The sequence below is a fragment of the Barbus barbus genome (genome assembly GCF_936440315.1).
Source record: "Barbus barbus genome assembly, chromosome: 4".
Classification (NCBI taxonomy): Eukaryota; Metazoa; Chordata; class Actinopteri; order Cypriniformes; family Cyprinidae; genus Barbus; species Barbus barbus.
In genome coordinates this window covers 21,293,933-21,438,111 of record NC_136732.1, presented here as the reverse complement: position 1 = coordinate 21,438,111, position 144,179 = coordinate 21,293,933, and the positions used below count along the sequence as shown (strand labels likewise).

The following is a 144,179-nucleotide window of genomic DNA, read 5'->3' as shown; positions in this document are numbered from 1 at the left end:
AATTAGAAATATGTGAATTTCTCATTTACACTAGTGTTGCTGTCATTAATGCAAAACAGGGGATACAACCAAGAAATGTGAATAAAATAAAATAAAATAAAATAAAATAAACAGTTTGAACTGAAAACATTTTGTTAATAATTAGAAATATGTGAACTTCTAATTTTCACTAGTACTGCTGTCATTAAAATGTTACTTCTCACATAAAATAATAAAAAGTTGTGTTTGCCTTATTATACAGTCAAATTTACGGTGGGGTCCAAATGTATGAGGTCACTTCGAAAAGCATGTCAGCTGCCATCATTAAAAGAAAAGGGGGACACAATGAATATTAAGAAATAAAAATTAAATTAAATTATTTAATAAAATGTTAATTTGCACTAAGAACATTTTGTAAAAAAAAAAAAAAAAAAAAATTGACTTTCTCTCTTTCGCTAGTGGTTTCAGACTTTTGGACCCCACTGTATACTCTAATGCATCGCTTGTTCCTCCAGCTGCATCAGATAGTGTATCTGGATAATTAATTGCTGTTTACAAAGTGTGCAGTAATGAAAGAGAGCAGTGGAACCAGGAGGAGCAGAGCACGAAAAACAGGAGAGGAACAAAAGGGAGAAGCGAAAGAGACCATTCAGGGGTTTAATCCTGACGGTGATGTGCCTTCTGACAGCCACAGAAGAGCACGGGGACAGTGCAGGCTGGTGTTATCCATTAGCAGTAATCTGGATCCTGTTGCTCTCCCGGCTGGGCTTCATCTTCTGCAGGCGGTGCTCACCAAACAAACATCTTCTCTTTGATTAGAATCAAACCCGCACACATAAACGCTAATTTCATGTGTGCTTTTCAGAATCACAGGTTTAACAGAGGTTACATCAGGAGTGGTGGATTCCTCTCTAAGCGAACTTCTGGCTACGTGAGACTATGAGTTTAACCTCAGCTCTGTGGTTGCTGGATGCTGGATGCTAACAGGATGTGAGGAGAGAGCTGTTAGCATAACCTTGAGCGTGTCTGAACATGATGGATGGCGTGACAATGTAGATGCAGTATAAGGTATTTTAATAATCTCGCCCAGTCAAATGTACCTGATCTGAATTTAATATTAATAGAATATTACTCAGAGTCCTTGTTTTAATTTCACAGAGAGCTGCCTTTCTGACATAGCTCATATTTTTGATAGATGGCAGTGTGTAAACAGGTCAATTAAAGAAAAATTGTTTGGTAAAGCTCCTGTTTGTCAGCAAGAGCACATTAGGGGAGCGAAACAAGATCCTTTAAGCACTAAATGAGAATAAATGACAGTAAATGAGAGCTTGCATTGAATGAGTCATAATTTCCTTCCAGTTTTACAGTGTTATCTTCTAACCAAATTCTGTGCTAGAGAGGGGATTGAGAGTTGCTGCTATGTGGTTGCTAGAGTGTTCTGAGTGGTTGCCAGGGGGTTGTTATGTGGTTGCTAAGACATACTCAATAGAGTGCAAAAAGTCGGGTTCTAGAAGTAAAACTGATGTCATATGATGCCATATGGAAACAGATTTTTAACAATAACTGATTAACCTTTAAAAAGTGACCTACTGTGAGCTCAGACAATGTTAAAGGGGACCTATTATACAAAAATCACTTTTATAAGGTGTTTGAACACAGTTGTGTGGCCGCAGTGTGTGAAAACAACCAGCCTATAATGTTAAAAATCCACCCACTCATTTTTTTATAAAACCAATAAATCATAAACAGTCTCTCCAGATGAGCTGTTTCAGATTCTCCCTCTGTTCACATCACCGAGGGGAAAACGTCCTGCCCATTTGTGATGCTGCCCTATAATCATAAACACAGCCCTGAGTGAGAAGATGCGGTCCGCCTCCGCCATTACTGATTACTTGCTGTAGCTGCTGGAGATATACAATGACAGCTCCAAAGAGGCATTTCAAGTGTTGTGTTTTGGGATGCACTAACAAACATAGGAGTTTCCATAGACTCCCTCCATCTGAGCCGCTGAGGACACTGTGGTTAAGTTTCAGTGTGTCTAAGGAAATGTCCCGGAATAAATCTGTAAAGTCCCCAATACATGTAGGAATCAATACCAACACTTCGAGCGCGAACGTCTGCTCCAGACAAAGTAAGTATCGCGCGTTTGTTTTCCAAATTGCCTTTCTGAAAGAGCTTCTTGGCACTCTGTAAGGCTAATGATGCTAAAGCCACCATTGTCTCTGTCTGTTTTCACTGCTGTTGCCCATGAATGATCGTGAATAGGAATGTGGTAGTTAAAAGTTGCATATGAAAGTAATGTGAGTTGATCGCTTGAGTTTGTTGAGCTCATAATCACAAGTGGGACGACAGTTTGTGATAGCATGCCATGCACCATGAGACCAGCTATGTTGTTATTTTTATCCCGCCATGCTCCCTGTCTGTGTAATTCACAAACACAAATTTATTATGCACAGTATAATCAGATGACTGACTTTGAAACAGAGTACGTTTTCTGTAAAGATAACAGGCTTGTACTAATAGGGGAATGTTTATTTGCAAAGGCTAGCACTGCTATTGCCGGAGTCTGAGCTCTTGAAGCTCCGCCCTCTTCTCCGGGAATACCAGCTCATTTGCATTAAAGCAACATAGTCAAATACAGAGCGTTTTGGCTCACAACCTTAAAGTGGCAATTTTAACAAGCTATAAAAAAATTATCTGTGGGATATTTTGAGCTAAAACTTCACATATACGCTCTGGGGATATCAGAGACTTATTTTACATCTTGTAAAAAGGAGCATAATAGGTCCCCTTTAATCAGTGGTATATGCTTTTGTTGGAGCCATTACTTTGCTTTATTTCACCTTGTTTTAAATAGGCTAATTGTGTTTAACAGCAGTTCAATTCCCAGTGAAAGATCATGATGCTGTGCAGAACATTCCAGAGAGTCACATCAGTCACAGTGAGCAAATCACACCAAACGAGTGCAGAGTTCCGCCCATTTCCATGAAGCACCTCAAATGATGCAATCGGGTCGATCTCCCCACATTCCCCATTTGGAAATTTAATATATGACATATATGTCCCTATATCAGTAATAATGTCATATATGTTACATAGAAGGCAATATCTCAGACAGCAAGCAGTGTCGGCCCACATCTGTCCCGCATGGATTTCACACGGGCCAGATGTGGGCTGGATCTGGGCCAAAACTATGTTTCTGTCTCGGATATTATTATCACATATATTCATCTTCTCAATATATAGGCTAGATATATGTTTATAACATATATGAAATTCCCATAGTAAAATTTGTATATAAACAGACTATATGTAAAGTGTGTATATGGTTAATTTTTATATGGTATTGCATGTTATGACCATATATGTTAACAATATATATTAAAATGGTATGTTGTATTAAATTATATGACCATATATTTTAACAATATATATCAAACTTTTATATGGTACTATATGTTTTGACTATTTGTTAACAATATGTATTAAATTTATATATGCAATTTTATTAGCCATATATGCCTTTACTGCTTATTGTAAATAATATAACAAAATTACTTTTTGCTTAACTTTATTTCTTTGTTTCAATTCAGTTTTCTGGGGAAAAAGAAGAAATTAATATGTAACATGTTCACAAAAAAAAAAAAAAAAAAAGCTAATAGACCCGTTTAGGGCCGACGTCACAGTTACGTCACAGCGCTAGCTGGAGGCAAAACAAAGCTAAAACTGGAGGCGGCCCATTCAAACCAGCGCAGATTCGGCTACACAAGGAGCTTAAAATATCATCTTGTTGTGATGTTGGGTGCCAGAATCGATGTTGTAGAGGCTCCGATTATACATTTTAAGGCATACCTGCTGCCTCTGCCAGACAAAAAAACGACGACAGCTATGGTGAAACGAAATAAAACGAGCAGACTAGACGGAAATGATCGTCAAAAATGCTCGCGTTTGCAGTGCACACTTCTTATAAGAAAAGGTTAAATAAAGTATTTTCTTGTTGTTATGGGCGTGTCTAAAGATTTCTTATGCATCTCACTATGTCTATAATGTCTGTTTGCATGTGTGTAAAACAACAAACTGACGATTTATGTGCTTAATCATATGTAATTGTATATACATTGTTGTGATTAATTGTGGCTTGGAATAATAATGTAGCTGTAAAAATAGTTGCCTGCTGAAATTGAAATATAAATACATCTTCATGACTAGACAGACACGATGAGTTTGTCTTAATACACGTTAGATGTGAGTCATTCAACCAGAGGGAATCCTGTCAGATCGTCCATCCTTTGAGTAAAAGCGTGTGCGGGTCGGCCAATCTGGTTTCGTCCGTTAAAGTTAACCTTTTCAAATAACAATCGCGGTCCCGGACAGTGCAGCTATATCTTACATATGCAAGTAAAATCGGAATTTCTCCAGTTATTATTAAAAAAACAAGCTACACAGACTTCATAGCTAGAGTTAGTGAAGCGGTCAGTGGAATCTTTCTGCCTCCACCTAAGCTCCGCCCACATAAAAACTTCACAATGTTTACTAATAGGGTTTAAATGTCAATGATTGGACAAGTTACTTTTTGTAGAAAAAGGAATGTATTATAGAGTTATGAGGGGGGGGGGGGGGGCTGATTTCATATTCATGGACGACAATGCCCCTGTCCTGTACTTTCTCCAGACCTGAATCCCATAGAAAACCCATGGGATCAGCTGAGTCAACCCTGCACCCCAGAACTTCAATGACCTGAGGGAAGCCCTCCAAGAAGAGTGGGATGCTATGCCTCAGCAGACAATAAGTCGACTTGTGAACAGCATGAGACATCGTTGTCAAGCTGTAACTGATGCTCAAGAACAGATGGCAAGTTATTGAGACACTGACTTTTTTGCCCACTGCTGTGAGCTTTTGTTTCAATAAATTGTTTGAGATGAAGAAATTACCATTGCATGATTCTACTTAAATGCCCTACTTTCATGATATAATATCACTGTAGCATGACCTTTTTACATTTTCTATAAATTTCAGCCGAAAGTCAAATATCCCTAAATGTTTTTGAGTAGTGTATTTGTCATCTTATAGGTAGTTAAACACTTTAAGATATAGGTACAGTTCTAAATTAAAAGCAAAATTAAACTTTGGTACAGTGTTGGATTGCAAGTCTTAAGCAGATTAAATAAATATTTTAACACCATGTTGACTAAAATCAAGTTTAGTTTACTGTACCACCCAACACTACCAACGTTGCTTTTAAATATTGAGCACTTCCTGAAATACATATATATACAATAGGGTTCAGACAGTTGATGTTCTGTTTCTTATGCCTGTTTGGTGTTTTGATCAGTTGTATATGTACAAACCCGATTCCAAAAAAATACAAATTGCGAATAAAAATAGAATGCAATGATGTGGAAGTTTAAAATTTCAATATTTTATTCAGAATACAACATAGATGACATATCAAATGTTTAAACTCAGAAAATGTATAATTTTAAGGGAAAAATAAGTTTATTTTAAATTTTATCGCATCAACACATCTCAAAAAAGTTGGGACAAGGCCATGTTTACCACTGTGCGTCATCCCCTCTTCTTTTTATAACAGTCTGAAAACGTCTGGGGACTGAGGAGACAAGTTGCTCAAGTTTAGGAATAGGAATGTTGTCCCATTCTTGTCTAATACAAGCTTCTAGTTGCTCAACTGTCTTAGGTCTTCTTTGTCGCATCTTCCTCTTTATGATGCACCAAATGTTTTCTATGGGTGAAAGATCTGGACTGCAGGCTGGCCATTTGAGTACCCGGATCCTCCTTCTACGCAGCCATGATGTTGTAATTGATACAGTATGTGGTCTGGCATTGTCATGTTGGAAAATGCAAGGTCTTCCCTGAAAGAGACAACGTCTGGATGGGAGCATATGTTGTTCTAGAACTTGGATATACCTTTCAGCATTGATGGTGCCTTTCTAAATGTGTAAGCTGCCTATGCCACATGCACTCATGCAACCCCATACCATCAGAGATGCAGGCTTCTGAACTGAGCGCTGATAACAACTTGGGTTGTCCTTGTCCTCTTTAGTCCGGATGACATGGCGTCCCTTTTTTCCAAAAAGGACTTCAAATTTTGATTTGTCTGACCACAGAACAGTTTTCCACTTTGCCACAGTCCATTTTAAATAATCCTTGGCCCAGAGAAATGCCTGCGCTTCTGGATCATGTTTAGATATGGCTTCTTTTTTGACCTATAGAGTTTTAGCCGGCAACGGCGAATGGCAAGGTGGATTGTGTTCACCGACAATGTTTTCTGGAAGTATTCCTGAGCCCATGTTGTGATTTCCATTACAGTAGCATTCCTGTATGTGATGCAGTACCGTCTAAGGGCCCGAAGATCACGGGCATCCAGTATGGTTTTCCGGCCTTGACCCTTACGCACAGAGATTGTTCCAGATTCTCTGAATCTTTGGATGATATTATGCACTGTAGATGATGATAACTTCAAACTCTTTCCAATTTTTCTCTGAGAAACTCCTTTCTGATATTGCTCCACTATTTTTCGCCGCAGCATTGGGGGAATTGGTGATCCTCTTGCCATCTTGACTTCTGAGAGACACTGCCACTCTGAGAGGCTCTTTTTATACGCAATCATGTTGCCAATTGACCTAATAAGTTGCAAATTGGTCCTCCAACAGTTTCCTTATATGTACATTTAACTCTTATTGCTACCTGTCCCAACTTTTTTGGAATGTGTAGCTCTCATGAAATCAAAAATGAGCCAATATTTGGCATGACATTTCAAAATGTCTCACTTTCAACATTTGATATGTTATCTATATTCTATTGTGAATAAAATATAAGTTTATGAGATTTGTAAATTGTTGCATTCCTTTTTTATTCGTAATTTGTACAGTGTCCCAACTTTTTTGGAATTGGGTTTGTAATTGTTTCTTATTTTCCTTTTTGATTGTGCAACTCAATAATATTTTTTCTTGTTGTTGTTCTATTTAAATAAAGACTTTTTAAATAAAGATGTATTATTTTTTGTAGCTTATTGCACCATTTAACATTTAAGGCTTAAGGTATGAAATGTGCAATTCACTGAAATTTTGTAATACAACCTGTATTAAAAGATCAAATTAAAAGATTATGGCATATATAAGTGACACGTCACATATGTAAATAATTTGCTATGCTTATGTCTAATTTGTATATAACACATAATTAAAAAAGGCAAATATCTCACATATATTAATAATTATATATATTCCATATAGGGCAATAAATGTATTATACATACATAAACATATATTTTTGTATGGGGTAGACTTATATGTCAATATATGAAATTGTTCCATTTTCTAATAGGATTCATATATGGATAAGGCATGTATAAAACATGTATGTCATATGGATATTTCATATATGCACATATATTACATTTCCGTATGGGTCTCAAAACAGAATATATAACATAAGCATAAATAAATAAACATAGGGTAGAGTGGGGGGAAAAGCCCCCCTAACGATTTTCCCAAAATAACTTTATTGTAACTATGGACTATGTTGACGAGAGTGATGTAGAAGTTTTCACCATGAAGCTTACACTGGTAATGTACCGGAGAGAAAACGGATTTCACAGTAAATGATATCATTTTCAGCAGTAGGAAAAAAAGTGTTTTAAAGCTTGTTGTTTATAGAACATCACAGTTATGATATGAGAACAGTAGGGCCTGTAGATAGAGAGTATGTGTTATTTAATAAAAACATAATTATATTTTCAGAATGACATCATTTTCTTTCTCAAACATAGTGTGTGGGGTAAAACGCCCACATGGGGCAATGGGCAATTACTGTAATTATTCTGTTCTGAACATCAAATCTTTGTTTTTCCATCAAATGTATTCTAAATAGTTGGACTAAAAATATTTTTATATTTTTATAAATCACATCCAGAATTAAAGTTTGTTAATGTATTTGAGTATATATATATATATATATATATATATATATATATATATATAAGCATATATATATATATAAGCATATATATATATATATAAGCATATATGCTATAAATTGTTTCTATACAGTCAACAACTTTAAATGAATACTTACATATTTCTCCATTTTAATTTGACTGTCATTTGCAATGGTTCATGGGATTAAGCTGTTAAGTTCTTGCACTTGTCTTTTTGCCTAATTTTCATTTACTTTTTTACTTCAGATCAAAGTCTGCAAGATTTGTTTAACTTTGTAGCTGGATGGTTTGATTCATGGCATAGAACACTGTAAAAAATATTTTTTTAAATTATTATTATTATTTTTTTTTAATTACTTAAAAAAAAATAATAAATACTTCCGGAACCAGTGCCGCAGAAAAAGTAGAAGGACACTAATGCACTTTGTGGTTTTCAGGTCCCTCCTTGAGGACAAGTCCATGACATGATTATAAGTCTGATCACTTCTAAAAAAAAAAAAAAAAAAAAAAAAAAAAAAATTCATAATAATAATAAAAGCATGCCTCTCAGCAACGAGCTGCTCTATTTGAGGTATAATGTGTGATGTGGGATGAACTACATGCTTATGTTAATACTTAGGATTAGGGGTTTTGGATAATCCATTAGTGATCAAACTCCATCGCACACCTGCAAGTAATAGGTGCGTAGGACAAAGGACCAACCAGGTGGATCGCCTCAACAGACAAGCAATTCCCGCACACTATCGAAACTTGCAAAAAGGTAATATTTATTAACACAACGTTCCGGTCACACGACCTTCATCAGGAGTATACAAATGTTCAAATTCATCTCTTTTAAGATGAACACATGACCATTTAACGAAGCTCCATCTGTAAACAATTAAGCTCATTAGGAGTATAAATTAACATCACATCGTAAACAGTTACAAATTATGATAGTTACAACAACCAACAAAGATCCCACTACAAATTCACAAAATCATCTAAAATACATAAAATACATCTAAAATACATAAATCCAATTGTCTTCAAACAGCATCAAATTATTACACCAATCAGTCAAAACTCCATAACCACTCAAACTCATTATAAATTCATAATAGAAACGGCACATCATTCAAAACAATTACACCACTATAACATTACATTAAATGGTGCTTCATCGTTCATACCCATAGGTGATAAAGTTTGAAGGGTATAAATCCAAAACAATTCACGTCTCTGTAGAAGTAATTCAATGTCTCCACCCCTAGGTGGCAAAGTTACTTTCTCAATCCCACAAAAACCAATAATCCATTAGTAAAAATGATGCTTGCATGAACAAACACCACTACAAATGAATGTAATCCATTACATACTTGAGAAGGAAAAATAAAGACATAAGAGAAAAACACGTTCTCAGTTAAGTTCACAGAATATAAATTGGGGAGGAGGAACAGCTGAGAGAATGCCACATGTTGTAGAAACATTATGTGTCTTTGCATTTTGAAAAAAAAAACGTTAAGATAACATTTTAACAGCTGCTCGGCACCCATCAAAACGCTCCACTCGCTCACCTCCTGCAGTGGAGTGCATAGGCCACATTGCCTCCCTCAGGCTGCTAGCAGCCAATGGCAGCGGGGCCGTTTAGGGGCCGTTGTGAGTGGTGTGGAGGGCAAATGCCATAAACCGGACTCTTTCTGTGCGGTTGGACTCACAGGGCCTGAGAGAGTTGCTGACGTCCTGACCAGTCGAGAACACTGTACCCACAAGCCCTCATGACCAGCAACCCTTGAGGAATTTGTGTTTCTCACACACTGACGTCCCAAGTGGGAAGTTTCCCAACAAGCATTCCCACAGTTCCTCAGCAACTGGCTGACCAGGAGCTATAGAGGTCAGAGGGAAAGAAGAAAGATGGCTTATCTGAGCCTGCGCCTCACGCCAGGGAACATTTTATGGCACTTTTAATGAAGTCATAAGAAAGTACAATAGTTTCACTGGATTCAGACCTGTTTTTTTGGGTACCCTTGACAATTATTCTAAAAACACCTATTTCATTTTAGATTTATGGGATTTAAAATTGTATTGCAGAAGGTTGTTCAGATGCTGGCCTGGATATCCGAAGAGGTACGATTTTTAATAAATCAGTGCAACTGCTCGGTTACGCGGATGACCTTGACGTGGTGGGTAGGACAGAAAGGGATGTGGCTATGGCATTGGGAAGTATAGAAGAAGAGTGCCACCCAGCGGGGTTGAAACTCAATGTTGAAAAAAACAAAAGTGATGAAAACTACCAGACACCCGGAAGGGAGGAGAGCCCTCAAATTGGGTGAACATGAATATGCGGTAGTACAGAACTTTGTGTATCTGGGGTCCTCTGTTAATGCTGAGTGCTCTGAGACTGGCAAGATTAACTGGGAGAATAACTGGGAATAGGAGCTACTTTGCACTCAGTAGCCTTTTTAAAAGCCGTAGTCTCTCATGGTCCTCCAAACTCAGAATGTACCCTCATTAGACCTGTAGTCTCACATGGGAGTGAGACCTGGGTCCTTAACCAAAAGTCTGCAGACATGTTGGATATGTTCAAGTGGAAAGTACTAAGGAGAATATTTGGACCTGTGAATGAGGGTGGACAGTGGAGGATATAAGGATTGAGGAGCTGAGAGCACTGTATCAGGAGGCATCACTATCAACATTTGTTAGACTTCAGCGCCTCCGGTGGTATGGGCACCTTTGAAGGATGGGAGAGGAACGACTGGTACAGAGAGTATTCGGGGGACAGACTTTCGGTACCAGGACAAGGGGAAGGCCTAGAAACCAATGGGCCGATGCAGTGAGGAGGGATATGAGAAGCGCAGGGCTGCAGCCCAGTTTCGAGCGGCAAGCATGGGAGCGAATGCTTGTTGAGGCCAGGGACCACTGGGTCCGTAGCACCAGATGGTAAGGTAAGGTAAGGTAAGATTTATGGGAACTCTCAAGCAAATTCTCCTGACTGGTCTGTCTACTCTGCTCCACTCCTGCTCCAGTCCTGTACTGTGTACTGTGTGTGTGCTTCACTGGAGATGTAAAATCACTGTGAATGTGTGTATGTCTGTGTGTTTTAGGGCTGTGATACACTGGTCATCCAGGTGTTTTTCTGCCTTTGACCTGTACAATAGTTTGGCTAGGAGAATGAATGGATGCATATGATGTATGTGATGTTACTTACATACACCTGCCCCTTTTCTAGTGTCATGACAGACTGTCACCTAATATCTTCACATACAGTTCTCCTAAAACTTTTAAGATTTTAATCAAGATGTCACTTAGTTGTGAAGATGTCAAGTTTTACTTTTACAACCAATTCTTCAACCAACATGCTACATGAAAACACACAAGAACTGGTTGTGGTGCAAACAAAATCAAGTAAGTAATAAAATAAGCAATCAAGTAAGAGGTATTTATTTGTTTATTTATTTACTTACATACCTGCCTACCTTATTTTTGCATAACAAAAAAATATAAATTATTTTTATTTAAACCTACATTTTATTTTAATAAATGTTCAAAATATTGAATCTTAAGTAAATGTATTGTATTTATTAGAGATAAATGAAATCATTTTTATTTATACTTTTAATTTATCTACATGTATTGAATAAATCATTATTTTTTTAATGAACATTTAATTAATTAGCATTTGATATTTAATAAAATTTTAATGTAATATCCAATGTTTTGTATTTTATTTAATCGTTGCATTGAAACTATAAGTAGACAAATTAGTCTTTATTCAAACTTATTTTAGCTTTATTTTTGAACAACATATCAAACAATGAAGTTAAGATTCCCAAGTCCCAAACAGCACGCTTACAGATCGTTCAAAATGCAGCGGTGAGATTCCTGAAGGGAAAGAGAAAATTTGATTCCTTCACTGGCTTCCGATTAATTTTAGAATTGAGTTTAAAATTTTACTACTTGAATATAAATCATTAAATGCTTTAACTCCTTCCTATTTATCCGATCTACTTCACCCCTACTCTCCCACCAGAGGCCTTAGATCCAAAGATAAACTCCTCCTTCAGATACCCAAAGCCCGGCTAAAATCGCGGGGTAACCAAGCCTTTGAAGTGGCCCGCCTGACTCTGTGGAACAAGCTCCCACTCTACATTAGATCTGCTCCCAATTTGTCTGAGTTCAAGTCATGTCCCAAACTTATTTATTCTCTGTTGCTTTTGATTTATAAGAGTGTGCTGTTTTAACTGTTTTGCTGCTATTAGTGTACAGTATTTCATAAGAGTGTCCTGTTTTAATTACTTTGCTGCTATCAGTGTACAGTACTTCATAAGAGTGTCATGTTTTATCTATTTTGCTGCTATTAGTGTACTTAACTTTTTTATTATTATTATTCATACCTGTACAGCACTTTGGTCGGCCTGTGGCCTTTTCTAAATGTGCTTTATAAATACACTGGACTTGAATTTGAACTTGAAGATTAAAGAAAAAAAAGTACTGTATATTTACTGTTTCATGTGTGCAAAGCATATAAGTTAAAGATTCAAAAAGATTTCAGGTTTTCCAATTACACTGTTTTTTTGTTACTGTTTTTCAGTCCTGTCAATGCTTTAACATTGACTTTTTTCCCTTTTAAAATGTGTGAAATTCTTATTTTTGTTCTTATTTTTTTTAATGAAAGCTGAAATTGATGGAACTTTTGTGTTGTTTAGTTGCATCAGACCTGCATACCAAGTATGTAAACCTAGGGGATGTTCAGATATCATAAAAACTGTATGGTATTGACTATTTTAGTTCACGACAGGATGGATAAAAAGATCAAGGCCATTATGCAGAATATCAGCACCATCTGAACCAAACGTCCTTGTTTAGTTGTTTAACTGGTAATTGTATTCAGCTGTTGTACTTCAGTAGCACAAGGCCAAGTCTGATAATCGGTGTGAATGATTGAACAGAGGTATGATCCATGAACTAGCACCACTGTACCCTTGAGCAACACAGTCAGCCTCAGTTTGCTCAGGAGAGGCCATCTCTGTAATGAGTAAACTGTAAGTCACTCAGTGTAAAAGCATCAGCAAATTTGAAATCAATCATCCATATTGTCCTGAAAAGAATGGCTTTGATTGAACAATTTGATTGGTCTGTGATAAAGGTCCACTGTACTTGTTTTCAGGAATCATTGAAGGAGGCTCTGAAACTCTAATGGTATATGTGTCGGTTCCTACAGCTTGATTTTATTCATTTAGATGTGCCAAGACTGAGAAGTGGAGGAGCTCTAGTGACCTTCACATGAACCAGGAGACTGCATCCATGACAACCGAGGTCATTCTTTTTTTTGCTCTGCTGGTGGTCATGGCTACCATGGTCTTTGTTACTTCACTGGTCATGAAAGACATCAAAGGGAAGGAGCTGTGGACACTTTGGCTCGACCACTGACCACTTGACCGGCAAATGCCCGGCTTTGGGGAGTCATGATAGGAAATAAAGTATAGATTACTACAATGCAGTGTCTCTGGATTCAGGGGGGCACTTCTGTATTAGTTAAGCCTCTGATGGTATTAGTGCATGGCAGGAGAGAGAACAGATGGAGGGGGCACACATAAGCTAACACAAGTGTGGTGGTCCTTCACATTCAATTAAACCTTGTGCTGAGTAAGACTGTGCTTCTCTTTGCTTACCCTTGTCCTTACTTTAGATCGGAAACCTACAGAAGAGGAATTAACTGCATATAGAATATTTAAATTAAAAGAGGCAAGTTCAAAAATATGTCCTTGAAATCAAACTGGTGTAACTGTACACAAACATGTCTGATCAGTATGTACCTCGGTTTTGACATCACTTATCGGTATGGTTTCGGTACAGCAGGGGGAAAAAAACTAAACATAAAATTATTAAAAAATATTATTATTAAACTGTGGTTTACAAATTGCCATTTCTTTAAATAAATTCAATTATAATTTATTTAGGGATAAAAATCTTCCTCAGCTTATGCTCTAAACTATAGGGAGCCCTTTTACATTACTATAAGATTACAATTAACAACAGAATGACTTTTCAAATGACAAATTTTCTTCGTATGAGTTTGTTTACTTGCTTTGCCAAAGCTTAACATGTCCACCCTGTTGGCATAAAATATGATTAGAATATGAAAAGTGATTAGAATACAGCATTTTCAAAATATGTAAGTTTAATTATACCAAATTTTCTTCAACAACCAGATTAACTATTTAGCTAGTCACTGTTATGCGTATGTGGTTGTAGAAAGAAAGCACACGACGAGGAATGGAAGAAAAGGATGTATTTAATAATCATCAACACACTATACATAGATTAACTTACAAGATCTGACAAAACATAGGGGAGAACTCAGGACTTTTAAAGAACAGGGAACAAAGGAGCAAACAAGATAATTAATACAACACAGGTGATCAGGATGAACGATGATTAACTAATGACAGGAAAGTAGAACAGGAAAAACCAAAAAAGGGCAAAAGGGAAACCAAACCGTGACAGTCACAGTTTGTTGTAAACTAATACACTAATTAAAGCTCCAAATATCCACCCTGTTGTAGCAAATTATAGCTCAAAAGGGAATTGTGTATAAATAATTACAATTAATTATGATTAATTACAATTATTTATATCGGCTGACAGTAATAACTGTAGCAGAATTAAATTGACATCAACTGATCTGTCCGTCCAGTGAACATTCAGTGCGAGTTCATATCAATTCTAAGAAAGGATATTTCCTTGGCCACAGAAAATACTTTCCTATTAATGCATTAGAGCATGTAGCGAGGGTCAAAATTGTAAAGATACATTTAATTTGCAAGGCAGAACTAGAAACTCATGTAATTTGTGCACACAACTTTTATTAACTAAACACTAACGCAAACTAGTCTAACAAATAAACAAACATACACTCACTCATACATGGGGAAAGGGCAAATGAGAGTTGATGGGTGAAACCATCAGGAAACCAGAGAATGAAGCTATGAAAAGAGTCAGTTAACCACCTGAAAAAAAACCATCAGCGCCATTTATAATGGGGTCTATAGCTTATACTAAACCTCTGTTTCATTTAGTTAAATGTACGATACTGCCAAATGCCTTTGGTCATTGAACGAGTGTCCGGATGCAGTCTCGGATGAAAGTTCTGATGGTTTGAAGGTTTGGTAGTGTTGGAGTTCTTCAAGTTCTTTGGGGTTTGAAGGGTGATGAGCTCTAAAAGATGTTATTCTGGCTCGGTGGTAATTGGGAGTTTCTGGATCTGCTGAGATCCAAGGATCCTTGGTTGAAAGGAAAGTCAAGGCCGCAAGGCCTGGCACAAAACCTTAAGGGTCCAGAAGAGTTCTAGCTCACATCCTCTTCATCCTCTTAGGATCTAACAGAACCACAGGCTGGAGGGGCGTCACTGATGTGAGAGCTTTATCTGCTATAGAGGTCACACCTCTGGGGAGTCAAAAAGCCTATGGTGACTTGAACTTTTGGAGGGAACTTTTACGACTCTTTGTCTCCATGCATGGTAATGTGCATATGAACTGGATTGGAAGTTGATATACAAACTATTAAAGATCCTTAGAAAACTTACATATTGCATAAGTATCGACATATAGTATACACTCTCAATTAGATCATTCGAAGACGAATTGATAGAGACCAAACATGGTATAAGTGAGGTAATATTAACTAGTGTTCTATCATAAGCATGCATAAAAAAGGATACAATACACAAAAACATATACAAGAACAGTAATAATATACACAATGACCTGAAGATATGTGTGTTCATTCAAAGAAAGGTTTTTCTATGAATTAATTAGATAAGAGTCCATTTTTATGGCATAATGTCTCTTTCCTAAGGGGAAATGAAGTGAGTTGCTCGGCCCGCATTCCTTTGAGCAGTAAAACAAGTGTTATCAGATGGGTTGCCATGGAAAAAGAGGCCTGTTCTGCCTTTCTTAGGTGTTAGATGCATTTCGGGGGAAGGGTCCACAGACCCTCATAGTTGGCCTTTTGGTTAGGTGAGGGGGCATAAGAGATTATTTGTTAAATATAACAAATAGTTGTGTGTCTGATTGGTCCAAATGCTACATTGTCATTGTTCCAAAATGTCCACCCTGTCGGCCACTTAGACTTGATAGAGTGGACATAAACATGACGGGGTGGACATAGCATTAATTTAATATTGCTAAAACTAAAATGAATGGGGGGGGGGGGGGGGGGGTATATATCTGTACATCAACGTGATTATAATGTTAATGTAATTATATTATTAATTATTCTTTTTTTTCTTTTTTTCTCGAAGTTGAATAAATGATTCGTTGTAATTTTTTGTCATGATTTGTGTGTTATGCTTTATGTGTCCACCCCATCATGTGCTAGTCCACCCTGTCATCTTGATAAATAATATTAAAATCATAAAAAACATATTTTAAATAATAGGAATCGTATCTACTGTATATAAGCCAGTGTGTTCAATAGCTAGGTGTGGGGGCACTAACATGCAAACAAAAAACTGCGTCCAAATATCACGGTTTTCTCCAAATAAGAAAAAACATACATGTAAAATCTCGTGAAGGTGTTCGGTGTCACCCAGCCCACAGCTCTACAAATGTCTGCCAGAGAGGCACCGTCCGCCAACGCATGGAAGGACGCAACACACCGAGTGGAGTGAGCCCTCACCCCCAGGGGGCACAGCTCAACTTGAGATTGGTACGCCAAGGTGATGGCATCCACTATCCAATGGGCCAGCCTCTGCTTAAAGACAGCCTTCCCTTTCTTCTGACCTCCGTGGCAGACAAAGAGATGCTCAAATCTTCTAAAGCTCCGGGTGCGGTCCACGTACATGCGCAGTGCTCTTTTGGGACACAGCAACGCTAAGGCTGGGCCTGCCTCCTCCGAGGGCAGTGCTTGCAGGTTCACCACCTAATCGCGGAAGGGCGTGGTGGGAACCTTGGGCACGTATCCAGGCCGGGGTCTCAGGACAACGTGAGAGTAGTCCAGCCTGAGCACAAGGCACTCTTCCCTCACCAAAAATGCTTGGAGGTCCCCGACCCTCTAGATGGAAGTGAGCGCGGTCAGGAGCCCTGTCCTAACAGACAGGAACTTCAGCTCAACTGAATCCAGCAGCTCAAAGGGACCCCTCTGAAGTCCAGCCAGGATGATAGAGAGATCGCAGGAGGGCACCAGGGGTGGCCTAGGAGGATTTAGCCTTCTGGCACCCCTCAGGAACCTGACAATGAGATCGTGCTTTCCCAGGGACCGGCCGTCCACTGCAACGTGGTGTGCTGCGATAGCAGCCACATACGCTTTCAAGGTGGACAGTGATAGCCTACGCTCCAACCTTTCCTGCAGGAAAGAAAGCACCACTCTAGTCGTACATCTTCAGGGGTCTTCTCTGCGAGAAGAACACCAGATCGTGAACAGACTCAATTCTAAGGCAAGATCTCGCCTCGTAGCGAGGGCTCTGGCCTGAGTGAAAGTGTCTTCCACCGCCGGAGGACAAAATATTCAAGTCTGCCACGTCTCATCCAGGAACCATACATGGAGGTTCCAAGATCTGGACACGGGTGCCACATGGTGCCGGGCCCCTGAGAAAGGAGGTCCTTCCTCAGAGGGATGTGCCAGGAGGGGCTGTCACGAGGAGCATGAGTTCCGAAAACCAGGTCTGGGTGGGTCAAATGGCCCAACCGGCAGGACCTGTTCCTCATCCTCGCTGACCTTGCACAGTGTCTGTGCGAGAAGGATCATTGGGGGGGAAGCACAAACTTGTGTAATACCCAAAGCCAGCTGTGCGCCAGTGTGTCTGTGCTGAGGGGGCCTCGGTCAGGGAGTCATACAACTGGCAGTGGGAGGACTCGTGGGAGGCAACCAGGTTTACCTGAGCTGCCCCCAAATCGACTACAGAACAGCCGGATTGTCTCAGTATGGAGTTGCCATTCTTCGGGGAACGTGAGCTGCCGTGAGAGCTCATCGGCTGCACGATTGAGCTCCCCCAGGATATGGACAGCACCTGACTCCAGAGGAGGAGATGACGGTCGAGTTGTGACATGAGACGTGATCGTAGACAACCCTGCCAGTTGATGTACAAGACAGCTGTAGCGGTGTCCTTGTGGACCAACACGTGCTAGTCAAGCAGCAGGACCGCTGCAAGGCTAGTAGCACTGCCAGCAACTAGAAGGAAATTGATGTGCCAAAGCAGTCGAGGCCCTGTCCAGAACCCCGAGGCTGCCTGCCCGTTGTATGTAGCGCACCAGCCCGCACTGGAGGCATCCATCGTCAGAACGACATACCGAGACATTTATTCTAAGGGTACTTTGACCCATAGAAAGACAAGGTCCGTCCAGTGGCTGAATGAGTGGCAACGCATTGGCGTGATGGTCACGCGAACTGTACCGTGGCGGCATGCCCATCTCGGGATTTGGGAGTGTAACCTTTGCTGAAGTGGTCCCATATGAAGCAATCTGAGTGGCGAGACTGCGGCTGCGGATAACATATGCCCCAAGAGCCTCTGAAAGTGTTTCAGTGGTACCACCATCCTGCCTCTGAATAAGCAGTTCAGCATGGACAGGGCACGCTCATTGGTGAGACGCGCCACACACTCCGAATCTAACTCCATACTGAGAAAAGAGTTTATCTACACGGGGGAGTGCTTGCTCTTCCCCAGTTGACCTGAAGCTTCAACTGGCTGAGGTGCCGGAGCACCAGGTCCTTGTGATCGCACAACTGTTCTCGCGCGCGGGCCATGCTCGAGACAGTTGAGAATCCTGATGCCCACTTCCCGTAACGGGGCAAGGGTGCCCTCCATGACTTTTGCAAAGACACGAGGGGACAGGGAGAGCCGAAGGGGAGGATGCCCAGACACTGAAGACAACGATCGTGGCTGTCGACGGAGGATAGGAAATGACAACCAAGAGGACACGGCCGGAACAGCGTCTTTAAAAAGACGCGAACCAACTGTGATTTGCTCTTTTAGAAAATCTGCTCTTTTAATTTAAGTGCCCAGGGGAATCGCTGCAGACAGGGTCCGTGCACCGTGACGCCAACCAGAACAGCTTCCAGACAGTTGATGAATGGCTTTGGGGAGATCAGCACGTTCATCCACTCGGCTCTGAAGCCTATTTATACCCGTATGCATGGGGAGTGGCTCAGATATGCAAAATCCACTAGCCAATATTCATTTGCGTTTTCTCTTAAAGTCAGAGATAATTGGGGCTCCCAAGTGAATCCCCTAACTTGTAGTGACCGACACATAGGGAACCCTATTTAGGAAAGGGACAATATACCTTTCAGAAAATATAATTTGAATCTTAATATTGCAATGAAAATGTTTTTAACAGTAATATACTGTATATGTCCATGACATGGTGGACATAACTTACGGTTTATGCTTCGAATAATGGCCCATAATTATCTAAAAAAAATGTGTGGGAGCTAATATGTTTATATAGTACTTCAGTGTCTACTATTTATGACGTCATAAAGCGAATGGGAAATTAAGATCAAAATGCGTGAGTATTGTGAGGGTTGAAAAGCACTATATTGGTGATCTTGACCCTAATATCTAAATAACCCTTTTCCAATATAAATAACCTTTAGTTGTTTGTTTGAGGTTCTTCACAGAACCAAAAGAACTTTTATTTTTTAGAGTGTACTATATTCTTCAGATTTCAGTCTGGATCAGGTGATTCATTCAAAAGATCAGACTAAAAAGAATACTTTGCTGTTGAGTCAAATATCTCTAATAAACAATGTTGTAGTACTTGAGAGTGGACTCTCAGTTTATCAAGTTGAATGGACTACTTTATAGGGCTCTTGTATCATTTCATTTTTTAAGTCTGAAAACATCATTCATTATCACTGCACTTGAATCTTTTGTGTTCCACGGAAGAAAGAATGTCATAATAGCTTGGAACGACATAAGGGTAAATAAATGATTACAGAATCTTCATATTTGGGTGAACTTTAAAAGTTAAGTAAGTTAATAGGAAAGTTCTGGTCCACTTGCTGTCATCTGAGTCCGAGTGTGTGAGGTTTGCTCATTGGAGCATTGATGTGCGTTTGAGGAGAATGCAGATGAAGGAGGCAGAATGTCTCAGTATGCAGAGCTGTAGGCATAAACAGAGGGTTGATGTGGCCCAGCCTCACCACAATAATGGATACTCTGCTGTTCCCCCTCTGCTCAACCCAGCAGAACAAACATCCACCGCATTAGAGCGCTCCCAAAATGAACATCTCAGGCTTCAGAAAATGCTCCCAGAGTGGGTTAAAGTCACTCCCCGACTGTCCCCCTCTTTTGTTGGGAAGACTTTTCTGCTTTTATCCACACACAAAATTGCAAGCGGAGCCCAAATTTGGCTGAGGGCAGGAAAAACGTTTCAGGTTACGTATGTAACCATGGTTCCCTGAAGGGAACGAGACGCTGCGTCGAAACGCATATGGGAACGCCTTCAGCGTGACCAGGCTCTAAATATGATGTGTAATCAGTCAAACAAGGGTGAGGTGTCACGGGCGGGATGACGTCACGACCAGGAAGCATATAAGCACGTGCGGCGGAGCCGGCTTCATCTTCAAGTCATGAAGCAAGCGCTGGCAGGGATGCCGGAAGTGTGGCAACGCGACGCAGCATCTCGTTCCCTTCAGGGAACCATGGTTACATACGTAACCTGAGACGTTCCCTTCCAGGAACTTCGAGCTGCGTCGAAACGCATATGGGAACGAGATACCAACGCCGCCAGACTGACAAGTCCCTGCCTGGTGTCAGGACGAAAGGACAGAGGAGCCGGGAGTGGCTCGGATGTCGAGGTCATAGAACCTAACGAAAGTCAGGGGTGTGGACCACCCAGCTGCGTTGCAGATGTCCTGCATGGAACACCTGCCCAGAAGGCCTTGGAGGCCGCCACACCTCGGGTTGAGTGCGCTCTTACTCCCACCGGCGGGGGGAGCTCAGAGGCCTCGTATGCCAAATCCATGGCACCCACAATCCACCTACTAAGAGAGGGCTTCGTAGCAGGAAGACCCCTACTAGGCGGACCATAGCACACTGGCAGCTGGTCCGACTTTCTCCACAGGGAGGACCTGTGGATGTATGCGTCTAGTGCTCGCACTGGACACATACGGTTGTGCTTCTCCTGGTCTGGCTCCCCGAAGGGAGGAGGACAGAAGGCCTGCAGTACGACCGGCTGTGGAACGACCGACGGGACCTTCGGAACATACCCCACACGGGGGTAGAAGAATACTTTCGCCGAACCGGGCGCAAAGTGAATAGAGGCCGTTGTCAGGGCCTGAAGGTCACCCACCCTCCTCAGAGAGGTGATAGCCAATAGGAAGACGGTCTTGATAGTGAGGAGTCTCTCAGTTATCTCCTGAATGGGCTCGAAAGGTGCATTGCACAGAGCCTCCAGAACCACAGCCAGATCCCACGTAGGGACGCGAGATCGTACCGGAGGCCTCAGCCTCAGTGCACCGTGGAGGAAACGTGTAACTAGGGGGTGTCTACCCACTGACTGGCCACCGATAAGGGCGTGGTATGACGAAATAGCTGCCACGTAGACCTTAACAGTGGAATGGGTTACCCCTGCGGAGAAACGGGCCTGCAGGAACTCCAGTACTGCACCAACGGGGCAGTTGACTGGGTCGAGCATGGTGGTCCCCGCACCAAGAAGTGAAGAGCCTCCACTTCAAGGTGTACAGTTTCCTCGTAGAGGGAGCTCTGGATTGGAGGATGGTCTCGACAACCTCGGTTGACAGACCGGAAGCTATGAGCTGTGCCCCCTCAGGGGCCACACCCACAGCTTCCATCACTCCGGGCGAGGGTACACCTCGGTGCCCCCGGCCTGTGAGAGGAGGTCCCTCCTGACGGGCACTTCCCACGGAGTGCCGTCGAGGAGAGATATCAGGTCCGAGAACCATACTCGGCCCGGCCAGAACGGTGCTACTAACAGTAGACTGACCTCGTCCCGGCGCACTCTCGCCAGAACTCCAGGGAGCAGAGCGATCGGGGGGAAGGCGTACAGACGAAGCCTCGGCCACGTCTGTACCATAGCGTCCAGTCCCGGAGGAGCTGGAGGAACCAGAGGGGACATTGCGCTGACTCTCGAGTGGCGAAGAGGTCCACCTGTGCCTGGCCAAAACCTTCCACATCTGCTTCACCCGGGAATGTGCACAGCTCTCAGTGATAGGAGCTTGCCCTGGGACCACACAAGGATCTGGTGTGCCAGCTTATACAAGGGGCGCGACCGCAGACCTCCTTGGTGGGTGCTGTAACAGACCACTGCCGTGCCGTCGGTGCGCACCAGCACGTGGTGATCTCTTAGGTCTGGGAGGTAGTGCTTGAGCACACGGAACACAGCTAGGATCTCTAGCTGGTTGATATGACACGTCAGGTGGCGACCACTCCACAGACCGCGGGCAGGGTGGCCACTCATGACCGCACCCCAACCGGTGAGGGAAGCGTCCGTCGCTAGCGAGATGCGGCGACAAGGAGCTCCCAGCACCGGGCCCCGGGACAAGAACCAAGGATTCCTCCACATGTCTAAGGCACGGACAGCGGCGTGACACTTTGACAGCGCGGAGCGAGTCTCCCCTCAGGGAGACCCCCTTGGTCTTGAGCCACCACTGTAGGGGCCTCATGTACAGCAGGCCAGAAGGAATCACGCTGGACGCAGCTGCCATGAGCCCAAGCAGTCTCTGAAACTGCTTGACAGTGAATGGCTGGCCTTCTCACACTCTCTCGACTGCCGTGAGGATCGACTCGATCCGAGCAGGGGTCAAACGAGCCTGCATCGCGGTCGAATCCCACACTACACCTGGATAAGTGGTTCTCTGAGCTGGAGAAAGCACACTTTCCTTGGTGTTTAGTCTTAACCCCCCAAATCTTTCATGTGGGCGAGAACGACACCTCGATGCCGAATCGCCGCCCGCTTTAATTGAGCGAGGATCGACCAATCCTCGATATAATTGAGTATGCGGATGCCCTGCAGTCGCAACGGGACCAGTGCCGCATCCACACACTTGGTGAAAGTGCGGGGTGAGAGTGCTAGGCCGAGGGGAAGAACCCGATACTGATACGCTTTGCCCCCGAAAGCGAACCTCGGGAACTCCCTGTGAGAGGGAAGGATGGGTACATGGAAATAGACATCTTTGAGGTCTGTCGTGACAAATCAGTCCTCGGACCTGATTTGAGACACGATCTGCCTGACAGTGAGCATCTTGAACTTCAGCTTTCTGGCTGAGCGGTTCAGAAGACTCAAATCCAGTATGGGCCTCAGCCCCCCATCCTTCTTTGGAACAATGAAGTACAGGCTGTAGCAGCCGGCGTGGACCCAAAGAGACACATTTGGCAGTCGCTGCCAGGCTGCCAAACGATCTACTAAGGGAATCAGTCTCTCGAGACTGACCTCTGGTGTTAGAGAAGTGGCCAGACCGCTGCCTCGCTGCGGCGCACCGGCAGGAGACGCGTAATCTGGCGGCTGAGGCGAGTTTCTCAGCTCCGCGCTGCCGGGCGGACAAACCTGAGAAATATACTCGCTGGGACCGGCTGTGCCCTGGAACAGCGGCAGGGTCAGCAGACAAGTCCCTGGAGGGCACCGAGGGGAGACGGTCACCGTGTGCCGCGGTGTAAGCCGCTTCACCCCAGTAGGGGTCGTCCTCCGTAGTCCTGGGGCTCACCCGTCAGGACCTCTGAACGAACCAGATCCTGCAAGGCAGGACCCAAAGAGACACATTCGGCAACTCGCTGCCCAATGATCTTCTAAGGGAATCAGTCTCTCGAGACTGACCTCTGGGTTCAGAGAAGTGGCCAGACCGCTGTCTCGATGCGGCGCACCGGAATGAGACGTGTAATCTGGCGGCTGAGGCGAGTTTCTCGGCTCCGCGCTGCCGGGCGGACAAACCTGAGAAATATACTCGCTGGGACCGCCTGTGCCCTGGAACAGCGGCAGGGTCAGCAGACAAGTCCCTGGAGGGCACCGAGGTGAAGTGGTCACCGAGTGCCGCGGTGCAAGCCACTCCACCCCAGTAGGGGTCGCCCTCCGCGGTCCTGGGGCTCGCCCGTCAGGAGCTTTTGCACGAGGAGCTGGTATGCGGAGGAGGCTGCGCCCGCCCAGCAGCCACCTGAGTTTAGAGAGCGCGCATACCCTCTGCCCACCAAAGATGTTGTAAGCTGAGCAGGAGCCTTCAAAGGCGATGCCGTAGAGGGAGACAGATAGCTCGCAAGCGTCTGTTCAACCCGCGGCATCGCCGCATACCCGCACTCATTCAGTTCCCGCGGGAACGAATGGCCGGGACGAAAAGATTTCACCCGCGATCTCGACACCTCGGTGAGGAGATCGGGGAAAACGGAAGGCTCCCGTGTAGAAGTAGCTCTCTGGGGCGAGAGAGGCAGCGAAACCTCGTCAACGCTCGTCACATCAACCTCCTCGGAGGAAGAGAGACGAAGCGTTGAGCCCTCGTCTCGGGGGAAAGAGACCGCTTCCGAACCGAGAGACGGGGCGATCAGATCAGGCCAGATCAGGCGCGAGAGGAGATAGGGACATGCCCGTCTGACTCTCGCCAGCCAGATCAGCCTTTTCTCTTTTTTTTTTCTCTGCAAGCCCCGCGAGCGCAGCCGCCGCTCTGCCTTTTTTTCTCTCTGATTTAAAGGCAGAAGCGGGACCGGCTTTATTCATTTTATGCTTGTGCAAACACTGCAGCTTACAAAGCTCATAGTTATATCATATTATGAATATCATATCATATCGCGAAACCTCGTGAACGCTCGTCACATCAACCTCCTCAGAGGAAGAGAGACGAAGCATTGAGCCCTTGTCTCGGGGGAAGAGACAGCTTCCACACCGAGAGACGGGGCGCCAGATCTGGCGGATACGGGAGGAGATAAGGCAGGGGTTCTCAAAGTCTACATTCAAAGGTCCAAATCTGAATTTTCATCAGTCGTCGTCGTGACGTATTGTCAAGTATGGTGACCCATACTCGAAATTGGTGCTCTGCGTTTAACCCATCCAAGTGCACACACACAACAGTGAGTAGTGAACAAATGCACACACACACACACACCGTGAACACACACCCGGAGCAGTGGGCAGCCATTTATGCTGCGGCGCCCGGGGAGCAGTTGGGGGTTCGGTGCCTTGCTCAAGGGCACCTCAGTCGTGGTATTGAGGGTGGAGAGAGCGCTGGACATTCACTCCCCCCACCTACAATCCCTGCCAGCCGGGGACTCGAACCCGCAACCTTTCGATTACGAGTCCAATTCTCTAACCATTAGGCCACGACTTCCCCAGTGTCAAAGGTCCGGAACAATTGGTTATTACAAAACGTGTTTTTAATAAACATACATAACATATAACAAATAAACACTCATTTAAAAAAAAAAAAGGTTCCCTTTGCATTCAAAATAAGAAGTGCAAAAGTGGCAAAACAATTAATTTAAGTGTCAGCAGTAGAAGTCGACCTATAATGTTTTTTTCTCTGGCCAATGCCAATATTTAGAAATCAGGGCAGCCTATGGCCAATACATGATGCTGATTTTTTGGGCCGATTTTCTCTTTTTTTCCCTTTATATCAAAAGACAGTTTGCGTAAATGGTTATTGCAGGGCACAAGATAGTAATAGTAGTAGTAGTAGCCTAATTCATAGTAATAATACATGGCTCAAAACTTAAGCACCTTCTCAAAACAGTTCTGAAGCATGCTTTTTTGTTTATGTTTGCTGACAGACACCAGTGTTTCCCGCAGACTAGCAAATGCAAGTTGATTCTCTGCCAGCAGGAGGCGCTGTTGGAGCGTGATATATAGCTGTTTCCCCGGTAACGACTGTAATCAAATAAGCGCTACTTTATCAGCCATTACAGGAAAGACCAAATGAAAATTGACATCAAAACTTTTCTGAAGAAAACGGACGGTTCTTTTAAAAGATACATTCATATAAAAACACCCGCGCAGCATTTTATTTTTGAAACGCGCAGTGCTCAGTTTATTCAACGAAGTATAAGCCTTTTGTAAAATCTATTTGTAGCGGTCAGTTTTGATATTGTGACAAGCCGCCACAAATAAATGTATACACTGGGCACTGCTATAAGACAAATTGCCATAATATAAGTGATTGCAAAACAAAACAAAAAAAATATAAATATTAGCGGTGAAATGTCGCCCGATTACGTCAAACGTCATACGCTCACTGGATGTCATGATGACAACAAATGTCATGAAGGAAAAGTTTCAATATCTCGCCTGCAATTTCGGACCTTCTCCAAAAAGACATAAAAAAATAAGAATAAATAAACAAAAGATTTACATAACGTGCGTTTATCAAAGTAGGAAATATAATTAGTGTTCTTGAAATATGAAATAGAAGCGGGTCCGGATTGAATTCCCTCCGGGTCCGGATCCGGACCGGAGTCCGGACTTTGAGAAGCACTGAGATAAGGACATGCCCGTCTCACACTCGCCAGCCAGATCAGCCTGCAAGCCCCACGAGTGCAGCCGCCGCTCTGCCTCGGCAGCAGCGGGACCGGCACCGCGTGGGGAGATCGCGAAGGCTCCCTTCTCGAAGAGAGCCCTCCGGGTGCGGAGACCGATTTTGCATGCTCCGCACCCAGGCAGACCACGCACAAATCGTGTGTGTCCTCTCTCGTGATATAGCGAGGGCAAGGATGCACACACGACTCAAAACATGGTCTGAAAGCTTCACCCCTGAGCTTGCCCTTGGCTTTGGCATGATACTGAATGCTTTCCACTTAAAACTAGGACAAACAACAGTAAATAAGACTGACACACACAGAGCGCTTCGCTGAATGACAAAAAGCTGAAGCCGGCTCCGCCGCACGTGCTTATATGCTTCCTGGTCGTGACGTCACCCCGCCCGTGACGCCTCGCCCTTGTTTGACTGATTACACATCATATTCAGAGCCTGGTCACGCTGAAGGCGTTCCCATATGCGTTTCGACGCAGCTCGAAGTTCCTGGAAGGGAACAAATGAGTCTGCCAATCTGAAGTTATTCAATTGCACTGAAGGAAGTGAGCCAACCTTAGCTAATTAATTGCACAAGCTAAAGGCCCCTGAGACTATGAAACGTATGGGATGTTTGGCTCCTCTCTACAATGCTGGCTTAAAGCCATTCTGTTTCACAAAACAATATCAACGGCAGAAACACAAGGATAAGGGGGAAAAAAATCAGATAAAGCTCATGTGATTCCCTGCCAGTGTATTTATGGACTCAACCGTTCCAGAAATGTTGTCTCCTTGCATTATGGTCGCTAACAGGTCTTCATATATGTAAACCCCTTCCGGTGAGAAACGTCCACATATAGAAACGTCCTGAGCTCAGTGCATACAATGTATGATTTATTTACAGGATTGACTTCCCAGCCCTGAAGCTCTGCACTGGTGTCAGCTGCTCTTTGTAATTCTCATCATGTGTTCTGTAGAATACTGTTTATGACTAGATGAGTGTTTATGTTCCATACATAAGTCCTGGGGTGTTCAGTCTCTAAATTTCCTTCCCAACAAAGGTCCCAACATGAACTGTTTCACACAGAGGTACTTCTAGCCTTTCATAATGCCTCACATCAAAAAATTAACCTCATAGTTTGATACTATTTTGGATATATGGGTATTACAAGATTTAAATGCAATAAAAAGCTGTTTTGTCATTTCCAAATGACAAAATACATTTGCCAGTTTTGTTTGTTATAATGGTTCACGAGTTCACACTTACATATATTTAGCACGATAAACGTAATGCGTATTTGGCGAGTATGGTAATACGTTATTGGCGTGCTGTCCTGGGGAAGGGCTCTGTGCTCGGGAACTGCCCGAACCCAGAGTACCCCCCATGTGGTGAGAACTGAATGGAAAATGGAGGAGAAGGGGTGGTGGAGGGATGCTGAGTAATCGTCAAATGAATGGAGGTATGACGGCTGTATTTATATCCATGTACTGATGAACTTGATTACGTGCCACTTGTGTCTAATTAGGCTAAGTATCTGACGTGCTCCTCCCGAACTTTGTTAATTAAACATCATATAGTAGGTAAATATCCACCTCATTCAGCGCTCTTTTTATTTTTGAAAGGGTCATTCATTTGGGAATCTGGCATTGCTAGTTCTGTTTCAATACGACTTGATTGATTAAATATTATCAGGGAAAATGATTCTCAGGTTGGTATACAATCAACTTCATTGGCAGGATTTATCAGTAATATTTTACAGGGGCACAGCAGTAATGTTCTGGGGCTCATGCCCTAGTAAAAAATCTAGCAATGCTCCTGGTTTCACAATTAAGCCTGTATGATGAATGGCCATGAAATGTAATGAGCAATGTGGAAAACTCACTGGAAAATTGAGTTTCAGGAAAACTCACTGTAAAATTTCCAGTTGGCAGTGACAATACTTGTAAAAGTGAGATAGCACTGTTATCTTCCAACAAGAAGGTCCCTGGTTCAAGTCCCAACTGAGATTTTCTGTGTGAAGTTTACATGTTGGAATTAGTTTACTCCAATTCCCCCATGATTCAAAGGCATGCAGGACAACCCTTACGAAAAAGAAGTTTATTCAAGTGTGCTATTAGTTCACTTCTTCTAAGCAAAAAAAACAATAAAAATAGGAAAGTATACTTTTAGTCTACTTTTTATGTACTTCTCAGAAATATACTTAAATTGACATTTAAGTATACTTGACTTATATTTAGAAAAAGTCTAAATATATTTGGGCTATACTTGTGCTCCTAGAATCCATGTTTTCATTGTTATATGGTAGGGGGCGCTAGTACACATCTTCAGTACAGAATTTCCAAAAAAAACACAAGTGAAGAAGAAACCAAAACATCAGATGCTTCCACATGTAATCATTTTTCTTTTTTAATAAATCTGCAAAAATGTCAACAATTATGTGTTTTTCTGTCAATATGGGGTGCTGTGTGTACATTAATGAGGAAAAAAATTTAACTTAAATGATTTTAGCAAATGGCTGCAATATAACAAAGAGTGAAAAATGTAAGGGGGTCTGAATACTTTCCGTACCCACTGTATATACTGTTATATATAAGTTCACTTTAGTATAATTGTAGTACAAGCTAAAACATTGATGTAAACTAGTTGTGTACTCAAAATGTACTACTGTTACTACCGTTATACTTAAAGTATACTTAAAAGTATACTTTTATATACTAGAAAGTGGGACAATTTAGTAACAAGGAGTATTGAAATAGTACACTTACAAGTATACTTCTAGTACACTGATATTTGTATACTTACTACATAAAGTATACTTAAATTTACTTGAACTTTACTTAAGTATACTTAATAAAATGAACTTGAAGTATACTACTTTTTGGTAAGGGAAGTGGAGACAATATAAATGTGTCTCTTTTTGACCATCCATCCAATGTGTTTCCCTGCCTATGGCCTGAGATACTGTAGCATCCCTGTGACCCTACACAAGACAAGTGGTATGGAAAATAGGTGGTTGGTTTTCAGAATCTGGAGAGATGTAGATGAAGATCTACAGTACTTCTGTTTATCCAATTAATCAGCATCATATTGTTGCTGATTCATAGTTTCCCACGATTACGATTCCTGTGTAAATAAATTGTGAAATGCACCTTTACGAGGTATAAATGGCATTTCTCGGTATAGATTTTTTTTTAAATTATGATAAACTATTCAGAGTCCGGGTGAAACCAATCTTGGGTTTGGATCTGGGCTGCTGAACTGGTTTCCCTTGCATTAGTCACATTAAAGAAATCCTGCGTTGCTTAACGATTGGTCTCCTAACGTGGTGTAGTTAAAATAACAGCCTACCTTCTTTCTTAATTTTGCACACTCACTGTACTTTCTTTCTCTTTAGCGGAGATAACAAGAGTGACTCTGCACTTTCAGAAGTCCTCTGAGGCGAGAGTGGAAGGGGTGGAAGGGGTCGAGCAAAGCCCCCATTGCCGGTCCAGCTGCATTCCTCAGGGGCGAGCTGTCCAATATCATTTCTGCTCCCTTTGACAAGAGCTCTGGCAACCACAAAGGAGTCGCTGTGCCGGTCTATCCTCACCCCAGCTCTCCCAACCTTCCTTTTTGAAATGCTTAATTACCCCGACGCCACTTCCAATCTACAGCCCACCTGTGGCCTTCTGCCAAAGGCCCTTTCAACAGGTGCCTCTGTTCAGCTTTTGTCTGTGGGAATCTAATTATGTGCTCTTGAACAAAGCAAAAGATTTTACACTATTTTCTTTTTTTTTTTTGTACAAGAGTTTGCCAGGACCTTTCTTTTCGGCTATTGGTTTGACTTTCATGGGATAGTCCGATTCTTTCCATACTGTAGATTCAGTGAGCTGTGCAAAAGGTTTTGTTTTAAGAGCGGATCAGATATTCATTGCCTTTGACGAAATTTGCTTTGACTTGCTGGTAATCTGGAAGTTCCCCGTGAGAGGATTTCAGCTTCCAGACAACACGTTTTAACATGAGAGTAGTAACGCTAACCCTGTGGTTAATGACAGCCCTGTGTGCATAAATCTCAGATGGAAACATATCCCCTCTGATATCATTACTAATCCTGAAGTGCGGGCTGCTCAGGGCAAACACAGGAACGTGCAGGTGTAACTCAGCGGAGGGGCCGTGGGGAGTTGGCCTGCTATTGATGAAACTCTTTACTGTTACATTTCTGTGGGAGGATTAAGGCTGTGTGAGAACAGATAAGGGACGTGAGATCAGAGCACTGTTAAATGTACCTGACAGAGCCAGATCCAAACTGAGACGCAACCCAAAACACAGGCCTCTGCCAGAATTCCTCTCTCTCTTTCTCTCAGACACTCTCCACACACCCAGAGAGAGGTGCGGGAGATTCTGAGCTACTGGCATAACACAATGGAATTACAAAAACAAAAACTGAACAGGTTTCCCAACCTTCCACTGTTTGTCATTAGTTGGTCAAACAAAAAGCCCCAACCCAAACTCACACTATTTATTGAGCCAGTATTCCTGTGTAGGCTTCGGAGCAAGGACTGAATTTGAAATAGCATGCTAGCATACTTCTCTTAATATTTCTGCCATACATATGGTAGTATGGCTAGTGTGCTAGCCTATTTTGAATGTAGCCGATGGCTGCTTCCAAATATGCATACTTCCTTTATATATGTGACCCTGGACCACAAAAGCAGTCATAAGTAGCATAGGTATATTTGTAGAAATAGGCAACAATACACTGTATATGGGTCAAAATTACAGATTTTTCTTTTATGCCGAAAATCATTAGGATATTAAGTAAAGATCATGTTCCATGAAGATATTTTGTAAATTCCCTACCGTATATATATCAAAACTTAATTTTTGATTAGTATCATGCATTGCTAAGAATTTCATTTGGACAACTTTAAATGCAATTTTCAAATAGTTGTATCTCAGCCAAATATCGTCCTAACAAACATATATCAATGGAAAGCTTAATTATTCAGCAGATGAATGAATAAATCCTCCCACAGAAAAAAAAAAAAAAAAGACTCTTATGACCTTGTGGTCCAGGGACGCGTAAGCAAAACACAGTATGTGAACAGTGTAGTATGTCAAAATTCACAGTCTTCATAAAACAGTAGGAAAAAAATAAACAGATGACCTACTACTTCTGGTGAAATTCTGAAGTGTGCATCTGATGGGTACTTAAGGCTAAGGAGAGGATTTGTGAATGAAAGTGATGAAACTGAGCTGGTAGGTCACATGACAATGACAAAATGACGACTGTACTACATCCAGATCACATTTATAATAACCACATCAATACTATATAGGACATGCTTTTTAATTGTGAAAAAGAAGGATTGAGACAATGTTTGTTAGCAGCATAGTTTACACTTCTCTGTGAAGTTAGGCTCAGAGGTATGCTAAGCGTAAACTAGTATGCTATTGTTAGCATGCTTTATTTTTCTGTGAAATCAGCCTATATTGTTTTTGCATGTTAAATTAAAATAAGTGTAAAATACAATTTATTTAAAAAATAAATACATAAATTACCACAGAAACAAATTTTTACTTATAACTCAGTTTGTAGTTAAACATTGAAAACAAGTGTTCTGGGGGGTTTTTATAAACAATGTCAAGCTTTTTACATTGATTCCTAAAAATGCATTTGAGCTGCTGAGTTGGCTAAAACATCCTTTTAGAGTGGACTACTTTTCTAAGTGGATGAACATCTGTTTATGTACTAGCCTAGGCCTACATAACCTAATATTAATGGAGTTTGCTTGATGCAGGCAGTGCTTTGTGGATTCAATCACTCTTTTATTCTAATCCATTCTAAATGTAATCTTTAAGTGTTCCGATTTTGAAACAGTGTGAAAAATGTTTGCCTAACAGTTGCATAACATTTATTCCATTGCTAGAGCATTAAAACGAGTAAATGTGTTTTCATTACTGAGGGATGAAGCTTTTTTCTGTGCTAATCATTAGCATCTAGAGCAATAGCTTAAGTTGCAGGCTATTCAACCCAGAATAGTCCTTTAAGGAATGAGATAAAATTTTCTAAATGAGTTGAAACTAAATAAAAAAAAGTGCTGATTACCAAATCCATGTGGTGGTTTAGAGAATTAACTCATGTTTATGAAGACGCTGTAGTGCATGTCCTCTGAATAATTCAGGACGTTCAGCGGTGAGTGGGCGTTCATATCAGCACATTCCATCTTATCAAACATACTCTCGTTCTAGTCATTCTGTGTAATATTTATAAAGGATTGACAGTGGGCTTCTCTCCTCATCTACCCTCTGTTCTTCATTAGCCAGCCCACGTGATTCGGGACGGTTCCCCACCAAGCTGTTACTCTGAGGCAGGCGTCCCAAGCACTATGTGGCCCTCACACATGCGCTCAGAAGAGGGCCTCGCTTCCCCACGGAGAGATCCACATCCAGGACGAGTGCTAAGGGGTTTTAAAAAGGCCTGCTGCATCTGTCTCTTTTAACAACACTACGTCCAGGAAGTTCAGGCTGGATGAGGACCATGTGTAAGGAGATGTCCATCAAGACTAACATGTCTTACAAGTGGAATGGAAATACAATTAGCCCTCCCCCATCACCAGACATGGCTAAGCCTGTTATGTGTTAATAATGTGACGTAATGGCCATATGGATAAAACAGTTCCTGTTCGTGACATCAGGGGATCTCATCTATATCCTCGCAGAACATCTGAATGAACGTGTAAGTGAACAAGTGCTTTAGGGCAATGAGTGAGTCATTTGCTCTTTTCCAAATCGTAGTTGGCTGCTTACAGAGGCTGCATTTGAAGGCGTCTTCTTCCTTACATGAATGCTTTTTCAAAATATACACATATTGTTTACATGGACTGATATACCAGACCTCCGCCAGATTTGAAGGCATTAGTGCATATTTCTTTGTAGGCAAGGCAATCCCAAAATGTATTGGCATAAGCTCCTTTGTGGGGAAAAAAAAAAACTTATTGGTATTGAATATATATATATATATTACTTTTGAACCATTAAGTTTTAATAATGTTTTGTCATGTATTAATAAAGTACACTTATTTTCATTTGTTAACTAACATGCTAAAGTATTTAAAGAATAAAACTGTACTATTAGCTGATAGTACATTTAGTTAATGTGTTTTTTTTTATTTACTAACGTGCAACGTTGTCATTACAAAAGTGTAATTACAAAATATATTTAAATCCATGACATACAATTTTCAATGGAAATGACATTAAAGTATATTCTAGTTTACCATAAATGCCTCAGTACAATTACACTTTAGCAATACCAAGGCAATAGAATTATGAAATTACATATAAAGATGTACTCAAAAAACACTTTAAAGCACTTGTCTAAGTTTAACTTTGTATAAATTTAAAGTAATAATAATTTTCATTTAAATTGCTATTAACATTAAGTGTCCGAAAACATTACATTTAATTATCATCCATGCAGAGTGTTGTATCTGCCCATGTAAAGCATTCCAAATCACTCACCTGTGAGGTTCCATTACGGATGCTGTCTTAGAAGACAGCTGACTATGTAGGCAGTTTAGGCAGCAAAGTGGTTTATTTGGAACACAGACTAGTCTGTTGGGTCCAATCAGGCCCACACACCAGGTATAACAGTCCACAGAGCCTGACCATCAGCAGGAGCCACTTAGAGCTTAACAGCCCATGGCTGGCTTTATGAGACGCAGCCAAGACACAAACATGTGGAAGGAGGCTGGAAGTGGACCTTTCAGGCCAGTTTCCAGCACACGCTGATCTCCGAGCACAACTCAATGGAGCAATACCAGTCGGAAGGTACTAAAATATAACAACAATAATAATAATGAAATAAATAATTTTTGACAAATGTAATTTAAATACAAGTATGAAATACCTGCTAATACTATCATGATGTAAATTCTTTACAATGTAAGCAATGTGTAATTTTCTAAAAAATAATAAAATAGATAATGCAAATAATTATCATACTTTGCGATACAATTAACTAGGGTGAAATATGACTCAGACATGTGATATTTGACAAGGTTCACTTTGTGATGTTCACTCACATCAAATAGATGAAATACATTTAAAAATTGTATTTCTCTTTTCTATGATTAGTATGCATATGCAAAAGGTTTAGACTACACCTCAAAGCCAAAGCAATATTAAAACACAACATATAATTTTAGCAGTCTAATGATACATTGTAAACAATACGAGGCAGTGTGGCCATGCTAGTTCTGAACTAGGACTGTCAAATTATAAGTATAATAACTATACAATATAAGTGGAGTTAATAAGTATGTGTTCTCTGTGCTTTAGTGCTCATAATTACTGCAACGCAACACAGATTAGCTTCCCACCTCTTCCAGTAGGCGTTTTGACATTTTGTCTTTCATGATACTGTTATATGTCCTTTAAAGAGCCATGTCAGTTTATTAACGATGCAGGGTTTTACGATAACGGATTATTTTCTTAACGATTACAAATGACCCATCTCACCTCCCATCTAGTGTCCGGACAAGGAACTAAAGACAGTAATACTGAAATCTGTGGGGACACCTGGTGGTGACTTCCTCCTCGTGAGTGTTGTCCTGCAGTGTATTCAAACATTTTTTTATTAAAACTTAATAGACACCAAATCTGAAATGTGTACAACCTTATTTATAACGTGAGAGCGGGCGCGGCCATTGCTGAAAGTGCAGAGCTTCCGGTTTCCTTCCAGCTATTTTACAGAAACAGTCTGTTAATCTACATGATATTTTTTTCAAACTGGTATTTATCATCATATTATCTTACTATCTTCATAAACACACTGGTTTGTATCTTAAATAATTCTACCATTTACTGCATTTCGTTATTCTTCTAGTTATTTACCTGGCGGCTAATGAGTCGGAAGTCTCAGACATTCACAGAAAATACTTCCACGTTGAAAAATCAGGTTGATAAATTTATATTATACTATAACTCTGTCTTTAGGCATTCACATTACAAAACAGTGCTTTACTTTATAATTTTTTAGAATGAAATTTAAGAATGAAAAAAAAAAGGGTAGGCCTATACAATTCAGCATTTCTGCCATTCTTATCAAATACCTGGAATAACTGCAGAATTGTGATGCTCGGTTGCAGTGTGGGTTTGAAAGCATGCAGTGATAATGAGGCTGAAGACGTCTCTGCTGGTGGGAGAAGATGAGATGTTGAAGGCCACCACAACCCCATGTGCACAAAAAATACCCCAAAACCCTTAATGATCACACAATGACTGTTCAAATGAAGGTTTGACATGTTTTCAGCATAAACAAGTCTCTTTCTAATCGTTATCATCTGTTTATTGAATTCAAAGTGCACGCAGCCACACACGTGCATGCACACACACCATCTACAGCATTACTGGAGTCACAAAGGAGACAGAGAGTTGCTGACAGTATCACATTCTTGAGCATGTTTCAAGTGGAGCAGTAATATCAGTGTTGCTGTGTGCTGCGGTATGTTTCAGCAGGCTTTGGCCTTCATTTGTTTGCGAGTGGCTCATTTCTGGTGGTTTTCACTCACCAAGCAGTGAATAGCACATGATAAGTGTGAAGGTCAGAAGAAGAGAGATGCTGGTGACTAAATGTAACAGGCTGAAGTTATAATAGCTGAACAGGAAGTGGCCTGCTGAGAGCTACTGGCATTGTACAGATGGGAAAGAACACGATAGAATGGTTCTTAAATCCAATAAACCCCCATACTGTACTGCTTCAGTCACAAAAGTAGCCAGACATTCAAAACATAGTGGTGGAAAGCCTTTGCGATGTGAAAAAGTCCTATTTTTTTACCCTAATCATTTACTGGCAATAAAAACAAGTCATTCGGCAGAGAAAATACAAGAAAAGAGAACCATCTGAACATTAAACCCGTAAATTGATAAACCACTTGGCATGAACGAATACATTCTTTACGAAAGACAACATCTTACAGAAATGCTACGATAAAATCTCAACACAATCCAGTGGGATTCAAGGACAAATACTGAACATTCACAGTTTAAGATAAAGGACTTTTCTGAACGTATTTTCCTTGATAAGAGCAAACAGAGAACACTTTTGATCAATAATAAGGTAAACATTTATCTTATCGGCGCAGCTGTATGATTACATGAAAAAGTCATCATCATTCTGTTGCCTTTCATGCTACACGCAGGCCACGTACACACTACAAAGTTTTGGGAGTGACGACTGCATTTAAATGTGGCAGTGAATCCCTTCTGTGTGTGTGGAATACTGGAGTCATTTTTGCCAACATTCTCCACCTCAAATTTTCTGGGGAAATATTAAAGGCCAGTTGAAAATGACATTTGATTTATGGACTTGGTACAAAGATAAAGTCGAGGAGCTGTGAGAAACTATCTTGTAGGTTGGTAGTTTGAGACACTCAGTTTAGTGTTAGCTATTTTTAAAGAAATATTAGCAGTTGGTTGGGATCGGTAAGATTTTTAAATAAATTAATACTTTTATCTAGCAAGGATGCATTAAATTGATCAGAAGTGGCAGTAAATGTCATTTATAATGTTACAAACTATTCTTTGTTTTTACTTTGTATTCATCATGAAAAATAAAAATATAAATCACAATTTCTACAAAGATATTAAGTAGAACAACTACTTTCAACATTTATGATATTAAGAAATGTTTCTTGAGCAGCAAATCAGCATATTAGGATGATTTCTGAAGGATCATGTGACACTAAAGACTGGAGTAATGATGCTGAAAATTCAGTTTTGCCAAAACAAGAATAAATTACATTTGAAAATATAAATACATTTAAATTAAAAAAAATAATAATAATAATAATAAATATAGCCTCGGTGAGCATAACAGACTTAAAAAAAATTACTAACCCCAAAATGTTTAATGACAGTATAAACCTGAAAAAAAAACGTTTTACACAAAAAACATCAACAAAATATTTAATTTCCTATTCCTAAAGGGAACAAAAAAAAGTTAATGAATTGACAGTTTCTTGCAAGTTCCTTGCAAATGGTTTTTCCTGTATTTATATTTTTTTACTCATCAGATGTCAGAAAATATCCTTAATTTGAGATATATTGTATGAAAACAAATCTCTAAAAGAATGTTTAGATATTTTGACTTGAAAACAAGCCAAAAATACTGATCAAGAATTTTTTTTTTTTTTTTTTTGCAGTAAACCGTATTTATTTGCAGTGTGTACATGGCCATGCAAAACTGCTGCATGTATAGAAATTCTCTTACTTTTGTAATCCTCAAGTAAACATCTGTTTATTTCAAAGTTCAAGTTCTCTGAGTTCAAGTCATAATCTATAGCTCAGATAAGCGTTTGAATTCAAATGTTTCTTTCAAAATAGACCCTCTACTACTAAATTCATACAATCCTATGAACAATAAGCTCCATCAGAGGGCTTCAACATCAAAACACAGCACACATTAAGTGCTGAACAATGATAAAATACTGATCTTTAAATATGATCTTACCTTTTTTTCTGGACAACAGTGAAAAATACATTTAAAAGAGTTTGCATTTAAAGAGTAAACATAGTACAACAGGTAAAAAAGACCACCATCAGAAATACGTGCACTACAGGGGACACATTACTCTTCCTCCATTGACTTCTCGATCTCTTTCAGCTTTCGCACGAACTCTTGAGCCTCTTTGTCTCCCGTTCTAGCCTCCAGCATCTTCATGATGGGCTTCTCTGTATCATAAGAAGCAACTCGGTCAGAAATGAATCCATCAGACCAGACACAACAATAATGTTGAGGTGGCAGACCTCTCGATAGACAATGACACATGAAATTGGAAATCCTTTCAAGAGGACAGGCTGCAACAGATACTAAACAAGTTTGGAAGCAATGCTGACAAAACAATGGAATCTATCCAGTCCTACTTGCTTTTCTCTCTCTGAATGTAGAAATAATCAGCAATCTGTCATATTTACTGTACAATTACACATTATTCCATAGGACTCAACACCGTATCTATAAAGTAGCTTTTTTGGAGAGTTTATGCTACTCTAAATCATGTCAAACATATTTTGCAAAATTGAGATTTTCTTCAATGCCAATTCAATGGTTCAAGAATCATTGTGGAAGCAATCTGTTATTGAATATAATTTTTTTTTTTTTTGGAGAAGAAGAATCTGAAAATATCAATTACATTTACTGGAAAATTGTACCCATTTCGCTGGTTTATAGATGACAGGTTTGTGAGAAAATAATAGCAACACAAAAATAATAAAATACAGCTAGAAAACAGAATATGTGCATTTTGTGCTTTTTATTTATAGAAATAGAACTTTGTCTTAGGCAGATGTTTGCATATTTCTTTCTCATTTTTTTTTAATCACATTGTGATTGCGAACTCGTATAGGAATTTCCCAGAAGGACTTGAAGGTACTGTTAGCTTCAGCCCCAATCAAACACATATGATCCAGCTAATAAAGGTCTTCAAGATTACTAGACAATTACAGGCAGGTGTTTAAGAGCAGGACTAGATCTAAACTCTACACAAAGGTTCAGGTCTCCAGAAGCAGATTTTAGTACCCCTGATTTAAGATGTTTTATGCTTACTCTTAAGGAGAAATGTCACTGGTAGTTGGATAAAATGGACAGATTAGCATACCGCTTGGTTTTTGGCGGGACAAATGCAGGATAACCGGTTGAAGGGTCTTTCCAGCAGGTGTGGCACTTGGTCTGCCCGGCCAGCAGAAGTCACTCAGTGGGGCAACAGCTTCGCCAGCAAAATCATTAGTGGACAACCAATCATAGTCCATCACAGTGAAGGTCAGACAGGCACACCTGTGTCTGTACTGCTCAGGGCTGACATGGCTGTGAAGAAGCAATGGGATCAAAGGGCTGTTTGGGGTGCTGGAATTCAAGTGTTAAGGTAAGCAGTTGGTGTGGTACTCACAAGTAAAATAGCTCATCAAAAACCGGATGCAGGGTTTTGAGCTTCACTTGGGTGCGCTGACTCCGAGCCGTGGGGAACAGATGGTGTGGACACAGCTCCACGATGACAAACGGGTCGCTGAGGCCTAGGAAAGCACGAATTTGGAGACAAATCCAGTAACAGATAACAACAGAAAATATCAGTACGTAACTAGATTAGGAAGGATATAGCAGTAGTAAACATGGCAGAAAAGGAATAGTGTCAATGCTTTAGGGAAACTTTCTCATCAGAATCAACACACAGAGCTAGTTTGCTAACTAATTTGTTACAGTGTAAAACTATAATTGACCAAATGTAAGAAAGACCAATACAATACTGTAAATTCATTTAGGCATCTCAACATTATAATGCACTGCATGGGAATTGATAATCATTTTGAGATGTTCTTACATTACTAGTGTTTTTAACATATTTCCTTGAACAAATAGAGAGAGATCTAAAGGTAAATGTAACATAAGGGAAATGAGCATACAAAATAAATAACCAATAATAATAATTATATACATATTTCTTTTTTTTTTTTTACCGTTAGCATCCAGGGCAATAAGGTCAGCTGCATGTAATATCTCCACAGTAAGTCTTTGCTCAGGTGCATCATAGTAACACTTCACACTGATACGACCAAAACGACTGTGCTTTAAGATTCTCTGTAAAGCAAATGCACATCTGTTAAAGATTACCATATAGCACATAATACATATAACATTCCCATCTAGTTAACACATTAGGCAAGGTTGAAACTCTACAATTGCTTTTAGTGAAAATTTTTCTAACAGGTTGTGCCTTAAAAGCAAGTGAAATAGCATTTTTAGCCACCATAGATGTGGACCTGGTGTGAACATTGTCTCAAACTGTAGGTGGTGAAATGATGCTACTTTTTGAGATTGGCCCACCACACTGTGGCCAAAATTTGTGGCAATCCTGCATGTATCTCGCATGTATATAGTGATATTAAGCTAATGGATAAATCTTACTTTAGGTCATGTCGGAATGATCATATTTACCTTACATGAATACCACCACCGGTTTTTATTTTAACACTGACTTTCCGGATACAGGAATGTCAATTTAGAAGAAAATTTATTTTGTGTGCATTTGCTTTAATGTTCATGAAGTAAAGCTATAAAGCTTGCATGGAAATGCCACTCATTTAGCTAAATCATGAAGCTACACATGAAAATGGAGGAAAAGTTTTCATACCCTAAGCAAAATCACTTGAATGCCCACATTAAGTAACCTCTAAATTCTTAGTTAGTTTTCTTTGAACTATTACAGAATTGACTAGCTTAGTAACATGCTAACATCAACTGTGGGACATGCTTTTAGTGTAGTTTATGTGGGGAATGATATTTGTTTGGCAGCAAACTTTTTTTTTTTTAAGAAGTTAACAAAGTTGCTGCCTTTGAAAGCAGTTCAGATCAGACATTTTTGAGGTTCGGTTCGTAACATGCTGGTTGTGCAGACATCTGCCCCCGTAGACAGGAGACAGCAAGTCAGCTTAGCAGGATTTGAGACACAGTCAGAGGCTGCGAAATCTTTCACAGTGCAAAGAACGCTTAGTCAAAGAGGAAATGACTGATGTAAACTTTTAATCATCAGAGGAAGGAATAGTATTTGTGATGTCTTAGCTCCTAATCAACACCTCCTCTCTCTGCAGGGCTGGAGCTAAAAGCTGTGGCGGCTCAGCAGGACTCCTACCCACCTGCTGGGAGATTTTCTCCAGGAAATACTGTTCGATCAGCTCAAAGGAGGAGCATTTGTTCAGACGCAGCTCCTCATCCAGGACCTGATAGGAAGGAAGAGGGAAGGTGCATCAGTCCATACTTATTCATTTTGTCAGCCGCATTGATTAAAGAATACCTTATAATCTCCACTCTTAAGGTCTTCCAAGAGCAGTCCTTCTCCATCAGCGTGGAAGAACTGCACCAGTGTCTGCATAAAAAGTTTGTAATTAAGGTAACAAGACTGACAATCAGTACAAGTCATTGTACTTAATGCCTTATGTATATTTTTTCTTGTGCACTTTCTTTGACTGCACAGACTCCAGCAGACATGCAGACTCCCATAACACGCTCTTGAGACTTGTTATGCTAATAGACCAACTATATGGTGAACGACATGTTCAACCCATACGCTTGCTCGGCACTTCATGAGTTTTCATGTAAATCTGTGGTGAGTTCCTGCCAGTTCTTCACTGTTGGAATAGTGGATCTCACATATTGACATGCTACTAGGGACGTCCTAAGTTCTCCACCGAGCTGTGGCCAAGAGCAATGGCGAATATCTGACGGTGTCAGGCATGATGTAAAACCTTGAATGTGAATGCAGACTGAGAGTAGTGTTGCTTTCGTCAACGAAAATTATCGTCATCAACGAACCTTTATCACGTGACGAAAACGAGACGCAACGTAAATGCTGGTCATGTGACGATGATGATAATTAAATATATAATGCAATATTGTTGACGAATAAAAATAAGACTAAATGTGTTTTGCAAAATAAAAACTATGCTAAAATGTCTCTTTATTTTCATTGACAAACGAGACGAAACAAAATGTTATAACGTTATTTCGTCTTGTTTAGTCGCGTTATTATTATTATTATTATTTTGCAGTATTTCTGTTTCCTGTGTAACTTCTGGAGCTGCATCAGATTGCACTGCACAGATGCAGGCGACGTCACTTCCTCAAGCCCCACTCGCGGCATTATTTAGAAGACAACAACAAATATGCTAACATGTTTGGTTGGTAAAATAAATGTTGTAAATTAAAATCAGAGCGTCTTCCTTGTCTGGCATGGATGTATTCTTAAGTCTATAAGGTTACAATCATATAACAAGATAACTTTGTTGGAAATGGGTTTGGCTAAAAGAAAATTTTGGTTTCGTCTATACTACTAGCGCAGTGGTGGGCCGTCAGGGGAAGCAGGGCCTTCTCTGCTGGCCCTATAAAAAAACTAAATTGTGTGAAAAATGTTTTTATTGATTATTTAGGTATAATTTTCATTGGTGTAATGTCCACTAAATTGCCTATGATTAGTTTAGTTGAGGTTGAACTGGAATATCCTACATAAAAAAGTCAGAGGCCAGCACTACAGATAGTGCTAACCTTTTGTTGAAAGACGTCACATCTGATTTGTTACAAGCATTAGTGACAGAATCATCAGCCAATCAAATTTTGACTTTCAATGACAGCCCGCCCTCTGGGTCCAGCTACGTGCCCAGTGCTACCCCCAGCGTTAGACCGCCCCTTTAGTCAAGGATTTCTAAGGTACGAACATGAAAGTAAACGAAAAGAAAATGGCAGCTGCAGTCATCAGCGCCTACACCAGATCTTGTTGCCGATCTACTAAAATCGTCTTTTTCAAGGCGCACTTTTGCAGACAAAAGAGAATAACTGAGAAAGGAAGACCTACAACCAAAGTGAATTCACTAACAAAGGCCAGCAAAGGTTGTATGCGTCATTTCAACGATTGCAACTATGAGTGCTATCAGTGGCTAACAGCTAGCACCGAGCACAAGTTATTTTGTTGGCTGTGTTTACTTTTAAATATGAGTAAAGTGGCATGGAACGACAGACCCATGGACTTTATTTACAAGTGACAGGTGAGTGCTTTATTATTTGATGAGTATTGTATCATGCACATTGTTATGGAGGTGTAGGTGGTGTGTTGATAATACTGTGGTGCGGTGTGTGGATGAATTTGTACAGTTTTGCTGCTTTGGGCGCGTCATCATTTTAGAGTGACATGAATGTGCATACTGACCCGTGTATTGGCAGATTACTTTTACTGACCATGTAGGGAAATTTACTCTGCATTTAACCCACCCCAATCTAGCCTATTATTAAAATAGTTGATCAGCCGTCATTGTTTGTTGAGAGCCTGTGTGCAGCATAATGTGTGCATTATATGCATATAGCGGCGTTAGCTGTAACAGAGATGTGTAAGATGTTTACAGCTGAAGTTGAAGTTGAGCTTTATTGTCATTCCGCTACATGTGGGGACATACAGTGGAACGAAATGTCGTGCCTCGCAGGACCACGGTGCTACATAAATACAGACATACAACAATGAAGTAAAAAAACACTATAAACCTATACACAACTAACCTTGCTTACTGAAGGCCCTGACTAAAACCCCACGATATGCCACTGCTACTAGGTACTTGTACTATATTGACTGGGTTAAATAGAATTACTAAAAAGAGACTAAAATGCAATTTTCATTGACTAAAACTAGACTAAATGTCATCAGTTTTCGTCGAATAAAACTAGACGAAAATAGTAATGGATAATTCTGACTAAAATAAGACTAAAATGCTCAGACTTTTAGTTGACTGAAACTTGACTAGACTAAAAAGAGTATGAACGTGACTAAAACTAATAAAAACTAAAATGACAGCTTAACACAAAGACTAGACTAATAAAGTAACGCACGATATGGCAGAATAAATCCTGTCTTCTAAGTAAAAGAGCCAGATGCCACCTGGTAAAGTCATCGCATCACTACAGCTGCTGTTAGAAGCTCTGGTTGCTATAGAAACAGCTGGTGTCCTGAGACCCACGCTTGGGACTGCAAATGTAGACCAACCTGAAATTATTAATTTTTTTACATTATTTGAGCATAAGAAAATAATTTTTTAGGACAGTTCATTCCAGATTTTATGGCTGATTTGAAATATGTTAAACATGAGATTGGCAAGCTTTTGAGACTTTAATATTTCCCCATTCAAGTATAGGAGTTGGTCTTGTATGAGTGAAACAGCTGTCAAATACAGTCACAGAGTGAACTGAATTTCTTTGAAAAGGACTTTGTGATACTCATTAGCCGCTTCTCCACCATCGGGCCAAACAGTTCAAAGAATGGTAAGGAACAGTTACGGTTATATTTCCACTTGAGCTTGGCTCGGCACGGTGCGATTACAAACCATTCCCAACCTGGAACCATGCTGGTAGACTGCATGTAATGACGTCAATACTCAGGATTGGTCCCTAGTCTGTTGTCTGGCTACCAGTCTCTCTCTGTATCCAAATGCTATTTCAATGTAGTAAACAGAAATATCTGATCATCCTCCATATTGCAGTCGCCATTTACATCTCAAACTGTATGTAAGCACTTGGATTACTGACAGAGCTGGGTAGATTAAACTGTAGTCCATTAGTGATTCCAAATTACATGACAAAATTGTAGTTGGTAACGTATTACATTACACATTTTAGGTAATATAATCAGACTACTTTTTGATTACTTTTAGATTACTTTTAGACCTAACACGTTTATCACAGTGATTTAAATAAGATAATATTGTACCATATTGATATAAAAATACAAAGAGAATGAAAATATATTCCATTCGTCATTAAAATCATGAAGTTCATTAAACATTAAATGACATCTATTTTTTCCAAACTGGCGTCTGTAAAGACACTGCCAACCAAAAGTGAATAATTAATTAAATCATAAAAATGTCAAACTAAAATAAATCATCAAAAAAAACAATCAAAATAAAATGCTTACTAAAAAACTGTTTAGCTGCTTTTAATGTGATAATTAACCAATGTCAAAGAGCCATGAACATGCATATGTTTTACTTAATTATTAACTTTCTACTATTACTTCCAAATCTCAGGTGGACTTCAAGTAAATAGGTGAAAGAAGTTCAGTTGACAAAAAGTAGGACATTTCTGTACTAATAATCAATGTTTTCTTCCTCTTAAGGATTTGACTTTGCTCTTATCATATGGAAAACATGTGATTTTATGCATTTGAAAGACAAAAGCCTTCCTAAGACAAAGACTTGTGTGAATAATATGTATTCATGTAATCAAAAAAAAAGTAACTGTAGTCTGATTTCGAGTACTTAATTTTTGGAATCTGATTATGTAATCTAGATTACATGTAATCAGTTACTACCCAGCACTGATTACTGAGGCAACAACAGATATATTGTACTACGAGCTCTGTTATCAGCCCCACAGTGGAAAATGAAGCCATTTCTGTACCGGCTGGTCTGGATCAACATGAATTGCTTAAGCAACGAGAATGTTTTTTGCCCACCGGTGGAAAAGCAGCTATGTGACTGACCTCTACGGTGTACTGGAACCGTGTGTAGAATTCCACCTGGACGCCCCTGTTTTCCCCCACAGTGTCCAAGATCATCCGCAGGAGCAGCTCCCACAGACTCTGCAGAACCCTGGGGTGCACAACAACCAGAAAGATCACGCTCACGGACACAGTGACCTCCTTCACATGCAGTTGATTACCACTTTACAGAGCCAAATTTACTTGGAAAATATGCTTCCAAAGATAAATCTGTGTGTCATTACTTTTATCCTTACAGTATGTCCCCCTTATCACTAAATGAAGCAAGTAATTACCTTGTTAGATTCTCTTTAACCAGTGACTCATTGAGGATGACTAGAGTGTCATCTAGGTACTTCATCAGAGGAGCCACAGCCTGGAGCAGTTCATCAAAGAGGACATACATTGAAAAACATATTAGGCCATAATTACATGTTATTTCTCTGTCTATTCATACTTACCTCATCAGTGTTAATGGAGTCTGGAGACAGGCTGATGTGTTGAATACATCTTCTGAGTTCAGGAAGCATCTGTGTAGGACAACATTTTATGTAATTGACTTTTTACCCCAGAAACTGTGCAGCAGTCAGGGGTGCTTTTCACAAAACCATCCTTAGCCAACTATGTTCACAATGTCTGTTGTTATCAACATAGTTCAATGATTTGGTTTCCCCCAAAACTTCAGTTCCAACAAGCATTCGCAAAGCAGCATCGCAAACTTTAAACTTTGCAAATAATTAGAACTACTGCTCTTGAAATGTGGTCATAAGCATAGTTTGATGCAAACTTAATTATATAAATAGATGACGGAATACAATCTATATCTCACATTCCATGTTTCTCAAGAGAATAAAAGTGGCATTTTTAAAGAGTGCGCATGTGTGAATGCGCTCTTGTATTCTCAGGGAACTTCAAACATCTGGAAATAAAGTAAAACAATGGTGAACAAAAAATAACAAAGATGTTTTCAGATGCCATCTTTGTTGTTTACATAACATGCATAACATAACTTTACACCTGAATTTAATTCTACCTTGAATTAACTAGCATAAGTTATTGCTCCAACACAACATTGTGACGTCATTAACGACAATTCTATATTGTTAAACCAATGTGGTTCAAACAACGGCTGAGCGACAATGTCTCTATAGTCTCGGGAAACAGACATGACCAGCTTTTATATAAATAATCTGAAATTAATTTAATTCTTTTTAATCTGACGTTAGTTTATTTATCCAATGTTGCATTAAATTACATAGTTAAAGGGTTAGTTCACCCAAAAATGAAAATTTACCCATGATTTACTCACTCTCAAACAATCAAAGTTATATTTAAAAATGTCCTGGCTCCTCCACGCTTTATAATGGCAGTGAATAGCCGTCTAGATTTTGAATCCCAAAAAAAGTGTCTATCCATCATAAAAAGTGCTCCACACGGCTCCAGTGAGAATATGATAGTCTTGCGAGAACCAAGTTTTGTTTACAACAAAGGAAAACCAGTCTACTTTTGGCTTGTATCAAAATCCTCCAACATTTAAATTTTTTTTTACAAATCCTCGTTTTGTACTTCTAATTCATGACCGGTGTTTTGTTTTGCTCTCTTCTTTGCGCTTTCGCATTCATCACCACGTTCGCCTATGTCTTATGTCATCCGCTGGATGCCACTCTCTCGTGAATGCGCATAAAACAGTTAGTGGAAGATAGAGATTACAGTTTATGAAGTTTTAAATAAGGACATTTTTCCTGCACAAATGCATCAATTCACTTCAGAAGGCCTTTATCAACTTCCCGGAGCTGTGTGTTATTGGACTTCAAAATCTCGACCCCCATTCACTGCCATTATAAAGCTTGGAGGAGCCAGGACATTTTTTTATGTAACTTCAATTGTATTCGTCAGAAAGATGAAAGTCCTATACACTCAGGATGGCTTGAGAGTAAGTAAATCATGGGTTCATTTTCATTTTTGGGTGAACTATTCCTTTAAGTAATGAGTTATTTCCTTGAATGGGAAAGGCACCCCAGATATCTAATTTTCAGAAATCTATGTTTGGGAACAATATGCTTTAGCGTTAGCATAACATGCTTGTACAGTATGTGGCCATAGCTCTTGGTATGGTCAGGTCTCTTAGCAGTTGAACTGTGCTTCTTTATGTATGCCATTACCCTATCAGTAAGGTGTGTGATTAGGCGTTTGGCCTCCCTCTGCAGGTCGATATCAGCGTTGTAGAGCTGCCCATTGAGGGACTTGTTGACCTGCTCCTTCCCTTCCAAGCCGCACGACTCCTCCATGGCCTGTTCGACCCCCCGCCAGTCCAGCTCCCGCGGTAGACCCCCCAGGTACACGCGCACATGCTCCGTGCTATTCAGAGCAACACAAACCTGCGCCAAAGCAGCAGCCAGGAAGAGGAGGAAGGGATATCGGAAAAGAGGAAAGGAGAGGTAAAGAGTGGAAAGAACAAAAAGGAAGAAAATAAGGAGGTCTAAATGGGGCGGAGAGAAAGAAAAAGCATATAGTGCAAAATGAAAAAGGGGGTGCTAACGAGGTCAGACACACTGTGACACAGGCGCACCACTGAGACGTCAGTGTTGTCAGGGAGAAGCATTCAACGCTGACATTTACTTCGCTCGTAATGAAAGCTAACCCTCCCTTGCCCAGAAGTGGTACCTGCACGATGAAACTCTTGTGGTCTCGTCCCAGCTGGCCCCTCTCAATCTTGCGCTTGATCAGCTCAGCGTGACACACCGCCTCGCTGCAGAAATTCTGCCACACATCAAGAAAGAATTGCGTTATGTGGGTGAAACCATCAATTCTCCTTTCCATTACGAGCATGCTTTTTATTTTCAGTGTTTTTGACCGCCGCTCCCCAGCTGTGCAAGCATAAACTGCATGCTTATGAAAGTGGAGTTTAGAGATTAGAGGAGCTCACGTCTGTCAGGCGTGTGATGAAAATGAAGGCTCCCGCTGAATCAGGCCACGCCAGCTGGGCCCAGAACTCCCGCACCTGGCTGAAGCATGTCGTAACGTCCACCGCCGAGGAGCTGTGTTTGGCCTGACTCTGGATCGGCTCCAGCTGTATCAGACACATGTTACGGAATGTAGCCAACACAATACTCTCAGTGGGGTACATTAACTTGATTTTTGTCTTCTCAGCACACACTTAAAACTGAAGGGTTTTCGCAGTGATGCCATAGAAAAACCATTTTGGGTTCCACATAGAGCCTTTCAGTGAACAGTTCTTAAAAGAAACATTACTTTTTACCTTGAAGAACATTTTCGGCCAGGGCCATGTTTTATAAAAAGAACTGTAAGTAGTTCATAGAAAATATTATATAAAAATTCTTAAAATTATAGGTTCAACTTAATCCCAAAAGCATTGTAACTTGTACTAGAAAGTCTTGTGAAAAGTGCAGGAAATCCACAAAAATATCTTTAAACTTAATACAGTTTATGCTGCTATTCTTATAATTTTTCTTAATTTGTTTTCATTAAAACAAATACATTTATATTTAACAAAATAATTTATTATAAAATTAAATAATATAATTGAAAATTAAATATTGGGTGGGCAACCAATGTTGGTATAAACAAACTATTGGCATGACGGTTGCAGAAAACTATATGAATAAAATCCAGCGGGGGCAGATATGCTGTCTTTAAAGTGGAAATGGGTATTATAATGACTCAGTGGCATGCATGGAAACCATTACACACCATCTTCCTCACCTTTCATAAGCTATTTCTCTCTGTCTACTCATCTGCAGCATTGCTATCACTGTTATTGCTGTACAACACTTTAAATGTGTTTTTAAAATTAATCTTGTATGTTCATATTAAGTCAGTCCATAGTTTTCTGGAAATAGGCCCAGGCTGATAATCTGTTGCTATTTTATGCTATTCTTTCCGACATCACCATTGAAGAACTCAAATTAATTGTCCACATATTGTATTGGTAGCTATAATATGCTGCAATGCTTTAATTTGGCCTCCAACTCACCTGATCCATTTCCACAGCTTTGCGGATCCTGTCAGTGGATCTTTCATGTACAATCTGCAGCCATTTATGAATAGAGGTCTTGAACCAGTTGTGAAATCCAGTTAGAGCCAACATCTTAGTGTCTCTGAAAAGAAATGTCCACATGTGAATGACCAGTTATGACTAAGCCATCCTCAGGCTCACTCAAGAGTAGATAACCTTGTCAATTAGTAGAATCATCAATCTATCAACAATCTATCCTCATGTACATTCACTCTTTTAATTAGTCATGCGGATGGATTAAGAGGAACCCAGTGACTAACTTAAGAGTCAGAAACTCCCTGAAGCGCTTGAGGGACTTCAGAGACATGTAGAGCTCAAAAAGCGTCTCTCCCATGGTTTGGGTGAGTCGTGAACTCTCCTGTTCCAGGTTCCCACACACTCGCTCCATTGCCACATTCACGTCATCTGCCACCTGGAGACACAGCACAGCATTAAAGCGCTATCGCCTGACTCCTGTTTATCAAGGGAAGACATATTTTTAAGCGTTCCCAGGGGTACTCAAACTTACAAGTTTCTCTAACTGCCGGTAGGAGATGCTGAAGAAGTCAACCTTCACAGAGCTGAAAACATGACAAAAAACATTTTCTATGTTTTTTTTTAAGCTTGTTTCATTGTTGTTGTGTCCCAACCCATTTAATAAAAAATTAAGTGTGATTTAAATAAGCTATTCGTAGGCTGGTTTTCCTGAATGCTGTGTCTCTGCAGGGCAATCAAAACATTAATCTGTTAGTGCTGCCCAACACAGCAATCCTGACTTGGCGTGAGTTTGTAGTGGGACTGTTTGACCGACCAATGGTGGGCAGGGAGCATGCTTTGGAAACCTGTTCGAAAATAGTCATTAATTTTTGCAATTCTGAAATTACACATGTCTAAAGATACCTGTAATAAAGCTTGTTGTAGACATTTTGTCCTCTCTGCACATCAACACATACTGCATCCACCACCATAACCAAACGCCTCAGCTGCTCCTCTAGAGTCTGTAGAGATGTGCAGACAACAGGAACATCAGCTACTGAAATGCCTGACCAATGCTTTCTTGTTCAGTTATGAGCAACAGAGAAACTACAGGTGCTTTAACTACAGCAGTACGAATGTAGACATACTGTACAGTACAACATTTTTTGTTTGTTCCAGTTTTATATTATATGTTAATATAAGTCACATTATAAAGGTCCACTGAAACTAAGTATTCATGTTGGTTTCCAAGCTTTCTTTGTGCTGTAGATAAATGGTTGGAACTACATTTGAAAACACTTTTAAATGGTAATTAAATCAATACTTACACCTTCATCTGGTTTTATGTTTGATATTATTCCTTCATACCACTCGACTGTACCTTTCTAAAGTCAGGAATAAACAAAGAAACAATAAATCAAAAATAGTAGTAATATACAAATGTATCCATAATTTAATCAAATATGATCTATTTAAAATCACTGTGCACAGTGGCCCCAAAAGCATTTTGGACAATTTTGGACACGTAAACCAAACTAACTGTAGAAATGTCACTGCATTCAATACAAAATATAAAATCAAGTAGCATCTGCTGGAGCTTTTCTCAGAGCTGTGACCTTCAACCATCTGGTCTCTCAAGATGTATGAAGTCATTTCCTCTCCAGTTCACAAAGGTATCATATATCAACCACAGGTGTACTTCATCACATGAAGTATATTCTATGTTTGGCAACCTAATAATATTACGTTTTGTGTTAAAACATATCAAAGCTAAATTTTCAACACCGTTACGCTAGTCTTCAGTGACACATGATCCTTTAAAAATCATTCTAAAATGTTTACATGATGCTCAAGAAATATTTCTTCTTATTATCAATGTTGAAAACAGTAGTGCTGCTCGATAGTTTTGTGGAAACCGTGATACATTTTATTTTTAAATGTTACAACAGATTTCTGTCACGTTTGGTCAATTTAATGTGTCCTGGCTAAATAAAATTCTCCCTGCTGAAAAAAACAGCGGAAAACATCACAGAAATTTATAATGGGTTCCACCACAAATACCATTACAAACATTGCAAACTAAATTTTAACCATTAAAACCATAAACAAATAGTTCTGTAAAAATGTTCTGTAGTGTGTTTTGGGACATATTCCATTAGGATCTATTGGTTTTAACAAGCCAACAATAGAAGGTGACCAGTTACCAGTAGAAACCCACAGGGTCCATTACAGTTTCCATTAAAACCAATAAAAGTCCCATTATAACCAGTAAAACCATTAAACATTTTGAAATGGTGTCTATTGTTTTTTTCAGCAGGGATTTACCCCAAACATTTGAACAGTAGTCTACATTTTGACAAGTGTGGCTTCAGTGTCCAAACACCTTTTAGAACCACTGTATGTCTCACTGTTGTATGTCTGTATCACTTTATTACCTTTATAACTGTTGCTATTTCCAAGTGCAGCTCGCTGCGGTTTGAACACGCGGCTCTAAAGGCTGCCATTGACTGCATGTGACCAATGCTCCTAAGGCACACATACACACAGCAGATCAATATCCAAAGAACAGTTTCAACGACACCATGTGGAAACTACATGAATTGTTTGTGTGTTGGTGTGTCTCTGAGCCCAGTATACTGTACTACATTGTAGTAGCAACACTAGAAATGCCCACAGGATGTCAATTTTTGTGTGTCCCACTACCCAATACAGATCTACCCACAGGAGTCCAAAAGGGCAGATCACCATGAGCTCCCAGACACAGCTGCTGCAATAGATGGCAGAAATATCTGAAATGAAATGGTTTTATTTTGGTCCTTCGGCCTGGAAATCGACCGTATGAATGCCGGCTCCTGTGAACATATGTGTGAGTTCATGAGTCTTTTTTAGCCTGTGTGTATGTGTGTGTGTGTGTGTGTGTGTGTGTGTGTGTGTGTGTGTGTGTGTGTGTGTGAATTCACCTCAGCATAAGCTCACAGCGTATGATGGCAGCAGAGTTGTTGCAGGGGAATACTTGACGCATACTCTTCATTTGAGACAGGCAGTAATCGCAGTAAAGTCTGAAGCTCTCTGCCAAGAGACCCTCCTGCACTCAGAAACATATAATTACAGACTGGACCCAGATGAAAAGAATTAGTTCCAAACTAGAGCCTTAGGGGGGAATTCACGGAGAATTAATTACACCTGCTGATAGCGCCGTTTATTTGCACACGCCGACTGCGTTGATTTAGCACCCGATTCGCTGAAGGTATTACACAGTGAATAAGCACCAATTTCAATCTGCAAAGCGCAACTCTGCAAGCACTTTATGGAACATTAACTACACCAGACAAATAGCGCTGAATATAATAAACCTAGTTTAGAAAAAAGGAGGCATGTTTGTGCAAATATTGACAATGCAACAAAGTCGACATGGGCCACTGCATTCGCATCTTAGGTCTTTTGTAAGACACCGCATTCTAAAAAGAATTTAAACTTTTAAAAAACATATCTAGCAAACTATCCAATGCCTTTCAAATGCAAAAACATGTCCTGCTTTTGTTTTGTTTTTCCAGTAAAATATCTAAAATCTATTCAGAAACATAAATATTAAAGTTTTTTATTTAAAAAATACATCCTCTTCTACACTCTCTACACTCGTAAGAAATAAGGTTCTTTTTTACATGAAGTAACAGTGTTACTATTAGTATTGCTAGTCTAATTTTTTATAACCATATAAGCCCAAACAACCCTTTGCTGTTAAAACGTTCTTTGAGTAAGAGTTTGTGGGGTTTTTTTGCCACCTTTTTGTCTTTCAATTCTGTATCTGTCAAAGTCACCTCATTACTGATTTTCTGGAGCTCAGCTATCCAACTGCACAGACTGACTGTCAACACACTCTTGACAGGTACATTTCCTTTTTAAAAATGACTATACATTTTAACTTTCAAATTGTAACTAGTTTCCTACCACTCGTGTCTTTTTCTCTCTGTAGTTTAACATAACATGTAACTGTGACTAGCTCTGTTCAGTTAAGGATTATTCTCTCCAATTCTCCATTAAATAAGTGACAGAGATATTGAAATTATAATCCATATAGGTAGATTTTTTTATTACTTGTGTAATAAGTCCTTCATACCACTTTCAAATCACGGATACTAGGGTTCTGCTATTGTTACAACCAAAGAATCCAAATTTGGTTCTGTTTAGAACCATATTACTTAAGTACTTATGTACTTTATTGGTTACTAATGTTCCATTCGTGGGTTTTACCTCACCAAAGCTGTAAACACTGGCCAACTCAGATCTTTTTCCACTTCAACCAATAGCAAGAGTTTGGGGCACAGTTACTGTATATGTATAGCAAGCTGAGCTAGTACGTGTCTAGCCATGACTAAATAAAATAAATTAGTAAATTGGTGAATTTAAATTCTAAAAAGATTGAAGAGGTTTATAAACATAAACCTCAATACATTTTATTAGATTTATGCTTAAAACTAAAATATTGCTTCCAAATATTCTCAGGCAACAGATCTCAATATCATGCAAATTTGCTTCTTAACTAAATGTGTCTCATTCTACAAGCATAAGCATTTTACTGGAAAACAAGAACAAAAATGCTGATTAAGAAAATGATTTTCTGCAGCGTAATGTGTTAAACACCAAAAAGCACTGAGCCCCAGAGTGATCTCCGGTCTCTATGCCCAGACATTCAGGGTCAGCGAGCTGTTGTAAAAACCCACCAGCTCCCCATGCACAGCAGTATCCTCCCACTCTGCCTCCACGGTTTTCAGCAGCCTGAGGAGCAGAGCGTAGCTCATCCTCTGAGAGCGGTGATGGCTGCTGTAACACTGCCAACGGCTGCAAACACATGCAAAAACATCCGTTTTACACACTAGTGTCAGTCTCACTGTTGGCAGCCTTGTGTAGCTAAAGCATGCAGCGATTATCAGGATGTGCCTTGGTGTTATAAGCATTTTCTGTTTTCATGCTGTTGTGCTCATCCTGTCAATAAACACGCTGACTGCATGGCATGTCACGAATGAGCTATGATAATACGCACATGATGGCCTGCTGCAGAGGAGAGAGGTCGGCCTGCACTGCATGATGGGAAAGCACAGTCCATGCAGCCGCGCACACTTGTCCATTCCAGTTATAAGGCTCTTTCTGTAATTAAAATGGTATGATTTATAATAAGCTCTAAGTTTGATGCAGATGATTGCTAGGCAAATAAAAAAAAGTGCAACCTGAATTTGATTATGTTCATAGTCCAGAATCTGGCTCAACATCTTCTTGTGAATGGTCACATTGGAGGCCATTTTACTCAAGGCTGTGTCTCTCTGTTGAGCAGAAGTAGGAGTGATTAATAAATATTATGAAGATGAATAGGAATATTATAACCTTGAAGGAAAATTCAGCCATTTTGTCTTTCAAAAATCTGCATGCTGAATGTACAACCCAAATTCCACTAATGTTGGGATGCTTTTTTAAATGTTATTCACAATAGAACATAGACAACACAACAAATGTTTCAACGGATAAATGTTTACAATTTTATGCACTATATGAGCTCATTTCAAATTTGATGCCTACTACAGGTCTTAAAATAGTTCGGACGGGGGTAACAAAGAGCTGAAAAAGTATAACATTTTGAAAAGATTTAGCTAGGAGAACATCCAGCAACTAATTAAGTTAATTGACATCAGGTCTGTAACATGATTAGCTATAAAAGGTATGTCTAAGAGAAGCAGAGTCTCTCAGAAGTAAAGATGGGCAGAGGCTCTTCAATCTGTGAAAGAGTGCGTAAAAAGATTGTGGAATACTTTAACACTAGAACCGCCGGGGGTCGCTGTATACCTAAAACCGCCAGCGGGTAAATTTTACCCGCGCATATTACTGTTTTTATATGGCTAAAGAACATATTATTTCACTGTATTATATGCCACTGTCTTCACAAAGAAGTGTCTAGAATGAAATGATTGTCTAGTCATCAACTATATTTTTGTCCTGTTTTATGTTCAAGGCTTTTTTTATGCAGGCCACTAATCACTTTTCATAGCGGTCAATATAATCAAGCCTGCACTGACGATGAGAATTAGAAGGAAGTAAATACATATTTGGGTGGTGTAATATTATACTACAATGTCATTAATTAATATATTAAGATATGATAATATAATCATATTAGATAATATATTAACCTATATGTTATTTAAATTACAAAAATAGCCGATAGACAATGATGAGCAATAATTCACCACACTGCATATTGTGATGACAAATTCAAGCGCAGCTTCACCTAATTAATAATTAATTTATTTAGTTATATAATTTGAATAATAGAACAACACCAATAAACTTCGGGTAGTATCAAAAAAATGGTTTTGTTCATTACATCATAGATTGGATTTTTTTTTTTAAGGAAATGGGCAGACTAAAAAGCACCACAGAAATGCACAATGAACGATAGAGATGGCAAAACAAAAATTAAATAATCTAAATTTTGAACAATTATGAGTAACATTAGGCTACATAAATATGATATTATGAGTAACATTAGGCAACAAATCCTGATCGCTGTCAGATGAGCCGTCAGGCGCTGAGCTGACCCAGGACGCTCTCCCCACCATCAGACTCTCCATCGCTCATGGTATTTAGTGCTTCTTATACCCTTTCAGCATCCATAAATCGCCTTCTTTTATTAATTTTGTCTTTATTTATGAAACTGATAACCGCTAATTAAGTGAGTGAATGCGTTGCCTAGCAATGTACAATGTTAAAACATACGCGGCAAAAAAATGACAGCGCGAAAATACATGCATTATAGCGGGTAAATTTGACCCTGGTTTTATCTAAACAATTTTAAACAACAGGGGATTGTAAATCACACAATTTTAGTAAAAGTCAATGACTAGGAGACTTGAATGTTTCATTGAAAATCTGTTATGTACATTTGAAAAACAGCCACGGGTAAAATTTACCCCGTGGCGGCTCTAGTGTTAAAAACATCTTTCCTCAACATCAAATTGCAAAGGCTTTGCAAATCTCATCATCTACAGTGCATAGCATCATCAAAAGATTCAGAGAAACTGGAGAAATCTCTGTGCGTAAGGGACAAGGCCGAAGACCTTTGTTGGATGCCCGTGGTCTTCGGGCCCTGCATCACTCATCGGCATGATTCTGTCATTGACATTACTAAATGGGCCCAGGAATACTTCCAGAAACCACTGTCGGTAAACACATTCCGTCGTGCCATCTGCAGATGCCAACTAAAGCTCTATCATGCAAAAAGGAAGCCATATGTGACCATAGTCCAGAAGCGCCGTCGTGTCCTGTGGGCCAAGGCTCATTTAAAATGGACTGTTTCAAAGTGGAAAAGTGTTCTATGGTCAGATAAGTCCAAATTTGACATTCTTGTTGGAAATTATGGACGCTGTGTCCTCCGAGCTAAAGAGGAGGTATACCTTCCAGCGTGTTATCAGCATTCAGTTCAAAAGCCAGCATCTCTGATGGTATGGGGGTGCATAAGTGCATACGGTATGGGCAGCTTTCATGTTTTGGAAGGCACTAAGAATGCTGAAAGGTATATAAAGATTTTAGAGCACCATATGCTCCCCTCCAGATGACATCTATTTCAGAGAAGGCCTTGTGTATTTCAGCAGGACACTGCAAAACCACATACTGCAGCTATTACAACAGCATGGCTTCGTAGTAGAAGAGTCCGGGTGCTGAATTGACCTGCCTGCAGTCCAGATCTTTCACCTATAGAGAACATTTGGCACATCATCAAACGAAAAATAAGTCAAATACGACTGTGAACTCTTCAGCTGAATGGGACCAAATTCCAACACCAAAACTCAAGAAACTCATAACCTCGATGCCCAGACGTCTTCAAACTGTTTTGAAAAGAAGAGGAGATGCTACACCTTGAAAAACATGCCCGCTTCCCAACTATTTTGAGACCTGTAGCAGGCATCAAATTTGAAATGAGCTCATTTTGTGCATAAAATTGTAAAATTTCTCAGTTTAAACATTTGTTATATTATCTATGTTATATTGTGAATAAAATATAGGCTCCTCTGATTTCAAATTCTTTTAGTTTTCATTAATTCAAATTTTTTTAAAAACGTCCAACATTTGGGTTGTACTCTACCTTTTAAGTTTGGAGAAACATTTTTGTAATGTTTCTAAAAAGAATACTCTTATGCCCATTAGTATGCATTTGTTTGTAAAAACTGTAATGTTGTGAAATATTACAATTTAAAATGTTTTCTATTTTAATGTATTTTAAAATGTAATTTATTCTTATGATGCAAAGCTGAATTTTCAACAGCCATTTGAAAATGTCTGATTTGCTGCTCAAGAAGCGTTTCTTATTTTTCTAAATGTTGAAAACAGCTGTTCAGCTTAATATTTTTGCGGAAAATGTCATACTTGATTTTTTGTTCAGAATTCTTTGAAAAATTGAACGTTCAAAAGAAGATTTGTTTTAATTTGATTTAAATATAATTTAAATGCAGAATTATAGATGTATTTACAGTCACGTTTGATCAAATTAATGAATCCTTGCTGAATAATAATTTAATTTGAACAAATCTTACTGATCCCAAACATTTGAACAGCAGTGTACACACTACTCTTGTCCATTTAATGCAAGTAAATAGGGAACTGGGTTTTCGAGTTCCATAAATACTGAATAGCACACATCCCCATTGAATAAGTAGATGGAAAAGTATTTTTCAACATTCAACTTTTGTTTTCCACAAAATAATGTAAGTCATGCAGGTTTTGTAATTTAAAAAAGGTGAATAAATATATAATTCACCTATATAATTCACAATATAATTTCCATTTTTAGGGTTACTATCCCTTTAATGAATGCTGCTACATCTCGAACAGCGGTACCTGAGTGGTAAAGAGGCGAAGAATCAGATGACATTCTCCTTGAACTTTAGAGGCGCTGGATCTGGGCTCCAGCTTAAACCATTTATCATAACCAACGACTGGGATCTCCTAGTGAGAGAGAAAGTGATCCAAAAGAAGATTCAATGACAAAGACAATGAGTTAACTTACTGTTATATAAACTAAAGTGTGCGGAATTAGAACTCACATTCAGCGGGATGTTGATGCAACCCAGGAAGTCATCAGCATTATCCTCGCTTCCTGATGCAGTGGCCCCGTTAGCCCTCACGGATTTGGCAATTTGCTTGAAATATCTAATATTATGATGCAACCATTTGAGTCATATATTCAGCATACATTTGAACCAGTATTTGCAGAGAATGTGTCAGACATATCTCAGGCTCATTAGCTTTAAGACAACAGACGGTTGTTGTGTGACCTACCTGCCCATTCCCCTGAATCCACTGATTTCATTCAGCTTCTTACAGGCTTCCGCAACAGAAACATCGTCATCATGATCCCTTGGGTGGAAAATAACAAACAATTTTTCAGTGAGAAAAACAGAGATGACTGTACTCATTCTGAAGGACATATGTTGATGCATCTTACCATATGTCCAGATGGAGCAGGTCATTGTGAACATCATCAATGTCACTGTGGAAACACATTTACAAACACATTTAAACATGCACAGATCATCTAATAATATCTATTCAGTTCTAAAAGAAGGATACTCACAAAACAAAGTGTTCATTCCACACTGGGTTAAGAGTCTCTGGTTTGACTTCGGTCACCTGGATATCTCGGCCCGCCAACACTTCCTTAACACTGGAGCGCTTCTCTAACTTTTCCCGTCTCTTGCGAAAACTGAACTTCCTCTCTTTCTTCTCCTCAGTGTCTTTAGGCGACTGTCCCAAGAGGATTCCCAGCATGCAGTAGGGGTCACTGTAGCCTACACAGCACCCATAGACAAAAATGTTCAGTAATTAAATTCAATAAAGGTTCCTCTTCAGGAACTCGAGCTGCATCCAGAGATGCTTAGGGGAACGAGATACCCACGGCACCAGACTTCCCAATCCCTGCCCCGTGTGTATCCGTGCGGAGCACATCTAGGGCGAGAGGATGGAAGAGCCTGGAGTGGCTCGCATGTCGAGGCCATAGAACCTGACAAAGGTCAGGGGCGTAGATCATCCCGCAGCGTTGCAGATGTCCTGAATTGGGACACCTGCGAGAAAGGTCTTGGAGGCCGCTACACTCCTAGTGGAATGAGCCTTGACTCCCATCGGCGAGGGGAGGTCAGAGGACTCGTAGGCAATATGAATGGCATCGACAATCCACCGACTGAGGGTCTGCTTTGAAGCAGGAAGACCTCTCTTAGGGGGACCATAGCAAATCAGCAATCGGTCCGCCCTTCTCCACATGGCAGCTCTGTGGATGTATGCGCCCAGTGCTCAGATCTCGAGGAACGGTCATGGGATCCGACAGGTGAGGATGGCGATAGAGACTCGCTCGTCTCCGATCCCTCCATCAGATCCCGCTGCGAACCCCACGAGCGCCACCTCAGCGGAAGCGGGGCCAGCGCCGCGGGGAACGCCAATGAAAGAACCCTCCCCGGAGAAGAGGACCTTTCGGGAGCGAAGCACACGCAGAGGAAGGCCCTTGCAGTGCGGGCAATCAGCCCCCTCGAGAGCCGCCTCCGCATGTCTTGCTCCCAAGCAAAGCACACACAAGCTGTGTGTATCCCCTGCACACAAAAAACGTTTGCATGGAGGAACACACTGCTTGTATTGTGCTTCGCTCCCATGCTTAGCCTTAAACTGGCTTTTTGACATGATAACAGACAGACAACACTAAATAGGACTCACGGAGACACAGAGCGCTAGCTGAATGACAGAAAGCTGATGCCGGTTTCACCGCACATGCTTTTATACCAGCTGGTCATTACGTCACCTCGCCCGTGACGTCTCGACCATCCATTGGACAGATTTAATTTGTATTCAGAGCCGGTCAGGCTGAAGGCGTTCCCCTAAGCGTCTCTGGACGCAGCTCGAGTTCCTGAAGAGGAACTAATACAATTTCTGTGATGCTTTATTTAAAATAAATAAAATGTTCTTTGAAGATTTTCTAAGGGATATAGGTATTATGTCTAGATGTGAATGTTTTGTCTTTCTGTTCTTTTTTCCATAACAAAAGTCAATGCCACAGACTACATCAAAAATACATGATCTTAGAAGCAAAACACACAAATAATTCACAAAAGGCAAAAACATCTTACCATTGGCATCTTTCGCCATGAGATTCTTGCCTTTCATTACAGAGACCCTGAGAGAAAAGCTGGCTTTCTACAAAAGAACGTTTCAGACATGAATTAGAACGCATCATGGCAGTAATAAAAACTGAGCATGTTTCATTTGCTGTTCGACATGGTGGCGGCACCTTGAGTGAGTGCACAGTAAAATAAATGCAAGCATGCCATGTTGTAGTGCCAAGGCCTGTCGAGAGGAAAGAAATCAAGAGAGGTTTTCTTTTTCAGATGTTAGAGATGAGTATATTATGTATAACACAGACAGTGGGAGACTGCTGCTCAAATGAAGGCTCGGATCATTATGATGCGCATTCAAATAGCACAACATTTTTCTGTTCTTTTCAAAGACCTTTAAGAGGTTACAAGAGGTAACTGGAGCTTCTTTCATTCTGACATTTCAAACTAAGTTTCTTTGGTCTTGCAAAACATAAAACTTGTTTATTTATTTTTTTCATTGATTCTGCATCTTGAGAGTCTGCATTTAGTAAGAGAGGATCTCTACAGATATCAGTATTTTCCACATGTTGAATAATTATTTTACCTTTACTCATGTGAAAGAAGAAAAGAGTGAAATCTGTCTATAAAGAAATAAAAAGTTGGCTCTTGATAGCGAGCTGGCAGCAGATACCAATATTGCTGTGACTGTCTGAACAAAAGCTTGAGAAGCAGAAAGTCATGTTTGTAGTACTGGACAAAATCTATGTGAGACCCTCACCTTGGATTCTCTGACTCTCTGAAGGATGATGTCATGCTCCTCTTGACCCATATAAAAGACCTGAGTGAGAGAATGATCAGAGAAAAGATTGGTTTCTAAAAAAAATTGCATTTTGAATATGAAGTTTTTATGACTGAGTATAATGTTAATAGTAATGCAATGACAGACGTGTTCACAAGTCAGTTTCAAGTCTTTGACAGTTTAATCTCAAGTCTTGTTTATGTATATTTTTGTATATACATGAAATTCATATTTTTTTCTGCAAGGATGCAAATAATTTATCAAAAGTGACTGTAAGTGGTTTCTATTTCAAATAAATGCTATTTTTATGAAGATCTTATTAATAAAAAACCTGACATAAGCATTTCACGATTTCCTCTTTCCCCAGGGCCATATTCCTGGTTGCATTTGCACTGCCAGTAAGAACTATGAAGTGATGTAAACCGACAGACATCATAGTCTCTTAAGCATGGCATTCAACATCATCAACAATTGGAGAATGGAGAAGTGCCTGGATTTCGCCATCAGTCCATCTATCGCTGTTTCCATGTTTGTGGAGTTAATGAAAATATGTCAGGTGCCGATGTTTCATATGACATGCCATAGTACAATCAGTGTACACTTACATCACTGGTAGTTCTTATTGTGCCTGGTTAGACCCTACACTGAAATAGGAGCTTATGTAGTCCCCCCAAAAGGAGTTCCTGTAATTAAACTGTAACTCGTTTCCAGTCCTTGTGGTGCGAACATGCCAAAAAGTGGGTACATCTACCAATAGTTATAGGAACTATGAATACGTTTGGTGCAAAAGCCTCTTATGTTGTTCGTGGATCTCTAATTGCTTATAAGCACAACTTGATTCAGAATCTCTGACTTTTAGTTATAGGGCTTGACAATAAGGACTGTGTGAAAGACTCTTGGGACAGTTGACAGATTTCTCACTAGCCAGATCAGGCCAAAGCATGCATCATGAAAGGTTATCATTTTAAATCATTTAAGCGCAAGAAGATGCACAAGAAAACTCAATTCATAATGCACGTGCTGCATTATGTGTGTACAGTGAAAACAATGAACAAATGGAGTTCTTTTTTTTTTAAACTTCTTCCACTTTAACTGACAAATATACTTGGCCAGTTTGAACAATACAATTTTTTTTTAAGTATTCAAGCACAAGAAGACGTGAATAACAACTCCATTCAGTGTGTTCTGCGTGCAAGGCGGGCACACATAGATCCGTGTCTCAGGCAAAGCATGAGCCCCTTATTATTATTTATTCTTTCAACATCTTCTTGCGCTTGAACAGACAAATACATACAATGTCAAATAAAAAATCTAATGTCAAATCAAATCATTGTTTAATTTGTATCTTTATTCTATTTATGTATTATGTTTATTTTAATATGAAATTGGAACTGATCATTGTAAAACTGAAGTGTTAAAATTTTGGTGACATAAGCTTTTTTATCAGAATTCAAGAAAACAACAACAACAAAAATTTAATTTTTTGTGGCAGGGTCAGTGAAAATGTTACAGGGCATGTAAACCTCTGGCCCGACCAGGGTAGTAGAAAAAATCCTTAGCGTTGAGCCCTGCAAAAACTGCTTTAAAAAACTGTTTAACTGCTTATACATGTCTACCTTGTTCTCATTTTAACTCTTTAAAAAATTATTTCAAAGGTTATGAGTGCTGACATACATTATTCTTGAGAAAAGGGTTCTTGCCTTTTATAGCAGTGATGGTAATTAAAGCTCTGATTATGTCAGTCAGCCGTTAAGGCAAAAAAAAAAAAATTTTTTTTTGAAGGAAAAACATTATAGATCAGACACTTCAAACGTAAGACCTGCTGCACCTCAATGTTAGAGGTCTCAGAATGGAACCAGGCTCCTCTGGAGTGACAGGGGTTTCATGGGTGTAATATAAGCACCGAACATCAATCCCCATTGGGCAGGGGCTTTGATGTTTAATCATGTCTGAGACAAGAGCATCTGCTCCAACTCATAAAACCAAGTCAAAGTAAACAAACCCCCCACCACCACCCAAGCGCAACCCTCCGTTCCCCCACAATCCCTTCAAGGACTAGCTTTTTTTTTCAAGAATGCAAGCGCTTTGATAACAAAAGATAAAACAAGAATTTCTGTGTATTTCATTTCTATTTAGAAATCAATCAGAGCATGATATTTATTTAGGTCTTGGTGGATTTGAAGCACCAGAGGCACAAGACACATTGTTATATTTGTGTTGTTATGGAGGGATGCAGGAGCGTTTGAATCATGCACTATGCAATTTATTGAGAAAACAACAAAGTTGCACCTTCTGCAGGTAGTTGAAAATGTCCCCTTCGTTGGTAACATATTCTGGCGACGGTACCCCAACGCGATTGACCACAGTGTAGATCGCCTCCTCATACAACAAATCCAGCTATAACAGAATGATTTATTTCAAAAAGGAGAAAAACCACAAAGTACCACAAGAAGGAATCATGATGTCCAAACCACTGCTGCTTTTGAAAGGATGACCAGGAGACTCACCTCATCTCTGGTGGATCTCTCTGGAACAAAAACCTGGTCTTTGCACTCCAGTGGTGGAGGAGCACAGCTGTTCTCCTCCTGTAAATGTATGAGGATGGAGAACCAATAGAAACAAAGATGACAGGTGAGGTGATCAATGAGTAGGGAGATCATTAATTGTGCGTAACAATGAGCTCAAAGCAGCTCTCTAGCAGTGTAGATTCAAGGGCTTCACCGGCTGAGAGCAATGAGTTGGCAAGAGGAGAATTCATGAGCCCCTCAGAATTATCTTCTGTGAGAAATGGATAATTTGATCCAAAATATGAGCCCGTTTTAATTTGAGCTTCGCTAATAGATAAAGGGGATCTTGGCAATGGCACAGCGATAAACTCCCACTTTTGACGATGAGCGTCATTTACTTTTTAGTTGACGAATCTACAACACAATCAGTTCTCCAAGAGGATTGTTTTGAGACGAATGTTCTGATAAATGTCTTCACAATCAGCTATTTCAGGGAGAATCTGAAAAAAATCAAATAAAATAAATAAAAACTTGTTTACTACCAATGATAGTACCATTGTATTCATTACTGGGCCATGAATAAAGCACTGATTCGGTATCAAATTGTTATTAATTAATAGCCTCACTGTACTAGGTTTGTGTGCTATTCATAATTAATTCAAGATTAAAAAAAAAAAATCCATTTGAATTTGATTCCTGAATTTGAATCAAAATAGCAAACAGCATGCAGAATTGCAATTCAATTTTACCTTCACTAAAATATATTTGTATTTAATTTATATATAGTTCTGTATATTTAACACATTTATAGACAAATGTGGAAGGACACGTCATTTCCAAGAATGCCATGCCTGTTGAATTTCTGAATGCCGTCCACTTTTTCAGCAGCCTCGTTTCTGTAAGCATTTTTCCCAAATGGATTTTTTCTTAAAGTCATGAACCAAAGCAACCAGCCACGAAGCAAATCACAACATTACAAACTTTGATTTGAAGCAAAAATGTATTATGTACTTAATGGCTTTAATTTGTGAAGACACTATAATCCCATTAACCATTGTGAATGATATAAATTAAAAAAATGGATGGAGAAAGTTACCACAGTTTAAGCTTATTGCAAAATATGCATATATAAGTATTTAGAGTTTCAATTTAGCACAATTTTCTCGCTGTGGAGATCTCTGGAGGAGAAACAACAGGAATTACAACAACATGATTATTTTTTTTAAAAGTTGAAATAATGTTGACTTATATGGCTTCAACAAAAGCATACACAATTATTAAACTTTGTAGCTTATAATAAGTCTGTTTTTAATTGTTAAAATTCAATTCTGAATGGGATTTTTACTTCCAATAGAATGACTGTTACACTCTACTGTGATTAATTAAATTCATCTTCCTGTGGGTGTGGCCAATTCAATTAAAATTTCAGCAACAGTCACCACAGTTGCCAAGTCCGCGTATTATGCGCAACTTTGGGCTTCTTTTTTTGTAAAATTGTGTGAAAAAATCCCTGGTCGCTGGGTTTTTTGGGCTTATTTAAAAAAATATTGTTACTTGTTAGGGAAATCTGACAAGCAACTTAAGTTATTTATTTATGTTCGCCGTATTCTCCAATGTATTGATTGACACTCTGTCTGCTCGCAGTTAATAGTCAACCAGTGCAATAATATAAGTGCGACAGGCAGCGTAATTTGCCAAATGTTCCGCCCCCTCATTGGAGAAAAATGATTCAAAAAGAAGGCGCGTGACGCTGTAATCCAAGCGATGACAGAAGTAGATGTAGAGGAGTGGGATGACTTTCTTTTAGCCTAATTTTTACAATGTTTTTGTAATGTATTAATTATCACGGGCTGTAATAAAAAAACAAGTAGTCATGTCCTAATACTAAGAGTAAATACATTTGGTTCGAATAGCCTGGTATGGCAAGATGTCTTAAAATGTATTTCTTTTTTTAACATTTAAACTTAGACCACATTATTAGATTACCTTTTGACTTCATGAATACACACAAATGACAGCTTAATGATTTTTATCTTTTTTTATTATTAATAATATTATATAATATAATATTAAATTTTTTAATATAATATATATTATAATTTAATATATAATTTAATATAATATTTTTTATATATTTTTCTATAATATTTATTTGGCATTTAGTTTTTTTATGTAATTTATTTGATAGTTATGTATACATTATTTATTTTAAATGGTAGAAAAACTGTTTTTGACCTCAAAATAAAGCACTTTCCCTCTGTACATGGCTGTGGGGACGAGCAGTTTTATGGTGCTTGGAATTCTTTATAATTAATTAATAACAAATATTGCCACATTGATGGCTCAAGCAGATGTAATTGTTCAAATAACACATTGTTTCATTTTAAAATATATATAAAAAATGTAGCCTAGTGTTTTTCAAGTGTAATATTTCTGTAAAGGCTAGGGACAGAAAAAAACACATTTCCATAGAATGAGCCCTATATATTTTAAGCTATAAATATGTGGCTATGTTGAAGCTCTTGTGTTTTTCTCCTTTTCCATGTCTCCAGTCCTATTCTGCTCACAGGTGATTGGAGATAAGTTTTGTTCCCACTTTTGTTGCAGTTTGCTGATTTTTGTAAAATAGCTTCTGTTTTGCTTTTCAGATAAAAGAGTGGTTTCAGTTTAATATGTTGCATGCTCATTTACTGGTAATAAATAATTGATAATAAATAATATCGATGATAATAAATCATCAAAAAAATATTGGGCTTGTTTTTAAAGCTGCGGTTGCTTATTTGTCTCACGAGAGTTGGCAACAGTGACAGACACTTAATCACAAAATCCTAGGAAAACAACCAGCAATTTACTAGCAATAACTCTAGAACTGACTGCTTTCAAGAGTTCATGAATCCACTGTAAGGAAAACACTGAGCCAGAGATGTGCGCCTGGGAAATTATTAAGGAGGGATTCTCTGCTCGTCAAAAAGAATAGTGCAACCCATTTCATCTTTGTTAAAGACCACCAGAATGGTCCAGACACATCCAACAGAGTGAAGAGATAAAATGTGAACTTTACAGCATAAATGGGAAAGTTATTTTTGACCACAGCAAAACGGCAAATTCTGACTTGAGACCTGCATAGCAGACGTGCCATATGGTGGTGGGAGTATCATGATTTACAGCCTAAGAAGCGGATAGCTTGCAGTCTTTGTGGGCATAATGAATCCTAATTGTACTCTTCATCTCCACGGCAGTACCGCCGGCTAACGCTTGTGTATTTCTCTGTCTGCTTTGTATCCAATCTCACAAGGCATTGCATTTCATTCTGCACTGCATTTAGTCTCTTTGCATTTATTATTTTTGCATGTCAATTAGGTTAGCTGACATTTCTTACCATTATTGCATGACATTTCCTTATATCATTGCCACTGTCGCTATAAGGTTGTAGAATAATTACATATTATTGTTTTTCCTTACAGTTGGACTATAATGAGAAGAATGGCACTAAACCTGACTTGACTTATACAGAAAAATATACTAGTGAATGTCAGAATATCTGTCTTCGAGGTGAAGCTGAACAGTGTGTAGGTCGTGCATTGCAATGCTAATGATCCTAAACACACAAGTAAATCAATAACGGAGTGACGCAACCAGATAAATTTTGTGTTTTCCAATGGTCAAGTAAAAGTCCTGACCTTTAGCCGAATGAAATGTTGTGGCATGACCTGCTCAAGCAAGACAGCATAAAAATCTCAGTGACGTAAATTGACGCAAGGGATTGCTTAAGAACACGCAGCCTTTCTTCAGTCCTTCATAATATATATGTAATGTCAATATTCTTATTTCCAGGTAAAAATTATGTTTTAACTACTTTGTCATTCATTAATTCGTGCATCAAGGGATAAAGGAGAGAATATGTTTCTATACATCAAGGTTTGCACAATTTTCCCCAAAAAGATGATGAATGTTTAAATGATTACTGTGTTTAATAGCGATGCGACAAAGCATAATTTCATATATTAATTGTGTGATTAGATCTTAAGGATGCCATTTCTGTAGGATTCTTCAATAGTGAGTGTACAATACTACCCATTACAAGTGTAAATGCTTTTATCACCAAGAACCCTTTGGAAGCAAATTTCTACTCAGCCAGCATTGATTGCTGTCCTTTTCAACATTTACTGCTAGAACAGTAGGAGAGGAACGCTCTTCAATAAACATCTAATTCAAGCAAATTAACTCTGACGCTGTCTGTATATGAGGGGAAGATGGAGGGTGCATTTCTGTGATCGCTAAATCCTGCAGCAAAGCTCAGGAGAAAGAACTGCTTTAATATGACCAGATTCTTCAGCACATGGGGAATGTGGTGACAGGGATAAACACGTTGGTAAAAGCAGGGATGCAATCTTTTGAAGAATGTGGTTACCTCAGTTTGGCCGGCAAACAGCAGACTATCCTGTTTCTGGAGGATTTTATTCATGCGGTCAAAGAACTCCCCGTTTCCCCTGGCAACCCTGGAAATAGAGACAGATCAGTTCATTTGTAGAACATTTCACCCTTGTTTACATTTAATTACACAATGTGGCTTCAAAAAGAGTTTCCCTTCCAGCTAAGTCTGGGACATTCTTTTGTTTTTTTGTCTTCCCTGGCTCTGGTTCACTGTAATCACTATCACATATATGCACATCTGGACCTCTGGACTGCTGCTTATTCACACTAATAAGATAAGATGAGCAACATTGAGAGATCTTTGACAGGCATCCCGCAAATGCTTGTTTTGGGTTGACATGTAATTACTGGAACATAGATAAATGGAGAAGTGGTAATAAACTGTCAAAACGTCAAATTTAGGCTCAAACTGAGAGTGGTGCTGACATGAGGACAAATTACTATGAAGCTTTTACTTTCAGACAATGCTTAGTTTTAAGAGAAGTAAAAATATTTTGCCATGACAGTAAAGTTAAACTTCTCTATTCTATGTGAACACTAATATGAACAATAATACATTATAACAGTTGCCACTTGGGATGTGCTGAACACCTTCTGAATACCACAAATAATGACTTATAACAGAAACTAATAATGAACTCAATTCAACCAAACAATAATAAGAGAAAATATTCACTGAAATGAATATCCAAATTGCAACATAAAAATTTACATTTTAATGAATATTTTTAAAATGACAACCCTAATAAGTAATATATTTAAAACACATTTATTTCATGCTAAGTATAGTTTAAATCTATTAACATATTTACTGACATATTGCTCAAGACATATAAAACTGATATAAAAATTATAATGAACTGTTTTGGAGGCTACTTGTGGACAATTTTAAGCCTAAAATTGTTTTAATACCACTATTGATGAGGATAGTATGATCTTTAAATAACATCGGTCTTTAAATGTAACATATTTAAGGTGTACCTGAAGTAAACTTGCAATAGTCCTATTTTAGCACAATCAAATATACTTCAGTATATCTTTAGTTGGATCTCAGCACTACTTCTGCACAATTAAAGTAACAAAATTAGGTGTTCCAATTGAGCAAACAGGTATACCAATTTAGTACTAAAAGTACAATTGCAGGGTATTTTTAATAAGTACATAAATATGTAAATATTTGTAGTATACTTCACATGAAATATATTTTAGTATATTTATTTTTCACTAGGGAACACAACAGTGAGTTTTTATTAAAACATTACACTTACATTACAAAACGTCACATTGTGTCTCAATTTATTGTGTGTCTCAGAAATCCAAATTGCAATACTACGATAGACATTTTAAAAGTGGAAAATAAGTATATTTAGCCTAAATGCTTTAAACCTAAAATGCTTCTGTGTTTCATTTTTAGCTTTATAAGTTTATAATAAAAAGGAATAAATCATTTTATTAACTATATAGGGCATATTTGCAGTATGTAAACTATACATGGAAAAAAGTTATATCTAAAATAAAAAAAATTCATCAGTTTTGATGCACTTCCCATGTAAGGCCCGCCTACAGTCTGTTCTATTTGAAAACAGAAACAGATCATTTTGTGATTGCAACAGATCAACACAAATTTGAATTCGTATAAATTTGTGGAATCTTATTTGAATGTTTTCATACAATTTGCACATGCTACAATGATTGGTAAGAGGTGGAACTATAAGTTAAGATTTAAAAATAAATCTTTCACACGATAATGTCATAAGAAATTGGAATCTTGTAAAATAGTTATGTTTTTTCATGAGATCGGAATACGTGAGATAATTGCACAGGTAAGACTGCTATACCTTTGCTGGTTGGTAATTATCAAATGACTCAACCAGCTTCTCCAGATACATTTAGCTGATAAACATTACTTTGATGTTTCACTAGTTGGCTAGTACCAAACTAGCACTAACCTGGGCTGTGTTTCCCAAACAATGACATTGAAACCTGTTGCTCAACTTTGTATGATGCATTGGAGAAACAAACAACATAGTCACGGCTATTCCCAGAAAACATATGAACTTTATTGCACGTCATTCAAAACCATGTTGGTTAGAACTGTCATTAATGACTGAATGTAATGTATGGAATTACAGATACAGATTACACTGCATGTTAAGCTTATTTTGCTCAAGTGCATGTCCACATGTCACAATAACAAGACACTATGCTTGTAACCACAGGCCGAGAGCTGTAGTTTAAACCACACAAGTTTGGGATGCTATTGGCAAATGTTCTTTAGAACTATGGATTCAGGAAACACCAAATCGTTGAACTATGTTGAAAATGACTAATCTTGCAACCATAGTTGGCTACTGATGCTTTTGGGAAATGCACCCCAGACTGATGCATAATGGAAATTCATGCTGGTCTTTTCAGCAAGGCAGGTAATCCGTTACTTTACACATCTGAAAGAATGGGATCAGAAAGCAGATGTGGCTCAGCCAAGCGAAACAAACAAACATGGTGGGAAACACTGACAGCAGATATCAGGACTTGTTGTGGACCTTGTTCCTTCGAGTTTATCTGCAGAACGCCTGCGCTCACTGGGGATTGAGGTGACAGGCCTCCCTGTCCCTCTGACAAGCCTGAAAATCAACAGCTTGGAGCACGTCCCCGAGAAACAGCCTCCATGGAGATAAGGAGATGATGGACGTTTTCCGTCCTCATTAGTCACTGCTTAAACATCATCAATGCAACAAGTATACAATAAAGTCTTGCCGCTTCCAATCAAGACTCTTACACACTGTCCAAATTAATTTATCTTATCGCCAGGCGATCCGAGGAGGAGGTGAGAAGCGTGCATCTCCCGCAAACCGGGGTGAACTCCTGGACCCCTGCCACTTGCTAATTTTCCAGAACCGGTCGTCATGGTGATGATAGCCCGTTCAATACGGGATTGGTTGGCAGAGTGCAGCACCTAGGGAATATCGCCCATCTCTCCTGCTCTGCCCTGCCTGACTTCAGTAGAGTGTGGAGGAATGAGCAGGGAACGCATTAGTATGACCATACAGCTGTCAGACCCCCTCGGTGAGATCCAGCCCCCGTCTCTCATTATTTATCCAGCCCACAGCACTCCAGACCATTTCTTTATCAACACCATCACAGCAGGTGAGCATTAGATACCTGCACGCCTAGATATCCAACAGAGCGCTCCTGGGATTCCCTCAGGAGATGAATTAGGGATGACACTTTGAGTCTGCATACATCAATATTAATATACTCTCAATGAGGCCACACATTATATCATTGTCTGATAATTCTAGGACTGTCTAGACCATTTTGTCCTTACCTGTGAGATAGAAAAAAAATCACAAATGAGATAGCTTTAATGTCTCAGTTGATTCTCATAGATGCCAATGAGATAAAAAGAAGAGCGAAGGTGCTGCGAACGATTTTAGTGGTTTGCTAAATTGTACTATTTTGCTAATTTCAAGAACACACCCACCGTCCAAAATCCCAACCTCCAAAAACATGTCCACAAACTCCAAGGCTCAAGGTTGGGCTGGTTATCATTGCCTTGTAAAGGAGGGGTAACGCTACAGTTTTCGCTCTGCTGACTTCCATTCATACTCGTGCAAATGTAAAAGAAAGGAAACACAAGCTCAATTTTCACTGCATTCAAAAATTCAAGCTTGGAGAACTCTTGCAAATTTGTATCACATGTGTGGCCAATAGAAGAGCGAAATTACACTGTGTAATTTTTAAAGTTGTGCAGTAAAGTAAGTGCAGTTGACTGTATATTTTTACATTTTGTATTTATTATTATATGTAACATATTGAATTTAGTGTTCTAAAACAGACTCCATAGAGTGTGACTGTGCACTGTTAGAAGTGTTTGACTGTGGCTTGAGCCCCTGCTGGTAGATGTTGTAATTACACCATAAGTAGGGTGCCATATGTGCCATTTATATGGGACACATCCTGGCCAGGATTTTTATATTGCCTAAAACATCCAAAGTAGTTTGACCAATAACATGCTGTTATTGTACATAATCGACCAATCATGGCACGTGAGAAGGTGGGAACGATCATAGCGGTGCAAATACGCACACGTGTTTGTTCGTTCGTTCGATTTGAACAGAGCTGGGTAGTAACTGATTACATGTAATCTGGATTACGTAATCGGATTCCAAAAATAAAGAATTTGTAATTAGAGTAAGTTACATTTTAAAATACTTGTAATCAGACTTTATTGATTACATGATTACATATTATTCACACAATAGCAATAAATTATTCATCATTTATTGATTCTCTCTAATTTGTTCATGGTTCTCTGACATTGGTTAATGGTCCTACGTTGTGCAAGTAAACATCAAATATTTATTATTTTTTAGTAAGTTAATTATTTTGATTGTTATTTTAAAATTATTTAATTATAAAATTATAAATTATAAAATTATAAATAATTTATTTACATGTCTGCCTTTCATTACACTCACAACCCCCCTGCAGTTCCTTTACGAACCCCAGTTTGGGAAACCTTGATGTAATGTAAAATAAAGTTTAATGCACTTCATGTTGTTACAGTGAAAGGAATATATTTTCTCACTCTTTGTATTTTGACATCATTATGATACAAGATTATCCTGTTTAAATTAATATGATAAACTAGTTAGTTCAAAAGTAATCTAAAAGTAATCTGATTATATTACCTAAAATGTGTAATGTAATTGATTACGTTACTGACTACAATTTTTGTCATGTAATTTGGAATCAGTAACGGATTACAATTTGTAAGTAATCTACCAGCTCTGGACTTGAAGCTGCACACCGATTATTATATGACACCAAAGTACCGCAAGAGCGATTTGAAAGCATAAGGAGCTGTCTGCCCTGCTCTTTATAGCTCTCGTGAAATAATGTCATACAACGAAAAAACTACCAAAACCTGGATATTTTAGGCAATACAGAAATCCTGGCATGGTGAGTCCTTAACCATAAGGTTCTGCAAATCATCTTTTTCTCCACTGATGGACATTTAAAGGGGACATCAGATGCCCATTTTCCACAAGTTGGTATGATTCTTTAGGGTCTTCATGAAATGTCTGCAGCATACTTTGGTTAAAATTTATCAATGGTTGTGTAAAACAACACCCTTTTTACCTTTTCAAAAACAACTATGTTAAAAGTGACCTGTTTCAGCTTTCCTGTAGCTCAAATAGTAGAGCATGGCGCTAACAACGCCAAGGTCATGGGTTCGATTCGCAGGGAAAAGCAAGAGCTGATAAAATGTAAAAACTGTAACTTGAATGCAATGTAAGTCGCTTTGGATAAAAGCGTCTGCTAAATGCGTAAATGTAAATGTTTCAGAGCATGTCTCTTTAATGATAATGAGCTACTGCTCACCACACCCCTCTGGTTTTTTTTTTTGTGTGTGTATTTGGTGGTGCGTTACCATCGAAAACAAAACTAATTCACTGTGTCCTCCGTGGCTCTGATTTTGGGAGAAAATTAAGATTCACATTTATTCACTCTTATATTCACATTTATGTCCACAAACGTATACAAAACACCTGCATTGCTTAAGAGGCATTGTTGTAGAGCAGCTCGAGCACGGAGAAAATGGCAGACAGCATACAACTAGCTGAAGACATAAATATGCTAACATGGGGCAATCTGTCAGCGGTAGTAGGCGGGGCCTGAGCAGTATGATGTCATACTGTTCAAGGTGAACCAACTCCACGGTAAGGCTTTTTAGGCAAGAACCCGACATGGGTGTCATGTAGACTAATAAACTATGTTTAATGGGACTGAATTTGTATTTAACGTGATTACAATTTATTAAAAACATTAGAAATTGATCATTATATGACTGTCATGGTGCACACAGTGGAGAGGAACGAGGAACACGAGACGAGGAGTAAACTCAAATCAAACAGTTTTTAATAAATCCAAACAGGGTAGGACAAGGCAGGGCAGGCACACAGGAACACCGGGAGTAACGAGTAGACCAGACGAAAACTAACTGAACAGGCAGGAACTAAATACACAGGCTAATTAAACACACACACAGCTGAACAAAATCATAACCAAACATAACAATGACAGGAAAATGACCACATATTGAAACATGGGGGCGGGAAACACAAGACACAAGGCTGACAATAACGTTTCCTTTCCATGGTTATTCAAACAGCGAATAAATTATAGGTAGGCTTTATAGAAAGTGAAATTATCACTGATTTTGATCTATCGCGAGTTTAAGCAAAAAATATCACTAATATCGTTAATATCACTGAAGCTGTATACACTGTGAAATTAATCTCTTACTTACACTGTATGTATATCTGCGCTTTGTCGTTTAAGATGAGAAAATTTGCAAGAGTCCGGAATTCAGTCAGGGAACGTGCACGCACTCAAAACTGATGAGTTTCAGCGATGACTCATCTGAAAGCCTATTGCAATCCTAAGCTCAACAGAATTGTGTGTGATTCGTTAAAATGTGCAACACTTTAAAAACGTCTAAAATGAAATACTGTGCAACATGAGCAATTTAATTGAACAAATTAATTTGTATGTACAGGGGCATTTTTGCCACAAGTCCCCATGGCCAGGGAAAGGCTAAGCCTTCCCAAGCCTTACACACGCTCCGCCTGTCAAAACGGCTTGATTAATGAGACTGATTAGGTTTTGGGGGTATTTAAAAAAGAGGAGGCATTGAAGGTGGTATTGAATATTGTAGTACTGAAGGTGGAAGAGAGCACTGATCATTCACTCTCCCCAATCCCTGCCAATACAGGGACTCGAAACCGCAATCTTTGGGTTACAAGTCCGACTCTCTAACCATTAGGCCCCGAATGCACCCCTAGTATCCTGAGGCTTTTGAGGCTTGTATTCTGGCCTTGTTTTTCATTGTCATAGTAGGTCACATGACAATGACAACATGACAGATGTAGTAGCCTACATCCAGATTCCATTTATCCATACTATATAGACACTATATTATAGAACATACTTTTTTAAAGGTCTCTAAGTAAGGACTTTTTCAAAGCAAGTATCTACTCAGAGAGTATGCAGTTATGCATGCAGCCTTATGTTTTCCCTGTTCTTATGATGCCATGAGCTAATCAATGTTGTCATGAGCAGCTTGGAGTGATTAATCACGTGAGATTTTCGACTCTGATTGGTTCAAATAAGTTATGGTCCCATGAGCACAGATGGCAGATATCAAATCACAGACTTGCTCGAGGTATTATAGACATTCTTGGCAACCATGCAAAATGATTGACAGGCAGATACTGTTTATGATTGGCTAGTTTCAGAGGCTGCTTCTCTCGCTATTTTCAGCTGTTCACAGAGCCTAGTACTGTTCGATAGAGACAGGTAGTGATATATTTCACTGATATCTGTCAAGTAGTGAGGACATTGTATATGTGGTATTCAAAAAACTTTGCTAAGAGCACATTTAAGTTTCCTGTTTCTTAGATTTTGTCTCCTGGGAAAAGACCTTAGTCATCTCCTCTAGAGCTTCAGAAATAATCTCCAGAGTGTCAAAACTGTGCCAAGATACCAAAGTATGCTATCAAAAGTCAGATATTCTGAACTCTTAACAAACACTTCAGAATGTCAAATTCCTTCGAAACCAAGTGATCTGAGCTCTGGTATCGGAATTCATTTTGTAGCTGTATACTCTTACTGTATGTCAACAACTGCCTCATTTCTTTCTGTTTTTATTTCTCCTGAGGAATTAAAGGTAGGGTAGGTGATTTCGGAGAGGCTAGCAATAGCAAGCTAGCTTTGAAAGCATAAGATCCCACCCTCCCTCCAAATCACTCATCAAAGCCACACCTCCTCCAAAACACGCACAGGCAGACAGAGGCTAACCAGTGACATGATGAGAGACAGCGTTGGTAGAGGATTAATTGCAACGCTGTCAGATTACCTCATGTCTCATTCACCGGTGAGAAAATATTACAGTAAGTGCATATTATTACAATTATAGGCCCTTTCGCACCGCAGGAACCTTTTCATAGTAGCCAAACTAATTGTGGAACTACCCACTTTTTGGCGTGTTCGCACCGCGGGAACTAGGAACTGTTTTAGTTCCCAGAACTCCGTTTGGAGGAACTAAATTAGCTCCTAATTCAGAGTAGGGTCTAAAACAGTTCTAGGAACTATCCGTGACGTAAGTGTACGCTGATTGGCAAATACATGTTGATAGGCAAGTAGGACAGTCTATCATAGCCCTTGGACCGAGGGATATGATTGAACGAACATTTTATAGTACTATGCCTTCCACAGATCATATAAATGCATATTAATAAATTCAAGGGTTGTTTGTCATTAATTACTCACCCTCATGTTGTTCCAAACCCGTAAGACATTTGTTCATCTTCGGAACACAAATTAAGATATTTTTGTTTTCTTGTAGCTTCACAGAAATTAAGGCTGAACCACTGATGTCACATGGACTACTTTGTCAATGCCCTTACCTTCCTGAGCCTTGAACGTGGTAGTTGCGTTGCTATCCTAGCAGGGTCAGAATGCTGTCGGATTTCTATCAAAAATATCTTAATTGTTGTTCCGAAGATGAATAAAGAGGTCTTATGGGTTTGGAACGAATTGAGGGTGAGTAACTAATGACAGAATCTTCATTTTTGGGTGAACTATCCCTTAACTGTCACCGTCCTGTATATGGGACACCTAACTTTACTTCAATATATTACCATTAAATCCTAATCTAATCATGACAAACTATATATCATTGGAAAGGTCCAAGACTCCTAAATATATATTTCACCACTGTTTGTTATAAAAAATTAGGTAGCAGCAGTAATAGATTAATTTATGACAAGAGCGCACCTCAAAACATATACACCATAATAGGAGCTCTGACCTTTGACACAAAAATTCTATTCGTTTCCTTTTTTTCCTATCACATGTTTTAGTAATCATCATATATTATATATCATTTGAAAGCTTAAAATTTCAAAATTCATCCTGTGAAAACTGTTTTGAAATCGGATATTGCGTCACCATAGAAATGGTACTTTAAAATCTTTTAGCGGGCTCCTCCCCCTTAGTAGGAGGTGTCATATTCTAAATGTATTATGGTCTTATAGAATCAAAACTTTGTATAATCTTGACAAAATACATATCATCGGAAAGGGCTGAGTCTCAGGATTCCATATTTGGTGGTCTTTTGTGATAGGAGTAAGATTGAGAGAGAAATTGATCCATTTGTTAAAGAAAAGTGCATAAAAAACTTCAATGGGGTTTGAATGGCACCCGGTGGCTGTTCGTGGTATAACGCCTAAACAAAACTGCATAGTAACCTCAATTTTTTTTATATCAACTTCAAATTTGGAACACAACATATTTAGACATATGGCTTTAATCTTATGCCAAATTTGGATTAAAATATATTTTGTAAAATATTTATTTTATATAATATATAATAATAATAGTATTGTACATGTTATTTACAGTAAATTTAAACTTTTATAACTTTTTTTTACTTTTGTTTTTTGAAATTATTTTACTTACAGCAATAATCTGCTGATTGTCTTCTTTAAAAGGAGACCAATCTTAGGTCTGTATTCAAAAGCATTCATGAATTATTACAATTTAACCTTAAATAGTGCACTTTCAAAAAGTTTTCAAAATGGGGGGGGGGGGGGGGGGGGGGGGGTGACAGTTAAGGGGTTAAACTTAGTGATTGCTATCAGGATGTGAAGAGACTTTCAACCAGCATAAACAAATTTTTTTGAACCAAATCACCTACCCTGCTTTTAAGAAAAACATCTGAGACCTAACTGACAAAGATAATAAATGGTGACCTCTGAGCTGTAATATTTTTTTACTCTGAGTGATGCTGAAAACCAATAAGCTTGCTGTTTAAAAGTGTTGAAGATTTTGAGTCTGTGCTTGGCTTTACATCTCCAATCAAAGCTTTTAAACCTTCCTGTGCTGTTATTACTTCAAAAGTGATTGCATGGGAGGCATGGATTATTACAACTTCTGTGATTTATACGAATGCAAGTGACACACACACACACACACACACACACACACACAAATAGGCACAAAGCTTATTTGGCTGTCCACATTCATGTTGCTAGGAAACAGACTTTTCCATGAGGCTTTTTATTATTTTAGCAATATTGTTTATTTTCATTATTCAGACTTCAAAGGTTGTATTGGAGAGCAAAATATGAAAAAGTAAATTATTTACTGACATATCACAAACACACACAGCTACAAGTGTATGAATGCAGGAGCTTCCCGACTTTAGAGACATAGAACAAAAAATATGACTTGGCACTCATGAATCAGATGAATGCAGCAAAATTAAATGTTAAGTATGCAATAATCATCCTTTGGTTAAGGCGACATTTAGAGACTAATCATTTCGGGTGACTTCGTGCAGAAAATAAAAAGTAATGCTCACCCACACAACAGGAAATAAAATTCTGGATGGAGCTCATTATCTCTGATTCCATTCGGGCCCTTCAGGTCGTACTACATGTGATTACGCTAATTTCTAATGCAGCCGCCAATCAACCATATTCCTCATATTTCGCGCTGTGTACTGTGGCTGCATCATAATACAAGATCTTTGTCTTAACCAGGTCATTTAGATGACTGTCACAGCTATATCAAAGTTACATATCCAGGCTCTGTTAGCGGTACTGTTTCTCTCACAACAAGGTGATTATATCAAGTAAACATGCCACTGAACTGTAACAGCTCCCTCTGTCTTATGGATGATTAAGAATTGAATCTGTAATATAACTTTATTGTTTATTGTTAAACTTGTAGTTTCTCACATTCTGTGCTGTCATTCAATTTATTTGATTAGCTTTCACACTGAGTGTGCAGTATTAGCTTTGGACAATATGCGGTAACTAGATGAAATACTTTACATTTTTATATTCATTTAAAGTCACAGGCTCAAATAATTACTTTTTTTTACTTTTATATTTTAAAGAAAGATAAATGTAACAAGAGAAGCTTAATATTTTTCCAAAACTCAAGACTGAATTATCAAGCTAGCATCCTTATAATTTGCATTTTTCCTTTGCTGTAGAGCTGTATACTCACTTATAGACCAGAAGTACATAAACATTTTGTACAAAGGAACAAAAACATTCCCATTTTGTCATGTAATGTATCTGTAATGATGTGATTCAGAAAAAAAGCTTGTGGTGGAGAAACCCACAACCTCTTTCTCCTTTAAAAATGATGACAAATTGCTCTCTGTGCGTTTTAGTTTGAGCTGCGGTCTGTGGTCGTCTTGACGATACAAAATAAAATGTTCTCCTATTCGCTGTAATGATCAACTCAAATTAGTGTGCATGATTAGATACTACCAGGACAAAAAAAGCTATTACAAACTGTCTGATCTAATCAATAACTGAAAAATAAGGGAAACCCTTCTCTGATTCTGGAGATATGGGACATCAGTGGCTACAGGACCGAAAAACAAGTGCATGTACCTGCACAGAGGAATTATCTGGGATTAATCCAGATGTTCAGAGGTCTGTTTAGTCCTGCTTCTGTATTCTCTCATTATTTTTTATTGTCATATCACTCAACATGGGTCAACACCATCAGACACACAAATGATTACAATTAAGAATGAGACTACAATATGCTTTCATAGTGATTTTCAGCTCCATCGATCTATTCATCCCCATTTGTGTTGCATTTTACAGCCATTTTGGTTTGCAGGTTTGCTGCTATAGGTCGTACAGTAATTGCCCATTATTATAAATTACCTACAAAATTTTAAACAATTAGGATTTTTTTCTATACAATTTATATGATGGAGATGACATATTATGGCTGTTATGCAAAATATAATAGTAGCACTTTACAATAAGGTTCCACTTGTTAACAGTAGTTAAAGGAGTAGTTCACTTCTAGAATTAAAATTTCCCGATAACCCCATGCCATCCAAAATGTTCATATCTTTCTTTTTTCAGTCGCAAATAAATTAAGATTTTTGAGAAAAACATTCCAGGATTTTTCTCCATATAGTGGACTTCAATGGTGGTCAACAAGTTGAAGGTCCAAACTGTTTCAATGCAGCTTCAAAGGGCTTTACGCGATCCCAGCTGAGGAATATGGGTCTTATCTAGTAAAACAATCCTGAACATAACAAGAAATTAACATCTTGGATGACACAGGGGTGAGTAAATTATTAGGAAATTTTCATTCTGGAAGTGAACTAATCCTTTAATATGGACTGACCATTACAAATGTTAATTAATCTCAGTTCGTGTTAAATTCAACGTTTACTAATACATTTCTTAAAGTTGTACAAGTATTATTTAATGAGCTGACACAAACTAACAATGAACAATAAACTAAATCTAGCAAATATTAATTAATATTGTAACAAATATTTTGCTCTTTTTTTATGTCAGTTGATGCATAATGGAACCTTATTGTACAGTAGTGTACAAAATATAAGCATAAATGTATCAAATTATTGGAAAAAATAATTAATGCTCTCATAAATATCGACAAGTGTTGACAAAAGGTACCAATACAGCTATGAAACCTTATAAAAAATATGTATTTAAAAAAAAAATAGTTGGCCTAATATATGAGTAATAAAATAGTAATACAGTAATCTCTCAAGAATCTGTGACTGGCATTGGGATCTTACTCCACATGATCGTTTTCAAACGTTTCCAATGATCTGTAGATCTTACACAGGCTGTAATCAGGGTCATCTTTGTATCATTTGCATAATATTAATGAGTGAGTATCTGGGTTACAGGTATTAGTTTTCTTTGGTGTTAATGAAGGAGACAGACAGCTTTCTGCAGACCTAATGATGGCAGTCATATAGCCCGAGGCAACGGCGGCTAACACACTTCAGAGTCTCATAGGAGGCTGACTGAATCCTATCTAGTCCAGCCGCAAATTAGGAAAACAATGGAGGAACTGCGTGCATTGAGCGCTGCTAGTTACATCTGACCGGCAATGACAGCAATCACCCTCGCGTACGGTCTAAAAAACATTAGCGAAGGGTACATCAAATCAAGCGCAAAACAATCATTCAGTTCAGCTCTGCACATAACAGGTGTTTTTCCCTCCTAGACAGAAGAGGTGCAGTCATTAAAAATAAACCAGCTCATATTTTAGGAGCAGCTGTGATAAACAGACGTGTTTTGGTTGCTATAGAAACCTCAAGGTTCATATGCCCATCATTACGTTTGGCTTTGAAATCAGTCAAAAAGGAATCAAAACAAGACAGAGAGGACAGCTGAAAAACAATCGACTTTGTTTACCTACAGAGTGAACCTGTTCTCCACATACGTTTGTGGACGTGAAGTTGATCATATAGCACTGACGGTCATGTGACCTAGGACAATAAGTCAAAGTGATATCTTTACAAGTATAAAAAGTGGCAAATGTGCCAGATAGGGTAAAAAAAACAAAAAACATGTTCTGTTCTTGTAACACCGGTGACGATGTGCTGGAAAACACTTAAGCCGTGTTATATTTATAGCCTCTGGTATTAGGACTTTCTTCGCCTTTTCTTGAAGATCAAACTGACTTGCATTATCGTTCTTCGCTAACCACAGAGACCAAACCACTTTTATCTTTGCTGCCTGGAAATTGTTTTAAAAAACCTGACCTGAATGGAAAAGAAAAAGTCTGGTTATATTGCACTGAGCCAGAAAGGTAATTGTTGCATGATCCGCACAAAGGCCTTCTTATACTGAATTCTTAACAGCGATAAAATTGAAATGTGATAGAGCAAGGTGTCGAGATTGAGTCATTCTCAAAGCATGAATGTACTATAGACACAGTAGGCGTTCAAGAGCTAAATGAGTCACTGGCCTGTTCATGGACAGTCATGCCACCATCTGCTAAGATCTGGAGGAAGTTAATAGATCAATACAAAACTCGAAGCATTAGGAACATTGAAACAATTACCCTCCGTTTGTTAAGTGTATTAACCTCTACTGTATTACTCTGTAAAATAATGGTTGTTAAAGCAACCATGAAATTACACTTTGTGGGTGCAATTTCTTTTCTCAACTGAAGTATAATATTAGCACATAGGACATATCGAAGTGCTCATCCTTTATAACTAGCCTTTAGTTTACACATCTAGTAAAACCACACTTCACAGGCTGATTGTGGACAAGTCACAAAGACATTTTTAAAATGAATAAAATGCAGCCTCTTTCTCAGCAACCAATTAGTTGATGAGAAAGGAAATTAAGAACAAGTGTTTGCACAAAGACACACCAACATGATTTGCTGCCACTTCTATTTAGTGGCAGATGATAAATTATAAATTAGTGCACGGTTTAAAATTTGTGGTCAGTAAATTATTATTTTTTTAATAAATGAATAGTTTTATTCAGCAAGGAATGCATTAAACAGATCAAATTTAAAGAGATTTATCACAGTCACAGTTTCAACAAAAATATTAAACAGCACAACTGTTTAAAACTGAATAAAACCAAGAACCATAGATAATAATAAGATGTTTTTATAAGAAGAATGTTTCTTGAGCAGCAAATCAGCATATTAGACTGATTTCTAGGGAAACATGTCCCAATGGTGCTGAAAATTCAGCTTTGCATCACAGGAATAAACTACATTTTAAAATATATGAAAATAGAAAACAGGAAATTTGAACTGTATTTGAAATTTGAAATGTGTTGCCAATGTTTTACGCATGTGTCAGTGTGAGAATGTAGGCCTCCGCAGATATGGCCTTTCCGAACTTTCTTCCCCACTTCCTTAAAGATATTCACTTTTTCCACTGTCATCTTTGTCTTGCTCTCTAGGAGGTTTGAAAGGCACTATTCTTTGTAAAGCAGCTTTGGAACGATACATTGTGAGAAGCACAATACATACAAATACAAATTGAATTGATTTCATTGTTCTTTAGAGATTACAACTATTCTCTTCTTTAGAAAAAATAAATCTATGTACTGGTGCTTTACAGCAGTGGTATTCAGTCCTGGACTGTATTCTGCTTCTCCTATATGGTAACAAGAAGCTTTCTAAAGTACAAACAGAATAGCACTGGTGAATAAAGAAGCGGGTTAAGCAGAAAAAGACTTTTAGGTTGTAATGGAAGCCTTAATTTTGAGAGAGTGAGCTCTCATGGTACAGACTCACCTGTGTACGATGGTGCCAGAGTGGCGGGCGAGTGGCGGGGGACTCCCTCCATCGCTGGTGCTGGCCGATGGCTCCCTACTGGTCCTCAGGGACTGGCTCCTCTGCACCTGCCTCAGCACACTGCTCTTCAGATCCAGCAGTGTCGACATGCTCGTTCACTATCTGCACAAAATACCACACACTGCATCAGCTATGCTGCAGGAGGGGTGAAAAGGTAACAGAACGAGGGGACTTGTGGGGGCCATTATCAGAGAGCACTTCTCATAAAGGTGGGAGCGACGAAACAATTAACCCAGGGTCCACCTCTCGGGCCGACCATTGGCTGTGCTCACAATGGGCACAATGAGTAATTACAGGCATCATCCCTCCCTCTCGTAATCCAGTTATAAACATACTTTGCATAGGGCGAACGCAGCTGCTGTCCAGTGTTAATTGGCGTCTGTGTCAGGCACATTTGTCTTCAGCCGCAGCAAGCGGTCATCGGTGTGAGAAGCGAAGCCTGCAATTACTCTCAATGTCAAGGCGGCGGCAGATTTTTTCACCCGACAGCGCAGATGTGTTGCAGACGGAGATTGTGAGAGTTCGGCATGGGCTCTTCATTCTGTTATGACTGGAACCAGTGGTTTAAACTCTAGGCTGTTAACCCAAGGAGAGTCTGAGAGCGAAGAACAGCCACTTCTGGGTACGGACCGAGAGTGACTCGCTAGTAAGCCACATTCAGTCACATTTCTGGGAAAAGCGGTGGCATACAGAGAGAAAGGACCATGGGGTGAAAAACAGAGCGTAAGAGATTGACAGAATGAGTGGCGGAGGATCATTTTGATTGAGATGTCACATGCAGATGTACAAACGGTTCTTTCATCTCATGACAGTCTGCCTTTGTCAAATTTCTAAATGTTACGAGGAGGAGTTCTGAAGCCCACTGTCATATCAGTTGTTTTCTATACATCAAAGACATGCAAATATGACTCTTCATTTACATGTCACGGGTACATTATCTCACAATACTACATTGGATTGTCAGTTTTTTGGTTAAGGGCAAATTTTTCTGGAGATTTTGCATTGTAAATCAGTGAAGAAAACGCTGTTGACCAGTTTGGACCAGATTATATTGCATCATGTTTTTCAAGCTGTTTACTACAGTCCAGCTTGACCGACTCTTAAGGTCACTGAACATTGAATCCGAAATTTTCGTCTGAAATTTCCGCACGTTAAAAAACAAATCTGACCTCACGCTGTGTCAATCACGTCAATCACGTTGTGTCAATTATGTGTCAATCACGCCTCCGAAACTTTCTTCTGCCATAAAAAAATTTGGATCAGGTTCTATTTTCTGCGTTTTCGCATCTGTGGCATGCATTTTGATAGGAAAGGATGAGGAATACGAAAAAACAGAAAAACGCCCGCAAAAAGTTTGCAATGACCTTTAGACATGACCTGCCAAAACTAACATGAAAACACCTCAAAATAAAAGGGCAATTTATGCTGATTACCAATTACTAAACTAGTTTAGTGCATTTGCAGGGTTGACTTGAAATCCACCCAGCTGAAAAAAAAACATCTTAGCCCAATCCAGAGTTTGCAGATTTTAGCTCTAACCTGCCCAACCGCACCTGTCTGGAAGTTTCTAACGATCCTGAAGAGACTAGAACTAAGAACTAGAACAAAGAACTAAGATGGCGCCGCTGATGGCAGCTATTGTGCGTTGCTCTTCAGTATTTGTATTGTTTTTGCTTGTTTTTCCTGTTTTTTGTTTTTCAAATATGATCAGTTTTACCAGGGACCTGCTGAACATTCGGCAGAACACACCACAAAATCTTTTACCAGATTTAGATTTTTCGGACGTTTTGCTGGACATTGTAGTTGGTGGAGCCATAGCTCTGGTCAAACGCTACAGGAGGCGCAGGTGGGGGAAACGAGCCGGCGCGCTCGTGAAGCTTCGACAGCGCGGATTTCGAACGGCGTTGCCTAGCATCCATCTGACGAATCTCCACTCTCAACCCAACAAAACGGATGAACTCCTTCTGCTCTCCCGGACAAACAAGGATTTTTCTAAATCTGCTGCTCTGTGTTTCACGTAAACCTGGCTAAATGGCGACATACCAGACAGCGCGATTCTTCTGCCTAATTTCACGCTGATCAGAGCAGATCGGGACGCGGAATCAACGGGGAAATCGCGCGGCGGCGGGACGTGCTTTTACATCAATGAGAGGTGGTGTACAGATGTAACTGTGTTAAAGAAGATGTGCTGTTCAGATCCTGTAACGCTCTTCATTAACTGCAAGCCGTTCTATTCGCCGCAGGAGATTTGCTCGTTCATTCTCGTGAGTGTCTACATTCCACCGCAAGCGCACGTGAGCACAGCTTTACAGAAACTCGCTGATATGATCACAGAGAGTGAGCAACAACACCTGGACTCTGTTTTAATCATTCTCGGGGACTTTAATAAAGCAAATCTCTCACGCGAACTGCCAAAATACAGACAGCAATCACATGTCCCACCAGAGACAGTAATATATTGAATCACTGTTACACAGCGATAAAGGACGCATATCACTCTGTCCCACGAGCAGCTTTAGGACTCTCTGATCACTGTTTGATTCATCTTATTCCGACCTACAGGCAGAAACTTAAATCTGCAAAGCCTGTATTAAGATCTGTTAAAAGATGGACTAATGAACCAGAGCGGGATCTACAAGCCTGGTTCTCTCTCACTGATTGGACTGTTTTTGAAGCCGCTGCCATTGATCTGGACGAGCTTACAGAGACTGTAACATCTTATATCAGTTTCTGTGAGGATATGTGCATTCCTAACAGGACTCATCTAATCTACAACAATGACAAACCATGGTTCACTGCAAAACTCAGACAGCTCCGTCAGGCCAAAGAAGATGCTTACAGAAAGGGGGATAAAGTCTTTTACAAACGGGCCAAATACACACTGGAAAAGAAGATCAGAGTGGCAAAGAGGAATTATTCTGACAAGCTAAGGAAAAAATTATCTTCCAGTGATCCTGCTTCAGTGTGGAGAGGAATGAAGGATACCACCAGTTACAAGACACCATCCCCCAACACTCTGGAGAATCAACAACTGGCAGGCGACTTGAACAAGATTTATTGTCGTTTTGAAATATCACCCCACACCCGCCCTGAACACCTCTCCACACAACTATTTACTCCTCTCCCCCACACCTACAATTCAAATCAGCGAAGAAGATGTGTGCCAGGTCTTCAGAAAGAACAAAAGAAGGAAAGCACCAGGCCCAGACGGTGTGTCACCAGCCTGTCTGAAATCCTGTGCTGACCAGCTGGCCCCCATCTTCACACAGATCTTCAACATATCACTTGAGCTGTGCAAAGTCCCCTCATGCTTCAAACGCTCCACCATCATCCCGTCCCAAAGAAACTAGGGCTGCCACTAACGACTATTTTTATTTCGATTAATCTAACGACTAATTTTCCGATTAATCGATTAATCTAAACGACTACTTTCCCACACAAAAATCAACAATTTTACTTAAAAATATTTTATTAAACCAAATGAAATCAAAATTTCTATTTAAAAAATCATTTTTTAAAGCAAAAGTGAAGTGCAACATAGAGTGCAAGAAGCAAGTGTCCCTCTCATAGTCCAAATCACTGAAATCAAAGTTCAGTATTATAGTGTAAGAATTACAACATATCCACGTGTTCTACTCTACTAATAATAAAATTATCATCAAAAACACCTTTTAAAGGAGTATTTACCAGAAATATTATTTACCAGAATTTATTTAGGTGAAAAATGTAAATGTGCAGTATTTCTGAAAAAATACTTTTTCTATATATAAAATCAATTAATTGGAGATGCTTTTTATTATTAAAATTTAATGGAACAATTAAAAATGAATCCAGAAAATAATGGAAAACAGAATTTGGTACAGATAAAACTGTAAAACTCAATTAATTAGACAAGCTTTTTGATTAATAAAATTTAACAAAACTGAATTTGGAAATAAAACGGATTTCATAGGGCCCTATAATTATATATACATATAATTAAAATGGATAAAAATAATAAATATAATAAAAATGGATTTAAGTGAACAATAGATTTAAAATGACTTAAAGTACATATATAATAGCAATGATGCAATAATAATTAGTTCAAATAAAGTATCAAAAGCAAGCGATCATATGGTTTTATTGAACAAAACTGTTAAAATACATAATGTATTATAAATAATAGAGCTAATGTAGATTACGCGTTACAACAAAGAACTGCAGGAGGCGCCGACGGCTACATTACGGTTTAATATTGACCAAACACCCTTTAATTCAAACGTACACTTAATCTTTAATATTTGGCCGTTTCTTTAGGACAGAAATGCTATAGCCGCTGTAATTACATGAATATGTGGACATCAAAAACCGTGTAAATTCAGAGTGAGGGTTTGAGCTTTTATTTTGAAATCTCGATGTATTCTCCTGTGTGATTTATAAATGATTTACCTCACAAATCTGATGAAATGGCGCACGTTGCATTCCAGATGAAGGTTATAATAAACACAAACTCACAACAACATGCAGAGATGGACTTTGAGACGCTCCACATGTAAATGATAACAGTTTCTGCTGAGCTACTGTGAATGGATCCGCTGTGAGACGCACGAACTTAACCTACACGCATGCAAATAATTAAAGCGCATATACTGCGTGAACTGCATCGCATATAATTATTTAATTAAATCATAGCGTTTGTGAATTCACAATTATGCTTAATAATAATTTTTAAATGGGTTTAATATTTCATGCAGCCTTGGAAAATCTAATAATGTGTTTTATGGATTCTCGTCTATGCGCCACTTCCGGTATTTTGCCGGTTAGTCGACGCAGCAAATTGAAGTCGACGATTTTTAATAATCGAGTCGCGACGAATCGACGAATCGCGACAGCCTTCAAAGAAACTCAAAATTACTGGACTTAATAACTACAGACCTGTGGCTCTAACGCAGAGGTGGGCAAACTTTTTAGACCACAACAAGTTTTACAGACCAAGTGAAGGGCCGCATGCCAAATCCTTGATAAAATTACTTTTACAGTGGAGGTATGCATGAAACATATATTATCTGACAAAAACATTTGTCGCATTAACACATTAAACTAAAATTCTTATTTAATATCTATTATTTAGTCAAATTTGCAACAGTCAATTTCATTTGCACTGTCGTCATAAATAGTCATCATAAAACTATGTCTGATAAAAACTGAAGGATAACCTTAGTTTTTGTCTTTCCAAGTCATGGTTATGAGTGTGTTAATGTGAACAATGAGCCTGGTCCCCTCTCCTTGCAAGGGTGTCAAAGTCTGGAGTGATCTTTGATGTAGGCCATTTGTTAAATTTGATCTGCGGTGGGATTTGTTGTAGTTCATGACTGAGTAGGTTTGTTCACACACATATGTGGATCCAAATAAAACAAGCATTCTTTGGGCATGCTTTTTAATGTTTGGGAATTTTTTTTCATCCAGTGACGCATAAAACTGGTTAACTGTTGCTGTCTGAAACTTGTCCTTCAAAGTACTGTCACACTGCATGTCGATGAGTTCCAGTTGTGTGTCTGGTGGTGCTTTCTCGCTGTCAAAAGATAGGGGGCATGAGACAAGTTCAAGCTCAGTCTTAATTTTTGCAAAGTCTGTGAAGCGACGGGACAATTCTGCATGCAGGTTGATCAAAGTGCTGCTGTACCTCTCAATGCGAGACTGTGTTATTGGTGTGCTTAGTCCGGTCAGTGTAGGAAAATGAGCGAAATCTCGGCTGGATATCTGTCTGGAGAACAGTACAAGTGTGGCCTTGAACGCTTTCACGTTGCTCTACAGTTTGTGCACAAAAACGGCCTTTCCCTGAAGTCTCAAATTGAGATCGTTCAGATGCATCACTATGTCAACACCGAAAGCGAGGTCGGTCAGCCAGTCTGTGTCTTGTAATTCGGGGAAGTTGTCAGTTTTGCCAATCATATTGAGGAACGTTGCTCACCTTTTAGTTCCCAGACACGGTGAAACACATTGCCGAGACTTAGCCAGCACACATTTGAATGGTACAAGAGGTCATTGTGCTCTGCCTCCGTTTCGTTAAGCAGCTGAATGAACTGCTGGTGGTTCAGCGCTCTTGCCCGTATAAAGTTGACAAGCTTAACAACCACTTTGACAACATTTTCTAGCTTCAACACACTTTTACACAAGGCTTCCTGGTGTATGATGCAGTGAAGAAATATCAGTTCTTCTGAGTCAGGGTTTCAGCAGAGGTTGCTTTCTTCGCCAGCTGAGGAAGTTCAACCTGCCACAGGAGCTGCTGAAACAGTTCTACTCTCCCATCATTAAATCCATCCTCTGCATTTCAATAAATGTCTGGTTCAGCTCAGCTACCAAATCTGACCTCAGAAGACTACAGAGGGTAGTCCTTTATTAGCTTGTTGAGGTGTGTTTAATTGGGGTAGAAGCTAAATTTCGCAGGGCAGTGGCACTTCTAGGAGCAGAACTAGACAGCCCTGTTTTAGCCTGAGTTGGTTTGCTGGTTCTAGCAGGTCTCCAAACTTGGTCAGCATGGTCGTCTGACTGATTTTAGCAAGGATTTGGACGCTTTTCAGTTGGTTACTTGGGAAACTAGCTAATCGGCAAGGCTAAAAAAAACTGCTTCCTGATGAAATAAACACATACAGAAACATTTCTAAAGATTTAGCATTTTAAATCAGCAAAGAAAGCACTGTTCGATGTCATTTGGACCTGTTTATATTGCCTTTTTGAACCGGTTTTCAGTGGTTCAGCTTAACCAACTCTTGAACATGACCTGCCAAAACCACTTTTAAGGTGCCTCAAAATACCTTCTACTGGTGAATATAAAAGTATGTATCAAACACTAATTGGCATATACACTAACAGACTTTCAAGTCATTCCAGACGCAACAAAAGGCCAATTCACACCACACAGAAATACCAACAGACAATTCTGTCTGAGTTTGTTTGATCAGTGTGTTACCCCTATCTGTGTCTGTTGCCATTGTTAGGTGTTTGTTTTACCCAGACTGAAGTTGTTTAATCAATGTTTGTTGGGTCGTGAAATGTCTGAGCAGTGTGATATGATTGTCCAACAAACAACAATAAACTCTGATGTAATCTAACCTGGGACCCGTTTCAGAAACCTGAAATGAGGGAAACTCTGGGTTTTCCGTTTCAAAATGGAAGGTTTGTCAAACCCGTTTCTGGCATATACACTAACAGACTCAGGGCTTCCCATCTCAGAGTAAGTCAACTCTGAGTTCAAGTTTAAACTCAGAGTTGGTTGAACCTCCTTATTGAAACAGGCCCCTGGCCACGAACCATTGCCATGACAATGAGGCAAGACTGCGAGTTGGTTGCTGGTCGCGCTTAGCAAATTATCCTAAAAATGGCAGGTTTCTGGACAAACTGAAACTGATTGGGAACAAAAATTTTGAAGCTCCAACTGTAACTCTCTGCATAAATTCAAGTAGGCGCCCCGTCTTCGCCATAGCAGTAACCACAGCATCACCCTCTTTCATTTTATTTGGCATATTTTCAGGCAAAGAATTATTTTTAATTGTGGTTACAGGTTAAATTTTTTCCCCTGTCAGACTTGACTCAAAGTTTGCCAGTGTCTGTTAGTGCAGTGTGAATATGACAGTTATTTTTATTATTATAAAATTCTAAATTCAACAACCAACTTGTTTGTTGGCATTTGTCTGTGCGGTGTGTATTGGCCTAAACATGTGCCTTGTTGCTAGGAGATGTGTGACAAATGTAAACAATATGTCTTCTAAATCTGGCTCAAAATATCTAACATGTTTGATCTCCGACGACTGGATGAAATGATAGTCTGAAACTTAAAAAAAAAAAAATCAGTGCCCATCACACACTACAAGATTTTCTGTGAAACTGAAACTGGCTCTGACTTTCATCAATGAGCGTCAACCATAGACTGTAAAAAAAGATGGACGACGCGTCTCCACTTCCTTCCACTATAGAAAAGTGAATCGAATACATCTCAGTATGGCTGCTGCCATCTTGAGTAAATGACGTCGTTTGGAGCCAGAGTCTGCACAGTAGAGTCGTGAGGTGGAGCCACGGAATCAAACTCCCGCCCAAACTCCCGCAGACCCAATCAACCATAACGACACGCCCCGTTTTTATAGCATCAAATTACTAGCTAAAATCAAACTTACCACAAAAACGAACAATTGAACCTATATCAGCATGATAACAACTACCTTAAATGACCAAAACCATATGTGACCCGTTCTGGTGAAATGAGTCGGAAGTCGCACGGGCTAATTTTGAGCTACAGGCAAAAGAAGTGAAAAATGTCAGTTTTGGTCGAATTTGAGGTTTTCACAAAAATTAGTTCATTAAGCCCTCTTCTAGCGATCCCAATGCTCCAAATAGTAATTAAACATCTAAAATAGTTTTTATTTGTACGTTTTTTGAGAGGAGTACCTTTTTCTCTGCACACTTCTGGACGACGGCTACTGCTTCTCACCACAAGTTGTAAGTCTATTGTTGCAAAGCGCAGCATTCCAGCTTTATTTATATTCATATCGAATTCTCGATGACATGAGTCCAAACCAGTGAAATATGATTTTCAAACCCATGCTGATGACGATCGTGCTGACTGACATTTGCAAAGCATAAGTGCAAAAGACGCGCCTTTCCGTGAGCGCCCGATCTCCCTTATAAAGTACATTATTGCGAAATATGTATTGATGAGATTCACATCATAATCTGTTATGACTGACATGAACGTTTAGTTAATAGTTGGGGGGAAATCTGATGTGTAGCATTATATTTAATCCATGCATTACAGTAGGTCTTAATATAGATCTGTCTCAATGTTACATTAAAAGAAAAGACGGAATTACTCGCTGCTCTTGATTAAATACTGTTTATTTGCATCTTTGTTCTTGTTTTTAATAACAAAGATAAAATAAAAATATAGTAATTATTATTAAGAAAAGAATTGGAGGAAAATATGCAATGTTGCTTGGCGATTCTGCTTTGGAATCGATTTTTTCTCAAAATCAGATCTGCTGCTTCTATTGCCTTCAAACGGCTGTAGCTCAGTCATTTTTTATCCGATTCCAACAAGTCATATATAATTTTGAAGATATTTTAATGGAGAATATAAAATAAAAATAACTCATTTTTGAAAATTTGCGCATTCCGACTCGTTTTGCCAGCACCGGTTACATATTTCGGAAAATTGTATTGGAAGTGTAATTTATTTTTTTATTTTGACTGAAGTCCAATTTGTTTACATGGAGAGGGGGCGGGGTTTATGACCTGTACTGCAGCCAGTCACCAGGGGGCGATCAAAGATCCCGCAGCTTCACTTTTAAGGACGAGTGAGACACACCTGGCATCAACTCATTCAGACTGTAAAAAATGGGCAAAAATTTGGGCAAAATGGTTTATTCCAGCGTTTAGTCTGTGTTAGAGTTTTTCTTTTCCAGCATGCCAAACCTATTTCTGGTTTCTCTCAGCTTGATTAACCCTGCAGGACAAGAAGAAAGGATGTGTTTGTTTTTCCCCTTCTTTTAATCCAGTCCATCTGAATCCCAGCACCTTCCCGACTCCCTTCACAGAGCAAATTCCACCAGTCGCTGTGCTGGAATCGAGCACAATTCATCGAACGGCACCGCAGTGCATTCACCTGAATTCTCAGCTCTTACTGGTGGCAATTAGTACCAGACCACCGAGCAGCTGCTTCCCAGGTGAACTCATTTCAATTATGCACTCCGCCATCTGAATTGAATGTCACTCTGTCTCAGTCATCAGCTCCTATGAAAGGCGAGAACTAACACGCTACCAAACACAAGACAACAGCTGCCAAGGGAGCGCTGCCATAGCCAAGAGCGGGAGCATCAGCTCCTTCTCACCGGGTCGTCCCCGCTGAGCCTCTGTCCCTCACAGAGGCTCTAGGGCCACGTGAATGACACCGCTGCTCAATAGAGAGACAGTAAGCCTGGCTGTCAAAAGCTTCTCCGCTGGGGACGGAGGGGTCTCTATGGTAACAGTTGAGCGAGAGGAACCGCCAATGCAGGTACACAGGATTCAACAAAAGCTGCACAAATCATGCTTTTGTTTTGCACATATCACAGTTAAGCTAGGCGACCAGAGGATTCTGGGAAAAATTCACATTGTCTTCTATTCCTAAACTCTTATGTAAAAGTTAAGAGCGCCCCCATCAGATAAGCAATATCACTGATACGCTTCCCTCCTTGGCTTCATATTTATCTATTTCAATTTCGCCAATTGCTACCAAATAGTTATAGTTATTTTATAATCTTCTTTTACACAGATTCCTACTCTCATTCATATACAAAGGCTGAGTGACTGCTTCGTTGTATGGATTTTCATTCTCATTCATAGAGATCAGTTAACCTTCTGATCTTTGTCAAGCAAAATGAGGAAGGCTGCTGTATAATGCTCTCGCCAGGCTGACCGGTGCCCATACCTCAGCCTTCATTTATTTGTGGCAAATTCTTTCTGACAAGATATGCCATCCAAGGAAGAAGACCTTTCAGACTACATGAGGTTTTCTAGGTCAGTATGTATCTGTTTTATGCCATATGTCACTAAATAGACCATCTTTAGGGCCCTATGAAATTCATTTTATTTCTACACAAATTCCGTTTTACAAATTCTCAATTTTTTATTGACTCATTTATTTATTTATTCTGTTTTGTTCTGTTTTAATTTTTCTGGATTCAGTTTTTTTGCGTTTAAATTTTTTTAGACTCTGTTTTAACGGTTAAATTAAATTTTATTAATGAAAAAGCAAGTAAAATTTATTGAAACCATGAAACGTACACAATTTAACTGGAATTTATTAAAAGGTTAACAAAAATACAAATTTTATGGCCCAGTGAAAAACCTTTTTCTTATTAAATTTATTTTTATTTTTTACCAAATTGATTCTGTATTTTCTGTTAATTTTCTGAATTCTATTCTAATGGTTTTGTTAAATTTTAAGCATCAAAAGCATCTCTTGAGTAATTGATTTTATAGACACTTTTTGAGTCGACGTCACGATTACGTCACAGCGCTAGCTGGAGGCAAAACAGAGGGAGAACTGGAGGTGGCCCTTTCAAACCAGCGCAGATTCGGCGACATAAGGAGCTTATAATATCGTCTTGTTGTGATGTTGGGTGCCAGAATCGACATAGTACAGGGCTCCAGTTTTAAATTTAACGCTTACCTGCTGCCACTGCCAGACAAAAACGGACGACTGTGGTTAAAACGCGATAAAACGAGCAGACTGGAAAGAAACGATCGTTAAAAATGCTTGCGTTTGCAGCATACACTTCTTGTCAGAAAAGGTTCAATAAAGTATTGTCTTTTATTGTTATGAGTGCGTCTATAGATTTCTTATGCATCTCACGATTATGTCTTGTATTAAATAATGTCTGTGTGCGTGTGTGTAAAACAACAAATTTATATGCTTAATCATGTAATTGTATATACATTGTTATGAGTAATTGTGGCTGGAATAATAATGTAGCTGTAAAAATAGTTGCCTGCTGAAATTGAAATATATATTCATCTTCATGACTCGATAGACACGGTGAGTTTGTCTTTACTATAGGCTACACGTTAGATGTGAGTCACTCAACCGAATCCTGGGGGAATCCTGTCAGATCGTCCTCCGAGTAAAAGTGTGGGCCAATCTAGTTTAGTCCGTTAAAGTTAACCTTTTCAAATAACAATCGCGGGTAAAATCGGATTTTCTCCAGTTATTGTTAAAAAAACAAGCTAACAAACTTCATAGCTAGCGTTAGTGAAGCGGTCAGTGGAATCTTTCTGCCTCCACCTAAGCTCTAAGCTAAATGTCACTATGTTTACTAACAGAAAAAGGGTCTATTAAAAATAACATTATTATTTTATTTCCTTTTTTTAAAGAAATACTGTGTTGTGCATTTACATTTTATTTATAAATTCTAGTAAATACTTTTTCTGGTAAATTTTCCTTAAAAATAATGTTTTAATAATAATTCCATTGTTAGTATGCCTTGTAGTTCTATCATTACATTAAGTAATATATTTTTGTCACGGTTTCTTCAAGTTAAAACAAACTTTTATTTTGACGAGTTGCTATGAAGACTTTTAGGTTTCTATTTGTATATGATATGACAATAGGTTTAGTCAAACAAAATCACTTCATGAGCATTTTAACATTTCTTTTATGTGTTCATGCACTCATATATTGAGGAGGCAGAGGCTGAAAGCACCGCGAGTGTCAAGCGCGCTTTAGTATGTGTGTAGTAAATGAAACCGCGGGTCTGCGCCATTCATTTAAACAGACACACGCAGAACATAAAGGGTTTATATTTAAATAGAATTTTTGTTGCTTAATATTCACAAACACTAGTCCATATCACGTTTTGATTTAAGTGTACTGACCTACTTTCAATTTATTCATCCAAAAATTGGCATATTCCAGCGACATTCTGCATTATACAGTAAATTCCATTTTTCTGACTGGATTCTGTGATTCCGTCCACTTTTTCTGCATCACGGAAATCACAGGGCCCTACATCTTGTATGAATCTGGCATCACATACATTTCTGTTTTGCATTATTTGTTTGATATTTTAACATTGATCGTATGTTCTGTGAACACTATTTCCTATTTATTCTATTGCTTTCGGCCCACTAATCCAGCAGGAGCACTGTTTTCATAATAATTTGTGATGGCAGGCCCTGTGATTGTCATTGACGCAATCACTGCCCTCTTCTCTCACAATGAAGTCTTTCTGGATAAGCACTGAGAGACGGCCCATAACCGTGTCTCCAGTATTTCATAAATTGGAGAAATGTCAAGTGTCCTTCTCATTATGAAGCTCTGAATGGTGAGGTAAAAGGTTGTCTGTATGGGTACCATTTTTATTTATTTTTTTCACTTTAATAATGAAATGATACACACATATTTCATAAATTAACCTGTCTAGCCACAGTGTGATCCAATCAAATCAGACCCACAATCCTCAGAATGTGTCATCTATATTAGTTGTGTGGGTGTAGAACACCATGAGCTTTTTCTCCCCAAGCGAGACCTTGGAGTGAAAGCTATGTCTAACCTGACTGACAAAAAGACAGACAGAGCTGTGGATCAGTCAGTGGAGGGGCAGAGCTGCTGTTGTCCGTATGAGACATGGGTTTGCTCATTGAGTGGGTGATTCTATGGGAACATAGAAAGATTTATATTTCTCTAACAGAAATCATGAGAAAAAAATAAGTGTATACACACAACATAAATATTATTAAAAGAATACTAGGCCTGTCAATTTTTTTTATATTTAATCTTTTAAATACTAATCTTTTTATTGTAATGAATGATACACAAAAGAAAAAAATATATACTAAATTTAATAGCCAGGGCCTAAAATTAAAACTTGCCAAGTGCCAAATGTGAGTAATAATCAGCTTTGGCAAGTATATGAAATAGTGGTACTTGCCAGATGGCCAGTAACATTTTTTTAATCAATTCTAACAACCCCTGAAAACATAATTTAGCATGATTATCAAATCGCAAAGACTGTGTTTTAATTAGATAAATATGTAATCTGATACGCTGCGTGTCCTTTAACGATTCACAGTAAATGCTGTTCCACACAAACTCCATCTCTGTGAGTTTGAGTCGCTTGTAACGTTTATTTGATGATATAAAGTGCCAAAGAGCTTGTCAAGTTTGCTGTGAGAAGGGTTTATAAATCTGTTATAAACAAAAGAGTCGTTTCAAATGTTTCCTTGTGGTTTACTGTTGGGGGGGCATACATTTTAATATTCTCACAGCAAACTTGACAAGCTCTTTGGCACTTTATATCATCAAATAAACGTTACAAGCGACTCAAACTCACAGAGATGGAGTTTGTGTGGAACAGCATTTACTGTGAATCGTTAAAGGACACGCAGCGCATCAGATTACAAATTTATCTAATTAAAACACAGTCTTTGCGATTTGATAATCATGCTAAATTATGTTTTCAGGGGTTGTTAGAATTAATTAAAAAAATGTTACTGGCCATCTGGCGAGTACCACAGGGGTGGTGATGGCGCAGTGGATAAGACACATGCCTTTGGTGTGAGAGACCCGGGTTCGAATCCACTGTGAGACACCAATGTGTCCCTGAGCAAGACACTTAACCCCTAGTTGCTCCAGAGGCGTGCGACCTCTGACATATATAGCAATTGTAAGTCGCTTTGGATAAAAGCGTCAGCTAAATGAATAAATGTAAATGTAAAATATTGTATTGTACTGTTATCATGTATAATAATAATAATACCATTTTCAAAAGACTGATGATGCATTTTAACGGTCATCAGCATCGTAAAGTTTTTTATATTCTCTTTTTTTTTTAAAGAATGTACATTTAACACTAAACTGCTTATTATATTACCTTTACATCAAATTACAAAATAAATAAATAGTTAACGCTAATGCGAGGGTGTTTTTAATACACCTTCTATGGGAGTCACAGTGAATTTGACATCATTCTTACTTCTGTCTGTCGTTATCATTCTCTTTTTCATCAGTTTCTTTTTTTGAAAGTCGTGAAAACACCATTGTCGAGATTTTCATTTGTATTGAATTCATCTTGAATTCATCTGTTTAAGCAAATGAAAGTTTGCTGAGAAAACCAGAAATGTGAAAAATGTCCACAGTTAATAAAATTGTTATTATTAAGTACAGTTATGTAGTATTAGTGATATTTCTTCTTTTCAATTAATTTAATTAGTTAATAGTTTGATTAGATAATAATAATAATAACACAAAAATAATAATACATGCAAAAGATTAATAATAATAAAATGTGTAATTAGATGTGTTTCCCTTATTTGTTCTGCCTGTTTTTAATAATAACAATAAAAAAGCATATACAGTTTCATGGGCAAAAAAATATATAGTAATACTTTATTTCGACAGTTCACTTTAGACATTCTACTAACAGTAAGTAACTTTGCAACTACATGTCAACTAGCAGTCATTAGAGTATTAGTAATAAAGTGTAACCAAAAAGTCACCGACCACTAGCAGGTTTTAAAAATGTTAGTTTTAGACCCTGGTAATAACTATATAATATATATATATATATATATATACATACATACATGCATACACACATATAGTAATAAAAGTATATAATATTAATTAATAATCAATAAAATATAATATAATATAGCTTTTCAAAAAGCAATAAATGTCAGGTTTGATGTGGATGAATTGGCACACGCATACTACTACTGATGGGCTGTTGGGGTCCTGAGACAAAAAAGGTTTGGAAGCACTAATAAAGGGCAGGTAGCACAGGGGAGGAACCAGGGCTCATATCATTACAATCTCAAGGCTGATAAGACCAGTAATCCTCCAGGCTGTGATAAAGGTGTATGGGGCCATCAGGGGATCTATGCCAGCTTATTCCCCACAAGGCCATTCTCAAAGAGCCAATCTGCAGTGTTGATCAACTTTAATATCAGGCATAACACCACAGACATTTTGCAATTGGGATCGATCGGACTCGAAACCCTATTGGTCTCTCTGAAATGAAACTAAATAAGAATAGGTATAGTTCTGTGTCCGTCCAAGCTGCATTTGAGAGGTTTACGGATGTTTACACTCACCATGTGATGGAACAAATCAGATGGACGTCCAATGACACAGTCTTTTACACTGAACGTGTTGTGTCACTGAATACTGAACAATGACAGCTAATGAAAAATTGGCCCTGTTCCAAAACCTTGTGATCTGCCTCACTGCCTACATGCACAACTTCCCTCTATATCAGCATCCTAACCATCACGGCATCTCAAATAATTCTTAAAAACTCTCAAAATATGCCAAACATGCACTGCATGTCTGAAAATATCTCTCTGAGGACACTTAAAGACTTGTCTCCTGTCATGTTTCTGTGCACACTACACAACTGATCGCTGACTAGGTGCGTCAATTACGAGATCATTCTTCTCCCTGATCCTTGAATACTGCACGAATTTGCTCGCGCACAAACAGGAGAGCTGATTCGTGAGAACAGCTCAACACACATGTCATAAGTCATCTCACTGGAGAACTTCAGTGGACGGCATGGACTGCGATCTGTGACTTCTTGTAGCAAACTAGCCATCAACTTGAATCAATCAAAGGCAACAGTCCTGTAGTAGTACAATATATATTTGGCTATAGGTAGCAACATAAATAGTGCTCTGCGAAGGAGACTTGATGCACACAGTTGATTTTGACATTGCTGCTAAGGAAATACAGCAATATTTTAAAGCATAAAAAAATAAAAGGGCTGAAATGTTTGATGAATTATACTGTATATATATTTATAATTATATATAATAACTAGGGGCAGTACTTAACTGCTATTGTTTTGGAGAAGTGAAATACTACCCAATATTTAATTTAGATTTATATGTAAATGGCTATAACTACAGAACCATTTGTCCAATTGACTTGGCATGCAGTGTCTTTGTCCAAAGTGCCATGATATTTTTTATGAGGACATTTACTGTACATATCTTGAAAAACCTGGCTGCTATTGGCAAATCAACTTTCTCATTTTAAATAGTGGACATAACCTTTTAATTGACACTTTTTAGTACTGAAATTATTAATATTGAATTGATTATATTATATATACACATGTATATCTGTATTTTTATTTATTTCATATTTTTTATCTATTTGTTTATTTTTATTTTTTTCCACAGATCATTGCAGTGCATACCGGAATTTAATTTTCCATAAAGGATACATGCATTGAAATTTGGCTAAAGCATGGTATGTTAGAAAGCCGCTTAATTTATTATGCTTGCTTCTTGAAAAAGAGCAGTTTATCTAGATTTATTTTCTGGCTAAAGGGATCGTTCACCAAAAAATGTAAATTCTGTTATCATTTACTCACCCTTACATCATCCAAAATGTCTGTGCACAAATGTTAAGCTCCAGACATGACAAAAAAAATTAGCTATATACAAGTCTTTTGCAGCTATACAATAGTTTTCTGGTCCTCGGTCAACTCACTGATGCATTTTCAGGGGAATAATGGCTTAAATTTCAGTTTGTTCATCACACAATGTTTATATGGTTTCAAAACACTTGAAATACAGCATACAAGTACGGTGAATTGTATGATGGGTTTTTTAACCTTATTAGGCATGGCCACTATAAACTACCATCATAAAGAATGATGATACCATCATGAAGAAAGGGTGAGCAAATTCTGAAAATTTTCATTTTGGGGTGAATTATCACCATATTTTCCAGTTGTAAGGCTGTGTAGTCCACAATGGAAACTTATCTTGTGCTGCTTATTTCATATGATAGAAGGAAACAATAATATTGCCTTGATTTATTTGACATTTACTACAGTTTTAACAAGTCACTGCTCAAATCAACAGCAACTTTCAAGTAGTCTTCTCAAATTAGGCAGTGGAATTTTACTCTACTAAAGTGGAGCAGCTGATTATTGGGAAACAAAAAGGGTAAATGATGTCATGATGTTAGAGAGGAATGAAAAATGGATGGACATTTGCAAGCCAACAGCTCTAATAAAATACCAGTTACTTTCAAATCAAAGGACTCTTAAACTCCATGACGGCATCTGATTGCAGCACGTTAAAATATATAGTTGCTGCAAAACAAAAAAAAGTAATGCAATTCCACTTTTTTTTTTTTCTGTAGCTGTACTGAGACATTCACAGCAACTCACACAAAGACAGATGAGAGAATGGAGTGCTGTCTTTCACCTGTGGCAGGAAGCTCTGCTCACACGTCTGCTCAAGCCCCCATTAAGAACAGCAAAGATTTAAACTGTCAATCAGACACCAAAGGGAAGACTGCAGAGCTTTCACATTCAATAACAGTGGGACAAGCTCTTGCGTGAGCGCTCGCTTCTCTATGGCCAATGTAAAAATAGAAAGACATATTTTTCAGCTAAATATCTCAATCTTGTATACAATATTTTGTAAATTCATGGCAATTTATGATATTATGTTTATGATGAATATAAAATATAAAAATCCTATACATTTTATCATATCTAAATTCTTTTCCACTCAACTTACAATACAATTAATGAGCCAATGGTTATTTAAAACTCTGTTATGAATAAACTCCACTTCATCTAATTGCCTATTAAGTTGTTTAGCTCCTATGTGCCATTTAATTCTGTTTTTTTTCCCCCTCTTTGTACGGAAAAGTTTTTGCACTCCAAACTGTGTTTAAATGAATATACTACACATGATTTATAATTTGCGCTTCTTGAATTTTCAACCTTGTCTTGTGTCTATATGTGTTGTTGTCTTGGCAACTAACTCCCTTGTGCACCATTGCACCATCAACACATTACTCAGGGGTGAAATAAAATATGTGTTCGCATTTAAATGAAGATTTTTATGGGTACCCTAAGTTATCCAAACACACGTCTCTCAATTATTCTTGCTTTATGTGTACATTCGGGGGCTGAAATCTGCACTCTTTTAAATTAAAAAAATTGAACAAGTATTTTTATTTTTAGTGAATGGAGCAGTTTTACAATTTAATCCATTACATTTTACAATCTAGACAAATAAATGTGATATGAAACACTGCATCAGCTAATATACATCAACAAAACTTAATGATATACATCACACCATTAACAATTCTACTTGGGTCTAAATACAAAAGCAAGATGATGATTCAGTTTCAGGGAAAAATGCTCTTTTTCATTGTCAGAAAATAAATGAATAAATAAATACAAAAACTGCGCCCTCTAAGAGCTACCTATAACATCAGTAACTACATAGCTACAGGTGTTGAACTACTATACGACATAAACAGAGATCTGCAAGCAGGGAAAAAAGGTAGAAACATTGAATCAAAAGCTTAAAAAGCCCAAGAAGCCACTAAAACGCGATTCAAATCCACAGTAAGCCATTTCGCAGACGAAATTACAAAAAGAATACGATTTAGTATAATGAAAAAATCCTATAACACTATTACGCAGGTGTAAAGCAAGACCAAACAACATATACATTGATTTGTACTCACAGGTAACATAATAAAGCTTGTAATATTTCCTACTCAAGCTTATTAGACTGTAATTCACAATGTTAAACGAAAGAATACAATTCACGTATAAATCCATAGAAATGCATCTCACCTGTGGATTTCTCATTCACTGCTGTGTGATGCGCCTGCGACTGTTTCTGTGCGTCTCAGACTTTTCTTCGCCCATCGAAATCTACGCAACTGGTTGGTGCTATATCCCTTTAAGACGGGAGATGTCAACTAAGCAATAAACGTTAATTTGTCCTCATCTGATGACAGGAAAACGTTTTAATTTCTCCGAGACGTTTCCGTCTGCTCTAGTGCGCGCCGGTATGAGCTATATATGGTAAAGGGAAGTCCTAGCTGTTGCTGAGGGGCTGTCAGCCGCTTTGCCAAGAAAGAGGAGCTTTGTCGTGTTTTATACTATTATAGAACAAGACAATGTTTTAGTTTTATGTGCTGCAACATAAAATAATAATAATAATAATAAAGACTTCGTTATGCAAAACAGGTATAAACGTCCAGAAAGTGTGAGTATTTGTAGCTACAGCAAGCCATCTGCTTTGTATGGAGAATAATAGATTCTCTATAAGGGTTGCATGAGTATTGCCTGCCAAACAGATGAATATCACAGTCTGGACAGCCTACAATTTTATAAATCAGCCCAATAATTGACTCTCACGTACTGTGGCTTTGCCAGCATTTCATAACTAGGGCAAATTTCATAAAACCTCTAGGCTATTGTTTTCAGAGCACACTGAAAGAAAGCCACAGCCAAGACTTGGTATTTATGTAGGTCTCCTCTATTTTGTTCCAATTAGACAAACCAGTAGGAGGAGGTGCTACCCTGCAGACAGTAGATCTGAGACATTTATTATATGAGTAAAACAGAAGCGTGGACCTGAGCTCCCAAACAGTGCAGTGACTCATACTGTCACAGACCAAACGTGTGAGAGCCTTGTGTTCATGCACATGTGTGTGAGAATATGAAAAAACATGATGCTTTTAGTGCTCAGGGCCGGGGGGGGGGGGGGGGGGGGGGGGGGGGGGATGGGTTGGCACAGAACATTGAGGATTCTTTGTAGATAGCAAGAGGAAAATTACCTCCACTTGAAGAACATCGCTGAGATGTTCTGTTCCTTATTCTGTTGTGTTTCTAATTTAAATGTGTGCACGTGACAGGCTATATGGGTGAGTTCTTTAAAATCGGCCCACTCCCTCACTAATATAGGCTGATCTTATTGAGCTGTGGTTATTGATAACCATCTTTCAATGTGGGAAACCAGATTAGATTAGTGTCAACACAGATATATGATATGATGAGCCAACGTCAGTCTCCAAAGACAGATCTGGCAAGTCAATTCAGGAAATTAAAACACAATATTTGCCAAATGCCACTTGTTCATTTTGTTTAACGTCCCACACAAGAGCTCTTAAACTCAAGCAGAACCCAGGTGATTCAATCATGGGCCATTTTAATTCAAAGAATTGAGGAAACCTGGGGTCGAAGGTCCTCCTTAATTCTGTAAACCCTTTTTTTTAATGAAACAGTTTATTGAAAACAATATATATATATATATATATATATATATATATATATATATATATAAATATATATTTTTTTTTTTACTGCTATTTGTATGGCCAAAAGATGTGATGAAATTCCAGCTTAGTAAGATTGTTATAGTTAAGCAAACTTACATAAAATGCATAATAATATCAGTTGTCACTCTATAACTCCCAATAAATGTCTTACTACGATGATATTTAAATGCTTAGTTTTATTATCAAAGCTCTGTAGTTTTTATTGTGGGTGTGAAAACATATACAATACACACACACACTCAAAAAGTTTCCTCAAAACCTGCTGTATCATATTTGATGCACACCTTGAACATCATTTTTCTGAAAATTATGTATGGGTAATAAAGTAAACCTAAATTGCTTCAGTCCATTAAGTGGTGACTCTTTAAATATGATTAACAATGTGAAAGATTCTAATGTTTACTTTATTTAAAAAAAATAGTAAAGGTTTCACAACAAAAAGAATCACGACCTGAAGGGGGAGGTTTTTACAATTATATTAAAAGGCAAAATATAAACTATCAATCAGTTGATAATGAATTGTGTGCAACAGGTTTTTCAGCAGTTTCAATCATGTTGATAATTCAGAAACCTTAGATATTTGCATTTCAAATGATACACAGTTTATAGTGTTAGCATCTCAGTTGTTCATCCTACAGAAATGAGATTGAATGGAGTGTCTTCAAGTCTAATTTTTAGATTTTTCTCCTCAGAAAAAGATCTTCACATGTGTCTCTGTAACGTTTCCATCCTTTAAAGGAATCCAGGGATAAACAAAAGGTTCTTTTCATAAGAAACACAATCTCAAAACAAAGGTTACACTTCATGACATGACAAAGACTAGAGGGAAACTGAGAACTTTAAAAGGAACCGGAACAAACGAGTAAACGAGATAATTAATTGGAGCACAGGTGAAAAGACTAAAAAGATGATTAACTAATAACAGGAAACAAGAACAGGAAGAACCAAATAAGGGCAAAAGGGAACTAAACAGAAACAGACACATAACAGTCTCCTTTAAAAACAATGTATCAAACTATGCTCTGATTTGCTAAGGTGCTAGTTAAGTCTACATTCAAATGTCAGATCTCAGTATGAGCTCTCATCTAAATCTCCCAAATCAAATGATCTGAGCTACATTACCCACATTCATTTTACAGCTCTTTACTTTTACTATATCAACAATGTCTCTTTTTATTGTACATAAGGAGTTTTAGGAGAACTATTTGGCACAAATCTGATACTTAGCTGAGAAAGCAGAATTGAGAAGTCTGTGAACGATGAAATAGCAACTAATGAGTTCTGCTGAATTTATCTCAAACCTTGCACACACTCTCAAGAAAAGTGTCTGACAAGGGTTGACTATCAGTCAACCCTTGTCAGACACTTTTCTTGAGAGTGTGTGCAAGGTTTGAGATAAATTCAGCAGAACTCACTAGTTGCTATTTCATCGTTCACATATATATATATATATATGTATATTTGTCATCCACCTATGAAGCCTCAGAATTCATGGCAAAAAGGTGACACAAAGTGTCACTTCACTCCCTCCGGCTCGATCCTTATACCCCTCCACCACCCGTACCCCTCACCCATCTACACCACCCACGTCTCCACTGCCTTTCCTCGCTACTATAAATAGGCTCGGACACATTAATTACGTAGCTGCTGGGGTGAGGTGCCTCTCAGTACACTGAAATTATTCTTTAGCAGAGCCAATAAAACAAAGCACCAGCCAGGCATCTCTTCTCAGCAACGGATTTCCAAATGGCTGGAAAAAGCTCTAAACGGCTTTACCTGCCAGAAGGTGGGGATAGGAGGATGTGTCCAACGGTTATTTACTTTCATTGATTTCACAGCTGCGCTGAAATCAAACACCTGGCTTCAGAATGGATTGTGATTGTCGCCATCCAACATCTTGGAGAAGCTGCTTTGAAAGTGCAGCTTGTCAAGATACAAGCTAATTATATAATTAAACAAGCTACTGTATTCAAATAGCAGATAGCCATTCTGGGGGGGGGGGGGGTGGCTATCTGCTATTTGAATACAGTATTTTATGATGTTTTATGAAACATCATAAAATATTGTTTCACCAACATTTTATGATGTTGGTGAAAGGCTTCACCAACATCATAAAAAATGATGGATTTTAAATGAATAATCTCAGTTGGGTTATTAGTATGGGAACCAAACTGTGAAAATGTGTCAAGACAAATATCGACACATTATGTTATTCAGACTTTTTTTTTTTTTTTTTTTTTTTAAGTTAAATCTATTCCACAAGATAATTTCTATATACTTTTTATAGTCTTGTTTCCATATCTCACACACTTTTTAGACAAAATGTTGTTATATTGCTTAATAATGATGATTCAAAATGTTCCAGATTAATATTTATGTTGTTTTGAAGTTCTTTTGTTAGAGAAAATATATGTAACATTCATAAATTTGACTCTTTTTGAGCAGTCATTTATTAAATAAAAGAAACGTAAATCCAGTTGATATTGGTAATTCTTAAATTATATTTTCTTATACATTTAATATAATGATATATTGAAATTACTCTTACTGAAAAAAAATAAAATTCTTGCCTGAGTGGTTTTTAGTACATGTAAAGTTTGAAATTTCAAAAATTCTGTTTTTAATTTAAAAAGGGTTTCATGTAGTAATAACATTGATATACCTCATAACAATGGTAGCTTTTATTTATTATTGTTGTTATTATTTTTGTTGTTGTTGTTGTAGATTTTCTTGTTGTTGATCAGATTTGATAGAGTTTAGTTATGACTTATAAGATAGAGTTATGTTTTATAAGCTGTTGTTCAACTGGGTTCAAACATATCCCAGAATGCCAATGTCTTAAGCAGATTTTACATTCATTATGAGAGTTCAAATCATTTTTGGAAAAGCTGCACTACACACACACACACACACACACACACACACACACACACACACACACAAAAGTTCAGTTTATTTCTTTAAAGGTTGTCTAACTGTCTCTTAGTATATTAGTTTAGTTGGGGAAATAATTAAAAACAACAATAAAATACAGTGTATTTCCTGAACATAACATGATTCTCAACATTTTTGCCCCCAAGGCCCCCACACAAGACTTTTTGACCTCAGAAAAGCATAAAAGTGATTCAAAACAGCTTTTGACACTGTAGTAAATTCCCATTCATAGCAAATATATGAGAGTGGAGTAACATATCTAAAATCTGAGTGAGGAGGAGAAAGGGGAAAGACAGGTGCTATATAGCACTTAAACTGCATGGTTTCCCTATGATTACGAGCCAATGAACCACCCTTAGTGCTATTTAGCACCATTTTTTTAGAGTACAGTTTGAATAGTTAAACTACTTAATGCTGGGTACACACCACAAGATAATCGGGCTGATTTTGGGCAGATTTCTCCCCTACCGACAATCCTAGGTAATGTCCCGATTATCTTGGTGGTTTTAAAGATTATCTTATCAGATTTTCCTGTGGTGGTATAAAGAGTGACTGAATTTGCTCGGAAGAACATGTTCAACATGTTCAACAACCCCGAGGACACCACACACTATAGGAGCAAAACGGTTAAATCTAGGATTTTTTTTTCCTCATGTTGGTCTCTCACATTCATGGCAGTCGTGGCCTAATGGATAGAGAGTTGGATTTATAATCCAAAGGTCGTAGGTTTGAGTATCAGGTCCAGCAGGGATTGTAGGTGGGACAAGTAAGTAACCAGTGCTCTCTCCACCTTCAATGCCATGACTGAGGTGAGACCCTTGAGCAAGGCACCGAACCCCCAACTGCTCCCTGGGAGCCGCAGCATTGGCTGCCCACTGCTCTGGGTGTGTGTGCACTTTTAAAAATCCTTTAGTGTGTACCCAGCATAAGATATAATTTAGTAGCATCACTACCTTACTCCCCAACACGGAGCAGCTATAAAGCACAGAAAAACTCAATTTACAGCCAACAGCTCATTCTGTTACAATGCATTTGGCTCCGGTGCTGACTAGTTACATCTAATATGTTCAATTTAGTCATTTATAGATGCATTAGCATTGAAACAGACTTTCCACAACAACTAAAACATGTTAAAAGTCGTAAAAACCATAATTAAGAGTATGAGGCACTGTTATTGAGCCATAACCCAATGTAATGAGGTCCACTGGACTACAGCACGCAGGTTTCTTTCTTTTTGAGTGCATGCTAAGTGGTCGGGTCAGAATGAATTAGATTTGAACAGGATGCTTCTGTGTTGTTTTCCTGCAAATGCTGAGTGCTTGTAACATGGAGAATTAGGGTCTACACTATATAAATAGCCATTCGCCACAATTGATGGGTCCTTTGAAGCTCTAGAGGTTTCCACTTCCACCAGCCCACTTGTGGTGCAACGTACTTTGTATTCAAATATATCACAGTTTGAAAGGATCAAATGGAAATATTTCTTTCAAGCTTCCCTCATAGACTGCACTCAAAGCTTTCATGGATTGAATCGTCAACGCACAGGCGTCTCCTCCTTTGTATAATCATAAGCATTCATATATTAGGGGGTTATTCAATGCTTCCACAAGTGATCAGATGATAGAGCCTCAAAGGAGATTACATAATCTAAAAAAGCAGCGTCAGATATAAAACCGCTTTCTTATAGAATACCTTAAGAGTTTAAAAAGAAAAAAAAGAGCTAAATATTATTTCAATTATTTATTGATTCACTTTTTTTTTTAACTGAGCTATAGTTACATTTCAGGACATTAAGTTACAACTTGGATATACAAGTTGCAAATATTAAATATAAAGTCAAACCCGAGAAATAAAAATTGCAATGACCTCTTCTAATTCTGCACCAGAAACTGGTTTCCATGCATTAAGGAAAGCTGGAAGAAGCTGAAATAGATTTTGTAAATTTCATATTAAAAAATAAATATGACAGAAACATAATCATAGAAGCAACTTTATATTTTGTGATTCTGAGTTTTTACTCACAATTGTCTTTTTTTCTGAGAAAAATAGTCAGTTGTAAGATACAACGTTAGAAGTTGCAACAAGCTTCCATATGATTGTCTTTCTGTAACATTTATTTTTAATAAGGGGTTTACAAAATCTATTTCATCCCCCTCCAGCTTTATGAATTGTGAGACGTTATCTCACAATTGCGAGATATGAAGTCACAATTCTAAGAAGAAAAGTCTGATTTGTGAGATATAAACTCACAATTGCAGGTAAAAACAATAGAACTGCGAAATGAAGAATTCTTTGAAAAAGAAAACCGCAAGACTGAGATTTTTGAGATATAAACTCAGAATTGTGAGCAAAAGTCAGAAATGCAAGACAGAAAAAAATAAAAATAAAATAAAAAAATATCCCATGGTGGAAACAAGCTTCATAGATTCACAAAGGTCTAGACGAAAAAAAAAAAAAAAAAAAAAAATTATATACAGGCCTAATAGTAGTAACTCCCTCCCACACTCTCAGGGGGAATAAAAGCTGTCCCTGTGTCGGTAGCCTTTCAAAAGGCACTAATATATACCATTTATAATCTGTACAATGTGGGTGCAAATATGTACTTTTAAGGTACTAATGCACCTTTTGTGGGTAAATAAGGTACAACGTTATTCCTTTTGAAAGGGCTGTCAGCTTTTATACCTTTTTTTTCTGAGAGTGTACTGCAGGGCTACATAAAATAGCTAAAGCAGCTTAATTCTGCTATATACTATAAGTGCTCACATACTTTTTCCATTAATTATTTTGGTTGTACAAAGCATTTGTTCATTAAAAATACAGCACTGCCAAATGTTGTGCATGTTGCTAATTGAATAAGTCTGTTATTGTACCTGGATGCAGCTGAAATCACATTTCATGAGTCATTCATGCAGAAATGAAGTTAATTTGAAAGGCTTCACCAACATCAAGTCTAAGGTGATGAATAACAAAGCTCGGCTCAATAAACAGTCAGACACAAATACAGGAAAGTTATTTCTTGATATTAAAATGACTCATGCATTTCATGTAACACATCAATATGCGTTACATGAATTGGGAATTCAATTCCCACCCTATAAATGACAGCTTCTTGACATTATATAATGTGTGGTCGATCCCTTGGTTGATGACCGTAGATATCTGTTGGTTTTTGATCAGATGAAAAGGTTCACAATGACCCTTCTGTCTGTTTCCATGGGCACATCATTAGTGCACTGCCCCAACTGGATCAGATTTGAAGCACCGACCACATAGCATCTTTAAAACAAATACAGCTTTACTTTAAAGACGGATAGTGGGGTGTTTTGATTTAAACATGCATTAGCATCTAGCATTGATTTGGAAAGGGAATGCAATAATGCATCAAAGGTATTTCTCTTCCTGGTCTCGGACTGACACCTTAACATGTAGGCTACAATTTTCCCATTACATCCGGTGATTTCTAAATGGATATTATGTGTGGTGATTCTGGATACAGAGAAAATAAGTCATTTAGAAACTAAATTGATGTCAGGAGTAAAAGGTCTCTAAATGGCAAGCAGCATTTATGAAACGTGACTGAGAAAAATAATCAACGCCACCTTTCCAGAAATGGAGAGGCATGAATTGCGTCAATGTCGAGAATGTGGGTAGAGCACTGTTAATGATTTCATTTGCATTGCAGAACTGTCATTTGCATTGTGTGTTAATATTATTTAACCAGTTACTCAAAGATGGATCAACAAGGTTACTGTAGGAAATCCTTTAAGACATACAAGTTACTCTAAAAGGTTCTGGAGACATTTTTGTATTTTACATTGTAATTAGCAAAATGCAGATTGATGCATATGCTTTCAAAATCCTATTGTGTGCCACGAAACTCGCAGAGAGCATTACTACGCTAAATCAAAGAGCTTATCTCTAAACCACCATGATATTCAGATTCTTATAGCTCAGGACTTTCAATGTAAATCAATGTTCTTAAAGATATGCAAGAAATGAAATAATAGTTCACCCCAAAAAAAATCTAATTTGCTTATAATTTACTCATGTAGAGGAGCTTGTTTCTTCATCAAAACAGGTTTGGAGAAATTTAGTATTACGTGACTTGTTCACCAATGGATCCTCTGCAGTGAATGGGTGCTGTCAGAATGATCAAGTCCAAACAGTTGATAAAAGCTAAAAAACTAAATAATCACAATAATCCATAAAGAAATCCACTTGAGTCCATCAATTAACATCTTACGAAGTGAAACGTTCCGTGTTTGTTATTAACAAAACCATTCTTAAGACGTTTTTAACTTCAAACTGTTGCGAGTCCTCGGTCCACAATATTGCTTTCTCCAACAAAGAAACAAACTCCTCTACATCTTGGATGGCCTGAGGGCGAGTAAATTTTAAGCAATTTTAGTGTACAACCCAAATTCTGGAAATGGTGGGATGGCTTTTAAATTGGAATAAAATGAAAACTAAAATAATTTCAAATCACATGAGCCAATATTTTATTCACAATAGAACATAGATAAATGTTTAAACTTTCAGGAAGTCGATTCAGGTCTTAGAAGTTTAACTTTGATCGCTGTGCAATGCCTTCGCCGTGATGTTAGAGGCCAGAAGCGCTTTGCAGCGTGAGCAGAACGAGAGACTCGCGAGGCATGTGTGGCCTCCTGTTGTTTTCAACTCCAACACAAACTTTCATGGTTGTGCATCCGTTTTAACGGGCCGATTTGGGATCCGACTTTGGGCGCGTGGTCCAATCGGCTCCTTCCCTGCAGGACGTTTGATCCAATCGCAAGTGTAGCTGTGGGCGGAGCCCCGCCCTGCACAGTTGCGTGTTTTGCATACATTATCTTGTTCAGTCATTCATCACATAATAAAAAAAATTATCGCAAGCAAGTTTCTATCCGTTATTGTAATCATAATGTAACAAATCATTTCCATTCACCATAATACTATTCATAAAATTAGCGTTCGTTTGACACCAAACACCACGTAACTTTGCATAGCCAAAAATACATGTGAATACGAAGGATATTACTTGGTTAAATACATTGATTAAACCATCCCGAATTCTAAACGACACAAATAGCAGGTGAACTGAACATCTAGTGATCAGGTAAACTTATACATTCTGGAAACAGATTTACCATAGATTTAAAATAATGCAACAGCTTATAAATGTCACAAACACACACTTCTTAATACATTGTATAGATATATTGTATATAGTGTTTCTTTTCTCGAGTATATTTTGCTTCACAGGAACTTATTATAGCTCGTTCCCTTTTAAAACACACAATATCCTTAAGCCAAGCTGTGGCTCCCTTTGTCCGTTTCTGTTGGTTTAGAGAACGCAACAGGAAAGACGCATTCCTTTCTTGGGCGAAACGCGAGGTCATAATGTCACTTCTTGGGGAGCTCTGGAGCTCGTCTTAGCTCCGAGTCGGCTGTAAAACCTTCTTCTTCCAGACGTTTTTCATGAATTACTGCAAACTTAATGGATAGAGATTTAGGGAATATGGCGCCAGTAAAGTTAGGCTCCGGGAATAGGAGTTCTGTTTTCTTTCAAAATGACAAAACGTGAATTTCCTGAGCTGGACCCTGGTTTATGATCCCAGGAAGAAAAGGGGAGTTCGGAGCGATGGGTTCCGCTGGAATGCGAGCTTTGATCCATCCTTGCATCAGGAATGTGTTGAAACTAGATGTGTGGTATCCTGATCAGGCATTACAGTGGTGTAACATCTCCTTTTCTTTTCAAAACAGTTTGAAGACGTCTGGGCATCGAGGTTATGAGTTTCTGGAGTTTTGGTGTTGGAATTTGGTCCCATTCTTGCCTGATATAGGTTTCCAGCTGCTGAAGAGTTTGTAGTCGTCTTTGACATATTTTTCGTTTAATGATGCACCAAATGTTCTCTATCCTCTTAAGACCCGAGAAAAAAGGAAAAAAATTGTTTTTTTTTCATGTCTTCACATTTTTTAGAGCAGGGCTGCCACAACTCGATCCTGGAGGGCCGGTGTCCTGCAGAGTTTAGCTCCAACCCTAATTAAACACACCTGAAGCAGCTAAGCAAGCTCTTATTAGGCATACTAGAAACTTCCATGCAGGTGTGTTGAGGCAAGTTGGAGCTAAACTCTGCAGGACACCGGCCCTCCAGGACCGAGTTTGGACAGCCCTGGTTTATAGCATTAAAAATAATGTAAAAAAAATGTTATGTCCTCGGAAGAGACTCAATTTATTTAAAAATTAAAAGACATGAATGAACATGCATAGGCAAAAACAATTGATTTTTTAAAATCACCAATACATTTTTAGTTTTCAGTATTTTTTTTTTTGTACCAAACTTGGTATAAAGATGATTCTCAACAATGTTATAAAAGAATGATTCGATATACCATGTATCTTTCTGCAAATGTTTTCTCATTATATACAATGTATTTATAAACTAAATCTAATTTGAATATTAATGTGTTTTTGGGGCAAAATGTAATGGAAAAAAAAGTGTAATAATGGGAGTAATAATTGACAAGATTTTCATAATAATATATAATATTTCATAGAATATTGAAATATGATTTCTTTCCCTATTCATTTGTTATGTCTCCCAAAATGCATAATAAACATGCCTCATGTGGAGGACATGTATGAAATCAGCATCCTGTTTCATAACAGAAAATCATATTTTGATTTGAAACCCCATAACATGTTCCTGAGATGTTGATTTACGACACAATTTGAAAATTAGATTTAAATGATAATTACAAAATATTTTCATATTTCCATAAGTGTCACTAAATTAATTTCAGACATTTTTGAAGACCAAGGAGAGCGAGTGGTCATGGAGAAACATCCAATCGTTTAGTATCTCTGAAAAGCCCTGAATGTGCTCTGTACAGGACATCTAGACTTAAAACTGTGGCCTGTATAGTCTCAGAGAAATTCACTAAAATTTTGAATTGACATACTGCCAAGTATGGTGACATATACTCGGAATTCGTGCTCTGCATTTAACCCATCCAACGTGCACACACACAGCAGTGAACACACACACACCGTGAACACACACCCGGAGCAGTGGGCAGCCATTTATGCTGCGGCGCCTTGCGCAAGGGCACCTCAGTCATGGTATTGAGGGTGGAGAGAGCGCTGGACATTCACTCCCCCCCCCCTACAATCCCTGCCGGCCCAAGACTCGAACCCGCAACCTTTGGATTACGAGTCCGACTCTCTAACCATTAGGCCACAACTTCCCGATATAATGTCCTCATATGAGGCCGCAGGGTCTTAAGAGGCTATAGGGGAAAGATCTGGACTGCAGGCAGGCCAATTCAGCACCCGGACGCTTCTACTACAAAGCCATGCTGTTGTAATAGCTGCAGTATGTGGTTTTGCAGTGTCCTGCTGAAATACACAAGGCCTTCCCTGAAATAGACTGGAGGGGAGCATATGTTGCTCTAAAACCTTTATATACCTTTCAGCATTCATAGTGCCATCCAAAACATGCAAGCTGCCCATACCGTATGAACTAATGCACCCCCATACCATCAGAGATGCTGCTTTTGAACTGAACGCTGATGACACGCTGGAAGGTCTCCCTCATCTTTAGCCCGGAGGACACAGCATCCATGATTTCCAACAAGAATGTCAAATTTGGTCTCGTCTGAACATAAACACTTTTCCACTTTGAAACAGTCCATTTTAAATGAGCCTTGGCCCACAGGACACGACAGCGCTTCTGGACCGTGTTCACATGGCTTGCTTTTTGCATGATAGAGCTTTAGTTGGCATCTGCAGATGGAACGGCGGAATGCGTTTACCCACAGTGATTTCTGGAAGTATTCCTGGGCCCATTTAGTAAGGTCAATGACAGAATCATGCCGATGAGTGATGCAGTATCGTCTGAGGGGCCGAAGACCACGGGCATCCAACAATGGTCTTTGGCCTAGTCCTTTACGCACAGATTTCTCCAGTTTCTCTGAATCTTTTGATGATGTTATGCACTATAGATGATGAGATTTACAAAGCCATTGCAATTTGACGTTGATGAAGGTTGTTTTTAAAGTATTCCACAATCTTTTTATGCACTCTTTCACAGATTGAAGAGCCTCTGCCCATCTTTACTTCTGAGAGACTCTGCCTCTCTAAGACATCCCTTTTATAGCTAATCATGTTACAGACCCGATGCCAATTAACTTAATTAGTTGCTGGATGTTCTCACAGCTGAATCTTTTCAAAAGTTCTTGCTTTTTCAGCCCTTTGTTGCCCCCGTCCCAACTTTTTTGAGACCTGTAGCAGGCATCAAATCTGAAACGAGCCCATTTAGTGGATAAAAGTGTAAAATTTCTCCATGTAAACATTTGTTATATTCTCTTTGTTCTATTGTGAATAAAATATTGTCTAATGTGATTTGAAAGGTGTTCATTTTTGTTTTATTAAAATAAATGTCCCAACATTTCCGGAATTCGGGTTGTACTATTCTTTTAGGTATAATTTTTCTTGATAAAAGGATGAACTACATAACAAAATTGGTAAGGTTTTTGAAAAATGACCAGTAGTTTGCCTTCACACCTACCACTAATTATAGTGTAGCAGCTTTAGTAAAGCTGAGATTTTGAATTTAATTGTAAGTACATAAAGCCAAAAATTTAAAAGTATCAAAATATTCTTTCAAAGAGTTAAATAAACCCAGTTATTACCAATAAGTTACACTCTAGCAATCTCCTCCTGCAATTAGCAGAATAACATCTCAAGTGGGTCTTTTCGGTCTCATTCTATTAGAACAGCCTTGACAAGCTTACAGTACCTGCAATTCTCGTGAGAATGAGAGCAGTAAGAACACCTTACCAAGTTAATGTCAGCATGATTAAACATTACCTTTGTGAGGAAGAATACATAATTAGCATGGAAATTCCTTAGCTTTAACTTCTCATTTCAATGAGGAGTCTTATCAAATTCAAGGCCAGCCATTGTTACACCTCTAGCATTCAACGGTGGGCATTTTTCACATGGGTGTCTGGCTGTTAAATCCCTTCAAACAGCCCAACAAAACACTGACCTTCCAAGTAGGGGTCCCAGTCTTCAGCTGCTAGACAGTATCGAGCCTAGAAAGCTTCTGCTAATTCTGATGGCAATAATAAATGAACACCATATTTAATGTGATTGATTCTCAAACCAGGTACCACCACTACATAAGTTCCATCTAATCACAAACATTGCCTCAAATTTATACAAATTGATCTCATTCAGAATACAAAACATATACATAAAGCCTAATAATTAATCACCAATATTCCTGTAGTTATGAAAGTATGCAAGATCCTCACCACTCAAGATGGCACTTCACTGTCAGTTACACTGGTCACATTATCACTATCATATTCAAAATATGAGTCAACTTGTAAAGAGATCACAAACCTTATAACTTTTAAAAACCAATTGATATCACTACTACAAATTTGACTAATTGATATGCATATCACTAACACATTTAATGAAATGTCTTTAATCATTTAAACAATGAAATGATTCAGTTGTCCATTTTTTTATATTCCAATTCATGTCTACTTGACATTTATAAAAAAGAAAAAAGGGCAGTAAACCAAACCTCATTCCAGCTGCATTCAAACATCAAAAAGTGACCATGATCAAGAACCATGAGAAGACTTACCTTTCAAGATGGTTAAAATTAATCCATTCATAAGAACATACCTGCAGCCACAACTGGCTTTGTATAAACATTTTATTTACTCTATACACTTACATGAACAAAACACCATATGAACACAAAGAGACTGATGCAGCGGTTAACCAACCATTTGATTCAGAGGCCTTTTACGTTAAGTCTTTTTTTTCCCTTCTTTTGCAAAACACAGACGGCCGAGGCAGCACAACTCTATCATACTGAATGGTACATGCTTAGTACACTGCCTGCATCAGGAATGGAAATCTCTCTACAGACGCTAATCCAAAGTAAAGAAAGTATAAAAGTATCATTTTACAGCAGTTGAAATACTGACATTAATAGCAAGGTTTAAATTATTAAAACCATGAAAGAGACCAAGGAGGCCGGTCTGAAAGAAAAAGATTAAGCAAAACGAAAGCAGTTTTAAGCTTATACCTCTGCATCTGTGGAATATCATTTCTTCTGCATGTGGATGATGTTTATTGTGCCTTTTTTTTTGCAAATATGTAGCACTGTTAACCCCACCCACCAAAAAAAAAAAAAAATCCACAGAGCATATCTGTTGACCAAATGGGCAAAAAAAAAAATTTAAAACCCCCAGGAAGAGTTTGTTAGGACGAGCATCAGTGGATTGACAATGGCACGACATTCATTTCTTTAAACCCAGCAGTATATTAGTATGAAGTGGATGAGATTTGTAAAGGGGGGGGGGCTGGTCAAAACCCATTTCCAAAACAGTGCGAAATCTTGGGGTTTACGGGGATAACTTTTTGGCTTGTGCTCGGACCCTTTTTTCATACTCCACTCTGTTTTGGCTGCAAAAGAAACGCAAACACAAGATTCATAACAGAGGCAATAAGCATTTCAGTCTCAACAGGCAAGATTACGCTTGAGCTGGAGGTGCATACCAGTAAATTGTGTATGCTTCAGCCTGTGCGGGGTCCTGAATATTTGGTTCATTAAGGAGTTCTTGGATTCCTAGCAAGATCTAGAAATATAAATCAATTGGAGCTTTATGAGATAACACTGCCCTCTTCAGGACTGCAAGGAAAATTTGGTTTAAGAAGATTTTAAGATGCACCACAAATCAATGACATTTGTATTTCAGTTTAGAACAAAACCTGAAAATGAAATATATAATTCATCCTTAATCTTGAACTACACTTTGTTATTGGCTGTTCCATTTAAAGAGCATTTAACAATGCGTCCATCAGTTTACATAGCGGTGCAACCTTTAAGGATCCAACCTTTACAGCTTACCTGCTTAATTGTAATGGCAGGCCTCCAGTCTTTGTCTTCCTCTAATATAGACAAGCATACGGTACCAGACGGATATACATTCGGATGGAATAGAGGCGGCTCAAATTTACCTGTAGAAGTCACATGATCAAAACCAGCCATAATTAGACACAATGTGCATACTACAAAGTACAAGCAAAGGATTAGATCCACTAAACATCTGATTTACACTTTGGTGGAGACGAAGGATAGTCGTCCTTGAACAGCATCCGAAGTTTGAACAAGCCTCCCTCCCACGGTGTCTGAAAAGAAATAAAAAAAATTAAAAATTAAAATTACCATTATCTTTACAATAATAAACACAAGGTCATACAATGTCTGAAACATGTTTTTTTCCCAAACCACAGAAATGCATAACGGAGTTCACAGAAGATTTGAGATGAAACCAAATTAATATTCAAGTTTGTAAGAGCCATTACTATTCACAACTAGTATTTGCTATTCATAGAACACAAGCATTACATCCAAATTGACACTTACCCCTTTTTTTCCAGGGATGGCACATTCCCAATTCATCAGGTTCATCGTTCCATCAGGGTTTTTTGTTGGTACAGCTACAAAACCCTGAGGTAAATAATTTTTTTTATTTTTTTTTTTTCAATCCTGTGGGTGGCTGCAAAGGTTTCAAAATGTCAGACTCTAGAAACTCTCTTTAATCTATGGTCTCATTTGTGTGAGCAAATACACCCCAACAGTTTCAATAGTGACTTCTCAGCAGAATAAATTAAAACAGTGACATCTTAAAATCCTCCACAGATGAAACATACTCCCCTTCATTAACCCCTTCTGTGCTTGTCCTCCGAAGGTTAATACGAAAACTCAAATTTAATTTTCTAAAAATGTTGATTGGAAACTGACACTCTCTAATCCTGTTGCATCTCAAACACTTCAGTTAAACAAACCTCTCTCGCTCTCCCTCTTTCTGAATTTCTGTATAACAGCTGCACATCTATGATCGGAAATGTCGCATACTTACAAAAGGATGGTCTTTCCGCCAAGCCTTCCGTTCTTGTGCGAGACGACTTAATGCTATACCAGACATGACTTGTGGCCCACAAAATGATTGAAAATCTGGAAAACATGGACAATGTTTTTCTCTTAAATAAGATGCATGTGTCTGTGAAGCTAAGCACAGTCATTGTGCAATTTCAAAAACTGCATTGTCAATATTCAACTTCATATTAAGCCTTTATAAGTCATTACAAGACCGAATATTGGGAGGGGGCAAAAACAAAAACCTATAATATGCAGCTCTCCCTTCAATGCAATGACATGAAAAGTAGCCAAACAGCAAAAAGGTTTCCTGATTAATAACCTTAAAAGGTTTCATACTCATCATCGTGAGCCAAAAAATAAAAAATAATCAAAGCTGGGCATGATTCAAAATGCTTACACTCTCAACAACAACCAAACTACTGTAAGAAAATAGTTTAAAGGTGAAGTGGAAAAGGAAGAGAAATGCATGTGCATAATGCAATGATGCCATGTTCTCAAACTACACATAATAAAAAAATAAATAAAAATAACAATCCGACCCAATAAGATACCATTTTTAGATTATCTTCAGAGGCTGTTAATGTTATTGAAACCAAAATGAAACAGAAGTAGCATTTTTTCAGTATTGTGGTTTACAGTACAATGGATAAACAGTAATATGTAGGAGGGGACTTGGTTCTATCCATTGGTTGTTGATTAAGATATTGAAATGTGGGCACTGCACTCAAATGAATGCAAGTCTGTCACTTCACCAGAAGATCAAGGCCCAGAACATATGCAAAAAGTAAAAAAGACAATTTTCTGCCAGGACATTATCCATTAACCAATTAATTTTACTGATACTCTGTTAACCCTAAAACACAACAATTTAAAATCAGGTCCTGTAATAATAACTCAGTACATTGTTCCCTATTTTTACAGTGTAAAATATGCATTTAGAAAGCAGATGAGGTGAATCTATTTCATGCTGACTTCATAGTTACAAGCATGTTCATTATCAATTGCAGAAAATTAAAATATATTGAAGGTGCACAGTACATATCTGGCGAGAGTACAATATAAAAGGAGAAGCGAAAATACTAAAAATATGCACTGTTCTCATAACCAACGCATCCAAAAACTACCGTTTAATCCAACAAAACAAAGTATGCCTGTAAGAGAGGGGGGGTAACTTTTTAAGAGGAAGTGATAACCATTATCAAGCATGTTTATTAAATCGCGGAAAACAATTAGCGGAAACTTAATCTGTAATAAAATGTAAAAAAAAATATAATGCATGAATGGAAAAGCGTGAAGGCTTTTCCATGTAAATTACATTCAGGGCTTCTATAGTTAGCACAATCAAAGCGGTTTACTATAATGAACATGCTGTCCATGTTTGATTACAGTAACGAGCGAATAACGCGCATTGAATGAATGGACCTGTCAGATGCGCAGTTTCAGCGCGATGCCGCACACCAGCATCCCTCACTGCGCACTTTAGCCGCTTGAATGAGCCAATTCACGCTTTGTTGCGATAAACTGCTCGCGTAAAAACTACATGGATATAATTTTTTACTCTACATGCATGCATTTACTTTATTATAATTCATGCGCGCTGTAGTTTGTCGCGTTGCGTGCGGTGTAATATACTGTTAGCCTAGCATAGCTGGCTAGCTAACTAGAGCTGCAAACAAAAACACCGCAAACTACAGTAAACGCCCAGAAATTAACTCTGTTTTTACGCCACACATACCTTTTCAGTGAAGACGAGTACTGCACTCTAGACCAAGCACAGTTTAATTGGGAATTCAAAGCAAACTCAAAGCAAAAATCTATCGAAGTTTCCCTTCTGGAAAAAAGAAAACAGACACTTAGCCAAGATAATTAGGACCCGTGAGCACACACGCAGATGCCTGTGTGAAACTTTCTACAATATCCATTTTGTCCTGAGTCAAACTGAATGAATTGTTTCCTTTACTTACAAGCGAATGAGTTGCAAGCTATTATCTATAAACTGATGAATATCACCTGAACGTCCAATTCAAAGCAAACAAAACAAATAATTGAGTAATAAAACAATTAAACAGATTAAAACATAATCATTAATATTATTTGATTAGTGAAATAACAATACATTTCAACTTCTTTACTGCTTGTTTTTTTTTACAAACTGAGCTAGAGAAACCCACTGATTTAAGACAATAAAACATTTTGGTCAGGCATTTCTTAGACACATATAGGATCTCTTAGCTCTCAAGCGCACATGTAGTTTTGTTGTAAATATGATTGAGGAGATACATATTAGAGTCTAGTATTCAAAACATAATCTAATATTTAACAATGTTTTGTTTAATTCAGTAGTGTATATTACAATTATTATGTATATTACAGCACTGACACCACAATATAAAATGTCACACATTATCACTGCTTTTTCATTTATATTTATTATTTTCTTTTTTGTTTAATTCATGCCAAGCCTTGGGGCCCGTTTCAATAAGAAGGTTCAACCAACTCTGAGTTTAAACATGAACTCAGAGTTGACTTACTCTGAGACAGGGAACTCTGAGTTTTCGGTTACAAAACAGCTGAACTGAGTTAGTTTACTCAACTCTGAGTAGGTTGACTCTGAGTTAAGCTCGTGCACCATGACTATGAAAAGTCATGATCAGCGTAGCGCCGAAATCACGATTCACCATGGCAACAGCTCCCGCCAAAAAGACATCAGCGTGCGTACTTCCGTCAATGCATAGCTTTAATTCTTAATAACTGCCAATAACTTTTATAATATCAGAGGTGAAAACTATAAATTATTGAACCAAAATTCATTTTAATGGTATCTCATGATCACAAAAAAAAGAAAGAAAGAAAAAGACAGTAGTGTAATGAAGTATAAAAACACAATTCAATCAAGGTAAAGCTTTAAACATGAAAGGTTCATGGGTGTGGGCTACATGACTTTTGACATTAAATATCATTCAGTGTCTATTTCAATGCGCTGCAGCTTTTTTCACATAATTAAATATTCTCTAATCCAACCTGTTACATTTCTTAATTACAATAATAAAATTAACTACTGACTTGTCGACAGCAAGAAGGCAGAGGCTCCCAAAAAGGGGGGAGAACCTGCACCACTGACAGATGAAGAGGAGATGGTCAAGTATTGGAAGATTTCTAAAATCCAAAAGTAACTTATAAAAATAACTTTTTCTTTTGTATTAGGAAATAAAGATGACCAAAAAATTGTGACTAATTTGTTTATTTAACAGCTGTGGTGGTGGTTATGGCTTATACTACCCTTCCATCTGGCATCCTTCCATTCCATAAAGTAATCGGTTTCATTTTCAGAAGGTGCGATGGTGGGGATATGCTTGTCATCAGTGCATCCAAGCTTCCACACTGGAAGTCCTGAAGGAAATTCGGATTATTGGGTTACTTCCAGACGTCACAGAATGATGTTATCAAGTGAACATCATTTATCAGATCAGCCTCATTTAAACCAATTTTTATACCACTGACCTACAGTCCTGTGAAACCCCTCTTTGACGGATTTGTGCCCAGGAAAAAATTGTCAAAATGGGTGTGAGAGGGATGCACACTTTCCTTAGAATCTGCATACAGTGGACTTATAATGTGCTCTGCATCTCCGATGTTTTAAAGTGCATTTTTCTTATTTTGCCAATTATCTTCCAATAGGGTAAGAAATTAAAAGTATTCTTGTTTCCGTTTGCATTAACATTATTTTTCTTACCCTATGGCGGACAATTTTACTTGTTTTATGTAAAAGGCACTTAAAAGGAAAATCCCCCAGGAAAAAAAGACTAAATATAGACAATTATATAAGATGCATATTAAGAATTTTTTTTATATTTGTACTTGAAATAAGACAAAAATACTTAGTAAGAAAATCTATTTTGCAGCGTGAATGAATGAATAAGGTATTTAAACTTCGCTAACACTATAAAAAGGGGGAGGAGACCGAAAGAAACTCTGGGTTTACCGAAGAAAACCTGCTCCCGACCAGGTTAGGTTCACAGAGTAAGTTACTACGGTAACTGACTCGGAATATAAGTTACCTCTCTTTCAGAAACGGGCTTGACTTACCCTGCTTTCTCGGGTTTGACAAACCTCCCATTTTGAAACCGAAAACCCAGAGTTTCCCTGATTTCAGGGTTAACATACTCAGAGTTTTCACTTAACCTCCTTTCTGAAACGGGCCCATGATTTATCTGCCCCCCCAAAAAAAATCAGAATTTGATGACATTGAACTTTTATCAGGCCCTTGAGGACAACACCTACGTAACAGGAAATACCCTTAATTGGCCTCACATGGGGCGGAGCATCTGCAAATAGGCGCTTGTTTTAACCACAACCACATCCTTCATGTCATATTTTCGTCAAGCACTCTGACTGTGCATGTTGATCTGTAGACTGGCACGTATAAATGTCAAGGCTTATGTAATGTACAGCTGGTGTTTGATTAAGAACGAGAGAATTTCACATTTTCATTCAAATTTTTGATTTTTGTAAACCGGCTCAATGGGAATGATATCAAGGTAAGTTTTAAAATTACTCCTTTTCTTTTATAGGCACTTTCACTCATCTTTCTGAACTTGACAAGGTCTTCTTGTTTAATACAAATATGTTGATTATAGACTAAACTATTTATGAAAAAAAATCTTTAATACATCATTGTCATGGTTTTGTACATTTTATGTGTGTGTGTGTGTGTGTGTGTGTGTGTGTGTGTGTTTCTGTTTCTTTTCTTTTTTTGGAAATTTATAATTTAAGTGACAACAAATTAATTTATCACACATTAATACATAGTAGTACAAAAAACATGTTTACTTTCATTGCAGTTTGCATGAGGGCTCTGTACAATGCATTTGAGGAGGGCTGACCGCAGATTCTTTCCCTGTTCCTCCATGATGGCGCTATGGCAAGCCATAGCCTTGCTTGTAGTTTGTGGACTTATTGAGTACAGTAAGTGTGCGTTTATTGCAATACATCCGTTCTTCTACATCAAACATCTTGTAAAACAGCTGCAGACGTAGCATTTAAACACGACACCCTCAAAAGGATGTAGCTGCAGCAGTAAAAGTGGTTTAGGTGGTGTCCTTTGACCTATTCAGGTGCTGCTTTGAGAAGAAATGCTATGGTTTCTGTAGCTCGATTGACCACATTTCTTCTCACATCACTGTTTGCAGATGACGGCATGTGCAGAGTGACCTGCACCACAGACTTTATCTCCATGCTCAACTGCTCCAATTCTGACTCGGCAGGAGCAGCTTCGTGTCATGTTGTGGCAGATTGCAGGTACAGATCTAGCACATCGTGTTCTTACTTTAAGTCCTAAAGTGACTCATTTTGCTGAAACATTGTCTGGCCTGCTCATTGTTATTAAGCCGCCTCTATCATTGAGCAACATGTTGTTTAATTGGCACATTTTCATGTTTTCCAGGGATGACATTGTAGCTGTGAATGGGAGCTGCACTATCAAATCGCCACAATCCTGGTGCACAATGGAGCCAGAGGATATGGATCTGATGATGTCCTTTAATACTAACTGCTCTATCACAGTAACACAAATGGGCAAACAAGGCAATATGGAGACCCCAACAAAGAGTCACTCTGAAAAAATTGTTTTATACAGATCTGGTATGTCCTGATATCTACTTGATGTAAACGTCATATCCACTTAAATTTTAACGTAAGAGCGAGGGTGGACTTTTGTAACTTCCGGTGTCTTTCACTTCAGATTATTTTAGCAGCACAAAAACAATGTTATGCTGCTGTATATAGCAAACTGCTGTTTCTTGTCAAACTATTTTAACGTATTGTCATTATAAAATGCAGGTAATTTTACAGTTTACTACACTTTGCTATTCTTCTAGTGGCTAATGAATCAGAAGTCTTGTATGTTCACAAAAAATAGCTCTCTTCTGCTTTGCATAATAAGGTGGACACAGTGGCATCCGAATGTTCAAGAACCCCAATGTTTAAAAAGCTTAGATTTTATCATTTAATATGATGATTTTCAAAATCTCATAGTATTTGGGTTATCGTCTTTTGCTTAGTTAGTGCCAAACCCGATGATCATGTTCTCCAGCGTGATCTGATCCGAAGAGCATCTTGAGCTTTAATGGACATAACCTTTTTGGTGTAAATTTTTAAAATCTTTAAACATTCAGGTTGAAATGAGATCTTAATACAAGATTTTTGATGCGATTTCAGGCCTTTTGGACCCCAATGTACTTCAATAGTCTTGGTTACTTGTGTACAATGTGCTAACATTGTGTTTTTTTTTTGTTTTTTTTATATAGTTAAGCCAAAACAACCTTTCAACCTAAACATTACAGAAATTCATGGGGATTTCAACCTCAATTGGGATGTGGCTTATGAAGAAAACTCTCTGTATAAAAAATTATACTACAGAGTACGATTACGAACTAAAAGTGACCCAGTTAAGGTAAAATCTAATTTGTTCTATAGATATGTATTAAACAAACATACATACATATACATATGTATAATATAAAATCACACCTATTTTGCTGAGTTTAGCTGACATTTTTCTGAATACCATGTGATGCTCCCTCAGATGGCAAAAATTTACACCCTGCAGCAGAACCAACAATCAATGGTTATCATCAGTGAAAAACTCCTGCCAGGAAGGCAATATGTGGCAGAAGTTCAGGTTGCAGTGCATCCTTCAACTTTTACATCCATGTGGAGTGAATGGAGCAACAGCACTGAATGGACTTCTCTCTCCTCTTCTCTGTCGCTATCCATCGACTCTCCAGAGTCAGAACAATACTATTTCCTGCTGTTGGCAATTCCTATTGTTGTGGTGGTGCTGCTTGTTTACAGTGGGAAATTGTGAGTATCAATCTTACATTTATTTGTCCAATATTTCACTTTGTTTCAGTTCAGATATGCGTTAGTCTGAAATAAATGACCTTTCTCTGTACAAACTGTTTACAAAGACAAAATTAAAATCAAGAAGTTTGGCTCTTTATAAAGGCCATGAGGCACATTTAGGGAATTGTACAAATTGTAGAGAAGTCACTTTGTGGAATATGGAGAAGTGAAGCAAACTCAAACCTCTCTTGTTATGACTGTTAGTCAATTTATGAGTCACATGAGTCACTTTATTATCTGTAAGTCATATGCCTGTGAAGCTTATATTAACCTTTGAAACTATCTTGATCAGTCCACTCATTCCTGAAAATCTGAAAGATAATGTACTGAGAAGTTTGCCTGATATCCCACAAAGTGGCGGGCTTAATAAAAGACTATAGACGAGTATGAGCTTAAATTTCGATAGCGCCGCCTCTAAATGAGTTTTCCAGTAATCGATATGATGGCACTTACCGTATATGAATAGCCCTTTCTCACCTCCCACGTTCATGAAAACCACAACAGCAGCAGATGTTTTTGCAGACAGTCTATTCTCATGTAGGTCAAAAACTGGAGGAAGTCAGACGTACATGCTCCGCAAGTGCATAAAGCTCGACATTTCTCATGACATCTACTGTTTCCATTTCTCTTTCAGCACATAATCAGCATGTTTGTAGCAAAATTTTGATTATTTTTGAAGTGTGCATAATTGATTCTGCTACTTTCACATTTTAATGCTGTGTGAAGCTGTTTCGAAACAGTCTCCATTGTATAAAAATAAACCTGACTTGATGTGTCCTACAATAACAGACTGTTAATGCATCCACCAAACTACACTTCAGTCCTATAACACTGTCTTTTTTGCATCTACAGAGGGGGCATCAAAAAGCTGTCCTTATGGCAACAAATCCCAAGCCCTCATGAGTACTTCACACCGCTCTACCATACATATCAAGGAGACTTTAAGGTATATTTTCTTTTGACTTTGTGTATAAATCTCTGGTGCACAAGTAGAAGTGTGTGTGTGTGTGTGTGTGTGTGTGAGCGTGATAACATGTCTTGTCTGGGGACTTTCAGAAGTGTGACATGCTTAACCTCACTTGCAAGAGGGGAATGTGACATTTTTCAAATGAGTCAATCTGTAGGGGCTTCAAAGGAACAGGAGGGGGCTCACTTAACATTTGGTTGAGATTGGTTAAACGTGAAAACTGAAAGTAGCAGTTTTCCCCTCTAATGGAAAGTACTATGAGTTCAAACCCAAACTCTGATAAGGTGGGTAGTTATAAATAGTTGTTTTTAACTAAAGGGGAATTTAGTGAATATTCCGCTGGTTAGGCTAGTGTGAGCTTAATTCTACCTTTTATCTCAGGCTTGGCACAACAGAAATAAAAAGCTGCTTGAGTTAGCCTATTTTTGTCCCTCAGAGGACTTTAGTAACACTGACAATATATTAATAGTAACAGCTTTTCTGAGGATAACCTGAGTGTTATGAAATGCGGCAGTATTGTGAAACTTGTGGCAAAACCGTTACTGGGGAACTGTGTGTGTATATCATAATTTTTATTTTATTTTTTTTTTACCTGTAAGTGAACACTTATTACAGTAGGGGTCAGTAACATGCTGCATTAACAACAACGAGAGCTGGGTGACGTCCATAGACCGGGGTGACATCAAATGGAAAGTTTCAAACATTAAACGTCATTAACTTTTTTTTCTTTTTTTTTTTCTTTTTTTTTTTTTTTTTTTTTTTTATAATTCCAAAAGGATATACTTGGAATAATATAATTTAACATACGGTGTTAAAACAGAAGAGATGTTAGTGGGATAAGTATTTTGATCTGCTCCGTGTTTGGTGTAAATTGTTCCATGACACCGCTGTAATTTTCCAACCCCTCTTATTCTAAAAATGTATCTATAGATTTATGAGAATATGCTACAAAATTAATGATTGAATTATTTTGTGTGTGTGTGTGTGTGTAGTTATACTGTTTCGTGTTTTGAAAATTAGTTTTCATTCTGTGTGCACCAAACACTCAATAAATGTTGCTTTGTGATTCATTGTAACTTCATGTGTTAAAGAGCATTTACTAACCATTCATACAGATGTAAAAACATTTAATGATCTTTTTTTTTTTTTTTTAAATTAACACATTTTTAAAAGTCAGGAAATGATGGTTAAGTTGAATACGGGTGTCATTTGCGTTATCTGCAAGTAGGACTCGTTTGTGAAGAAGTGGTTTGATGTTAATCAGTGTTTTAACAAGTTCATTTGGTTTAGAATTCCATACAGCTTTAAAATATAGTTTAAATAAGTAAAGTCTTAAGTTAATGCTTTTATTCAGCAAGAATACATTAGATTGATCAAAAGTGACATTATTGATAGAATTTTGGCATATGTTTTGAACTTTATTTTTTCTTTAGTCATCAAAAATGGCTGATTCCATCACTTTTCACCACAAAAATATTAAGCAGCACAACTCATTTCAGTATCAATAATAATAATAATAATAACGAATGTTTCTCAAGCAGCAAATCATCATATTAGAATGATTTCTGAAGGGCCATGCGATACTGAAGACTTGAGCAGACTTGTAGTAATATTTTGCAATATTACAGTTTTTACTGTGTAAACCGTGTAAATGCAGCATTGGTGAACATAAGAGACTTTTTCAAGAGACTGATTCCTTTTTGAATGACAGTGTATATATTTCACATCACCAGTACACTAGATGTTTTTAAGAATTAAAATTTGTTAACTTTTTTGAGATGGGCATAAAGTCATTTATTTTCATGACAAAATGAAAAAGGATCTTCTTGTTTCTTTTATTTCAGAGATGGGTTGGACCAGTCCTGACCTTCAACAGCTTTGATGTCCTTGAGAAGAGCACCACTCTACAGGTGCTTTGTGAGAAACAGCAGAATGAAAGCTCAGAGGAACCTGCTAACAGGATCGGCGAGCAGGACTTTGGTCCAGCGGGTCAAAACTCATCTAAACTCTACTTCCTTGGAAGCAACAGTCAAGGCATCGCACACTCCGGTGGCCTCGTATCGATGGACACCGTTACAGTGTCCGGTCAGGAGGGCGTAATGGCCGACTGGTCCGGTGACATTCACAGACGGAGCCTCAACGGCAAAGACGCCAATCAGAGAGCGGCTGAGATGGATGATAGGCAGCCTCTTGTACCGGACGGCAGGGGGAGTTTACAGGGTTCAGACTTTGATGACTGGCATCTACAGGAGCACGACCTGGAGAACATCGAGCAGGTCTCGCTGGACTCCTACAGTTCTAATGAGCAGTCCGATGACGGCTACCCACAAATGGGTTTGGATTTGGACACCATAGACAGTGGATTTCTGGAGTCCGACTGTTCCAGCCCCTCTGTGTTTGATGGGAACGAGCAGATAGAGGCTTCATCGCTGGAAGGCGTGGGACGCTCCCATTCAAATTATGTCAAACAGTGGGTGGCTTTTACATCAGTTCAAGTTGATGCCCACAGCAATGGAAAGTAGTTGTTCATGGGAGCTTCAATTGCTACAACAAACTAAATCACTGCTGAATAATAGGCAATAGAAAGTGAAAGAATCTACTAATTGTTTGAAGACTTCACTGGTTGGACCTAACTTGCCCACAATGTGTTTGTGAGCTGTTTTTTTTTTTTTTTTTATTACACTGAACTATATTTGTGACATAAATGGACTCATTAGACATCAGCTGTGTGATCATTCACAGGACATTGGTCTACATTAAGACTGCAGGACAGTATGTGTGGCTGCATCTCAATTTACATACTATCATTCCTTTAGGTCTATAGACTTTAGTCAGGGTTGCACCGTATTTAATATATGACAGGGTTTGAAGCGAGGCTGTGAGAGAATGAAGTACGGTGCATTCAAAGGATTGTAGTGTTTAACAATATACCAGTTGTTCAGCTGATGGAGAAAAAAAAAAACCTTTGTAAAGTCTGTAAGCCTGTCTTTCACAGCCTCGTTTTAATCTGTGTCAAATTCAATATGGCGTCTAACCTGATTAAATTCTGTAGTCCGTGTTTGTACTACTAATAATTATTTGTCACTCTAACGGACTGGGTTGTACTTTTTCCGCCATACTCTATTTTTATTTCAGTAAAATTTTGTAACACTTGATAGTTTTTAATGTGACTTTGTCACAAGAGCTTCCCATGAATTACTCTCTTCAAATCCTACTACATTTTAAAAATTCTCCTTTTATTCCTTCTCTTTTAATCGCTATAACTAAGGAAGTCCATTTTTGACTAAAAGGGAAAAACAATGTAGTAATTGTGAGATTTAAGATAAGAAATATAATTACATTTTGAGATGCATTACAACTGTGAGCTAAGAGATCACAAGAAATAAAGTCACAATTACAGGAAATAACATCTCAGATTAAAAAACAGTGCATAAAAAGATAACTGTGACATTAGCTCAAAATCGCAACAAATTAAGTCATAGTTGATTGTTTTTTTTTTTTTTTATAATTCATTTTTACTCTGAGGCAGGTTTCCATAATTAGTGTCCTTTTATCCAAAAAAATTCACACCACAACTATAACAATATAGAGGTACGATTCCACTTTCAGAATGACATTTTCCAGCTGATGAACAATAAAGGCATAGACTGCCAATCAGAATACATCCTGCTTGAACAACCTCAAGCATTTAAAGTGCAGTCGACATGCTTCTATATAAATAGAACTTTATTGTGCATTGGTGTGGATGCTAATACAGTTAGCGTTCTTGGTGTGAATGATAAAAAGCATTTTGAATTATGCATTTGCAATTTTGCCAAATTAACCACACAACCTCTGCATTTAGTGTGCAAAAGTAGAATTAGTGCATGCCAAATCATAGTCCATTGAAAAAATAAAAAAAAAACATGGCAACAGTGCAGGGGTTTTTACTATGTCAGGTGACCTGTCCAAAAAAGATTAATGTGTGCATATTTTTTGATAAGTTCAAGATTTGGTCACTGAAAAATTCATACTGATGAACTAATATTCAAAGTATTTACAGAATGTGTAAATATGTTTGTAACCGATAAGTAACATATTTAGCTGCATTCTAACACAAACAATACAAGATGGGGTCTGTGGTGATTTTATGATGTGGTTGTATGTCTCAATGCTGGCATACCATCTTACTACATACTCAGCTGCAGCTCTGTACATTTATTCAGCATGTAGCAAAAGTATGGGACGTGAGGTGCGACCAGTGTTTAGGTACTGATTATCTAATGAGGTAAGACTGAGAATTGTGCATTTTGTGACTTTTTTTGTTTGCGTGACAAAGGTATGAGCTTGCAGTTCTTCTGTCATTGCACAGCATGTTGCAGTTATCAGAGTTTGCTCTGAGCAAGATAAAGGCATGTTTCAGACAGATCTTCAAAAAGCCAGCCACCTGATAATACTATGGGTATTTCTACATATCAGATCTTTTGTTCAAATCATTAGCTCTGCAGAGAGGTTTTGTTTTGGGAATTTTTTTGTCAAGTGCTTTTTAATCTTTTAATTATTCCATTAATTCACTGATTCTCATGAAATGATTCATGCACTTTATTTTAATGATATGATTATTTATTACTAAGGAAGTAGACACTCTGATGGTTAGAGGTGATTACAGATTTTATTTGCAGCTAGAATGGAGGGTTTGAAGCAAACTTACATAACCTTTTTAGCCTTATTACTGTACAATTTTTTTGTTTAAAACAGGGGTGGGCAAACTTTTTGACTCGAGGGCCACATCAAGTTTTCCACATTAAGTGAGGGGCCGCATATGTTCATGACAAATGAAGCTTTGATTTTAATTTTTTTTTAATTCTAAATCGACTCTCCCTTACTACTGTACTATGTATACTTGTACATACATAGCAGTTCTATTCTTGTACCATCTCTACCTATTTTTATGAGCACTTTTATGACACACAGATAAGTTGCATTGGTGTACAAGTCGATGTATAAGACACATTTTATCATTTCATTCAGAAATAATGTAAATAAACGAAACGTTTACAAACATTAGAAACATGTCTTTATTCCCTACACTCCACAAAAAATCCTGTAAATTTAGCAGTGTTCAGAATAGAAAATATAAGTAAAAAAACAAACACTAATTATAGTGGCATTCACTATAAATATTAGGCTATAAACGCCCAGTCTTAAATATTTAAAGCGAAACTGAACCTAGCGGCGTGACTGCTGGAAAATGCACAATACAAACTCAAAACAAACTCACTTGCCTTTTCTCATTCATCACCAATCCTGATGTGTGCGCTTTGCACTTGACCTTGATTGCTTTATACAAGTCGCCTTGGAAATTACAGCACGTTTCAGATGAAAAAACGCGATTTATAATCCAGAAACTGTACTATATCCATTTTCATAAAAATGTGTGTGGAAAACAGAAGAAATCATATCTTTGCAAGATAAAACGACAAATTATTTCCATGTTTTCCCCACAAAATGACAGCACCCGTGAGCAGGAGGATAACACTGGCATTTGTTCTGATACTGTAAAGTATTTTAATCATTTTTAAAACAGTTCCAATACAAGGCATTTTTCAAAACAAATGAACACTTTCATATTTTTAAAACATGTAATTTATTTACACTTGTGCCAGTTTTGTAGTGTATATAGCTATTTTGACTTTTTATTTTGTATTTTCTGTGCGGCTTGAACGCGGCGTCCGTCAAAAATAGACGCGCCTGTCTTTAGTGAAGCCGCGCAGAGAGCCGCTTCTGAAACGCGCCGCGGATCGACTGGAGCGGGCGCGATCAGCTCCAGTGGCCGCGTCGGAGAGGCGGCATGGTGTAAATCAGAGGTTATATACTGCACTACAGGCTACAGCCCCATTTATTGGATTTTACTGATATTGCATATTGGAACAACTGCCTCACGGACTGGATGAAAACGCCCGTAGTTTGCCCCCCTCTGCAGATTCGTATCATGTTTTTCAAATCCCTAGCGGGCCGCCACAGGAGTGATAGCGGGCCGTAGTTTGGACACCCCTGGATTAAAAGCTATTCAGCCAAATAAGTATTAACAAGCAAGTTTTCACTTTACAATAAGGTTCATAAGTTAACTACATTAGTTAACATGAACTAAGAATGAACAATACATCTACAGCATTTATTAATCTTAATGTTAATTTTAGCATTTACTAATGCATTATTAAAATCACAAGTTTTGTTTGTTCATGTTAGTTAATGCACTGTGAACTAACATGAACAAACAACGAACGACTGTATTTTATTAACTAACATTAACAAAGGTTAATAAAGAGTGTAATAAATGTAGTGTTCGTTGTTCGTTCATGTCAATTAATACATAGCTAATATTAACAAATGACACCTTATTGTAAAGTGTAACCGTTTTCCTTAGATAAGAAACATTAACTTGTATAGCAACATATGTGGCCTGATTTTTTCAAACTGTATATGCAGGAGCAATTTTAAAACGTTTTCTGCAACAGCTGAAAATGAAAGATGAAAAAGGCACTGTGACATACAGTAGAAAGCCACAAATAAAAGTTCATATTTGTAACTTTTAATCTCTTAAATCACTGCGCTAAATGTCAGCTGCAGTCATTTATAGAATCAGTCATACGTGGGAAAAGTCACATCAAGATGTTACTGACTGGAAGTGTTACAGATGTAATGTTAGTATCATTTAATATAATAAAAAAATAATAATAAAGAAGTATGTTTAGACCTATTCAAAATGCATTCAGATCCTCCCTTTGATAGAATACCTGTATGTGAACTCTTGTATGTGAATACTGCATAATGTGAGTTACATTATGTTGTATATATGGTTTAAAATCTCCTTAAGCAAATGTGTTTACCTGCAAAAGTTAATTTATTGTGAGAGTTTAATGTGTGATTACATTCATGATGTTTGGTGAAGTGAGAACCTTGAGATATCATCTTCACTAATGAGATTTTTAGATAAAATTTGAGGTTAAGACCTCCTACATAAACAGGAACTTCTGTGTGTATAAAGTCATCTTGATGCCCTTCACTGCCTCAGACTTCAGCTTCCACGCTATTATAATATTTCTCTAATGGTTCAGAATAAATTTGGTGAGTTGATATTTGTCTTCTTTCAAATTTGAGCGTACATACATACTTGATTTTTAAGCATCTTTGGTGTTTTGACTTTTACTGTTTACATGTTCAAAATAACATCAAATTTAAATGAATGGAACCTGAGGGGATCTTATATTGAAGGTTTATTTAGATGTATCGTTCTTGTATCTCACTTGTAAGTCGCCTTTAATATCTTCTAAATGAATAAACTGTTACATTTATGCTGAACATTTCATATCTTGTCAGCTGCATGTGTGGAGTTGTGTGAGTTCTGGCCAAGCTGAAGTCTGGAAGAGCATGTTCTTCCAGTTCTGTACAAGAACAATGAGCCGCACTGGGATTTTCTGCATTTTCTTGGCTTTTTCAGTGCAGGCTATAGCCGCTTCACAGGGTAAAACATGTTTCTTAAACTTGCAGTTTCAGTTACAATGGATTTCCAAAAATGTATGACCATTTCCCTGTTTCATCTCTGACAAAAGGGCACATGTGTGTGACAGATTACTGGCATACCATCAGCTGCTCTTTAAAACTACCGGTCACATCCGCTAGAAACATATCATACTGGCTGGAGGCTCATTCGATCTACAGTTACCAGTAAGCATGCTCCAATTATTCATTACAATTGTCTCTTAATTCGTAATTCGTTCACTATTTTTCAGTTTTTATATGCGAATAGAAGTATGTATTGCCAGTGCACTGTAAGATTTTCACAAACATGGATTTTCACACACAGGAATTATAGCTGCCAACTTCAGAGAGTTCATGAAGATCACATCTGCAATTTCACAGTAGAATCAAGCTTCAGGAGTGTTGATGAATATTCTATGACACTTCATTATTCGGAAAATGGAACTATGAATTCGTCTCTGTTGGATGCTTCTTTTGAGCCAGTAAAAAATAGTGAGTAGATTTGTATGTAATCAAAGAAAAAAGTGATTTACACAGTTTATATTTCACATACATGAAGCTTCTCTCTTTTCTCAGTTAAACCAAAAACCCCATTTAATCTCACGGTACAATATGCAAATGGGACGTATCGTTTCTTTTGGAAGAGTGGATATGAAAATCATGTCTACCGAAAAGCTCTGCCCATCATATACGAATTCAAGTACTACAAAGATGGAGATCACACAAGTGTAAGACTGATTATAGCGATGATTCAGTTATGAATGTCCGCCATTCATAGGGCATGTTCTCAGATAACATCCTCTGTTTCACCCACATCAAAGAAACATATATGTCACCATCTATCTGTGTATTCCTGGTTTGAAAATAAATGTGTTCTATGAATGGCTTAACCTTAACATTATTTTTTGAAGGAGGTCAGTGTTCAACCAGACAAAGAAATGATTCAGATGGACAAAATTAATCTTGATCCGGACATAACATACACTGTGATGGTGAAGAGTAAGGTAGATAAAATAAAGCACTACCAAGGAACGTGGAGCGACTGGAGCAGTGCAGTGAAATGGGAAACAGCACACAGAGGTGAATACTAGCTACTGCTTTATATTTACACTCTCATTTCTAATATATCTGTTAACATAAAATCAAAGTCGATCCATCCAAGTTTGCTCTGTTGATTCTTTAAGTCTCTGATTTTTGTACAAGATGAGCCCAGTCAAGTCAGCAAGATTGCCATTGGAATATTTGCAATGGTTGGACTTTTATTTCTGCTTATGACCATTCCTGCTGCCAGGTAATTGTTTATCATATTCTGTGCAGTACATGGGAAAAATATACTGAAATAATGAGCAACTCAGGTGTCACATATTATGTGATATTTATGCATTGCAGATTTAAGATGAAAGAAATGTCATGGGTGCCAACACCAGCAACGTACTTCCAGCCACTTTATCAAAATTACCAAGGCAATTTTCAGGTAACATTTCATAACCAGGGGTTTAAACCCTTTGGGGTTTCATGAAATGACTCGAAGGGGCTTGTGAGATAGTGGGTACTTTATAATGTTGCAGGGTCACATGATACTTCAGAGATCATTGTAACATGTCGCGTTGTTGCTCAGTTTTTATCAACTGTTGCTCAATTATTAATGTTTGCTATTATTATCAATGATAAATACAGCTACTTAATATTTTTTGTTGAAGCCATGTTACATTTTTTCCAGGATTCTTTGTTGAAAAGAAAGTATTCTAGAAAAAAAACTGCATTTATTTAAAATAGACATCTTTTTTTGTAACATTATAAATGTGACCTAGACAAAAGCAGTCATAAGTAGCACGGGTATATTTGTAGCAATAGCCAACAATACATTGTATGGGTCAAAATTATAGATTTGTCGGTAATACTTTATTTCGATAGTCCATTTTAGACATTCTACTAACAGTAAGTAACTTTGCAACTACATGTCAACTAGCAGTCATTAGAGTATTAGTAGACTGTCTGCTAAATATCTTCTAACACTTTATTTTGATGGGTCCACAACATACAACATACTGACTATGAGAAACTTTGCAAGTATATGTCAACTTATTCTACTAACCCTAAACCTAACCTAACAGTCTACTCTGAGAGTTAGTAGACATGTAGTTGCAAATTAATGATAATTAGTTGACATGTAGTTACAAAGTTACTTATAGTTAGTAGAATGTCTAAAGTGGACTATCAAAATAAAGTGTAACCGATTTTTCTTTTATGCCAAAAATCATTAGGGTATTAAGTAAAGATCAAGTTCAAATTTCCTACCATAAATATATCAAAACTTAATTTTTGATTGGTAATATGCATTGCTAAAAACTTTATTTGGACAACTTTTAAGGCAATTTTCTCAATAGTTCGATTTTTTTTGCACCCTCAGATTGCAGATTTTCAAATAGTTGTATATTGTCCGATCCTAACAAACCGTACATCAATGGAAAGCTTATGATGTATAAATTATGACTGGTTTTGTGGTCCAGGGTCACAAATGCCTTTACTACCATTTTTTTTAATGGTAGTAAATTAATTTAATTCATCCTTGCTGAATAAAAGTGTTAATTTATATTAAAAAAACAACAACTTGCAAAACTCACTTACAAAAACTGTAAAGCAGAACTGTTTTCAACATTGATAATAATAATAAATGTTTCTAGGGCAGCAAATCAGCATATTATAATGATTTCTGAAGGATCGTGTGACACTGAAAACTAGAGTAATGATGCTGAAAATTCAGCTTTGACAACACAGGAATAAATTACATTTTAGTCTTATGAATGAATGAATGAATGAATTTATTCTTATGGAAAACTTAATTTATTGTAATAATATATAATGTGATTGTGTAAGATATATCCATAGATTCAGATCCTACTAATGTTTGCCCTCTTCCTTTTTTCTATAAGTGTTGGGTTTTGGCAAAAACTCCTCTTCAAGATTTTCAAGTTATAGAAGACTTTTCAAAAATTGACAAGATTTCCGAGGTCCTTACCACACTACAGGACCAGGTAGAGAAAACGGGCATGTATCCCACAGCACAATGCCACACACCCTATGTGGGCCCCACAGCTGAGGTCTGGGCCCCGTGCCAAATGCCTGATATGCGCAGTGAGACGAGCATCCCGTGTGAGGAATTTTCATTGTTCTACGATGAGTCTCCTGATAAAGTGGACAACCTCTTCCAGTCTCTGAACTTGGCATGTCTGAGTGGGGATGTTCTGTCTCTGAAGGACTCGGCTCTTAGTCTCGAGTGTCTTGAGGACTGCGAGGCTTCTGAAGCACCGGTTATCCTTAATCCAGTGCCTGCGTGTTTCAAACAAGACTACTGCACTCTTACCAACACTCCCACAGGCCCCGTTCCCACCTTCACCAGAGATGTGGAGCAAGACGAAAACACCTCCAATGATTAAATGCAGGAAGATATTACACCACGGACGACTGTAGATAGGCATTTTGAATTGATACACAAAATAAAGGTGCTTAAAAGGTTCTTCACAACAATGCCATAGAAGAACCATTTTTGGTTCCACAAAGAACCATTCAGTCAAAGGTTCTTTAAAGAACCATCTCTTTCATACCTTTTTTATAATCCGAAGAACCTTCTTTGGCTACAAGGAACCTTTTGTGATACAAAAAGTTTCTTCTGATTTTAAAAGTTCTTAATGGAACCATTTAGACAAAAAGATGAATCTATGTCGTGAAGCATCTTTTTTTAAGAGTGTATCTAATGCTGATCATTTATTCACTTTTGAAGTATGACTGTATATAATTTATGTTCTAGAAGAAAATGTACAGGCCTTTTCAATAGGGCTGTAGTACTCGTGTCCGGTCTCAGACTCTTTTTTTCTATTGTCTCGGACTTGTCTTGGAGTCGTTGGTATTTGGACTTGGATTTGTCTTGGACTTGGTCATTGGACTCACCAAATGTTCAAGCTGGTCTCGACAGAGTCTCGTATATATGCTTTTTTTTCTCTTTCAAAACAAAACCATTAATCTGTCTCGCTTGTTCGGAAAATGGGTAATGTAATTGCTTTAATTCCATCTAGAATGGACATTGCCATTAGTCGCCTGGTAAATGCACAGCTGCATCATATGCACCCTGCACGGAGGCGTAAATCATTTTTATTTTGTCCACAGATACAATGTCGGCGAGTTGCATAATACAGTTTGGTTTTACAAAGTTCGTTGGAGTTTTGTCTCTCACTTTCCCGCATTTTACTTTCACTTTCATTTCTGATCAATTGCTTATCTATAACTTACAACGAAGGTACAAAGATGTGCTTTTAAGGGTACTGTCCCAGTGACAAGCTGTTGTATTTCTTTCTTTCTTTTTCTTTTTTCTCTCTTTCTTTCCTTCTATTTTATAATCATATATAATAATATAATCATAAAGCATATTAAGCAAAAAGGTATGATTAAAAATAAAACCTGTAAATTAGACAAGGGTTAACTAAAAAAAACAACAACAAAAAAACAGGTATAACACTAGACATTCTGTCCCCCCCACTTTTGAAATGATGGCCAAACCCCTGTAACCATGAATGTGTCTGCGGGAAATAGTAAGGAGATATTTGAATTATTTACTAATAAACTAATTTTTCTGAGTCTGTGTCGCAAGGATTCGCCGTCTCCTCATTAGACGCGCCTTTAGAGAGAAATGTGTCTTTATTGATTATGATTAAGATTATAATAAAAGAGTTTTTGTTTTCGATTTTTTTTTATTTCGTTAAGTAATAATTTAAAGTTTTCTATAGATATATTTATCATGTCTTTGAGGCATGTATTCACTCAGCTTCGGTTCATTTTTGTGAAGCGCTCCTGTTCAAGACGGCAGAAAGCGCATCATGTTTGTTTTCTTTGTTTTATAAAATAACTACCTTTTGTTGGTATTGTGAGTGTACATAAATACAAGTAAACCCATTACAGGTCCGAATGATGTATTACTTTTACCTTTATCAAAAAAAAAAAAAAAAAAGAAGGCTATTTTAATGTTTCCACTGAAAAGATCCAAAGCTGGTGCCTCCATGTCCTGCAGAGCGCGCTTTAGCTTCCACTCTCCGCACAAACTGAGTTATATATTGTCAGGGAATAGGCTGGATTCAGATGCGGGTACAACAGAGGCTTTATTGAACAGAAAATAACGAGCGTGGAGCGCTCCCGGAGACAGCTTGCGTGGATCAGGAATTCCTACCGCACCGAAGGGTGGATAGCGGCGGCTGGAGCGTGCCTCAACTGAGCTGGCAGAGACCCGGGTACGGCGGCAGCCGGAGAGAGTCCACGGATAACTTGAATGCACACAGATAGAAGCAGGATAACACACTAGCAGCTACGAGCACTGGAGCCTGAACGGGACAAGACAAGACAGGTAAGCGATACACAATCAAGACAGTCAGAGCAGTGGGAAATACCATAACAGTCTGACAAAAGACAGAGTAACAAGGGGAGCTATAAAGGGGAAGCTAATGAGATGACTAGAACCTGGTGTGAATGCAAGATGAGCTAACAAGCAGAGAAACAAGGAGGGCGGGGAAACAATCACGCTGACAATGCGCACGTGGCGAGCTGTCAAAACAATGCCACGTGCACAACACATGAACACAGAGACAGCAAAGAACAGGTGATCAGACCCGAGACCCGACAGTACCCCCCCTCCCAGGGGCGCCACCAGGCGCCCCAGGAGGAGGCCTACCTCGTCGCCGACGGAAGTCCTCGATCAACGAACGGTCCAAAACGTCCCGGGACGGCACCCAGCATCTCTCCTCTGGACCATAACCCTCCCAGTCCACGAGATACTGAAACCCTCTTCCGCGGCGCCGCTCGTCTAGTAATCTCCTAACCGTATAGGTAGGGGAGCCATCCACAAGACGAGGGGGCGGGGGGGTGGGGCGATCGCCATCAGGGTTAAGGGGTGAAGAAAACACAGGTTTAACCCTAGAGACATGAAACACAGGGTGAACCCGACCAAGTGCGGGAGGGAGCTTGAGCCTGATAGCCACCGGATTAACCACCTTGGTGATTCGGTACGGCCCAATGAATCTGGGTGCCAGCTTGCGAGAAGGCGCCCGGAGAGGCAGATCCTTGGTAGAAAGCCATACCCGTTGACCGCACACATAGGTAGGAGGAGAGGACCGGCGGCGATCGGCTGCTGCCTTGGTTCGTCCAGAGGTTCGGACCAAAACCCTTCTGACTTTCTCCCAGGTGCGGCGGCAGCGCTGAACGAAAGCCAGAGCGGACGGAACCGCAGCATCGGGTTCCTGTGATGGGAACAGAGGCGGTTTATAACCCACAGAGCACTCAAAAGGGGACATACCTGAAGCCGCCACTGGAAGGGAGTTACGAGCATATTCTATCCAGGAGAGCTGTTGGCACCAGGAACTCGGATTGTTGGATGTCAGACAGCGGAGCATTCTTTCGAGATCCTGGTTGGCCCGCTCGCATTGCCCATTGGTCTGAGGATGGAAACCAGAAGACAGACTCGCAGAGGCCCCGATCTGTCTACAAAACTCTCTCCAAAACCGGGAGGCGAACTGAGGACCCCTATCTGAGACCACGTCAACCGGCAATCCGTGGAGCCGGAAGACGTGGTCCACGATCAGTTGGGCGGTCTCCCGGGCGGAGGGCAATTTGGGCAGGGGAATAAAATGAACCGCCTTGGAAAAGCGATCCACCACAGTGAGAATCACAGTGTTACCCTTCGATGGGGGAAGCCCAGAGACAAAATCAAGGGCTATGTGTGACCATGGGCGGGAAGGGACGGGAAGGGGATGGAGCAGACCATCAGGAGGGCGATTCACCGGCTTACATTGGGCGCATGTGGGGCAGGCCAACACAAACTGTCTGACATCTGCGGCCAGTGTGGGCCACCAGAAGCGTTGACGGATGGCAAACAACGTTCTCCGAATCCCTGGATGGCAGACCAGCCTGGACGTATGACCCCACTGAAGGACCTCAGGGCGCAGCGCAGCCGGCACCGGCAACCTACCCGCCGGGCACCCTCCTGGCACTTGCACCCCTCGACCGGCCTCCTCTACTCGCCGCTCGATACCCCAAGAAAGAGCCCCGACCACCACCCCATCAGGAAGGATGGCTTCGGCCGTAAGCTCCCCCTCTGGGGGCCCGAACAGGCGCGACAGAGCGTCGGGCTTGACATTTTTGGACCCCGGCCGGTATGAGAGGGTGAAGTTAAATCGGCCAAAGAAGAGCGCCCAGCGGGCCTGACGCGAGCTCAGCCTCTTGGCCGAACGGATGTATTCAAGATTCTTATGATCCGTCCAGACCAAGAAGGGCTGCGCCGACCCCTCCAACCAGTGACGCCACTCACCCAAGGCCAATCGCACCGCCAGCAGTTCTCTATTGCCGATGTCGTAGTTACGTTCTGCAGGGCTGAGGCGGCGAGAGAAAAATGCACACGGGTGCACCTTCCCGTCACGGAGGGAGCGTGAGATAGAACTGCGCCAACCCCGACATCCGACGCGTCAACCTCGACAATGAACTGGGATTCAGGATCTGGAACCAACAGAACAGGTGCAGAGACAAAACGGGACTTCAACGTGTCAAAGGCTACCTGCGCATCCTGGTTCCACCTGAAGGAAGTCTTGGTGGAGGTCAAGGCCGTGAGAGGTGAAGCAATCTGCCCAAAGTTCCTGATGTAGCGCCGATAGAAGTTGGCAAAACCCAAGAACCGCTGCAGAGCCTTACGGGAGTCGGGGACTGGCCACTTGGCGACAGCCTCTATCTTAGCAGGGTCAGGTTTGATCCCCCTGGTAGAAATGATATGGCCAAGGAACGTAACTGACTCGGCGTGGAATTCGCACTTCTCCGCCTTGACGAACAACTGGTTTTCTAACAGACGCTGGAGGACCCGTCTAACGTGCTGAGTGTGTAATTGGAGAGAAGGGGAGAAAATCAGAATATCATCCAAATACACAAAGACGAACTGATTAATCATGTCACCCAGAACGCTATTGACGAGACCCTGGAAAACGGCTGGGGCATTGGTAAGACCGAACGGAAGAACCAAATACTCGTAGTGCCCCGAGGGGGTGTTGAATGCCGTCTTCCACTCATCCCCCTCCCGAATGCGCACCAGATGGTAGGCATTGCGGAGGTCTAATTTGGTGAAGACCCGGGCTCCCTGCAACAATTCAAAGGCAGAAGACATAAGGGGTAGGGGGTACCTATTCTTTACCGTAATGTCATTCAAACCTCTGTAATCGATACAAGGGCGTAGGGAGCCGTCCTTCTTCTGAACGAAGAAAAATCCAGCACCGGCGGGAGAGGAGGAATGGCGGATGAGCCCAGCCTGGAGTGATTCATGAATATACCTGTCCATGGCCTCTCTTTCAGGGCCAGAAAGGGAATATAGACGACCCTTGGGCGGAGAAGTACCCGGGAGAAGGTCTATGGCGCAGTCGTAGGGACGATGCGGAGGTAGCGAGGTGGCCCGGGACCTACTGAAAACCGCACGCAGATCGCCATACTCCGCCGGGACACCGGTCAAGTCAGAGGGATCCACCTGTGAAACACAAGACACAGAAACAGCAGGAAAAGCAGCACCCAAACATGACACATGACAAGACTGACTCCAGGCTAAAATAGAGCTATTGACCCAATCAATATGTGGGTTGTGTTTCAGCAACCATGGATGTCCTAAAATTAACGGGGCCTTGGGGGAGTCAATAATTAACAGTTCAATCTGTTCATAATGGTTGCCAGAGAGGGAAAGGCTTACGCATGGTGTGACGTGGGTGATCGTGGTGAGGGGACTGCCTGCTAATGACCACGCCGTAATGGGCTTGGCCAGGGGAATGGTCGGGATGTTCCACTTCAGAGCCGAGGCAGAATCCAGGAAATTCCCCTCAGCCCCTGAATCCAGAAGGGCGTGGCCGGAGTGAGAACCTCCCTGGAATGAGAGTAGAAATGGAAGCTGAGTGTGTGCAGTGGGAGAGTTTGAACAGGGAAAGGCGCCCACCAGGACTCTCCGCTTCACTGGTGGGCCTTGGCTTTTAACGGGCATTGAAGTACGAAGTGGCCACCCTTGCCGCAGTACAGGCATAATCCTTGAGCAAGACGCTCCTGTCTCTGCTGCGGCGTAAGCCGTAGGCGACCTAGTTGCATGGGCTCAACCTCAGCTGACTGAGGACTCGCTGCATCGAACGAAGAGGACTCCAGGTGGCGCCACGGTGTGGTGGGTAGACGACGTTGGCGGCGACGGTCGAGACGGGACTCCACCCGGAGCGCGAGATTAATCACGTTATCCAGCCCTCGAGGGAGATCCACAGCAGCTAGTTCGTCGGCGATGGCAAAATTCAGACCCTCAAGAAAACGCGCGCGCAGCGCGCCCTCATTCCAGCCGCACGCTGCCGCTAGAGTCTGAAACTGTATGGCATAGTCGGTGACAGAGCATTTCCTCTGGGACAATGAAGATAGCTGAGCCACCGCCTCATCTCCCTGGGCTGATCGGTCAAACAGCTTCGCCATCTCCTGACGAAACTCCGCAAAAGAAGCACAGCAGGAAGCCCGCGATCTCCACACGGCAATTCCCCATTCGCGGGCGCGACCCGAGAGAAGAGTGAGGACGTAAGCGACCTTCGCCTCCTCAGTGGCGTAACGGCGAGGCTGCAGTGAAAATACCAGTGAACACTGGGAGAGAAAGGCTTGACAGGCGTTGGGATCGCCATCGTAAACCGGTGGATTATTGGCATGGGGTTCAGGCTCCAGAGGAGTAACAGCGCGGAGTACGGGACCCCGGTCAGCCGCCTCTCGCTG

The 144,179-nt window shown here is 38.8% G+C and overlaps 4 protein-coding genes across 5 annotated transcripts; 2 read left to right on the top strand and 2 right to left on the bottom strand.

Moving 5' to 3' along the window:
• Nucleotides 1-37,971: 37,971 nt before the first annotated feature.
• LOC306869032 (BAI1-associated protein 3-like) lies at nt 37,972-83,553 on the bottom strand (the record flags this gene model as incomplete). Its single annotated transcript, XM_079415584.1, has 33 exons — nt 37,972-38,075; nt 39,002-39,207; nt 39,290-39,413; nt 39,855-39,975; nt 41,031-41,114; nt 41,189-41,260; nt 45,413-45,521; nt 45,706-45,785; nt 45,871-45,939; nt 47,572-47,787; nt 48,074-48,169; nt 48,336-48,479; nt 49,404-49,527; nt 49,706-49,857; nt 49,954-50,005; nt 50,325-50,422; nt 50,729-50,785; nt 51,836-51,926; nt 52,361-52,485; nt 54,122-54,239; nt 54,442-54,545; nt 54,626-54,718; nt 58,284-58,391; nt 58,490-58,595; nt 58,725-58,802; nt 58,891-58,935; nt 59,020-59,233; nt 60,557-60,623; nt 61,302-61,361; nt 63,612-63,719; nt 63,830-63,907; nt 68,241-68,328; nt 83,405-83,553. 33 exons carry the CDS (start codon nt 83,551-83,553, stop codon nt 37,972-37,974), a joined length of 3,540 nt encoding a protein of 1,179 aa, XP_079271710.1.
• A 33,623-nt stretch (nt 83,554-117,176) lies between these two features.
• LOC306865243 (SUMO-conjugating enzyme UBC9-B-like) lies at nt 117,177-120,922 on the bottom strand. Its single transcript, XM_079409737.1, has 7 exons — nt 120,729-120,922; nt 118,974-119,068; nt 118,478-118,561; nt 118,167-118,239; nt 117,959-118,068; nt 117,607-117,686; nt 117,177-117,513 (listed from the first exon to the last, which is right to left on the bottom strand). The coding sequence occupies exons 2-7, from the start codon at nt 119,037-119,039 to the stop codon at nt 117,453-117,455; spliced, it is 474 nt and encodes a 157-aa protein (XP_079265863.1). The 5' UTR covers nt 119,040-119,068; nt 120,729-120,922; the 3' UTR covers nt 117,177-117,452.
• A 2,441-nt stretch (nt 120,923-123,363) lies between these two features.
• LOC306862459 (interleukin-21 receptor-like) lies at nt 123,364-131,901 on the top strand. Its single transcript, XM_079405268.1, has 8 exons — nt 123,364-123,531; nt 123,835-123,958; nt 124,183-124,291; nt 124,437-124,633; nt 125,299-125,444; nt 125,577-125,854; nt 126,749-126,842; nt 128,708-131,901. The coding sequence occupies exons 2-8, from the start codon at nt 123,856-123,858 to the stop codon at nt 129,383-129,385; spliced, it is 1,605 nt and encodes a 534-aa protein (XP_079261394.1). The 5' UTR covers nt 123,364-123,531; nt 123,835-123,855; the 3' UTR covers nt 129,386-131,901.
• A 2,014-nt stretch (nt 131,902-133,915) lies between these two features.
• Nucleotides 133,916-138,595, top strand: LOC306862530 (uncharacterized protein). Of its 2 annotated transcripts, XM_079405375.1 has the most exons (7): nt 133,916-133,970; nt 134,223-134,367; nt 134,456-134,570; nt 134,710-135,464; nt 135,588-135,675; nt 135,774-135,858; nt 137,318-138,595. In XM_079405375.1, exons 4-7 carry the CDS (start codon nt 135,323-135,325, stop codon nt 137,819-137,821), a joined length of 819 nt encoding a protein of 272 aa, XP_079261501.1. In that variant the 5' UTR covers nt 133,916-133,970; nt 134,223-134,367; nt 134,456-134,570; nt 134,710-135,322; the 3' UTR covers nt 137,822-138,595. The 2 variants fall into 2 exon arrangements, with proteins under 2 accessions (XP_079261501.1, XP_079261502.1); XM_079405376.1 differs by having other exon boundaries at nt 133,916-134,367; nt 137,318-138,594.
• The last annotated feature ends 5,584 nt before the right edge of the window (nt 138,596-144,179 follow it).

What these genes read in the sequence shown, in the direction of transcription:
- LOC306862530 (XM_079405375.1), top strand. Translation starts at nt 135,323, where the DNA reads ATGATTCAGATGGACAAAATTAATCTTGATCCGGACATAACATACACT. An exon ending in ATGGGAAACAGCACACAGAG is followed by an intron (nt 135,465 to 135,587) that starts GTGAATACTAGC and finishes TTTTTGTACAAG; the next exon opens with ATGAGCCCAGTCAAGTCAGC. An exon ending in ATGACCATTCCTGCTGCCAG is followed by an intron (nt 135,676 to 135,773) that starts GTAATTGTTTAT and finishes TATGCATTGCAG; the next exon opens with ATTTAAGATGAAAGAAATGT.
- LOC306865243 (XM_079409737.1), bottom strand. Translation starts at nt 119,039, where the DNA reads ATGTCTGGTATAGCATTAAGTCGTCTCGCACAAGAACGGAAGGCTTGG. An exon ending in TCCTTCGTCTCCACCAAAGT is followed by an intron (nt 118,069 to 118,166) that starts GTAAATCAGATG and finishes TGACTTCTACAG; the next exon opens with GTAAATTTGAGCCGCCTCTA. An exon ending in GAAGCATACACAATTTACTG is followed by an intron (nt 117,514 to 117,606) that starts GTATGCACCTCC and finishes TTTCTTTTGCAG; the next exon opens with CCAAAACAGAGTGGAGTATG.
- LOC306862459 (XM_079405268.1), top strand. Translation starts at nt 123,856, where the DNA reads ATGCATTTGAGGAGGGCTGACCGCAGATTCTTTCCCTGTTCCTCCATG. An exon ending in TTGTGGACTTATTGAGTACA is followed by an intron (nt 123,959 to 124,182) that starts GTAAGTGTGCGT and finishes CACTGTTTGCAG; the next exon opens with ATGACGGCATGTGCAGAGTG. An exon ending in CATATCAAGGAGACTTTAAG is followed by an intron (nt 126,843 to 128,707) that starts GTATATTTTCTT and finishes CTTTTATTTCAG; the next exon opens with AGATGGGTTGGACCAGTCCT.